The 142907-nt window shown below is 40.2% G+C and overlaps 10 protein-coding genes across 26 annotated transcripts; 5 read left to right on the top strand and 5 right to left on the bottom strand.

Moving 5' to 3' along the window:
* The first annotated feature begins 3808 nt into the window (after positions 1-3808).
* myzap (myocardial zonula adherens protein) lies at positions 3809-15991 on the top strand. 2 transcript variants are annotated; one of them, XM_018667953.2, is made up of 14 exons: positions 3809-4304; positions 5078-5158; positions 8761-8853; positions 9992-10156; positions 10282-10374; positions 10464-10577; positions 10684-10836; positions 11584-11709; positions 11887-12015; positions 12413-12507; positions 12912-13017; positions 13593-13676; positions 13938-13999; positions 14105-15991. In XM_018667953.2, the coding sequence occupies exons 1-14, from the start codon at positions 4227-4229 to the stop codon at positions 14751-14753; spliced, it is 2028 nt and encodes a 675-aa protein (XP_018523469.1). In that variant the 5' UTR covers positions 3809-4226; the 3' UTR covers positions 14754-15991. The 2 variants fall into 2 exon arrangements, with proteins under 2 accessions (XP_018523469.1, XP_018523468.1); XM_018667952.2 differs by having other exon boundaries at positions 3810-4304; positions 13893-13999.
* Positions 15992-17276: 1285 nt separating this feature from the next.
* polr2m (RNA polymerase II subunit M) lies at positions 17277-28587 on the top strand. 2 transcript variants are annotated; one of them, XR_007815166.1, is made up of 5 exons: positions 17277-17622; positions 18357-18935; positions 19105-19327; positions 20332-20923; positions 28448-28587. XR_007815166.1 is itself a non-coding variant. In XM_018667955.2 (4 exons), exons 1-4 carry the CDS (start codon positions 17513-17515, stop codon positions 20473-20475), a joined length of 1056 nt encoding a protein of 351 aa, XP_018523471.1. In that variant the 5' UTR covers positions 17277-17512; the 3' UTR covers positions 20476-21063. The 2 variants fall into 2 exon arrangements, 1 of the variants encoding a protein (XP_018523471.1); XM_018667955.2 differs by lacking the exon at positions 28448-28587 and having other exon boundaries at positions 20332-21063.
* LOC108877783 (ladderlectin) lies at positions 22531-40443 on the bottom strand. 11 transcript variants are annotated; one of them, XM_051078167.1, is made up of 9 exons: positions 40313-40443; positions 40112-40221; positions 39367-39414; positions 39196-39231; positions 39048-39098; positions 38858-38949; positions 38552-38677; positions 38322-38418; positions 22531-22925 (listed from the first exon to the last, which is right to left on the bottom strand). In XM_051078167.1, the coding sequence occupies exons 2-9, from the start codon at positions 40173-40175 to the stop codon at positions 22855-22857; spliced, it is 585 nt and encodes a 194-aa protein (XP_050934124.1). In that variant the 5' UTR covers positions 40176-40221; positions 40313-40443; the 3' UTR covers positions 22531-22854. The 11 variants fall into 11 exon arrangements, with proteins under 11 accessions (XP_050934124.1, XP_050934117.1, XP_050934122.1 ...); XM_051078160.1 differs by lacking the exons at positions 38322-38418; positions 38552-38677; positions 38858-38949; ... (1 more) ...; positions 39196-39231; positions 39367-39414 and adding exons at positions 30628-30724; positions 30858-30983; positions 31181-31272; ... (1 more) ...; positions 31519-31554; positions 31691-31738 and having other exon boundaries at positions 22535-22925; XM_051078165.1 differs by lacking the exons at positions 38322-38418; positions 38552-38677; positions 38858-38949 and adding exons at positions 30628-30724; positions 30858-30983; positions 31181-31272 and having other exon boundaries at positions 22535-22925.
* Positions 40444-44069: 3626 nt separating this feature from the next.
* On the bottom strand, positions 44070-64867 carry LOC108877848 (anoctamin-9). 2 transcript variants are annotated; one of them, XM_051078180.1, is made up of 24 exons: positions 64622-64867; positions 61352-61411; positions 59858-59980; positions 59625-59761; positions 57812-57861; positions 57618-57676; positions 57424-57503; positions 56811-56945; positions 56470-56563; positions 55215-55275; positions 55004-55086; positions 54747-54851; positions 54055-54219; positions 52043-52079; positions 51757-51868; positions 51216-51270; positions 51037-51134; positions 50688-50884; positions 48958-49110; positions 48387-48531; positions 48166-48288; positions 47299-47392; positions 47101-47213; positions 44070-46915 (listed from the first exon to the last, which is right to left on the bottom strand). In XM_051078180.1, the coding sequence occupies exons 1-24, from the start codon at positions 64640-64642 to the stop codon at positions 46882-46884; spliced, it is 2334 nt and encodes a 777-aa protein (XP_050934137.1). In that variant the 5' UTR covers positions 64643-64867; the 3' UTR covers positions 44070-46881. The 2 variants fall into 2 exon arrangements, with proteins under 2 accessions (XP_050934137.1, XP_018523581.1); XM_018668065.2 differs by having other exon boundaries at positions 59625-59764.
* A 4453-nt stretch (positions 64868-69320) lies between these two features.
* On the bottom strand, positions 69321-80372 carry spg21 (SPG21 abhydrolase domain containing, maspardin). The gene is made up of 9 exons (XM_018667932.2): positions 80124-80372; positions 79757-79819; positions 74587-74748; positions 73770-73850; positions 72781-72926; positions 72589-72697; positions 71171-71278; positions 70941-71081; positions 69321-69911 (listed from the first exon to the last, which is right to left on the bottom strand). Exons 2-9 carry the CDS (start codon positions 79817-79819, stop codon positions 69786-69788), a joined length of 936 nt encoding a protein of 311 aa, XP_018523448.1. The 5' UTR covers positions 80124-80372; the 3' UTR covers positions 69321-69785.
* An 855-nt stretch (positions 80373-81227) lies between these two features.
* pdcd7 (programmed cell death 7) lies at positions 81228-87565 on the top strand. Of its 2 annotated transcripts, none has more exons than XM_018667927.2 (6): positions 81228-81347; positions 83224-84300; positions 84805-84943; positions 85289-85519; positions 85617-85704; positions 86769-87565. In XM_018667927.2, exons 2-6 carry the CDS (start codon positions 83236-83238, stop codon positions 86899-86901), a joined length of 1656 nt encoding a protein of 551 aa, XP_018523443.1. In that variant the 5' UTR covers positions 81228-81347; positions 83224-83235; the 3' UTR covers positions 86902-87565. The 2 variants fall into 2 exon arrangements, with proteins under 2 accessions (XP_018523443.1, XP_050934140.1); XM_051078183.1 differs by lacking the exon at positions 81228-81347 and adding an exon at positions 81844-82942 and having other exon boundaries at positions 82973-84300.
* Positions 87566-87679: 114 nt separating this feature from the next.
* ubap1lb (ubiquitin associated protein 1-like b) lies at positions 87680-96681 on the top strand. The gene is made up of 6 exons (XM_018667930.2): positions 87680-88185; positions 90321-90426; positions 91540-92160; positions 95092-95235; positions 96059-96160; positions 96251-96681. The coding sequence occupies exons 2-6, from the start codon at positions 90322-90324 to the stop codon at positions 96383-96385; spliced, it is 1107 nt and encodes a 368-aa protein (XP_018523446.1). The 5' UTR covers positions 87680-88185; position 90321; the 3' UTR covers positions 96386-96681.
* A 453-nt stretch (positions 96682-97134) lies between these two features.
* On the bottom strand, positions 97135-98930 carry kbtbd13a (kelch repeat and BTB domain containing 13a). Its single transcript, XM_018667928.2, has one exon. It carries the CDS (start codon positions 98832-98834, stop codon positions 97350-97352), a length of 1485 nt encoding a protein of 494 aa, XP_018523444.1. The 5' UTR covers positions 98835-98930; the 3' UTR covers positions 97135-97349.
* Positions 98931-99828: 898 nt separating this feature from the next.
* Positions 99829-104818, top strand: rasl12 (RAS-like, family 12). 3 transcript variants are annotated; one of them, XM_051078229.1, is made up of 5 exons: positions 99829-100243; positions 100780-100836; positions 102051-102124; positions 102817-103038; positions 103707-104818. In XM_051078229.1, exons 1-5 carry the CDS (start codon positions 100141-100143, stop codon positions 104034-104036), a joined length of 786 nt encoding a protein of 261 aa, XP_050934186.1. In that variant the 5' UTR covers positions 99829-100140; the 3' UTR covers positions 104037-104818. The 3 variants fall into 3 exon arrangements, with proteins under 3 accessions (XP_050934186.1, XP_050934188.1, XP_050934187.1); XM_051078231.1 differs by having other exon boundaries at positions 103797-104818; XM_051078230.1 differs by having other exon boundaries at positions 102844-103038.
* Positions 104819-105250: 432 nt separating this feature from the next.
* On the bottom strand, positions 105251-110358 carry si:cabz01068815.1 (Solute carrier family 51 subunit beta). Its single transcript, XM_018668049.2, has 6 exons — positions 110146-110358; positions 108047-108088; positions 107576-107959; positions 107086-107199; positions 106524-106614; positions 105251-106409 (listed from the first exon to the last, which is right to left on the bottom strand). The coding sequence occupies exons 2-6, from the start codon at positions 108084-108086 to the stop codon at positions 106031-106033; spliced, it is 1008 nt and encodes a 335-aa protein (XP_018523565.1). The 5' UTR covers positions 108087-108088; positions 110146-110358; the 3' UTR covers positions 105251-106030.
* Between the last annotated feature and the right edge of the window lie 32549 nt (positions 110359-142907).

The following is a 142907-nucleotide window of genomic DNA, read 5'->3' on the forward strand; positions in this document are numbered from 1 at the left end:
ATGTAAACATATTGATTTTGCTGAAAATCTAACATCTGGGTGTAAAATCTTCATCTGAAAAGTAGCTGTAAGTGTCATGTATAGGTGGTGCTTCTGAGATATAGTGGAGTTTAAGTTTAAAACATAAAATGGAAATATTCTTGTATACAGTGTATTTGGAAAGTATCTAGATCTTTTTAAATGTTTTGTTAAGTTTCAGCCTTATGCTAAAGTAAAATAAATAAATAAATATTGTATGGACATAAGTATTCAGACCCTTTTCTATGACACTTCTCTCATTTCTCTGGATCACCTTTGAGATGTTTCTAAGAACACCTGTGGTAAATTGAATTGATTGAACATGACAATGCATATCAGAGCAAAAACCCAGCTTTGAGGAAGATGAAACTGCCTGCAGAACGTTTGTGTGGATTGTGTTGAGGCACAGATCTGGGGAAGGCTACAATATATATATATATATATATATATATATATAAACTGAGGCCTATGCAAACAAAATTTCGTTCTGTATACACTTGCTGCATACTGAATGACAATAAAAGTCTGTCTAAGTCTAAGTCTAGTTTCCCAATGCACTGTAAGTACATCGGACTGTACCTGAGTAAATGCACTTAGTTACTTTACACAACTAGTTGCTGTCATGATGTAACTCTTTTATGATTGACATATAGTTTTGAACTAATATGTATTTTACCACATCTGAGTCTTTTGCATTTTTCTCTTTCTCTTTCTGTTTTCATTACTTATACCACAGTCAGAAATGACAGTAAATCCTTCCACCTGAGCAAACTGATCCCAGGATTTAGATCAAGTAAGAGATTAGTGTCAGATTAGTTTGCTGTAATTTTATGACAATTTTTTTTATTGCATCATAACAATCACAGAATCTTTATAACATCAATCATCATAGGCCTGAGCTATTAAAGAGATAACATAGAGGATGAATAAGATAATTAGATTCCTTGCACAGCAGAGATCTTGAAAGTGACACTGTCCCTCAAATACTATTGTGTACAACCAAATCCCCTTCTATTATGTATCACACAGAATCATCAGGAATCCCCCTGAACCCCGTGTGCCCCTCCCCTTTTGGATTAAGTCACTCAACATGAGATTTATCAGTCTGTTATCAATCAATCTGTGAAACTGTTGTCATGTCTTTTTGTTTGGGTCTTGACTCTAAAAATGTCTCTGAACTACCGTGTCACAGCAAGAGGTTTTTCATCAATCCAAGTAAAGAGTTCACATTACAAGAGAATAACTTTGTCCAGCAGCTTAGATCTATGTGAGTCCAAGCTTCCTTCGTTCCCTGGTAAAAGTACTTTATTTCAAAACTGAACCAATCTCTTTTCTGATGCAGTCAGATCTCTAACTTGAGTAAAAGTAGAAACACACTAGAATAGAACTGAAAAAAGTGCAGCATTGTGAGGCTGTGTCATTTTATTACAGATAGTACATTTGTCTTTCAACAGTTGTAATGGCTCCCTTCTGTCAAGCAAATACTAAAACACAGGTCAACCGAAATTCCACAGCTGCAAGGATGATGAGCAGACGACACCTATTGTTGTTGGTTTCAACAGCAAAATCCCTCTTAAGCAACTGCACAGGAGAGAAGACCAAATACCTGTACTGTGGCCCGCAAGCAGCAACAAACAATATTATTACTGGGACAACATGACCTCCTAATTACTACTGTCCTCCTGTGGTGGAGAAAGTACTCAGATACTGTAGTAAAGGAGGCAGTACCACGCAGTAAAACATTTACTAAATCTATTAAATCTGTAATTATCATCAATGAAATGTACTCAATGTATCAAAAGTAAAAGCATCTCAGTTACCTGTGAATGTTAAACTATAATATCTGACATCATTAGATTGTTAGTGGCATTTCACTGTTGTAGATGAAATAGAGCTAATTTAGTCTGTATAAGATTACTGTCATTATTATCTGATTATTTTCTTGATTAATCAATGAGTTGTTTGGTCTATAAAAAGTCAGAAAATGAGAAACACCCTTCATCAGTTTCACAGAACCTGGAGGGTTGATTCTCATTTTTCCATGGCAAATTACTTAAATGACTAAAATTCAGTTATCAAGTAGTACTGTTCAGTTAATCAACAAATCAACTGATTGTTTCAACTCAAGTGAGATCTAATGCGAAGTTAAATCTACAACAAAGCATCATGTTTTATTAAATCTTCATATATTTGGAATGTAAAATCTGAGCATGTTAAAAGTAGCTCTTAACTATAGCAGTTAAATAGTGGTTGAGTAAAACCATAGGTGCAATGAAATAGAAATACTCAAGCAGAATACAAGCTCCTAGTACAGTCCAGTACTTGAATAAATGTACACAGTTACTTTCAGCCTCTGTCCACATGTTAATATCTGCTTGTTGGCAGTGCATTAAATTCACATACATGAGCTTTACTGTGATATTCAGTTCTGTTTCAGTCAGTGCTCCATATAAATCTGGTTGTTCTTGTAAGACCAACTACATGGAATTAATCTAATGCTGAATGAAGATCTGATCACACAAACAGTGAGAGTACAGTAACAATATGTTTCTGAGAGTGGATTTCCACATGGATTACTACATGACACTGGGTTTGGCGAGAGGCCTGGCTGAATGACCTGCTCACTGATTGCAGAAGCAAAGAAACACCATTTGTTTGATGTCTGGTTACTGATTAACCTGTAGAAACAGCTCTTATATTGTTCTGAGAGAATTTTTTATTTTCTTTGTTGAAACATAATGTAAACTTGAACAAGCTCTTGCTGGGTGACTTGAGCCTTCTAAACTTGATTCTCTTATTCCTCTCTGACTCTGTGTCTCTAGTTTCTATTAAAAGGGAGTGACCGCAGGCCATTCATGTATGGAATGTGATCTTGGCTGTCACAATGATTGTACTGATGAGCAAGTACAAAATGATGAGGATAAATCCATCCCATAAAACCAAGTAGTTGTCAGGCAGCAGGTAGCAGTAGCATTAAAAAATAATGTTTGCCGTGCTGTCTCTCTTTTCATCGCTATCCGCTATCAACAGTATCAATAATTGATTGGCTATAGCAACTCCTGTAGCTTTAGTATAAACCTGTTTCAGACTTCATGTAACTGCTCTCACAGCAGCAGCAATGGAAGGGTGAAAGATTCAAATCATTCACTTAAGTAAAAGTAACAATTTCACACAACAAATACAGCATTAAAAGTTAGTAAAGTCCATTCAGAATTCTGCTTGAAGTATTAGCAACAAAATACATCAAAAGTAAAAGTACATATTATGCAGAGCGATCCCTATAGTATCAGCTTATTATTATTATCACGTATATATCAATATGTAAGAGGTAAACATTGTAGCTACTCAAGATGGAGTTCATTTGAAGTGTTTCATACAGTATTTGGTGTTTTAATCTGTAACAATACATTATGTTATATGCTGATCATACAGTTTGTGCAGTAAATAAAGCTGTTAAATAAGTATGGGTGTATTTGTATTTAGTTACTTTCCACCACTGCAAAGTGGATTTTCAAACTTTTGATAAAAGAACACAAAAACAGGTTTATTTCTTGTGAAACAGTGACAGAAAAAATAGCAGAACTACAATTTGCAGTTATTAGAAAAAAATAGACAAAGTAAAAACGTGCATAACTATACAGGAAGGTACTGTCAAACACACAAACAAGTACCAGCTCCTCCTCTTAACCACTCCTGTTGATAAGAAGGGCTCCACCTGTCCCAGCCCGAGTAGGAGGACCCGCCCTGTGAAAATCCTGCTCTCAGGGTTAGGAGGGGCAGGACAGGGACGCAGGTGAAATGTGGCCTGACAGGTCTGATGGGAATACAGGGACACAGAGAGAGAGACAGGCAGGGAGGTCTCTGAGTGACTGACAAGTCTGTCAGCCCAGCAGATTTAGCAGCAGTCTGACTGGAATTAAGACAATGAAATATTTGTGCTTGTGTTGCTGGGTGTGGAGCTGGATTGCACCTGGTCATTTCACAGACTGAGAGGGCACCTCAGGGCCCTGTGGACTCCCACCGCCACCGACCAGGACTGACAGCAGAGAGTGGAATTTCCCTCCTCTTCCCTGGGCTGGGGCCGGGGGCAGATGGTCGCTCTGAGACTTTGAGTAGAACTCAGGAAGGAGAGTGAGAGGAAGAGTGGGAGGAGGGTCGGGGAGGGAGAGGGAGAGGAAGAGAAGCGAGGAGTGGAAAGAAGAGGAGACATGCTTCGCTACGGTTCAGGACGAACTGTTTCCACCACCACCACCACAACAGAGGACCCTTCAGAGTCTTCAAGTGAGGTAAGAAGTCCCAGAGAAGTCAGGACACTGAAACTCTCCCCCTGTCTCTCCCCTTCTCTTTCTCTCCCTTCTCCTCTGTGTTTTGCAGACAGCCCAGTGTTGTTGTTTCCTCCCTCCTCTGTTTGTCCCATGTTGCTTTAACTCTGTAGCCACTTGTACCATTTTTGTCTGCATACAGACAGATACATTTTACCAGTCCCAGCTAATTTCTTCTGTTCCCCGATCTTCTGAAAGTTGATGTTTGTAATGGGATGTGTTCACTTACAAGAGCATGTAATGGGAGCTGAGTGTGCAGGAGGCAGGGCTGACATGTTTATTTGAACAGCTCTCTGATAAAACAGGCCTTTGTGCTAAAGCAGCTTTTAAAGTTACTCCCATTGTTTGTAAATGAAGAAAGACCCTATTAAGAATTTTTGAAGTGGGTATGATATGAGAACATTACTGCAGTGCTATGAAAAAACATAAAGCTTTGCAAATTATTTAACTGTTAAAGAACGGTTGCTTGGTACAGAACCAAACAAACCCACCCCCTCTCATAGTGTAAATATTACAGCGGATGTCTCAGTAGCACAGTTTCAGAACATTTACATAAACTTTGTTTGCTGTTCTGTTGCTATTATCTATATATAAACCCAGGGTGGTGGACTGTTGAGGTCTGTGAGATTTGTGACCACTCTATATCTCAGTTTCAGTGATGTTTTAATGTGCACTCCTCTATGAATTTGCCTGCAGAAGATAATTTATTTGCCTTTTGTTTTGTTTGTTTTTCTTAGAGGAGGATCAGACGCCTCAGGTTAACCCTACACGCAGGAGATAATGGAAGCAACGAACCAAAAACGGCAAAGTCGGACACGGTAAGTCGTATATCTCCCTCTCATTGAAATTCTACAATTAACCAAGATGCATCCTGCCAATAAATCTTGCTTGACAGCCCAATTTAGATAGGTAAAGTTTTAATGAATAGAGTTCAACATTATATTCTCTCTTGTTGAACTGAATTTGACTCAACAAACCGTCTGAATTTGTGTGTTTCTAACTAGAAATGTGCAACCACACGCATGTATTCTTAAAAATAGTGATGTGGGAGAATGGAAATATGAAAATACAACATGAATTCATCATAGAAAGAAAGATGGTGGAGCCACACTGAGATTTATGCGTTTTTTTTATCATCTGGTCCAGTTACACAATCATGACAGGAGGGTGTGTGTGAGTGAGATAATGCACACACAGCTGTTTCAAATTGACTTCAAAGCTCAGCTCTGACTCTGTAGCCTATTATAAATCTATTCCATACACTAGAAAATATTTATCTGTTTCTCAGAGACACCTGATACACCTGACAGCTTAGCTGAAACAGTATTAACTCAAACACTGGTAACTACACAAACATAGCTCATGAAATTGGCTTTTGATAACTGGGGTGCAGAATTACAGTCAAACAGTCTCCACGTCTGTATTGCACATCGTAACCGTGTGAATTATGATTGTGAGCCTACGCTGCAGGCTGTGTGGGTGTTTGCTGTAGGTGGCTCTGCCCTGGCCTGTGTTTGTGTTAAGGATCTGTGGTCCAGGGCCTGATGCCAGAGTTTGACAGTGAGAGTGTGAGAACCGAGCGCCATGCTTTGCTTATTGTTGGCCCTCTGAGGAGGCTTTTGGTCCTTGTAACTGTGCAGGATCCAGATGGAAGCGTGGTGGCATGTTTTGTATGAACCTTGGCCAAGAGGTATGGTATTCGTCAAGTTACCACACCTCCACACACTCCGCTGATAGCACGCCGCTGTAATCTCTGAATGTGCTTCCCCTTTGGGAGGGTGTGACCGGGACTATTGGCACTGATGACAGAGGACAGTCTGGTCAAGAGTGAACACGTAGTGGAGAGTAAAACACATGTGCTCGGGGATTACGTGTACTTCAGTGTGTGTTTAGTGAGGACCCGACTGTGCAGCCAAAGTGTCTGTGGACAGATAACAGCAGAGTGGCAGTTTCTACAGATAATCAGCTGCCTGAGGTGTAATGAAAATAAAAGAATGAAAAGAGTGAACAATAACAAAAAGAACAGTAAGAAATGGCCTCAGGGGAATAATAACATCCTGGGAAATTTGCGTCATCTCTTTCTTGCCTAGAGTTACAAAAGAATATCAGTGCCTTTCTCTCAGGTCTGTACAGTAAAACTGATGCTACAGCTAGTACCTAGTTAGAGTAGTTTAGCACAGAGAAACAGGGGAAATGGGGAAATAGCTAGTTGTGCTCACTTAATAACACATCTTGTTTGTTTTGTTTGTTTCAAAAAAGGGTAAACAAGAACACATTGGACAGTGCCAGGATAACTGCTTCCCCCTGTTTCCCGTCTTTGTGTTAAGCTAGGCTAACATATGGCTAGATATTTACCTCACAGTTATATTTGCTGGAAAAACTGTGTGACTGTGCCTGTATTTCCTAAAATGTTAGAAAATATTTCACAGGAAGATCTGCAGCCGATTCACTGAAGTACTAAAATGAGCTGACATATAATGTGCATGTTAAACTGTAGCACGGAGTGGTAAAGCCACTTCAGGAGACTTTGAAGAGGAATGTCAGGGTTCAAGAGGTTAAAAACCCACCTCATCGTGTCCTCTTCATCTGCTCATTATGTATTCAGCACTGAGCTCAGAGTGCAGGTGCCGCTGTAATTGCAAAAACATTCACTTCAAATACTCACATGGTGTTTAAATTCAACACAGTGTTAAACAGGCTTGACTGAACAGTCCAGTTTTTTTTTCTTATCACACTTATCTATCTACTGAGTAACCATGTCCTTTTTTAGACAACTGCTCAATTTTGATCTTGGATCTAATCTTTAGAGAAGGTCAAATGCAGGTCACTTGGATTTAGTGTAGTTTTGTGATGAAAAATTATCAAAAAAGGAAAACACACCTCCCTAGCACGAAGTTAATCAAGGAGGAAGGAAATGACAGATACATCCTCTGCCAGAGATATTCAGAGATATCATGCTCCAAATGTTGGTGAATAAGGTTCTTCACCATAAAATTAGAAAGGGTGTGTCCTGCAACCTGACACAACATGGATACAATCCCACCACTGACTATGGCCTACATGAGATGAAATACATCTGCACCATGACACACACAGAGGACTGAAAGACACAGAGTTGCTACATATAGACATTTCAACACCTACAGCATTGGATTTCATCTCCACAATGGCTGAAAGTCTCTTCAAAGTGAGCACGATTCAGCCCAATGAGCTACATGAGAGAGTCTTTGTGTTGTGACTTCAAATACAACTTTCATGTCAGTGTTGGAAATAAGGAGCTAATCCAATCAGTTGAGTGCTTCACAATGCAGTCATATGATAGAGCAGTGATGAGCTACAAACAAAAGACACAGACAAATGCTTGACAGTGCACTGCCATATGATTATGTCAAAGGGGCGTCTTTAAGTTATTTTTTACAGGTTTACATAATCCAGCTAGTTAATTACACCTATGAGCAGGTCATGCTCCTTAAGGCAACAAAACAAAAAGAACCCTGTGTGTGCTCTTTCCACCAAAATTACATGGCTGTAATCTAAGCCACAAAAACCAGGTAAACATTGTCCACCAGAGTGGTCAAACACTGGCATTGTAAAATTCAAAGCTGAATGGACAGCACATAGAGCTTTTGTTATTCTGAGCTCTGAGAGAAGCGGGCTGCAGTGTTATTAACATTAAGATGTCTGTTCCTCCCTCCCATCTGCTGGAATTCACATCCGCCTATTAGCGGGTTGTCACCATTACTCAACAGCATGTCCTCTGTAGATTAAGTGGTGCAGAAATGTGAGGCTGGGCTCTGTCCACGAGACAACACTGGTGTCTTTGTCCTAGTTTCTCCTCACTCTTATCTCTGAGATGTGGAGGCTGATGCCTCTTCCACTGGGTAATAGGTCTGAATATTTAGCTTGAGCAGAAGTCTATGTATGTATCTATCTATCTATCTATCTATCTATCTATCTATCTATCTATCTATCTATCTATCTATCTATCTATCTATCTATCTATCTTTTCAATTCACAGTGAGAAAAGAGAAAGCATTTTTTTCTTTATATAACAGGCAGATAAATATTGTAATATTGTTACCCCCTAATAATAAATGTAAAATGAGATATACAAAGGTTCCAGTCACTAGATACAAAACATTATATTCACATACAGTCAGAAAACTATATGCATTAAGATAGAAGGAGAAACAAATATGCAAGGAAAAAACAAGATGATAAGAGAGCAAACATTTACAAGACTGTGTTTAGATTCTGGGTTTCTGCTACATGAAACCAAAAACAAAGACAGAGAAGAGTACAACAGAAACTTTGCTAAATAGATGGTATCAGTGGTGTGGAATGTTTGCACATTTTTTAACTTTGTGGTGTCCGTCAGTAATCCTGAACATTTGTTGTTGTTGTTTCTCTTTCTCTGCAGGCTGAGAAGGAGAAAGATGTCAATGCGACGTGGAAGAAGAAGAATGGGCTGATCCAAAGAGAGAGGCCAGCTGGCAGGGAGTCACCTCAGCAGGTAGACAGCCACATTCACCACATGAATAATAGGCATGACACTGCGATGCATGTGAGTCACCGACATCCCTCTGTAAAACACATCTCTGTGCATGCACTCTCAGGCTGTCATTAATAATGTATTCATAGATATTCAGCATGAACAGCTGCTAGTGTAACAAATTCCCTGTCTTGGGTGTATCTGTTTAAGTTTGAAGGAGATCTACATATTCATCTTGACCAGTTCGGTAAAATGTGTTGTTTTTCTCTGAGTTATGTACAAATGTAAAACAGCATGTGCAGTATCATGGGAGATTAATTAGAGCTCAAAAGATTAGACAATTAGTTGATTAGTTGAAGATTAAATGGAAAGAATTCTAATAATTGTTTAAGCATTTAAGTTATATTTAAAGTGATTATAGTTATATAAGTATAATTATGCAGTTCCTTAAATGTTAATATTCACTTTAGGTTCCTAAGTGAACTCAGTATATTTTTGAGTTTTGGACTGTTGATCAGGCAGAGTTTTGGTTAGGGCTTTAGGAAACTGTGAAGGCCATGTTTCATTATCTTCTATCATTTTATGGATGCATTGAAAAAAGACCCCAAACATAATAAGTAAAAATGAATGTGTGTTAGTTGCTGCCCTAATTTCCAAACAAAGCCTTTGCCTCTTGCAGTACATCTGAAATATTTATAGAGATTGAATCCCTAAGCTACAGTTCAGTAATCTATCTGTGCCCATGACTATGATTGTCATTTGCTATTTAGCTATTGCATTGTCTAATGTGCAGCACTGCTCCTTTGCTGGTGTGCATCTCTTTTCATTGGTAGCCTGGCTGTTAGAGGTACAATAGGCAGAAACGACAGCAGCTCATGTACTGGGTTGCAGAAACATGACACCTTCAATACACCCTGCACTTTTTCTAACCGTTCGTTCCCAACCTCCTGTTTCCAGTGCTCAGCAGCACTAGTGCTTGAAATACCTGATCGAGTATACATATGCAGGTATGTGCATCCGTGCACAAACATGTCATCCGCCTGCACATGTGCATGTCTGCTCACAAGCATGCACACAAATACACAAATACACAAGTCTTAGTCAGCCTCAGTGGAGGGTGGCTACAGAAACCTGACCGGTGCGATCCTGTCTCCCTCAGCACCTCGGAGACATGACCAATGGGGTGCCAGAGTCCTCGCTGCAGCATCATGGGCCCAAAGTGTACGGCATAGTGCAGAGGACGGGCTCGGACAGACAGCAGGAGGTGATGGCACGAGAGTGGACGGTCAATCACCTTCACGATGAGATGAGGTACATCAGGGAGGTGAGTGGAGACTAACACAACAAGAAGCCTAATGTTAAAAGGCAGCCTTTAGGCTCATCATCTAGTCAAGGCTGTGTGGGTTACTGTGTTGATTATATCTGTATGTTTTGGTTATATGCTCACAGGTGAGAGATTCTCTGGAGAAGGTGAGAGAGCGGATGTACGGGCAGTTTGGTGGAATGCAGCAATCAATGCAGAAGCTTTCACAGGAAATCAGGGTAATGAATTATGTAAGACCATGTGACTGCTCAGAACTCCCTCATCAAACTCCGATCTGTGTAGCTGTGAATAAATCTGTTTTCTGCAGTCTGCCAACTCTCATCGGAGGAGTCTGGAGTCAGAGGTGAGGATCCGGACGGCGGCCATGGAGAGCTTTGATCAGATGAATAGCTCCCTTATATCTGCCAACATCGGCCTGCAGGTAACAAATCAATGTAACTAAACCCCCATGAAGGCTTTCTGTATGGTAGCTGTGTGCCATTACAGCAGGGGGTTGGCTTGATTGATAAAAGAAGTTTCCTTTGCAGAAATCCCTTCTAGAGAACTGTCAGAGCAGAGTGGACACCAGAGAGGAGGTGAAAAGTTTGCGGAGCACCTGTGAGAAAACTCAAGAAAAACTCAGAGACAAAGAGAGGGAGCTGGCTGCTGCACAGGCTGAAAACCAGACTCTGAGGTTACAGGTCAGACTGAGTACACTCATCCGCACATCCGCACAAACCCACATGTATCTGCAAATTTCAAAACATGACTGTGGAAAAACCTGCTCAGCTGAGATTCATTGAGATACTCAGAGACTCTAGTCATCCAGCTAGTGTGATGAGTAGGTGCTCAAATGACCTGTTGCAGCTTACAAAATCAAGCTTTACTGATAATAATAATAATCCTGAATGTTCTGAGAACTCATCTTCTGCTTTAGTCACTTTCCACCAGAGCAAATTACCCACATTTCTAAGAATTAAAACAAGATTTACAGCAGATGTGATAACAGATCATCTTAATGCAGTACAGTAACACATCGGCTGCATCCACATCTTCTATTCAATTCAATTCAGTTTTATTTATATAGCACTGAATCACAACAGAAGTTATCTCAAGGCACTTTTCATATAGAGCAGATCTAGACCATACCCTTATATTATTATAATTACAGAAAGAGACCCAACAGTTCCCACCATGAGCAGCACTAGGCGACAGTGGCAAGAAGAAACTTCCTTTTAAGAGGCAGAAACCTCGAGCAGAACCAGACTCAGGGTGGGCGGCCATCTGCCTCAACCGGTTGGGTTGCGAAAGCGAGAGAGAGGAAGGGGGAAATAGCAACAGAAGAACATAGCATCATGTTAACATGATAACATCTTCTGTTCTAGTGTCAATATGGAGTAATCAGTCAAACATGGTCTTAATTTTTTGCTGTGCTGTGAATTGTCCAGGTGGAGTCTTCGCGGGAGGCCAACACGAAGGCACTGCAGGAGCTCTCAGAGAAGCTACAGAGGGAGTACGATGAAAAGCTGCAAGAGGAACAGCGGAAACACAGGGAGGAGATCGAAAACCTGCAGGTCTGCATTCTTTACTCCTTATGCATTCACTCTCACCTCAGTACTTCACATACAGTGTCTATGCCAACAGAAACAAAAACTTCCTGCATGTGACATAGGAACAGGAGAGATGTGATGTAACGAGCTGTTTCAAAGGTAATTCTACATCTAAACTGAAATGTATTTCTGTTCACACAGGCCCAGCTCGATGAGTACATCAGGCGACTGGAGGAAGCAGAGAGAAACATCAGGATTGCAGAGGCCAAGATTGCTGAGAGGGACCAGAGGATCATTGAAGTGGAGCGTCTACTGGACTGTATGGGAAAGGTAAGGCATTTTAACATGACAAATGTCAAACAAACTTTTCTTCATTCAAATAATAAACTTGTGTTTTGTCCTCTCTCTGTGTTCCTCTGTCTTTGACCAAACACATCATACACTATACAATACACTGTGAACAGTCTGTTGTTCTTCTTTCTTCCATGTTCAGTGGCTGTGATACCTACATAAAACTATTTAAATTTATTTAAAGATTTGTCTGTTATCAGATGTTTTTATATTTGAAAGGTTGTGACAGTTGACAGTTGTACATTTGAATTCCATGTGAAAACAACAAGAAATGCATAATCTGTTGTAAGAAAAGAAGCCGTGGGTTTAAGAATTTCACAATGTTTCTTTCCAATTGTTGTGCCAAGCAGCTGAGAAAAATGTATCATTTCCACAGGAAAAGAGTCAACTCCAAAAGAAACTGCAGGAATGTGAACAGCGGCTCCGCTTAATGGAGCTGACGGACACAACCGATGCAACTGTAGCCAAAAGGTACAAATCAAAGTCCAGAAAAACAAACATCAGTTTGCCAGAACAATTCCAACTGCAGGTTAATTTATCATCTTTTTTATGGGCTTTAAGTCAAATCACCCTGTGTCATCAGTCAGTAAAGTTGTCATGGTGTTGGATCTGAAGATGTTCAAGTTCTTTGTCTTTAAGTTGGGATTGTTTTGTCAAACTACTGTTTCCAATGTCAAGAATAAACTTTCATGCTTCCAAAAAGTATCATGTCTTCACTATTAAAGTCAGCAAATCAATCAGTGTGCTGCAGCGTTTTTTCCTTCTGAGGTTTGCTTTGCTGAGATGCATCTGACTTTACTGCACATTCCTGAAAAATGCAAGAGGAACCTAGTTCAGCCTGTGGGTGGGACTAAATGGTTGTTGGTTGTGTTTAGGTCCCAACAACTGCAAGGTGAAGCGGTGGATCTTCGTGAGAGAATCAAACACTTGAACGACATGGTGTTCTGCCAGCAGAGGAAAGTCAAAGGAATGATCGAGGAGGTGAGGAGGGTTTATTTATCTGTGTGTGAGGTTCTCTGTTCTTACTTTGTGTTTTGTGTGTGTGGAAACAAACATCAGCTGAAGTAGTATCACTTTATTTACCAGAGTGCAGGTGAAGGTGCAAGTGAATTTTTAAGTTCATCAGAATCCAGAGTCATTAAAGGGTGCTGTGTCGTGCTGCCATAGTGCTTGAGATGCACACATGTAGCTGTAGCATTTATTTTTCTGAATAATTTCCAACCAAAGTGTTAAATTAGTACACATTCAATCAATAAACTCTAGTGAACTGCTAAAGTAAATTCATAAGTTTTCAATAATAAGTGAATAACAAATGAACATTAAGTTTGGTTTAAATAAAGCTTTTCTTTCTGTACGTATTTTCCTTATAATTAGCACCAAATTATAAAGTTATGTCCAGGTAACTTCCAAGAAAATGATTTGGAAATTACAAACTGCTAAAATAAAGCATCACTGCCAACAATCTGTATACAGTAAAAGCATAATATTGGGTTGAATAAACCGAAAACACACAATCTCTAACTTCTATTGATTGTTGTCTTCTTGAATCTGTGAAGGTTGAAACACTGCGAGGTCAAGTCGCTCAGAAGGATATGTTCATCTCAGAGCTGCTGGACAGAATTGCAATAGTGGAGTGTGAGGTAAGATGAATATGTCTCTGTTTGTTTATTGTGTGTTTTAATTTTGGTGGTGTGGTAATCTACTGCATGGCATTGCCTGGGTTGCTGAACACTGGATATCCTGAACTTTCAGCAATGTCTGTGTGGTTTCCTCATGTCACTTTTAGGTGTAAAGTGACTGTGGCCCTTTGCATGTATCTGACCTGACTGCGCTGTTTCCTGTTTTCCTTTTCCTAGAATAATGAATTAGAAGACAAGCTGAAGTATTTTGTATCCACACAGAATAGGCCGCGAGAGGTTTTGGAAACCAGGGAGATAGGAGTAGGCTGTGATCTACTCCCCAGGTAAGAGGCAAAGCTGGAGAAACATGTTTAGTAGCATCAGGGTTTATATTTGGTTCTTGCTTTGGAGGTGGTATCTCACTCTGATGTCTGACTGTGCATCTGCAGACGTGAAGCACAGAGGCATGATGTTGAAAGTCCTCAACCAACTCATCTCCATCCCATACAACTCCCATCACCTGTTCAACCTCCATCACCAATGAAACCATCATCATCCACACAACCTCTGTCACCCACTCAAGTGTCATCACCCACACAACCTCTGTCACCCACTCAACCTCTGTCACCCACTCAACTGTCATCACCCACACAACCTCTGTCACACACACAAACTCCACCCCCCTTCCAACTCTCATCCTCTACACAACCTTCATCCCCCTCATCTCCCCCTCAGCATCCATCCCTCTACCTGACAATGCCCACCCAACCAAGGACGTTCAAGTCTAATAACCCTCCACCCAGCAGGCTGGAGTCTAGCTTATTGAGATACACTCCTGTTGAATACAGCCGCTTCCTGCAGTCCAACTCTTCTGTACCGAGCGGGATGTTCCCCTACACCCGCCCGACTGTATCTGAACCTCCTATGAGCCCGGACCAGTCCGGGAGGGACGAGGTGGATGCAGAAACAAACACAAACACACGCCCAAGTCCACAGGAACCCCCTTCATCCCCTTCACGAGCAAGATCAAGAGCACCTCGAGTTTATACACCATTCATGAAACTTATGGAAATAACAGCTAAGATAAATGTAGAGTAACCTTAAAGTAATAATAATAGACTTTATACACATTTTGTAAAATACACTTATTCTCTTACATGAGAAGATCTATACCACTCACATTTTTTATAGCAACCATGATGCTAAAATCAGCAGCTAGTTAGCTTAGCTTAGCACAAATGCTGAAAACAGGGGGAAAGTCACTGCTCCCAGCCACAACATTTTTACACTCAAGTTTTTGTACGGATTACACACAGAAAAGATAGATGAGTTTGTTGAACAGTGAGCTTTAGCGGTGTCGGTGGGTGGATTTTGATACCTTGGGACAGAACAGAACAGAGCAGGGTAGTCTTCTCCCCGTTTCCAGTCTTTGTGCTAAGCTAAGTCATATGTAGCTGCCGTTAGCTTAGCATAAAACTAATCTGTACGTCAAGACTGTACGATAAATATCTTTCTGCAGTTAAAATTAAGCTACCTGTGGTTAAGCTAATAAGCGGGGCTGTTTCTTAAAATGTTGAACTATTCCTTAAAAGCTCAGTCGTCTTTGGTCTTATTTTCATGGCTGATTATCTTTTTAGAATCACCATGTGTGACACAGATCTCATTTCTTAAGCAGTTGACACATTCATATTAGTGATTTGTTTGTCATGTATGGTGTAGAATATAATTCTGGTCAATGATGACAAAAGTCTCATGTAAGTTTTTCTTGCACATAGTGCTGTTAAGTATAATAAAATGTTGTAGGGTGTAAATAATCTGATGCTCTGTAAAGATATTTTAGAAATAACGTGTTGAAGGATTATGTTTGTTTCGTTTACATTGAATGTAGCCACCTTGTGTTGCTCATGGAGCTATGAGTATTCACTCTTATATGAAAGTTGATAAAGTTATTGTGTGTATTTTGCTATGATTTTATATTGTCTCTGTACAAATTAAATGAATATTATTTTGTTATTGACACTATGTACAAAATATTTATTAACATGTTTTGTGCCTTTGTGAACAGCCTACTATCTGATACTGGTGGTGGGAATGAATCTCTGTGAATTGGCAACAGGGTAATCATGTAATGTAAATTTCTGTGCTAATGGTAAAACTGTAGAGATACCTTAAGAGGTGACTGCCATTCCTGAGCCACAGGCACAAGTATTATCCAGCTGTTGTCTGCACTGCCACAACTGTATGATGTGCCTTTTCCTTAACATTACATATCAAACTGCAACTAATGAGAAGAGGCCTGCATATGTTTGGCTAATAAAGACTATACTGTACAAGTATCCTGACTGTGTCAATGGATGCCCCCATGTAGATAAAACCACAGACATTTAGAGAAGCCTGAAACACACACACACACATATATATATATATATATATATATATATATATATATATATATATATATATATGACTGCCTCATTGTTCATTGATGCCCTGTCTCAATTTGTTGCAGCTGTTAAGAAACACAAAAAAGGCTTTTTATAACTGGTTTGAGCTTCCACTCTTACATGGATGTCATGCATAAGCACTGAACTCTATAAACCCTAAATATGCAAAAGATTATGTCACTAACTCTATTTTAAGAATCTGTCCTATGTATAATATACTGATCTTGTAGAGCTGTTGTTTATTGGTTTTTGCAGGAAATTACAGTATGAGCACAGGCTTCACAATGCAAATCTGTAGCTGCCTGGTTATAACTTGGCTGCATCACTAAACAAAACAGTATTTGTTATTGTAATTTTTATAAGCAGTGCACTGATGACAGACTTATTCAGAATCAGGCAGGGCATGGTGTTGATATCAATAGATTCAGGAAAAAAAAGCTCCCTAAAGCCTCACATAATAAATGAAAACCAAAGGTAAATTAGGAACAGGTTTATAAGGACAAAACCTGAAATGTGCCAGTCAGTGACATTGTTTGTAAAAAAAAGTGCATCCATTTCTGTGCCTCAGATGACATTACCATGAAGTTCACATGATACAACTGTTTCTCCTGGCTCCTGGGATTTTGATTAGAAGAGATGGGTAGAGGTGGAGATTGTGGAGAATGTGGACATGTGGAGAAAAGTGCAAAATGTAAGGAGGTCCTCAGTATTTTGCCGTTTCGAATAGGATCTGGCATGATGCACATGATATGGGATCTACTGAGATTTTGTTCCAACTATGCAGCTGCAGACAAAAGTTAAACCGACTTTGAATTCTGAGAGGGGACGGAAAGGACACAGCTGTAACCTCCTGGTTGAAGTTCAGGTCATTGTCTGTTGAGCTGAGAGAGAAATGAGTTGGCACAGTGGCTGGGAAACATCCGGATGGAAAATGCGGCTGTGGAAAATTTGAGCCCGTGAAGCCTGTTCACACTGACTGCATTTATTACACAGAAGAAAGAAATATCTTAAATGGAAAAGTCACAAGATGGAATAACACGCTCCTCTTGGGGATCAATATCTGGTGCCGGTGACTACATTTGACCCATAGAGGGCAGCAAATCCCCTTCACTGGCGCTGACCAGAAGAAGAGGTGCAGTACACCGCTCTGTACGCTGGGGACAGTAGAGCTCTATCTCTCGCGTTTGATTTCCGCTCAAGAAGAAGAGGAACTCCCTACTTTGAAATATCTCATGTTGAAGAAGTGAGCATGTCGCCCTTAGAGGTTTCTAAAAATCTCTAGCCATTAAAGAGTTAGTTAACTGTTTTGAGCCTGTTAACGTGTACACGGAGCTTTTATGTTGTGTTTAAAACTGAGAAGTTAGCCTCTACTGTTTGTGAATGGCTGTAGCTAGCTGTTAGTAGCTAACAGTGATGTCCTCGTCGTGGACAGAGCGTCAGGGACAGGTGGGAGACCTGAGAAACCAGAGCAAAGAAGAGCTCCAAGAACTGCTGCTCCGACAGGAAAAGATACTCTCTAACAGGTAGGTCCACAGTGTTAGCCCCAGTTCGTACCTTTCATTTGTGTTTATAATACATGAGAAGCAGAAACTGGACATGACTCATTGGGGCACTTCATAGCGTAGTACTGTCACTATAACTCTGAAAGTATAGTTGTACTAAGAATATGAGAATAAAGATGCTGACTTAAACACACCAATAAGTGCGTGTCATGGACGCTGCTCCACCGAGCCTGACTCCATACCAGGTGTAATTTTACCTTTAGAACAGCTTCAGTTCTACAGTTTTAGACACTCATCAACACCAACTTTATAAGTTGTTGGAGAACCCGCCACAGTCCCTCCGTGGATATTTATATAATATAACGTGATTGTAATATAATTTGACTGTTGGACGCAACGTGTGAAATTATTTAAGCCAAACTACAGATAAGCGACAAAGAAAAAAAGCTGAATAAACGAGCAGAGAAACGTCAGTGCAGTGCTTGTCTCGTGAATATGAAAATGACGTGAATCAAATGTTATGGGCTTCACAGTCACCAGATCTCAACCCAACTGAACACCCATGGGATAGGTCGGAGCAACTCCACCATCACCATCAAAACGTTAAATTTAGGGAATAACTTTTGGAGACTTGGAAAATCAATCTGTAGCTACAGTGAATGTTCTTTTATTTTCTAATCTCAAATGGTTGTTTTGAATCTACATGAAATGAATCTGAAATCTAGAGTGAAATGATAAGTTTGTGTTGTTTGCAGGAGGTTGTTGCAGACTCTTCCTGACAAAGGGAAAAAGATATCAGAATTTGCAGAGAAAGTGCGGCTTGCCATTGAACACCATGATGAAGAGGAGAGGAGACAGAGCTTGGTGTCTGCTGCCAGGACAGAGTTTCAGTCCAAGTACCGGCAGGCTTTCACTATGCAAAAACGTGCTATTCCCAACACACCGTCAGCCTCACATCAAAACAGACAGAGTGAGGCTGCGGCGGGTGACGTGGTACATGAGAGGGAGACCTCACCTGTCTCAGCTCACGTGCAAGAAAGCGCTACTTTGGACAAGGACGAGGCTGCTGGTGAAACCATGGAGACAGCTGCTGCTGGGCCCTTTCTGAACTCTGATGAGACAAAAGAGGGTGACCTTGTGAAGGCCTTGGAAAGGGTCAAACTGTCTGAAACTAGTACTGGTATCAGTAGCAAGTCCAAAGACCCATTAAACAGCACAGCAAGAGACAATTACTTTCTCAGAAAGCAGACACCAAAAAAGCCTCACTATGTAACTGTCCTGGAAGAATCAGAGAAGACCTCAGCTCCCAGGAAGCAGAAATTTAAACCAAACCAGTGAGTGGTTTTTGTTTGACGATGTGATGATTACTTTTGTAAACATGACAAAATACATATAGATTTGTAAATTCAGTAGATTTAATTCACTAATATGTCATTGTGTTTCTTTTATACTTCTTATCAGTCATATGATTGTAAATAATAATCTTCTTCGCTATGTTTCCAGGCTGCCCCACAGAGGTGACATTTCTCCATCAGGATCCTCGTCACCCAGCCAGTCCTCTGAGGGCCCATTGGCGCTCTCTGCACAGGCCAGGAGGGAGAGGGACAGAAAACACCTGGATGACATCACCTCAGCCAAACTCCCTCCTCTCCACCACAGCCCAGCCCAGCTTCTGTGCCTGGAAGAGTCAGCCATCCTCCTGAGGGAACAAACCAAGAAGCAGCAGGTGAGACCAAACACAGCCCTGAGCTAAAAAATGCAAGAAGCTGCGTGGGTGCAGGTGTACTGCGTCAGGCACCGGTCAGACATAAAATTATTATCTAAGAAATCCCATTTGAGTAACAGACTATTTTGAAAGATTATCATCTGACATCAGACAAAACACTGCACAAAATGTATTGTTACTCAGAGCAGTTTCATCAGCATCATTTTATGTTAATCGCAACAATCACAATATGGAGTAGAAATGTGGTGTTCATGTTACAAAGCAGTAAGGTATCAGAATCAGTGTGTTGCATTCATACAACAGCTGAGGAGATTCAACTTTTTTGCTGGAGCTGCTTATGTCAGCACCCCCGGACTGGCCCTATTCAAATGAATAAGGGTCTGTGTCTGATATTAATAATTATTATAATAATAATAATACACAAATTGATTATATCTGTTAAAAAACAAAACAAAAAACAAAGATTCATTTCTTTGACCAATAATAAGTATTATTTGTCTGTCTTCTTTATTTTGTATTTTCTTTAAAAAAGTAAATTTGTACATGATGTGCAGAGCTGTGGAAGTTATTCTGATCACAGTCAGTGATAAGCAGTGTCATATATGAAAATAAAAACTCTTAACATTCAGATCATTATATTTCTTTTGAAACATTATTACAGCACACTAATCGGCAGTGTTTTGGTTTATACAATAGTGACACATGATCTAATGTCATCTAATTAAATAAATAAAAAAAAAAATCATTTATAATGAATCCTAGAATGAACTATATTTAAGTCCACCTCAGGGCCCTCTATAAGCTCTAGAGGGCAGTGTTCAGGCAGTGTAGGCACTGTATATCACTTCACATCCAGAGCACTGGTTGCGGAGCCAAACAACAGTTTGCTGTTGTCAACTTACCAAGGCCTGTTACCAATAGCTATTCCCATGCTGATTTATAATAATGTGCTTGTTTACTGTTTACCAGCCCATTCATTTTCTCTGTGTTGTATTTAATTTCAGGAGTTGCAGGCCAAGCTGGCAGCCCAGAAATTGTCTGAGGGATTGAAGATCTCTATAGGGAGCTACTCTCCTGATGGTGGCCCCATGGCTGCCTACAGAGAGGTTCATGATGAAGGAGCCCAGCTCTCCTCAGAGGAAGACTGATCCAAGAGGGCCAGAGCAGGGGAAACCAGTGTGACCTTGGATCTGACAGAAACAGCCTTTGGATCTTGCAATCAGGACCCATCAAACAAGATTTTCAGTCCAAGGACAGGAATTCATAAGAATAAGAATTCATGGTGTGAAGGCATAGTTGGTATCCCAGACTCAGGAAATTGAATGGCAGGTTGAGAAAGTGGCTTACGTAATTGTCATTCTGTTCATATTGGCATCAGTATTTCACTGCCCTGCAGGAATAATCATATGTGTGGTTAACCAGAACTCTTGGATGCTAAATTTGAAGCATGCAGTCTTTATGACTGTATTAGGAAAATGTCTCTTCTCAGTACGATGAAACTAATGATGTTGTGGCTTTCTGAGCCTGAGAGTATTTTACATTGAAATTTATATTTTAGTGTGTTAATAATTACATGCACTTCAGACTCATCAACAGGTGGAGCAGACTGTTTTGGCACAATGGTGACTGTTTACAGCTTTGTCTAGAAAATAGACATGAGCCTTCACAGAATTGTGTCAGGTTAAATTATTACAGAATATATAACAGAACTGAATAAATACACCTGATTCCCCAAATGTTTATGTTTGTGTTAAGTCACCAGGACAACCCAGTGTTTCTTAAAAGTTGAGCAACACATTAACTTGAATTTTTTGGTGAAATTGAACAAAACAGCAGCTGAATCTTTTGGTACATTGTATGGGGAACACTACATGTCACGTGCACGTGTTTGAATGGCACAAAAGATTTAGTGAAGGCAGGGAGGATGTCAAAGACGAACGTTCTGGGCGTCCATGCACATCAAAAACTTCTGAAAACATTCAACAAATTGAATGAACAAATGATGAAAATGATCAAGGACTCAGTATTAGAATGAGAGCAGAAATGGTCTCCACTGATAAAGAGACAGTTCAGCCAATTTTGCATGAAAATTTGAACATGACAAAAGTGTGTGCTAAAGTTGTCCCAAAACTTCTGACTCCTGATCAAAAGGAAAAGCAGTTTCTGGCCCAAGAACAAATCCCAGTGCTTGATCACCCTCCCTGTTCACCTGATCTAGCACCATGTGACTTATTCCTTTTTCCTAAGATCAAATCTGTGCTCAAAGGAACATGTTTTGAGTCTGTGTCAGAAGTTAAGAAAAGAACGATAGAGGTTGTGAGACAACTGTCCAAAGAAGACCTACTGCACTGCTTTGATCAGTGGAAGACCTGAATGCAGTGGTGTGTTGATACAGAAGGGGAGGATGTTGAAGGAGAAAGACATTGAAAAATGTTTATGTTCAGTAACATTGTATTTCAGCATTAGTCTCGTTATTTAATAGCCATACTTTGTATATCCAGTGGGGGTCAGGATCAGTTCCCTTACCATATGAGTTTTTACCTCTGTACCTATCGCCCCACCATAATCCCTAACCCATCTCAACAGTTGTTTCATTCATTGTCTATACCGCGGGGGGCTGGAGCCTATCTCAGCTGTCACTGGGTGAGAGGCGGGGTACACTCTGTACAGATCACCACTCCATCACAGGGCCAACACAGAGACAAACAACCATTCACACTCACATTCACACCTAATGTGGATAATGATGATGTAGAGAATGATCTATCACAAAGATAATAATATAAGTCAAAGTACAACAGTGAAGGAGGAAGAGAAATCTTACCCTATGGTCCACCATATATATTTTCTCCACATATTCAAAGGGGAAACCACACAGCTTCTAAAACATTTAATCTGATCCATCAATCAAACAACAGACCATCTCCAGACTAAGACAAGACTTCAGGGCTTTGATTTTGGGGCATATTGTGGACAATGTAACCTTCACCATGTATTCAAGAAATCTACTTTAAACCATATTAAAGAGTGCCATGCACACATGAGATGTGTACCAGCAACAGTGATCCAGATTTAACTGGTGAAAGATATTTTACCAATGTAGAAAACATCCTCTCTGTGAGGGGGGTGGGGAGGGGTGAATAAAGAACACATGCTGATTATACAGAAAGGCACAAGAATAACACTGTATGTTAAATATACATCATTTATTTCATTAGTTATAATTTCTTATACACATTTTATCTTTTTTTCCAGAGTAAAAAAACAAAACAAAACAAAAATAGATCACCACTGACTTTACAAATCTGATTTTGTAGTAGCAAAATGTACACGTACAGCATGAAGCCATAAACAAGTCTGTCCCTGCTGAAGCACACAAAACAAAACCAGCAAATTCCTGTGATAGGACACTCAGATTCTTTTTCCTAAAATCAAAAGCAAGGTTTTGTTAGCTATCAAATGTCTTCCATCACATCCTAAAGTTTTTGACTCAGATGAGCGCACACAGCTGTGACCGGCTGTCACGTTTAGCAGGTATCAGTTCTCCTCATGCAGATGAATGTCCATGCATTATTGCAGTTGTTATTGGACCAACCCGCTGTAATACAAAAAGTTAATTCATTAATATTGTATTTTGCTACACAAGCCTGATATTACCTGTGATGATGACCATTCTTGTATTCATAAAACCTCTTAAATCTAATATTACAGCATGTATGTAGCCAGCTGAATACAAGTAAAGAACTGATGGAACAGGTGGAAATACTCTGTCTCACCCTGGGTATTGAGGTGGAGGCACTGGTAGACGTTGACAGCATTCTGTGAACTCCAATAGGTGTACCCGAAGGAGTTCTGGTCCACCCACCGCCAGCCCTGGACACAAGACACAGAAGTTTAATAAGCTGCAGACATTCATTAGACTGTCGTAGGATTTTTATTTTCACGTAGCCTCACTAAGATGGTGAGTTATCTGTTGAATAATATGTGATGGATAAATGATGCTCACATGGAAGTAGAATCCACCAAGCCAGGCGACAGAGCTTCCTGATGCCCTGGTCAGGTCCTGCAGGAAGCTGTAATCAAACACATCACGAACAGAGGCCAGGGACGCTCCCAGACTAGAACAGTAGGTCTGAAGGTGACACACACACACACACACACACACACACACACACACACACACACACGTTATGTTAATGGCATAAAATGTAGAATGAGTATTTTCATGTTAGACTACGTCAGGTCGGCAGATGAACACCAGCAGAATAAATTTTAAAAACTGCAGTCTGACTGTGACTGTATTTCTGAGTAAAGAATTGAAATTACCGCAGCACTGGCCCAGGACCTGCCAGACCTCACATACAAATAGCAGCTATTCTTGTATCTGGTCCAACCAGAGGGACAAGTGAAAAAACGATCTGCAGAAGAGAGAGATGAGTGGAAACACAACTGGTAAGCTTTCATTAGATTGTATGGATGGAGTTAATGTTGAGTGTTTTATATAAAAACAAAAAACCTTCAGGTGATGAAGCCATCTCTCCACCAGAAAACACCTCAGGCTTTTCCTCTGGATAAAGAAAACAAACAAACAAACAGAAAAAAACTGTCATAATCTTCTACTAGTATTACACAGGATGTAGTCAATCATCCTTTCAGCTTTTTACCTTCAGGAACCAATGCTTCAACTTCAGGTTCTGCCACTGAGATGAAAACACAAAACAGGACCTCTGTTACACTCTGATGTGCTGCAGTCTGTTCAAAAAGTTCTTTTTTTTTGTTGCAGTCAAAGATACAGTGTGAGTGTTAGTGTTGTTTTCTGTGAGAGAGCAGATTACCCTGGGTGTCTCCCTGCAACTCCCTGGGCACAGCTTCAACGGCGACATCTGAGAGAAGAGCAAAAGGAGGTAGCTGTTTCATGTCATATGTCTCTGATTTCATTCATTTAGTTGATAACATATTCACACAGAAAAGCACAGACACTTCCAAGGCTCATACACCAAACAAACAGATTAATGAACTGTGGAGAATTACAGAGGTTGTGTTCACTTCCATGGTTGGGTGGAGTTACAATGTGTCAGTTGATATTTATACCCACGTGGACCAATAATCAGTGTCAGCCAATCAGAGCAGAGTATACATTAGACACTGATTATTAATAATGTGACAAGATATCATTTGTGTTTTCAAAATAAAAGAAGAATTATGCAGTGGCGGTCATGTTGTCACTGACTTCCTGTACACAGCAGTGTATATATAGTATTTTGGATATTTACGGATTTTCACTAATTCTAGAGTATATTGCATTTACTTCAACATTTCCCTTAGACAGTGCATTCAGAGTAACAACATGTTATTTTTTCCCCCAGAGAATCTCTGCCAAGGTTGCATTATCATCTACATTAGTTACTCTAATACAAAAACAGTTTTAATTTGTGTTTAAATACACAGTGATACAGAGTCAAACTGTTTGTTTTGGTCCTGTTTTTGGAGGATATTTAAATCCTGAAGAACCTGCATTTTACACAGGGAGCTGCACAACTGTTACTCGAGACCTGAAATAATATGAGAAGTGAATCTGACCTTCTGCCGCTGTGAGAGCGAGAACACCACAGAGCAAAACGGAGACGAGCAGGAGTCTCTTCATGATGAAGACGATGAGGAGGATGAAGGGTGATGAAGTAGCTTAACGTCTGGTGAGAGTCAGAGACATTCAAAACAGCTGAAGAGCAGGAAGTTACATTTTCTACAGAATGAGAACAAGAGATAAAGCAGGAGTCTTACCTGTCAAGTAGATGCGAGGCGAGAGCTGTTGAGGTATCAGCTGATGCTGCAATGATGAGGAGGAGGCTGCTCTGCTCTTTATATACACACCTGAAGGACAGAGCAGCATGTGAATGAATGCACTTTGATCGAAACATGGGTGTGTTTGTGTTCATTGTCTTTATTACTCACAGGCTAATAAGGAAATAGTGATATCAGTAATAGTGACATTATGATAAATGATAACAGAATGATAAACTGATGTTTATCATACTGTATAATGATGTTTTCCTCCAGAGATCTTACAGCTCTCACTGAATAATATTTGAAATGGGATTATAAATAAACAAGATTGTTTTATGGATTTTTTTTCCCAAGTCATCTCTATAATATTTAATATAATAATTGAATTTTAAAAATGTGGAGGTGCTGCAAGATATTCAAGGTATTTTTCATGGGTTTAGTTTGAAAAGAATATACTGATGCATGACTGAATGTGTAAGTTAAGGAGAAAGTTGTGTACTCTTCAACTTCTGGATTTCATAAAGGCTGTGGATGATTTCTACATGAAAACTGCAGGAATGAAGACACTGTTACTGTGTGTTTAAGGATGTGGACTCTATGTGGACTATTATGACATTTTTAATAAAGTGATAATAAAGTAAGTAATAGATAAGTAATAATCAACTTTATTTTTACAGCACTTAGTTGTTCTAAAGGGATTTTAAAAATTCAGGACTGCAATGAGGCAAAGCAGAAAACTCACATCATACAAATCGGGGCCAGCGGGTATTTTAGACAGCTGTTAGCTTTGTGGCTCTCTCTTGCTCCAACTATGTGCCCTGGTTGTAGGTCTCCTATATTGCAGGGGTACTCTACTTTAAGGAAAGATGTCTAATAATGGGACTGCTGACTATGGACATGCATTTAGCTTCTTGGCCAGGGTATTCCTGCAAGGTTTCCTGGCTGTAACCCTTTTCATAGCACAGGCAGTTTAATTGTCTTGTTAACAATTTGTAGGTAGAGGACAACATGTTTTTTCTTCTTTGAAGTAATTTAAAAATAATTTTAACATTAAAAACTGCTCTGTTTTGTTCATTCTGTTAAGCTTACAGCCTACAGAGGTCCCTTCATGTTTAATGGGAGATCAGTCAGTGGAAGAGGAAAAACTTCAGGACTGAAGTGGTTAAAATGTGAAGAGATCATCTGAATGTAAAAACAAACTATTGATTGTTTGATCATTCCTTATCTTTATTCCCTTCAGTTACTGTTTCAGTTACTGTTTATAGATAACACATTTCCTTATTGAACAACTCCCACATTTAATTTTTACACTGCAGAGTAGACACTGTGATCTTATTCCACAATACAAAATACTCTAGTGGTAATATACATAGTTAATAATCTAACACAGCTAATATTGATAAATCCGTTTCCGTTAACGTGCCACTGCTCCAAAGTAACAACAACCTCATAAAATTAAAAGTATACAAAACAACAGACACGTGAACATGTGCAGTAGGCTGTTTTCATATGAACAGAAACTACAAACAACTAACACACAAACTATCACACTTTCTTTTTCAGTTCAAGAAAATATTAAGGACACCACATTTGTTGGTATCTTGTTATATTCTTAATACTTAATATGAAATGATGCTAAATTATGCACTACATGTAAGAATATTTTTTACACTGTGTCAACAAGATAGTAGACAAAAATGTCTCCATTGAAATCCATTAAAACTGCAGTTTTTGATCCCACTGCCACTACAACATAAAATCATGTATTTTACTTTATTACACTCATTCTGGAGCCCTGGCCTCAAAAATGTGTTTTTTTTTTCTATTTTACACTAGATTGCCCCATTTTCACATCAAATACACACTGTTGTCCAGATTTCACTTTCTCCTGTATCATGGAGCACTGAGCCGGTGGAATAAATGTCTGCAACTAAAATGGTGTGGGTGTGTTGGTATTGATGTCAGAGTGTGGTGTTTATGTGTACAGTTAGAGAGGTAGAAATTATATTATTTGTCCTGCAGATCACAGTTTCCACCCACCCCCCCCACCCCCCATATACACACATACACAAACTCTCACCCACACACACACACACGCACATACAAGCACAGGCTTTCAAACACAATAGAATATGATTTATTAAGATGTATGATTTATTAAAGATGTAGGAGGCTGAGTGTGTGTGTTCTCAAATGTTCTGGCAGTTCATGTTGTAGTGTTAGTACAGCAATAGGTCAGCTGGTGTCACTAAACCCATTCCCAGTCTCTCGTAAAGAAAATGAAGGTGTGATTCAGGCTCTTTTGCTATCAATGTAAACCATAATGGTGAAGTGGGTTGGAGATGACCCTCCTTCTATTTCCATGTGGAAGTCTCTGATCTCAGGGATCTCAGAGGTTGTTACTGTGGAACAATATATATAGGTTAAGTAATCAGACGACCAGAGATATTATTTATTGTTCTATTTCACTATTCAAAATGGACTATTGTGTAGTGCGATATCTCACTGTGTTGTTAATATCACAACTTCCTTTATTATATGTATTTTTGTATATTTTACCTAAATTGTTTATTGTGTATTATATGTTCTTGTTTGTTTCTTAAAAATAGAATAAACAGAATTCACACACACACACACACACACACACACACACACACACACACACACACACACACACACACACACACACACATACAAAACCTATAACTTTGCCTGAGTGCTCCAGCAGCAGCCAAATACCTCCCAGAGAATGCTGCAGAGTGGGTGGGATGAAGCTTCTCAGAAAAACATTAAACATGAGTAGGCTGAGATAAGACAGAGGCCTTACACTCTCTCATTTCCTTATCCACTCGTTCAGATAACTCCATGAAGGAACATTATAGGGAGAAGTTGGGCCACCTGAAAACCCTCATTCCTCCACCCTAGACAAGACAAGCCACCAGAGGGAGCTTGAATGGATCGGCCATTCCCAGAACTCCTCCGTTCCTCACCTCAGCAACTCTTGACAAGCTGATCCAGTTAGGTTGATGGTTTAGATGAAGAAATTACTGAAGTTAGTTGGTGAGGGTCGATAGGAGAAAGACAGTTAAGGTATATATCAGGTTTTACAGCAGTAGGAATCCTGTGTTTGGAGAGAAATCAGTGATGGTTGTGGTTAACCAGAACTCTTGGATGCTAAATTTGAAGCATGCAGTCTTTATGACTGTATTAGGAAAATGCCTCTTCTCAGTACGATGAAACTAATGATGTTGTGGCTTTCTGAGCCTGAGAGTATTTTACTTTGAAATTTATATTTTAGTGTGTTAATAATTACATGCACTTCAGACTCATCAACAGGTGGAGCAGACTGTTTTGGCACAATGGTGACTGTTTACAGCTTTGTCTAGAAAATAGACATGAGCCTTCACATAATTGTGTCAGGTTAAATTATTACAGAATATATAACAGAACTGAATAAATACACCTGATTCCCCAAATGTTTATGTTTGTGTTAAGTCACCAGGACAACCCAGTGTTTCTTAAAAGTTGAGCAACACATTAACTTGAATTTTTTGGTGAAATTGAACAAAACAGCAGCTGAATCTTTTGGTACATTGTATGGGGAACACTGCATGTCACGTGCACGTGTTTGAATGGCACAAAAGATTTAGTGAAGGCAGAGAGGATGTCAAAGACGATGAACGTTCTGGGCGTCCATGCACATCAAAAACTTCTGAAAACATTCAACAAATTGAATGAACAAATGATGAAAATGATCAAGGACTCAGTATTAGAATGAGAGCAGAAATGGTCTCCACTGATAAAGAGACAGTTCAGCAAATTTTGCATGAAAATTTGAGCATGACAAAAGTGTGTGCTAAAGTTGTCCCAAAACTTCTGACTCCTGATCAAAAGGAAAAGCAGTTTCTGGCCCAAGAACAAATCCCAGTGCTTGATCACCCTCCCTGTTCACCTGATCTAGCACCATGTGACTTATTCCTTTTTCCTAAGATCAAATCTGTGCTCAAAGGAACATGTTTTGAGTCTGTGTCAGAAGTTAAGAAAAGAACGATAGAGGTTGTGAGACAACTGTCCAAAGAAGACCTACTGCACTGCTTTGATCAGTGGAAGACCTGAATGCAGTGGTGTGTTGATACAGAAGGGGAGTATGTTGAAGGAGAAAGACATTGAAAAATGTTTATGTTCAATAACATTGTATTTCAGCATTAGTCTCATTATTTAATAGCCATACTTTGTATATCCAGTGGGGGTCAGGATCAGTTCCCTTACCATATGAGTTTTTACCTCTGTACCTATCGCCCCACCATAATCCCTAACCCATCTCAACAGTTGTTTCATTCATTGTCTATACCGCGGGGGGCTGGAGCCTATCTCAGCTGTCACTGGGTGAGAGGCGGGGTACACTCTGTACAGACCACCACTCCATCACAGGGCCAACACAGAGACAAACAACCATTCACACTCACATTCACACCTAATGTGGATAATGATGATGTAGAGAATGATCTATCACAAAGATAATAATATAAGTCAAAGTACAACAGTGAAGGAGGAAGAGAAATCTTACCCTATGGTCCACCATATATATTTTCTCCACATATTCAAAGGGGAAACCACACAGCTTCTAAAACATTTAATCTGATCCATCAATCAAACAACAGACCATCTCCAGACTAAGACAAGACTTCAGGGCTTTGATTTCGGGGCATATTGTGGACAATGTAACCTTCACCATGTATTCAAGAAATCTACTTTAAACCATATTAAAGAGTGCCATGCACACATGAGATGTGTACCAGCAACAGTGATCCAGATTTAACTGGTGAAAGATACTTTACCAATGTAGAAAACATCCTCTCTGTGAGGGGGGTGGGGAGGGGTGAATAAAGAACACATGCTGATTATACAGAAAGGCACAAGAATAACACTGTATGTTAAATATACATTATTTATTTCATTAGTTATAATTTCTTATACACATTTTATCTTTTTTTTTCCAGAGTAAAAAAACAAAACAAAAATAGATCACCACTGACTTTACAAATCTGATTTTGTAGTAGCAAAATGTACATGTACAGCATGAAGCCATAAACAAGTCTGTCCCTGCTGAAGCACACAAAACAAAACCAGCAAATTCCTGTGATAGGACACTCAGATTCTTTTTCCTAAAATCAAAAGCAAGGTTTTGTTTGCTATCAAATGTCTTCCATCACATCCTAAAGTTTTTGACTCAGATGAGCGCACACAGCTGTGACCGGCTGTCACGTTTAGCAGGTATCAGTTCTCCTCATGCAGATGAATGTCCATGCGTTATTGCAGTTGTTATTGGACCAACCCGCTGTAATACACAAAGTTAATTCATTAATATTGTATTTTGCTACACAAGCCTGATATTACCTGTGATGATGACCATTCTTGGATTCATAAAACCTCTTAAATCTAATATTACAGCATGTATGTAGCCAGCTGAATACAAGTAAAGAACTGATGGAACAGGTGGAAATACTCTGTCTCACCCTGGGTATTGAGGTGGAGGCACTGGTAGACGCTGACAGCATTCTGTGAACTCCAATAGGTGTACCCGAAGGAGTTCTGGTCCACCCACCGCCAGCCCTGGACACAAGACACAGAAGTTTAATAAGCTGCAGACATTCATTAGACTGTCGTAGGATTTTTATTTTCACGTAGCCTCACTAAGATGGTGAGTTATCTGTTGAATAATATGTGATGGATAAATGATGCTCACATGGAAGTAGAATCCACCAAGCCAGGCGACAGAGCTTCCTGATGCCCTGGTCAGGTCCTGCAGGAAGCTGTAATCAAACACATCACGAACAGAGGCCAGGGACGCTCCCAGACTAGAACAGTAGGTCTGAAGGTGACACACACACACACACACACACACACACACACACACACACACACACACACGTTATGTTAATGGCATAAAATGTAGAATGAGTATTTTCATGTTAGACTACGTCAGGTCAGCAGATGAAACCAGCAGAATAAATTTTAACAACTGCAGTCTGACTGTGACTGTATTTTTGAGTAAAGAATTGAAATTACCGCAGCACTGGCCCAGGACCTGCCAGACCTCACATACAAATAGCAGCTATTCTTGTATCTGGTCCAACCAGAGGGACAAGTGAAAAAACGATCTGCAGAAGAGAGAGATGAGTGGAAACACAACTGGTAAGCTTTCATTAGATTGTATGGATGGAGTTAATGTTGAGTGTTTTATATAAAAACAAAAAACCTTCAGGTGATGAAGCTATCTCTCCACCAGAAAACACCTCAGGCTTTTCCTCTGGATAAAGAAAACAAACAAACAAACAGAAAAAAACTGTCATAATCTTCTACTAGTATTACACAGGATGTAGTCAATCATCCTTTCAGCTTTTTACCTTCAGGAACCAATGCTTCAACTTCAGGTTCTGCCACTGAGATGAAAACACAAAACAGGACCTCTGTTACACTCTGATGTGCTGCAGTCTGTTCAAAAAGTTCTTTTTTTTTTGTTGCAGTCAAAGATACAGTGTGAGTGTTAGTGTTGTTTTCTGTGAGAGAGCAGATTACCCTGGGTGTCTCCCTGCAACTCCCTGGGCACAGCTTCAACGGCGACATCTGAGAGAAGAGCAAAAGGAGGTAGCTGTTTCATGTCATATGTCTCTGATTTCATTCATTTAGTTGATAACATATTCACACAGAAAAGCACAGACACTTCCAAGGCTCATACACCAAACAAACAGATTAATGAACTGTGGAGAATTACAGAGGTTGTGTTCACTTCCATGTTTGGGTGGAGTTACAATGTGTTAATGTACAGTCAGTTGATATTTATACCCACGTGGACCAATAATCAGTGTCAGCCAATCAGAGCAGAGTATACATTAGACACTGATTATTAATAATGTGACAAGATATCATTTGTGTTTTCAAAATAAAAGAAGAATTATGCAGTGGCGGTCATGTTGTCACTGACTTCCTGTACACAGCAGTGTATATATAGTATTTTGGATATTTACGGATTTTCACTAATTCTAGAGTATATTGCATTTACTTCAACATTTCCCTTAGACAGTGCATTCAGAGTAACAACATGTTATTTTTTTCCCCAGAGAATCTCTGCCAAGGTTGCATTATCATCTACATTAGTTACTCTAATACAAAAACAGTTTTAATCTGTGTTTAAATACACAGTGATACAGAGTCAAACTGTTTGTTTTGGTCCTGTTTTTGGAGGATATTTAAATCCTGAAGAACCTGCATTTTACACAGGGAGCTGCACAACTGTTACTCGAGACCTGAAATAATATGAGAAGTGAATCTGACCTTCTGCCGCTGTGAGAGCAAGAACACCACAGAGCAAAACGGAGACGAGCAGGAGTCTCTTCATGATGAAGACGATGAGGAGGATGAAGGGTGATGAAGTAGCTTAACGTCTGGTGAGAGTCAGAGACATTCAAAACAGCTGAAGAGCAGGAAGTTACATTTTCTACAGAATGAGAACAAGAGATAAAGCAGGAGTCTTACCTGTCAAGTAGATGCGAGGCGAGAGCTGTTGAGGTATCAGCTGATGCTGCAATGATGAGGAGGAGGCTGCTCTGCTCTTTATATACACACCTGAAGGACAGAGCAGCATGTGAATGAATGCACTTTGATCAAAACATGGGTGTGTTTGTGTTCATTGTCTTTATTACTCACATGAGGCTAATAAGGAAATAGTGATATCAGTAATAGTGACATTATGATAAATGATAACAGAATGATAAACTGATGTTTATCATACTGTATAATGATGTTTTCCTCCAGAGATCTTACAGCTCTCACTGAATAATATTTGAAATGGGATTATAAATAAAGAAGATTGTTTTATGGATTTTTTTTCCAAGTCATCTCTATAATATTTAATATAATAATTGAATTTTAAAAATGTGGAGGTGCTGCAAGATATTCAAGGTATTTTTCATGGGTTTAGTTTGAAAAGAATATACTGATGCATGACTGAATGTGTAAGTTAAGGAGAAAGTTGTGTACTCTTCAACTTCTGGATTTCATAAAGGCTGTGGATGATTTCTACATGAAAACTGCAGGAATGAAGACACTGTTACTGTGTGTTTAAGGATGTGGACTCTATGTGGACTATTATGACATTTTTAATAAAGTGATAATAAAGTAAGTAATAGATAAGTAATAATCAACTTTATTTTTACAGCACTTAGTTGTTCTAAAGGGATTTTAAAAATTCAGGACTGCAATGAGGCAAAGCAGAAAACTCACATCATACAAATCGGGGCCAGCGGGTATTTTAGACAGCTGTTAGCTTTGTGGCTCTCTCTTGCTCCAGCTATGTGCCCTGGTTGTAGGTCTCCTATATTGCAGGGGTACTCTACTTTAAGGAAAGATGTCTAATAATGGGACTGCTGACTATGGACATGCATTTAGCTTATTGGCCAGGGTATTCCTGCAAGGTTTCCTGGCTGTAACGCTTTTCATAGCACAGGCAGTTTAATTGTCTTGTTAACAATTTGTAGGTAGAGGACAACATGTTTTCTTCTTCTTTGAAGTAATTTCAAAATAATTTTAACATTAAAAACTGCTCTGTTTTGTTCATTCTGTTAAGCTTACAGCCTACAGAGGTCCCTTCATGTTTAATGGGAGATCAGTCAGTGGAAGAGGAAAAACTTCAGGACTGAAGTGGTTAAAATGTGAAGAGATCATCTGAATGTAAAAACAAACTATTGATTGTTTGATCATTCCTTATCTTTATTCCCTTCAGTTACTGTTTCAGTTACTGTTTATAGATAACACATTTCCTTATTGAACAACTCCCACATTTAATTTTTACACTGCAGAGTAGACACTGTGATCTTATTCCACAATACAAAATACTCTAGTGGTAATATACATAGTTAATAATCTAACACAGCTAATATTGATAAATCCGTTTCCGTTAACGTGCCACTGCTCCAAAGTAACAACAACCTCATAAAATTAAAAGTATACAAAACAACAGACACATGAACATGTGCAGTAGGCTGTTTTCATATGAACAGAAACTACAAACAACTAACACACAAACTATCACACTTTCTTTTTCAGTTCAAGAAAATATTAAGGACACCACATTTGTTGGTATCTTGTTATATTCTTAATACTTAATATGAAATGATGCTAAATTATGCACTACATGTAAGAATATTTTTTACACTGTGTCAACAAGATAGTAGACAAAAATGTCTCCATTGAAATCCATTAAAACTGCAGTTTTTGATCCCACTGCCACTACAACATAAAATCATGTATTTTACTTTATTACACTCATTCTGGAGCCCTGGCCTCAAAAATGTGTTTTTTTTTTCTATTTTTCACTAGATTGCCCCATTTTCACATCAAATACACACTGTTGTCCAGATTTCACTTTCTCCTGTATCATGGAGCACTGAGCCGGTGGAATAAATGTCTGCAACTAAAATGGTGTGGGTGTGTTGGTATTGATGTCAGAGTGTGGTGTTTATGTGTACAGTTAGAGAGGTAGAAATTATATTATTTGTCCTGCAGATCACAGTTTCCACACCCCCCAACCCCACACCCCCCATATACACACATACACAAACTCTCACCCACACACACACACACGCACATACAAGCACAGGCTTTCAAACACAATAGAATATGATTTATTAAGATGTATGATTTATTAAAGATGCAGGAGGCTGAGTGTGTGTTCTCAAATGTTCTGGCAGTTCATGTTGTAGTGTTAGTACAGCAATAGGTCAGCTGGTGTCACTAAACCCATTCCCAGTCTCTCGTAAAGAAAATGAAGGTGTGATTCAGGCTCTTTTGCTATCAATGTAAACCATAATGGTGAAGTGGGTTGGAGATGACCCTCCTTCTATTTCCATGTGGAAGTCTCTGATCTCAGGGATCTCAGAGGTTGTTACTGTGGAACAATATATATAGGTTAAGTAATCAGACGACCAGAGATATTATTTATTGTTCTATTTCACTATTCAAAATGGACTATTGTGTAGTGCGATATCTCACTGTGTTGTTAATATCACAACTTCCTTTATTATATGTATTTTTGTATATTTTACCTAAATTGTTTATTGTGTATTATATGTTCTTGTTTGTTTCTTAAAAATAGAATAAACAGAATTCACACACACACACACACACACACACACACACACACACACACACACACACACACACACACATACAAAACCCATAACTTTGCCTGAGTGTGCTTGTGGGTCCACAAAAAATGAAACTCAGAACCTTAACAGAACACATTATCACATATGGACCCTGCAGATTCTGATAGTGGCTTTTCAGGGGGTATTGGTTGGACAACATGAGAAGATCCTTTGCAAAGTTGGTCTTCTCCACTGTTCACTAGTGCTCCAGCAGCAGCCAAATACCTCCCAGAGAGTGCTGCAGAGTGGGTGGGATGAAGCTTCTCAGAAAAACATTAAACATGAGTAGGCTGAGATAAGACAGAGGCCTTACACTCTCTCATTTCCTTATCCACTCGTTCAGATAACTCCATGAAGGAACATTATAGGGAGAAGTTGGGCCACCTGAAAACCCTCATTCCTCCACCCTAGACAAGACAAGCCACCAGAGGGAGCTTGAATGGATCGGCCATTCCCAGAACTCCTCCGTTCCTCACCTCAGCAACTCTTGACAAGCTGATCCAGTTAGGTTGATGGTTTAGATGAAGAAATTACTGAAGTTAGTTGGTGAGGGTTGATAGGAGAAAGACAGTTAAGGTATATATCAGGTTTTACAGCAGTAGGAATCCTGTGTTTGGAGAGAAATCAGTGGTGGTTGTGGTTAACCAGAACTCTTGGATGCTAAATCTGAAGCATGCAGTCTTTATGACTGTATTAGGAAAATGCCTCTTCTCAGTACGATGAAACTAATGATGTTGTGGCTTTCTGAGCCTGAGAGTATTTTACATTGAAATTTATATTTTAGTGTGTTAATAATTACATGCACTTCAGACTCATCAACAGGTGGAGCAGACTGTTTTGGCACAATGGTGACTGTTTACAGCTTTGTCTAGAAAATAGACATGAGCCTTCACAGAATTGTGTCAGGTTAAATTATTACAGAATATATAACAGAACTGAATAAATACACCTGATTCCCCAAATGTTTATGTTTGTGTTAAGTCACCAGGACAACCCAGTGTTTCTTAAAAGTTGAGCAACACATTAACTTGAATTTTTTGGTGAAACTGAACAAAACAGCAGCTGAATCTTTTGGTACATTGTATGGGGAACACTGCATGTCACGTGCACGTGTTTGAATGGCACAAAAGATTTAGTGAAGGCAGAGAGGATGTCAAAGATGATGAACATTCTGGACGTCCATGCACATCAAAAACTTCTGAAAACATTCAACAAATTGAATGAACAAATGATGAAAATGATCAAGGACTCAGTATTAGAATGAGAGCAGAAATGGTCTCCACTGATAAAGAGACAGTTCAGCAAATTTTGCATGAAAATTTGAACATGACAAAAGTGTGTGCTAAAGTTGTCCCAAAACTTCTGACTCCTGATCAAAAGGAAAAGCAGTTTCTGGCCCAAGAACAAATCCCAGTGCTTGATCACCCTCCCTGTTCACCTGATCTAGCACCATGTGACTTATTCCTTTTTCCTAAGATCAAATCTGTGCTCAAAGGAACATGTTTTGAGTCTGTGTCAGAAGTTAAGAAAAGAACAACATAGGTTCTGTGACAGCTGTCCAAAGAAGCCCTACTGCACTGCTTTGATCAGTGGAAGACCTGAATGCAGTGGTGTGTTGATACAGAAGGGGAGGATGTTGAAGGAGAAAGACATTGAAAAATGTTTATGTTCAATAACATTGTATTTCAGCATTAGTCTCGTTATTTAATAGCCATACTTTGTATATCCAGTGGGGGTCAGGATCAGTTCCCTTACCATATGAGTTTTTACCTCTGTACCTATCGCCCCACCATAATCCCTAACCCATCTCAACAGTTGTTTCATTCATTGTCTATACCGCGGGGGGCTGGAGCCTATCTCAGCTGTCACTGGGTGAGAGGCGGGGTACACTCTGTACAGACCACCACTCCATCACAGGGCCAACACAGAGACAAACAACCATTCACACTCACATTCACACCTAATGTGGATAATGATGATGTAGAGAATGATCTATCACAAAGATAATAATATAAGTCAAAGTACAACAGTGAAGGAGGAAGAGAAATCTTACCCTATGGTCCACCATATATATTTTCTCCACATATTCAAAGGGGAAACCACACAGCTTCTAAAACATTTAATCTGATCCATCAATCAAACAACAGACCATCTCCAGACTAAGACAAGACTTCAGGGCTTTGATTTCGGGGCATATTGTGGACAATGTAACCTTCACCATGTATTCAAGAAATCTACTTTAAACCATATTAAAGAGTGCCATGCACACATGAGATGTGTACCAGCAACAGTGATCCAGATTTAACTGGTGAAAGATACTTTACCAATGTAGAAAACATCCTCTCTGTGAGGGGGGTGGGGAGGGGTGAATAAAGAACACATGCTGATTATACAGAAAGGCACAAGAATAACACTGTATGTTAAATATACATTATTTATTTCATTAGTTATAATTTCTTATACACATTTTATCTTTTTTTCCAGAGTAAAAAAACAAAACAAAACAAAAATAGATCACCACTGACTTTACAAATCTGATTTTGTAGTAGCAAAATGTACATGTACAGCATGAAGCCATAAACAAGTCTGTCCCTGCTGAAGCACACAAAACAAAACCAGCAAATTCCTGTGATAGGACACTCAGATTCTTTTTCCTAAAATCAAAAGCAAGGTTTTGTTTGCTATCAAATGTCTTCCATCACATCCTAAAGTTTTTGACTCAGATGAGCGCACACAGCTGTGACCGGCTGTCACGTTTAGCAGGTATCAGTTCTCCTCATGCAGATGAATGTCCATGCATTATTGCAGTTGTTATTGGACCAACCCGCTGTAATACAAAAAGTTAATTCATTAATATTGTATTTTGCTACACAAGCCTGATATAACCTGTGATGATGACCATTCTTGGATTCATAAAACCTCTTAAATCTAATATTACAGCATGTATGTAGCCAGCTGAATACAAGTAAAGAACTGATGGAACAGGTGGAAATACTCTGTCTCACCCTGGGTATTGAGGTGGAGGCACTGGTAGACGTTGACAGCATTCTGTGAACTCCAATAGGTGTACCCGAAGGAGTTCTGGTCCACCCACCGCCAGCCCTGGACACAAGACACAGAAGTTTAATAAGCTGCAGACATTCATTAGACTGTCGTAGGATTTTTATTTTCACGTAGCCTCACTAAGATGGTGAGTTATCTGTTGAATAATATGTGATGGATAAATGATGCTCACATGGAAGTAGAATCCACCAAGCCAGGCGACAGAGCTTCCTGATGCCCTGGTCAGGTCCTGCAGGAAGCTGTAATCAAACACATCACGAACAGAGGCCAGGGACGCTCCCAGACTAGAACAGTAGGTCTGAAGGTGACACACACACACACACACACACACACACACATGCTATGTTAATGGCATAAAATGTAGAATGAGTATTTTCATGTTAGACTACGTCAGGTCAGCAGATGAACACCAGCAGAATAAATTTTAAAAACTGCAGTCTGACTGTGACTGTATTTTTGAGTAAAGAATTGAAATTACCGCAGCACTGGCCCAGGACCTGCCAGACCTCACATACAAATAGCAGCTATTCTTGTATCTGGTCCAACCAGAGGGACAAGTGAAAAAACGATCTGCAGAAGAGAGAGATGAGTGGAAACACAACTGGTAAGCTTTCATTAGATTGTATGGATGGAGTTAATGTTGAGTGTTTTATATAAAAACAAAAAACCTTCAGGTGATGAAGCCATCTCTCCACCAGAAAACACCTCAGGGTTTTCCTCTGGATAAAGAAAACAAACAAACAAACAGAAAAAAACTGTCATAATCTTCTACTAGTATTACACAGGATGTAGTCAATCATCCTTTCAGCTTTTTACCTTCAGGAACCAATGCTTCAACTTCAGGTTCTGCCACTGAGATGAAAACACAAAACAGGACCTCTGTTACACTCTGATGTGCTGCAGTCTGTTCAAAAAGTTCTTTTTTTTTGTTGCAGTCAAAGATACAGTGTGAGTGTTAGTGTTGTTTTCTGTGAGAGAGCAGATTACCCTGGGTGTCTCCCTGCAACTCCCTGGGCACAGCTTTAACGGCGACATCTGAGAGAAGAGCAAAAGGAGGTAGCTGTTTCATGTCATATGTCTCTGATTTCATTCATTTAGTTGATAACATATTCACACAGAAAAGCACAGACACTTCCAAGGCTCATACACCAAACAAACAGATTAATGAACTGTGGAGAATTACAGAGGTTGTGTTCACTTCCATGGTTGGGTGGAGTTACAATGTGTCAGTTGATATTTATACCCACGTGGACCAATAATCAGTGTCAGCCAATCAGAGCAGAGTATACATTAGACACTGATTATTAATAATGTGACAAGATATCATTTGTGTTTTCAAAATAAAAGAAGAATTATGCAGTGGTGGTCATGTTGTCACTGACTTCCTGTACACAGCAGTGTATATATAGTATTTTGGATATTTACGGATTTTCACTAATTCTAGAGTATATTGCATTTACTTCAACATTTCCCTTAGACAGTGCATTCAGAGTAACAACATGTTATTTTTTTCCCCAGAGAATCTCTGCCAAGGTTGCATTATCATCTACATTAGTTACTCTAATACAAAAACAGTTTTAATTTGTGTTTAAATACACAGTGATACAGAGTCAAACTGTTTGTTTTGGTCCTGTTTTTGGAGGATATTTAAATCCTGAAGAACCTGCATTTTACACAGGGAGCTGCACAACTGTTACTCGAGACCTGAAATAATATGAGAAGTGAATCTGACCTTCTGCCGCTGTGAGAGCGAGAACACCACAGAGCAAAACGGAGACGAGCAGGAGTCTCTTCATGATGAAGACGATGAGGAGGATGAAGGGTGATGAAGTAGCTTAACGTCTGGTGAGAGTCAGAGACATTCAAAACAGCTGAAGAGCAGGAAGTTACATTTTCTACAGAATGAGAACAAGAGATAAAGCAGGAGTCTTACCTGTCAAGTAGATGCGAGGCGAGAGCTGTTGAGGTATCAGCTGATGCTGCAATGATGAGGAGGAGGCTGCTCTGCTCTTTATATACACACCTGAAGGACAGAGCAGCATGTGAATGAATGCACTTTGATCGAAACATGGGTGTGTTTGTGTTCATTGTCTTTATTACTCACATGAGGCTAATAAGGAAATAGTGATATCAGTAATAGTGACATTATGATAAATGATAACAGAATGATAAACTGATGTTTATCATACTGTATAATGATGTTTTCCTCCAGAGATCTTACAGCTCTCACTGAATAATATTTGAAATGGGATTATAAATAAACAAGATTGTTTTATGGATTTTTTTTCCAAGTCATCTCCATAATATTTAATATAATAATTGAATTTTAAAAATGTGGAGGTGCTGCAAGATATTCAAGGTATTTTTCATGGGTTTAGTTTGAAAAGAATATACTGATGCATGACTGAATGTGTAAGTTAAGGAGAAAGTTGTGTACTCTTCAACTTCTGGATTTCATAAAGGCTGTGGATGATTTCTACATGAAAACTGCAGGAATGAAGACACTGTTACTGTGTGTTTAAGGATGTGGACTCTATGTGGACTATTATGACATTTTTAATAAAGTGATAATAAAGTAAGTAATAGATAAGTAATAATCAACTTTATTTTTACAGCACTTAGTTGTTCTAAAGGGATTTTAAAAATTCAGGACTGCAATGAGGCAAAGCAGAAAACTCACATCATACAAATCGGGGCCAGCGGGTATTTTAGACAGCTGTTAGCTTTGTGGCTCTCTCTTGCTCCAGCTATGTGCCCTGGTTGTAGGTCTCCTATATTGCAGGGGTACTCTACTTTAAGGAAAGATGTCTAATAATGGGACTGCTGACTATGGACATCCATTTAGCTTATTGGCCAGGGTATTCCTGCAAGGTTTCCTGGCTGTAACGCTTTTCATAGCACAGGCAGTTTAATTGTCTTGTTAACAATTTGTAGGTAGAGGACAACATGTTTTCTTCTTCTTTGAAGTAATTTCAAAATAATTTTAACATTAAAAACTGCTCTGTTTTGTTCATTCTGTTAAGCTTACAGCCTACAGAGGTCCCTTCATGTTTAATGGGAGATCAGTCAGTGGAAGAGGAAAAACTTCAGGACTGAAGTGGTTAAAATGTGAAGAGATCATCTGAATGTAAAAACAAACTATTGATTGTTTGATCATTCCTTATCTTTATTCCCTTCAGTCTTGTTTCAGTTACTGTTTATAGATAACACATTTTCTTATTGAACAACTCCCACATTTAATTTTTACACTGCAGAGTAGACACTGTGATCTTATTCCACAATACAAAATACTCTAGTGGTAATATACATAGTTAATAATCTAACACAGCTAATATTGATAAATCCGTTTCCGTTAACGTGCCACTGCTCCAAAGTAACAACAACCTCATAAAATTAAAAGTATACAAAACAACAGACACGTGAACATGTGCAGTAGGCTGTTTTCATATGAACAGAAACTACAAACAACTAACACACAAACTATCACACTTTCTTTTTCAGTTCAAGAAAATATTAAGGACACCACATTTGTTGGTATCTTGTTATATTCTTAATACTTAATATGAAATGATGCTAAATTATGCACTACATGTAAGAATATTTTTTACACTGTGTCAACAAGATAGTAGACAAAAATGTCTCCATTGAAATCCATTAAAACTGCAGTTTTTGATCCCACTGCCACTACAACATAAAATCATGTATTTTACTTTATTACACTCATTCTGGAGCCCTGGCCTCAAAAATGTTTTTTTTATTTTTTTTTATTTTACACTAGATTGCCCCATTTTCACATCAAATACACACTGTTGTCCAGATTTCACTTTCTCCTGTATCATGGAGCACTGAGCCGGTGGAATAAATGTCTGCAACTAAAATGGTGTGGGTGTGTTGGTATTGATGTCAGAGTGTGGTGTTTATGTGTACAGTTAGAGAGGTAGAAATTATATTATTTGTCCTGCAGATCACAGTTTCCACCCCCCCCAACCCCACACCCCCCATATACACACATACACAAACTCTCACCCACACACACACGCACGCACATACAAGCACAGGCTTTCAAACACAATAGAATATGATTTATTAAGATGTATGATTTATTAAAGATGTAGGAGGCTGAGTGTGTGTTCTCAAATGTTCTGGCAGTTCATGTTGTAGTGTTAGTACAGCAATAGGTCAGCTGGTGTCACTAAACCCATTCCCAGTCTCTCGTAAAGAAAATGAAGGTGTGATTCAGGCTCTTTTGCTATCAATGTAAACCATAATGGTGAAGTGGGTTGGAGATGACCCTCCTTCTATTTCCATGTGGAAGTCTCTGATCTCAGGGATCTCAGAGGTTGTTACTGTGGAACAATATATATAGGTTAAGTAATCAGACGACCAGAGATATTTTTTATTGTTCTATTTCACTATTCAAAATGGACTATTGTGTAGTGCGATATCTCACTGTTGTTAATATCACAACTTCCTTTATTATATGTATTTTTGTATATTTTACCTAAATTGTTTATTGTGTATTATATGTTCTTGTTTGTTTCTTAAAAATAGAATAAACAGAATTCACACACACACACACACACACACACACACACATACAAAACCCATAACTTTGCCTGAGTGTGCTTGTGGGTCCACAAAAAATGAAACTCAGAACCTTAACAGAACACATTATCACCTATGGACCCTGCAGATTCTGATAGTGGCTTTTCAGGGGGTATTGGTTGGACAACATGAGAAGATCCTTTGCAAAGTTGGTCTTCTCCACTGTTCACTAGTGCTCCAGCAGCAGCCAAATACCTCCCAGAGAGTGCTGCAGAGTGGGTGGGATGAAGCTTCTCAGAAAAACATTAAACATGAGTAGGCTGAGATAAGACAGAGGCCTTACACTCTCTCATTTCCTTATCCACTCGTTCAGATAACTCCATGAAGGAACATTATAGGGAGAAGTTGGGCCACCTGAAAACCCTCATTCCTCCACCCTAGACAAGACAAGCCACCAGAGGGAGCTTGAATGGATCGGCCATTCCCAGAACTCCTCCGTTCCTCACCTCAGCAACTCTTGACAAGCTGATCCAGTTAGGTTGATGGTTTAGATGAAGAAATTACTGAAGTTAGTTGGTGAGGGTTGATAGGAGAAAGACAGTTAAGGTATATATCAGGTTTTACAGCAGTAGGAATCCTGAGTTTGGAGAGAAATCAGTGATGGTTGAGGGCAAAGAAGCTCATAAAGTCATTTCTACTGAGAGCTATATAAATACATGGATCAACAGAGCTGTGACTGAGAGGTACTTCCAGGATCCAGACCAGACATCTGAGCCCTCCTTCTAAAATACACCACATTGCTGTCCAGTGCTCCTGTTGAGTGATATCTTAGTCAGGATGGACATATTTTCATCCCACAGTCTAACCATCTTGCTGCATTTCAACCACCGTTACTAGACTGCAGAGTAGTAGGTTAGAGTATGTTACAAGTTACATTGTTTCATAGTATGCTTTTCTAACATGTAATGTAATGTTACATGCAACAGTGTACATGCATTCATGACAGGACAACATTGCAGCAGCATGAAAATAACACTTGAAAAGTTTATTACTTCATTGCAAGTGCCTCTGAGGGTGTTTATAGGGTGATACTCTTGTTAGAAGAATGCAAATGAAATGAAACGAAATGAATGCAATACAGTAGATAATGTTAACATGTGACTTATGTTTTAATGTTAAAACAAGAAAAAGTGAAAAAAAAACAAGGTCTTCTTTCCCTGGTGCCAATTTTAAAGATAAACTTTTAACATCGGAGCAAATAATAGTTTTCACCAAACAAAACATCAAATGGCCTTTGTGTTTACATACTCTCATAGCCTTTGCACCTCTACAGCAAGTGTCAGTCTCAGTACACAATCAGGGTGACTCAAATGCGTTCAGCCCGTTGATACAGTAGAAGAAAACATATGGTAAAATGTCAGACAAAGTTAAAGTAATCTAAAGTATTTAGAATAGTCATATTGAGAATATGTAACAAGTAGCATTTTAGGACATGTATTCTGTAATCTGTTTGTAACCCTTCTAACACTGGCACACACACACAGATACAATTCATAAACACGATTCAGCATCTTTTAAAAATACATTACTCACAATAAGTTAGGGATATTGTGAGAGACTCAGTGGATGTCATACATACTCTTCAGAGATTTTTGGGATAGGGAGGCAATTGTATTGGGGTGATAGACACACTTCATTTTGTGTTTTCCACATAATGGTCTCACTGTGTACAGTGTGCCTTACATATTGGGGCACTCATGTAAATAACAATATCCCTAACTTAATGTGAGTAGTGTGTATATATATATATATATATATATATATATATATATAACATGCAACCTTTTGGTGTCTTTTATTTGAAAGTTGTACTTGCACAAGTGTTACTTTTTAAAACATTACGCTGCTATTATTGCTGCTTTCCCATTCTGCTTTTTGTTTGTTTTATTTAACCCACCTTTGGCAGATGCCATGTAAAGTTCACTGTACCTGAATATAATGACAATGAAGATAATTATTTTATATGTGAAGTCACAAAGTCACAAAAGGCCACAGTGATGACATCTCTCTGGACAGAACCTCCAACTAAAATACTGTCATCTAGTAAACAATGTGTATATGTATTTACCTTACAATAAACATTCTTTATGTCAAAATATCAAACAAAAATAAAATAAAAAGGATTTTCATATTCAGAATGTCACCTCAGGTTTACATCAGCTGCACTCAACTAGTTAGAAAAGTGACCTAAATCCTGACAAACAGAGCAGACCTTGTGGTCCACCAGGCAGTGTTCACACGCTATGTAAAGGTGCAGACACAGGTCCGAGGCTGGATTACATCCTCTCAGTGTAGTCTTGTCAGCGGCTCAATGTGGCCAAGCATATGATTATTATGAAACCACTGGCTACTCTCTTCACTCTCTGCTGCCATGAGTGGGTGAAACTCCAGGTTTGACTTTGGTCAGGCTTGGACCCATTAAACTCGCTTACAAGTCTACTTTATAATGATTCAGCTTTCTCTGATGCTGTATATGTTTTTATCAGTGATTTCTGTATATGATGGTGATGACTGACTTTGTTGTTTGGAAAAGTATCAGCAGCTCTCTGTCCTGGCTTGTATGAATGTGTGGTATCTTGTAGGCCCATTTGAATTAGCTTAAATTATACTTTATTAATCATAGTGTCATAGTCATAATTCATTAATTCATATAAGAACAAGATTTATAAACACACAAAAGTTCTGCTAATCCCCCTCACCCAGAGTTTAACCTCTCACACCTCTGCGATACACTCAGGCTTCATCATCACCAGCTCCTGTATTTACTGCCTGGGTCGCCATGGTTACCATGCTGCACTATTGGATCCATCAAAACATCAACACTTGCATTATTTGCACTAGTCTTTACTTGTGTGATGCTTTTCAAGTGACTGTGACAGTATCATAGCGTCAGTTGAGGCCATAGAGAGAAGTTTATCAAGTCATCATTATCACCAGTTATTATTATCACATAATAACACCATCCTGTGGCTCCCACAAATACAAGTACATGGCTCAGCACAGCTTAGATGATTGGTTGGGACAAATTAATTAAATCACCCATACAGTGGTATAGTTACACACTTACACACACATAACACATGGGACCTCAGAGTTAATAAATTATCTTGAAGCATGTAAACCTACTGATATAAAAGAGACATAAAATGATTTTATTTTGATGGTCTGATTTAACTTTTTAAGAAAGTATTTATCAAAAACTTTGATGAAATGCTATATTCAATATTTGACAGTGTCAGACGATGAAGAATAAATTGTTAATATTAATAATCATCTGTGGAGTGTCTGTTATAATAGCTTAGTGTATGGTCAATGACAAATGTGAGCGTTAGACTTAATATCATTATTCATCTTTAACTTCTGCATGTATGCTGATTACTGGCAGTCATAAATACAGCTTTATGAGTGTGTGTAATTAGGGAACTGTGTGCTGGTACTTTTCTTACCCATCTACACATGACATGCCATAATGTCACTGCACACTGTACACTCAAGACTGCAAGACAACCAGTGTGTCTGTCTGACTGAACATGCTATATGACATCAGTAATGATATTCTCCTGGTCAAACTTCTTAACCAGATCAGCTGATCATTTTTCAATTCATTTTCAACATTAAATGATGAAAATGAATTGTCTTACATTTTAATATAAAAACATCACATGACTGTCAACTGTTGTGTGTGATAGTGTGATAGTTGGGTGATAAACATGTCAACAGGGGAAAATTAAAAATCTGATAAAATCGTAACACATAAACCTTTACACAACATTACAGTGGAGTCTGTCCTCCTGGTCCAATGACAAATGTAAATTATATAAACAATAATCCATCTGTGTATGTCACACTTTAACCAGTCAGGACTCGTCGGTGGGAGCAGATCTGAGGACAGAGGGTTCAGACGTCTGTTGTCCTGCTGCATTTCATTTCACTGAAATACAACAAAAACACATGCACAGCATAGAGTCAGACGCCACATCCTGTCTCTCTGTCTGTCTGTACCTGTAAAGCTGCTGGTTATGTCTTACAGCTGTAGATGATGTTTTGACAGTGTTTCCACAACCTTGGCTTCATCTCTTATGATCTAACTTTTGTCCTGCAGTGCAGAGAACTCACCACAACTCTTCCTTCAGCCGAGACATTTTGTCATGCAGACGATGGTTCTTCACACGAATGGGATTGTTGGGGACGAACCAGGCAGCTATAAACTTACACACCACGACAACGTGCTGCAGAAACAGACACAGGACAGCAAATTTAACTGGCTTCATCGATTCAAATGAACACTGCTTCACCCACGTCTGGAGTACGCACCTCAAACAGGATGACGAAGGCAAAACGCACAGCCAGGACCAACCAGAACTGAGAGGTCAGACTGTAGTCCTCATTACTCCTGTAGTCTCTATAGCTGCACACAGGAAATAGTTTGTATCGTTACACCCCTACTCTGCTCCGTCTAAACGTGCAGAATAGTGATAAACAGGACAGCTCATGATTCAGTTTCATCCACACAATACAGCCATGGATATATTTAATGGAAAACAAACTAGGATCTTAAGAGTTCTTAATTATTCTCAAATTAATCTCAAATCTCTTGTTGCCACAAAACCCAGTTTCTTACAGTGTTTTCTTTACTGTAAACAGTTAAATGTAAAAAATGAAATCTTTCTTGCAGTTATTCTTTTTCTGCAGCGCAGAAGAAAAGATACCGTATTGGCTGTAATATAAGGCAATATTTTTCCTTGGGTTGTCTTATATTTCTGGACTATACAATTCCATTTCTATTCATTACAACTTATATTCTTTTTAAATGGAGCGAGTACCAGTTTAACTACAGTCTTTTAGAGCAGTGTTTCCCAACCTTTTCGAGCCGCAGCATTGTCTCACTCGCAGCAGGACTATGTTCTTTCGTATTTAGCGCGATACTGCTTCTAGTGGAAGAGCATGTAATTGTTCTGCCTGTCACTACACGCCGCTCGCTTAGAGTACCAATCAGGTGAAATTGGATAATCTTCCACGGCACACCTGATGATTTCTCACAGCACACTTAAGTGCCGTGAGAAAATTTTAGAGTGTTGCATTGTGGGTTGTTTGTAGCCTTATTGTGTTGCAGGGAATTGTGAGTATTGTCACAGTGCATTGTTACACCCCTAGAGGAGAATAAGAAAAAGGTTGTCTCACCTGCACTGTGTAACATTGACACCATTCTCTGTGACCATCTGAGAACTAGTAAAGTCATTTCGAACTGCTTGGTGACTAATAAAAGCCATGGACAGAGTGTCATTAATGTAGCCCTCCATGCAGCTGCAACAAGACCACAAAACACACATGATGAGACACAACACAGACACCACTCTGCTGACGTGCTTTTAGGTGTTTGTAGCAGCTGAAACACGACTGACTGTGTCTGAGTGTTTCCATTAGCGCATGGGCCATAACGGTAACGATAGACGAGGCGTGGAATGAAGTCTGATGACACCCCGATGACCAGACCGTTGGCGATCACCGCCATCACCCCGATGACTTCCAGCACCTTTGTCCACACACCTGCAGAGAGAGGACAGTCCTGTTACAAAAATACAGTCAATCTGATTCTTAACAATGCGTCACGAAGCTGAAGTGGTTGACTGACGGAAGTGTCAATCAAACCAACGTACTTGTGAAAACAATATTGCCATATTGTAGAGAAAAATTACTCATATTTTCAGTTTTGGAGCTGTACTGCTGACTAAGAGACAGGCAGGACCTACTGTAACAAGCAATCTGTATTATCATCAAATTCAAATACAGTGCAATGAGAGGGAATCAAGATAAATGTTAAGCACATCAGACAATATCTGATATAGGTATACCACGTGTTTCAGTATAAGTGTTCTGGTGAATTATTGAAATGATTCTGTGATGTGAAATCAGTATTGGATCAGTCCACTCCACAAAGTAAATCTTATATCACTTATATAAGAAACAGCTCACCGATGTCATTGGTCTTCCTGGGAACCAGCCGACGCTCTAAGCGGACCATCTTGATTGCGTCTAGGCGGATCTCAAAGATGTTGTTGATCAGAGCCAGCAGGGGGGCGAGGGGGAACGCTGCCACAAATATGGTGGTGAAACTGAACTGGATCACTGGAGGACACAGATAGTGAGTCCATAACATGGATGTTTAAGATAGAAGAAGATTAAAATTACATCTGTTGACATCAAATATTGTGACTTTAGACAGTGGATTTGACAAATATAGTACAGTATAGTATAGTATAGTGTATAGAACACTGATTGATCCACTGGCAACATGGATCATACTTTTTTTTTTTTTTTGCTTAGCTCCCCATAGCCTTGTTCAAAATGAATCAGCCATGCATTAAAAATAATACAGGGGGCTGCATTGTTGGGTGCTTGTTTCCCTTGTGCTGGTATTTTTCAGCCAGTGGCCTGTACAATGAAGCGAGCTTACTGGCTTGTCAGAGTAACTTCAGGTGTAACTTCCTGATTAACCTGTACTATGAAAGGTGGATTGGTTTTACTTTGTCTACTTCCATGGTAATTTATGCTGCAGTTCTACGTAAACTATTCTGAGCAGTAAAGTCAGTGTTATTCTGTGTAAGTACCACCCAACAAGTGGAAGAACCAGTCGAAAGTGACTGAGAGAGGCTGAGCGAGGCTGTACAGAGATCATCAGTCTCAATAAAAAAAAAAAACAAAGACTAAATGAATTATTTTTTTATTAATGTATTTATTTCTTTGTATTATCCCTTTCCTAAAAATCTAAAAACCTTAAAATCTGGTAGGTAGTGGATGGTGGTTTTTATTCTCCAGTTTTTCAATTTACATTATTTTAATTAGTAATTTTTTTTTCTCACACATGATCAATATAAATAATCCTTTTTTTTCGGGGGGGGGGGGGTGTTGCTCCTGAAACACATTAAATACACATTCAAGTACAAATGGTGGTCGGGGTGGACTGGGATGTGTCTCCACAGAAACCCTCAGTTATTTCCTCACTAACCTGAGAGTCAGAGGAGGGCGAGCTGGTGGCTGTTCATAAGACTGGCATGTCAACTACATTTATTATTTTAAACTGACCAATCAAAACATTGGGTACAATAGGCTATTACATCACTGAGCTGCCACCAGCAGAGGTCACTGCCCCCTGAACTTACTCCATTATGGGCCTTTATTATGTTAAATGTATCAGGAGGTGGCCCTACTCCTGTTTTTCTAAGTTCAGCCTAGTCAGTCAGTTAGTTGTCCTAATAATTAAGACATATTTTACATGTCCTTACATTATATATTACAATTTAAGAATCCAGAGAACATGTGACAAGTCTCCCTGTCTTTGCTGACAGCCACAGTTTTACATTGTGTCGTTGGAGTTTTTTTTAAATTCCTCATAAACCGTCAGAATTAATGTGCACCCTTCATCTGAGAAAAATACGCTGCACACCCCTTTTATGCACACACACTAACTCAGATTAAGTTAACACCAACTCAGCTTACTGACATCTGAACCACTGTCGTAGTACAGTTTACCACAGATTGAGGCAGTTAGTCAGCCCCGACTTTCCTTGATAACCCCGAGTTAAATCAGAGGAGGTTAAACTCCCTTTGTAGTACAGACCTCAGGTACTGTAAGGACTTTGTGTGAGTAAACAACCCATCTTCACGCCAGTGTATAATGCTCAGGGCAGAGACTGTTGACCTACCCATTTCCAGGAACTCATTGAACAGGCTGAAGGCATCTGTGTCAGCCAAATGGTAGTTACGCAGCCAGTCCCTAAGTTTGCAGATTTCACACGGTTCGACATGCCCCTGTTCGTCACGGCAGGTCTTCCTGTAACAGTGACCGCACTTCCTCTCCAGCTTCTTTGCAGATTTTCTGCTCAGACAGCTCTTCAACCAGCTGGAAAACACACAAACGGAGAGTCCGACACATTTACAACGTGAAATCGCTCTGATGATGTCTAGGCTGACACAACATGGGCCTGGACTCTAACTCATTAACAGCTGCTGTGTCACAAAAATAAAAGTCAAATGAAAACACAGCACACTCACGGCACTGTGAACTCAAAGATGTTGTTGAGCGTCTGTTTGAGCAGCATGATCACAGCCATCTGAATGAAAAGGTCCGTCAAACATCCACTAGGATGGCACTATGAGAAAGACACACAGAGGGTTAGTGCCATGATGCTGATGTGCTGAAGGTCTGAACATTAGATGAATCTCCTCCTCACCTCCTCCAGTCTCCACCGAGCTATACGCACATAATTTCCTGGATGGCCATTTATCCTGTGAGAAAAGAATGTCAAGGCCCCATCAGCAAACTGCATTTTAAACCTCTGAGCTCAAGACTGGGTACTACAGAAATCACCAAATCACCAGAATTGGTTCATGCTTTACACTCTACATTATTACTAATGTCTTTTCCTCAAATATGAAAAACAAACTGTTACCTGGCTCAGAAGTTGTTCTGCTGACTTTACTGACAGTCAGCATCAGAGCTGCCAACAAACATGAGCCACACTGCCTCATTCTCTCTTCCATTTCAATCGCCCATTTCAAATAATTAGATAATAATAAGACTTGGTTTATAGAGTTTACAACCTGAGACACTGACACAACTAAATAAAGCAGCAATTTGACAACTGATGCATCAACTTATTCAGTTTTAAGGGCAACCCAACCTAACTTAAAAATAATATCAGTGCATTTAAATAGTGTTTCATGTCTCAATATATATATTTCTATATATATATATATGTACAGATTGAGTACCTGCCAAGGAAGAAGGCCACATAGAAGAGTGAAGAGAAGAGAGTGAAGAACTGGAAGGTGAACATCTTGACTGTGAAACTCCTCTCTGCGGCAGCAAATGAGTTTGGGTTTTCTGAATACAAACACACACAGAGCACGTGGGAAAAAATTTAGTATTAATTAAAACAGATTAATATCTGATTTGGTCTAAAATTGGTCTGATATGTAGATGTATATTTACAATTGAAAAACAGCATTTTCAATGTACTGTTCTAAATGTATAAAAAACATTCAACTCGATTCTCACCTATTTCACACAGCTTGAGGGAAACCCATCGGTTTACCTACAGATGGTATTGAAGGCAAGAAAGACATTAAAGATTTATGAGTTATGACTCTGTTGGCAGGCAGACCTTTAGAGGAGCAGGGATCTGGTTGTTTCAGCTGGTTTTCGGGAGATTCCCTCTTCCTGTTTCCTCAGTGGACTGATGTTTGATTTTCCTGTCAGTTTAAAAACTGCACAGAGAGTCTTTTTTGTTTGTGACGATCAGCTGCTGTGAATGAACACCACCACCACACTGACTGCTCTTTTCCACTACAGCAACTTAATCACCTGTAACTTGTCTCCACTGATGCTCCCTCCCCTCACTTTGTGGACAAGTTCCTGAGACTATATTTGGTCTCTGCTCAGGAGGGGAAGGGAAACAACAGCTGGTTTGTGACAACAATAAAACATTACATTTTAGTTATGAATCTCTCCTGTAAACTGGCAGTTTTCTGCTTAAAAGTTTAATACGTTTAATTACATTTCCCTGTTACCTTACGGTGAAGCTGGTATTGTTTATGTCATGTAACTTTCCCACTACTGACATATTTGCAGGCCAGCAATGGGGAGGGTAACAATACTAAAGTCAGCACATGAAAATGTAAATGAAAATCTAGATTTTATCCTCCATGGCCTGTCCAATACCTGAACTGTACTCAACACACCAAACACATGAAAATGTCCTTGTGTCTTCTTTTCAATAATGTATATCTTAATCATTAGGCAGAACCTAGAACCTTACAGGTTAGACACGGTTACGTTCCTGTATTGGAAAAGGCTCACAGACACTGTCAGTGTTCTAATAGTGCACTGCTTTTAGAAAATGGTGTTTGATGTCTTGCTTTTATTTTCATTTTATTTCTTATGTTTAGTCTGTTGTGTGCTTATATATGAGGCAGGATGGTAAAATTCAAACAAGCTGAACTCGCACATCATGACCACCTGTGTGTCTCACACTATGAGGTCTGGACAACAGCCTGGACATGATCCAGGATGTGGGCTATTTCAGCATGCTAACATATCTGCTAGGGATCGCATAATACACAAACTACCGGTCCTAATAGTGAATCTAATAGTGAATCTCTAATAGTGAACAGAAAGCTTCCAGGTGACACCACACACTCAATGCTGTCATGTGGACGCCCTCAACAACAACTGAGTCAACAGCTGTATTCCGCACCTTTCATCTCCGTACCACTAAAAACATACTTTTCCATGTTTGTGATGTTTGTTTCTCTGGGTACTCATGGAGTGTAGTTAACCTGAGCTAACAGGGTTCGCGGTGACAATAGAGCAGTAGTAGAAATTTTAGTCAATGAGTGGAAGGATGAATATAAGAGGAATATGATGAGTCCATGGGTCACTCTGTGGATTTAATGTGGGGGTGGGAAAGTCCTACTTAGAGGGTCTAAAAGGAACAGTTTGACATTTTGTGACACACGTTTAGTTGCTTTCTTATTTACTTCATGAGAAGATCGATAGCTCTCATTTCTGACTGAAAATGTTACCGTCATGCACTGAAATTTGACTTTTCAAAGAAATGACTTCAGTTCTATCTGACACACAGGCAGCTGACCGGCTGTTGTTGTCAGCTGCGTTCATCACTTCTAGTGTTTCTACAGTACTGCGAGTTGAATTGAGGTCAAAGAACAACCAGTTGCTGTGAATTAGACTTACTTCCCTGTCACATGACAGAGAGACAGCCTGCACAAGCTGCACCTCCTTCTTTTTGACAATGAACACTGACTGTGCAGTGATGGCTGAGCATCTGTTGGAATGACATGAACAAAAACTGATGTTGAGTGGGAGTCAGTAGTCGTGTTGGCAAGCTAGGCTAACTGGTTTCCCCTTTGTGCTTATGGATGGGTTTCTTAAACGTTGCATGTTGTGAACAGGCATACTGTATGTCCAGGCTGTCAGTCCATGACCAGTGCTGTGTGTACTTGCTGTCATGTATTACTGTGCTTACAGGAATACTGATGGAGAAAACGTACCCGAGTCATGATTTGAATGGTGACATAGTGCAGCACAGCTCCCAGCATCATCGCCACAGTGTTGGCGTGGTCACTGATAAACCCGCAGTTGCACTCAGACAACAAGGGAGCAGCCACCACCCGAAACACCACCAGAGCTTGAGCGAGCCCGATGATCAGCATCAGCTGGAACATAAACACACACACACACACACACATTGACATGCTGCTTCCTTTTTCTGCTGACTCTCCTGTTACTACTGCTGTCTATTTATCTCATCCTCTTTCATTGTCTTTCCTGTGCCGATTTGAAGCCTTTCATCTGTATTTTACAACACATTTTAGTTGTTCCCAAATCAGCAGGAAATAATGGACATTAATATGATATTTCAGCTGTTGTCCTGAGGAAATTAAACTCATCCTTTGGTTGTGATGCAGTTTCATTTTGGCAGAAACCATGCAAGCAGTTAGTGAACATTCTTGTGATTGTCAGTAATCAGTGATCTGTGAACGACTCCTCCCATAAACATACTGTTCCTAAACAACATTTGACCTAAGTCATATCTCACATGGACAACCAGCAAACCCCATTACCAAACATGCTTATGTATCAGACTCAGTGCTGTATGTATGTATGTATGTATGTATGTGTGTGTGTGTGTGTGTGTGTGTGTGTGTGTGTGTATGTGTGTGTGTGTGTGTGTATGTCTTACCATGAGGGTTACCAGGATGAGGACCAGAGTACTGTGCAGGTAAGAGTGTGTGAAGTGTTTAGGTGTACAGTTCGGATCATTGACTATTTCCAGAATCAGTTCCTCCTGTTAACACACACACACACACACACACACACACACACACACACACACACACACACACACACACACACACACACACACACACACACATCTAGACTCAAGACTCGTCTTTAAACATAGCATGATAATGTGTGAGTTGATGCAGACAGCAGTACCTCTTCTTCACACCAGTCGTAGACCTTCCAGCGAGAAACATATGTGGCTCTGTGTCTCTTCCACAGCTCCAGGAACAGAGTAGCTGAATACAAACAGACAGTTAAAGAAGAATTCCACATCACCATTGTGACGTGGAGTTCACATTAAATCAGATATGACAAAAAAATCACATTAGATTAGACATGACATTCAAGCAGATAAGAGACTCACCCCAGATTGCCATGAACATAGCAAAAGCCACAGTACCCTCGTTGTCGAACAGATGGCTAACCTGTGTGGACACAGACACATCATGGAAGACATGAGGAGGGAATATCAAAAATCCTTTACCACACAAACACAGACGAACAGCAGGACTGGGTTTAATGCTTTTGTTCAAATACAGAGCCTTCGTAGCTGGTACAGCCTTTCTTACTTGAGCACTAAGAAATATCTGTTGCAGCCTGCATGTGTGAATGGGTTGTGTTCTTTTAAAAAAAAAAAAAAAAAATCTAAAATCAAACAACAAGCGCACAAGTGTTAAAAGTAGATTACACTGTGAGTTTATCTCTAATGTAAGCTACTAAGATTAGCATGCAACTTTAAAGTAACCAACCTTATTTCTCAGAGTACTAGGGTAGTATTACCTCCAGTACAGTATATTGTTAGTGTTATATTTAAAGGTGCATTCCACCAATTTTACACATAAAAATCATAAAAATTCTTAATCTGGAATCTGGAAACAGCTGTACCATGTCCTCTGAAGTTCTGGAGGAACAAAGTTATATACTATAGTGCATTTAGAATCCAGAACCCTTATGGTAAAAAATATTTAAATTATTTTTTTCCCCACATCAATCTACATTCAATATGTCATAATGACAAGGAGAAAACACAATTTTAGACATTTTGGTAAATGAGAATGACCAGACAGAAGACTCTCCCACATGAAAGTTTCCCACATGAAGGCCCCTCAAACTGTGAGATTGTCTGGTCTGATGAAACTAAGGCCTCAAATCTAAGCATCATGTTAGGTTTCCTGCATGACTAGGAAGAGTCCTGGTTGTCGCTTCTTCTATTTAAGAATTATGGAGGCCTCTGTCCTCTTGGTAACCTTCAGTGCAGCAGAAATTTTTTGTAGCCCTCCCTAGACCTGTGCCACAACACAATCCTGACTCTGAGCTCTGCAGACAGTTCCTTAGACCTCATGGCCAGATCATGTCCAATCAGTTGAAATGACCATAGCTCAGTTTCAATTGTCAGTGTAAAGGGTCTGAATACTTATGTCTATGTGACATTTTAATTTTTCCTTTTTAATAAATTTATGAACATTTTTAAAATTTGGTTTTGGCTTAGTAGTAGATTGATTTTTAAACTTTAGGATAAGGCTGCAACTTGACAAAACATGAAAAAAGTGAAGGGGTCTGAATATTTTCCAAAGACATTGTATGTATAAAGACAACAGATGAATAGTTCATGAATTCACCTTAGCGTAGGCACAAGTGTCTGACAGCTGCCACACGTCACACCTTTTATCACAGCGAGGACACATTATGATGCTGGAGTTACACACTTCCTTACTGAGGACACAAACACAGATACAAAGATTAAAAGGTTAATGGAAATAAGAGGTCAGTCATATTGTGGTAATGATGCAGCTGCTGCTTGTGCAGAAGCACAGAAGAGATTAACAGGAAGGGCTACTACAAGTGGCCAAATAATACTTTTCCACACCAACACACCTTTAAAAGCTACTTTACAAATGCGGTTACGTTAATGCAAAATGACCATTTACCACACATTATTGCTTCCATGTAGCCAACTCACATGAGAGGGTTAGTGTTGAAAAAGGCCAGTCCATACAGGAACACTACAACACCCAGAGCAGCAGCTGGAACCAGCAGCTTGGTATACCAGCCCAGCCACAGGTAGTACAGAGCCACCTTCTCTCCAAAGTAAGATCTGCAGACAGACAAATATGTCAACACACCAGAGACTTTAAAACAGTGAACTTCATATGAATTATCCACATTTGTACATTATTCCCATGAGACTAGAATGACAGACTGATATGAGAGAGGTAGCGAGATTCAGGCTTTTTATCCCCCCTCTGAAAAGGTTTGAAAGGATACTATCTAGTTGCTTTTAAGGATAGAAGGATCATCCAAACAATCAGTCATCAGTTAAAGCCCATTTCTTAAGCTTTACTGACAACAAGAGGACTGAACATTTTTTACAGTGAACAGATAACCACAGCTGCATGTTCAGGCTTTGCCTTCTTGACATATTGTGAAAATGTATTTCTACATGGACCGTCCTATACATCTAAGCAAGAGATTTTCACACTGACACTGTAGGTCCCCTGTCAGACAAAGTCAGGACAACTGCACCCCCCACCCGCCTAAAACAGGAAGTGTAATGTCTCCCTGGATTCACTGACTTGACTTCGTTGACTGGTTGTCCTGTAAACAGAGCCGACCATCGAGCCCACTTCTGCTGCAGCCGTTTCTGCTGCTTTCTCTGAGAACAATGAAACAAAATCAACATTTACTGTCATACTGTCAGATCTGACTCAGTATGAGCAGATAATCAATACCAAAGCACTCAGCAGCACTCAGTCAAAGGCTGACTTACCTCATGGAGGCAGAATATGGTTTCAAAAACATCTTTCATCAGAAGTTCTTCCAGGTTCTCTGACAGAAGAAAACACAACATGTCTGCATGAAAGGCTGCTGTGTTTACTGTCCCATATCTCAACATTGTTCTATCCATAATCATTATTCATGGTTTGCTTATTGTTAAGTTTGCCAGTGATTAAAAACACTCACCTCCTGTGTTTAGGAAGGTCTGATGAAGGATGAAATGGACGATTCGAATCCTGAAGAAACAAACAAACAAACAAAAAAAATTAAATCCAACTTCATGGTCAGAACAGGTTTACATGACATTTGACTATACAGATGAAAGTACACACTATATACGTGCATCCTTATTCATCAGCACAAAGAAAGTTGTTTGTATTTCTGTAGAAAATGGGTCTTCAGACATCTGGGACATTAACATTACACTCTGTACAAAAACCTAACAGATGTAATCTGAGAGCTTTAGAGGAGCTGGTAGGTACATTTTTCCTTATTTTGGGCAGAGTTAGGTGAGCCTGTTAAAATATTGCATTAAGGGAAAATCCCATTAGTCAGGATACTACACAAAGCTGCAGTGTTTCAATAATCCTGAAGACGTCAGTGTTGAAGAACATCATGTTATGGTTAAAACAACCTTTCACATACTAGTGGCTCTACCAATGAAGCTGCTGTGATCAGCATTTTGGCTGTTCTATTAAGGATAATTGCATAACTCTACACTCTTCTGACAGCTCTAAGGGAGTGAACCTTTGGATTTAATAAGTGGTTGAACCTCCCTTTACAGTAATAACCTCAGTCCAGCTCTTCCAGCTGTGGATCAGACCTGTACAATGTTCAGGAGGAAGTCTGGACCATTCTTCCTACAGAACTCCTACAGCTCAGACATATTCCCAGGATGCCTGGTATAAGTGTTTTCTCTGAGCTCATTCCACAGCATCTCTGTTGGGTTATGGTTTGGCTCCACATGGTGGATTTTCTTTGTCTGAAGTCTGTAGTGCTGCTGATCTTCAGCTGGTGGACAGCCACCCTGACATTACTCTGTAAGATACACTGAGAAACTTGGGAATTCATTTTCCCATTGATGATGGTGAGCTGTCCAAACCCAGAGGCAGCAAAGCCCCAAAACATGATGCTCCCTCCACCCTACTTCACCTTTGTGGTGACGCACCATATGCATAGTGCTGTGTGCTCTTCCCCAAAAATTCAACCATAGCTACCCAGTAGTGTTGTGGTGGGTCGAGCTGCTCTTTGACAGGTGCACAGTGAGGTTTTTTGGAGAGCAGCAGCTTCTTCTGTGCCATGCACCATGATCTGCATATTATCCTTTAGCTGTCACTCTGAGCCTCTTCTTTACCTCACTGACCAATCTGTGTCTTTGGAGTCATCTTAGCTGGACGTCCTCTTCTAGAGAGAAGAGCCACAGAACTAAATCACCTCCACTTACAGACCTCGTCTGACTGCAGACTGATGAATATCTGAACTCTCTGAGATGACTCTGTATCTCTTTCCAGCTTTATGCTAATCAGCAGTTCTTGATCCTAAGTCTTCTCAGATCTTTTCTGTGAGGCTTGGTTCACATCAGCAGATTCTTCTTATGAATAACAAACTCAAACCCTGTACAGAGGTTTATAATGATATAGTTACCTTATAATTACCTTATGGTAATACAGTGTGTATCTAAAATAAGCCATTGATAGTTTGTGGGTGTGCCGGCAATAAGAGTTAAACAGTGCCATTTTAGTTATTTTCTATTATCATTATTATTTCTATTAATAACATTATTATCAGATTTCAGTACATTGGAAGTTGGTTCCTTTATTCCTGTTCTCACAATGATTTCTGTGTTACTAGATCAAATAGATTGTGTTTGGTCAAAATTATAACTTAATGATCTGGCCATAGGACAAATTTATACATAAATGCAGATAATGTCAAATGATTCACTTACTTCTTCTTCCCACAGTATATGTGTATATACATATATATAAGTGTGTGTTACCTAGTGGCCTGGGTGACGGCTCCCTTCACATCTCCACACCAGTTGCAGGAGTCGGACACCTTGAGCAGATACTGATAGTCTTGAAATATCTGAGTGGGAGCACGCAGGCCGAAGAACACTTTGTCATCATGAACAATCTTCTGAAACCCACACACAAACAACAAGCACATTAGTGGGTTATCTTAGAGCACATTACATTCTCTGTCAGGTCACGGTATTTTGAGGAGACTCACAGTGACTGTGATGTTCTTCTTCTCCAGCTCCTGGATGAAGGCTTTCTGTCTCTGAGCCTTCAGGTTGTTGTCATTGTCCACCTTGTGTGCCACCAGTACATAATCAAATGTCTTGCGGGTGGCCTGTTCAAACACAAAATATCACCAATGACAACGTAATCTAAAGACCGAAGCACACAGGAAGACAATATGAAAGACTCACTTTTCATGTGAACAACTGAGGTCAACACTATACATTTCTTCTAGGAGATACTGGATATGGAGACTTATCCCATTTGCAGACAAACAGTGCACATTGCACAGTCTGACTTCGCTCTGTCTACAGTCTGTCCTCTTATTCCGAGTTACAGCAGAAGGAAAACTTGGCAGACCCATTTAAGGGCAGGAGTGGATGTTGGACAGGACATACTGAGTTACATTTTCACATTTTAATAAAGCAGATACATCATGTAAATGAGACACCAGACATGGACAGGTTGATTGGTTTATCTTGAATGGTACTAGAAGATAAAACTGTATGTGTTCATGTCTTACATCACACAGCCTCATCTGTTCTACACAGAGTCAAAGAGTTGTTTCTTTAGAGCAGAGAGATTCTGTGTTTGAATTTTACTGATGAGGTCTGTCCTTAGCCTGACCTCAGTCTGTCCTGGATCTGTCCTCAGTCTGTCTCTGGTGTGTCCTAAATCTATCTATAGTCTGTCCTCAGTCCAAGGACAGGCTGTAGGCAGAGTGAAGACAGGCCAAAGACAGACTGAGGGCAGACTGTAGGCAGATCATAAACAGACCAAGGACAGATTATAAACAGACTAAGGACAGATTGTAAAAGATTGAAGACAGACTGAGGACAAACCAAAGATGGGCCGAGGACACTGAGGACAGAGCTCATCAGTTAAATTCATAACCCAGAATCTCTGTGGTCTTGCAGAGCACAAAGACCTGCTGCATGTAGAAACTGCTCCCAGCACCTGCACATCTGCTTTATCTACATGTTGTATCTTGTTATCTAATGGGCTAGTCACCAAAGCATTCAATGAATCAGCTGTGTTCTGTTCAGAATAACATCTTTTCAGGTGTTTGTGTTGTAAGTGATCCATGCTCCAGATTTCAAGTCTTTGATGCTGTCTTTTCATGCAGCAAAGTAAAAGTCAAATTGGGTCCAGCAGAGGGAAAACTTGGCAGGCCCATTTAAGGGCAGGAGTGGATGTTGGTCAGGAAATACTGAGCTCCAGTTACATTTTCACATTTCAATAAAGCAGATACATCATGTAAATGAGACAGAAGACATGGACAGGTTGACTGGTTTATCTTGAACGGTGAAAGAAGATAAAACTGTGTTCATGTCTGACGTCACACAGCCTCATCTGTTCTACACAGAGTCAAAGAGTCAGTCTGTCCTTAATCAGTCTACAGTCTGTCTATAGTTATATTGTTGTTGATGTTGTATGAAAAACACAGATGAGAGTAGGCTAGAGATAATCACTGGATTCTTACCGTTGTTGGAAGTAAAGGCTCAGTGTCATCTTTCTGTCTGTCCCACAGCTCAGTGCCTTCCTTTAACACACAGATAAGGTTAGCATTACAACACACATATTGTACAGTGCAGCCTGTTTTTGTGTCACATGGACTGTGTTGGTCTCATATCACAGATATGTGTAATACATTTTAAATTAATTAAACAATAATAGAACTGCATTTAGATACAGTCTCACCTGGTGTTAGCTTACGCTGGCTGATGATGGTAAACGCCAGGTAAATATTGATGCACAATTACATCACATCACATTACATTATATTACACTATAGTGCTAATGGGTCTCTGGATATGAGAAGATATTACAGCTCACATTCATTTGTTATGTAGAGCTATAACACTGACCTGGAGATTATAAAACACTTTAACACTCTTTCTGTTGCTCTTTAAAGTGAGACTGTCCACATAGTAAAAAAACGGTATTTCTGTCTTTCGTTTACGAATGAAAACTCATTAATAATAAATTGTGCTCAGGTGTTTGTCAGCTACAGCATGTATCATATGTTGGCCAATTTTAGGAAAGACAGATATACTGCTAACTTTATGACTCTTCTTTATTTGAGTTATTGTCACACTATGTTTCAGTATTTGCCATCATACTATCCTGCAGTGGAAGTCTGTGTTCAGTGGAAAAACTTGCACTAATCATTATTTTCATTATGAATATATGTGCAGTAAAGTAAAGCTTTTGTTTGTCTAACATGCAGTCCGACAAGTATTCAATTACAATACTATAATGAAGTTCAAGAAGAGCAGCAAATTCCAATTTCTGAGAAGCTGGAGTCACAAGGTGTTTGGTATTTCCTTCAGGTGAACTGACACCTATGTGAAACAGGTTGAACACAAAGACACTTAGACCTAACTAGGTGATTCTAATAACCTGGATACCAGTGAACTGTCCATATGAAAATATGACTGATCCTAATTACATAGTCCCAGAAAACCTGTTTGTTTGAATGTTGTGTTAAGGGAGACGGACATTATTTTCAGTCAACACCGTTACACATCAAACTGTAATATCTTAAAATATCCCTTTGCTTGCTTACAATATCTGTTGTGATTCATCTGAACACATTTTCTCTCAACTCTGATGTGTTTATGGACAGCTGTTAGAGCAGCTTTCAGTACAAAGTCTCTGTCTTCATCTCTAACTGACATTTAGTAGCCTGCAGGTCCAGACCTGCCTGACGTGCTCCTCAGGTCTTCACTTCAGTTCACTCCTGTTGTTGTCTCCTGCTTTCACCTGCTGCTTTGTTCAGCCTTTAACTCCTTAATACTGTTTACTCCTCTTGTACTTTTAACTGTGTAGATAGGAGATCAGGTCAATAGATAAGCCAAGTTTCTATTCTGGGAGAGCAGTGAGATGTAGGATACTGCAGTACAACTTAAACCCTATAACATGGGTGTGACCTCACCTGCTGCCACTGATCAACAGGTTTCACTTCTGATCTCCTACTGAGCACACCCACCCACCCACACAGTCATGTGTCATCAAAAGAAAATTAATCGTCAATTGTTTAAATGACAGATTCATTTAGGCATAAATGTGCATAAACACTCAATCTTTGGCTGCTGGTTGGACAAAACAAGACACAAAATCATCATTTTCTGACATTTCACAGAACACAACATGCAGACTGACAGTGATTGAGCTCTATGGAAATCTCTGCGTTTCTGTAGAAATGGGTCTTAAAATCTATTCAGATTTTTATCTAAGCTATAATAATGAGCAAACAAAAATCTGTTTGAACTAGTAACACACACATCGTTGTGTTGTCCCCAACCATACTGAAAACATCATTCAAATATTCACAGTGTGGGTTGGAAAAAGTATGTGAACCCCTCGGCTAATGACATCAACAAAAGCTAACTGGAGTGTGGTTTAGAGCCACTTTGATTTTTTTGCCATTTTGAGTTTGTTATTCATAAGAAGAATCTGCTGATGTGAACCAAGCCTCACAGAAAAGATCTGAGAAGACTTAGGATCAAGAACTGCTGATTAGCATAAAGCTGGAAAGAGTTACAGAGTCATCTCAGAGAGTTCAGATATTCATCAGTCTGCAGTCAGACGAGGTCTGTAAGTGGAGATGATTTAGTTCTGTGGCTCTTCTCTCTAGAAGAGGACGTCCAGCTAAGATGACTCCAAAGACACAGATTGGTCAGTGAGGTAAAGAAGAGGCTCAGAGTGACAGCTAAAGGATAATATGCAGATCATGGTGCATGGCACAGAGGAAGCTGCTGCTCTCCAATAAAAACCTCACTGTGCACCTGTCAAAGAGCAGCTCGACCCACCACAACACTACTGGGTAGCTATGGTTGAATTTTTGGGGAAGAGCACACAGCACAATGCATATGGTGCGTCACCACAAAGGTGAAGTAGGGTGGAGGGAGCATCATGTTTTGGGGCTTTGCTGCCTCTGGGTTTGGACAGCTCACCATCATCAATGGGAAAATGAATTCTCAAGTTTCTCAGTGTATCTTACAGAGTAATGTCAGGGTGGCTGTCCACCAGCTGAAGATCAGCAGCACTACAGACTTCAGACAAAGAAAATCCACCATGTGGAGCCAAACCATAACCCAACAGAGATGCTGTGGAATGAGCTCAGAGAAAACACTTATACCAGGAATCCTGGGAATATGTCTGAGCTGTAGGAGTTCTGTAGGAAGAACGGTCCAGACTTCCTCCTGAACATTGTACAGGTCTGATCCACAGCTGGAAGAGCTGGACTGAGGTTATTACTGTAAAGGGAGGTTCAACCACTTATTAAATCCAAAGGTTCACTTACTTTCTCCTCCAGCACTGTGAATGTCTAATGATTGTGTTCAATAATGACATAAAAGGTTTGGCTGTGTTATTTACCTAAAGACATTGTGTTTGTCTGTAGTTGTGTTTAGTTTGAGTTTACAACAGCCCACAAACACTGAAGCTGTATGAAAGGAGAGTTATCTGTCCTTCTGTGTTCACCATCAAAGAGCTCCATTTAAAGGAAAAGTCAGTTTGCCCTTAAGACTTTTTGTCTTTGTCTTTTGTGCCATTAGTTTGAATTAGAGCTGCCGCAATTAACACGATGTCACAGACTTTTTTTTTAAACTAACAATGTTAAACAAAAGGAGAGTAAAAAAACTGTGTGAAATGAGAGAGTAAAGTAAACCGGTCCCTGGGTGAACCTCGACAGTCCTGAACATGTCGGGGGGTCATGGAGAACATAAATCATGAAATGTGCCTTTACCTCGAGGGTCTTGAAAAACATGTCGGAGGTTGTTCCACGGTTGATTTGAAATTGTGTCAGCGGAGAAAACTACATCCAGCGCGGAGATACAGGTTCCTTCATACAGCTGTTAGAGCTCCATCATAACTTTACTGTAATAACTGCCAATTTCCATAAGCAAATCTGAAACATTTATCTCTTCAGCACCGGACTCATCTCCTCACTTCCGCACGTTTACAGGTGAGCGCGGCCCTGTATTTGAGGGTGCGTGTGGGCAGGTAAAGGTATGTTGACTCGCTGACGTCATCTTTCACCAAAGACAGGACAATCTGATGATGCGTTCAGGTTGCGGCAGAAATATGGAAAATATCGGCTATTTTGGAGCAACTAATTTTGTACTAAGTATACGTAAGCTGTAATTAAATTGTAGACACAAACTTAAATGTATTTCGTGTACTTTCATGTGCTAAAGTGGAACAACTAAAAGTATACTTAAGTACACTTAAGTATATGGCTGTGTATACATGCTCAATAGGAGAGCATGGAATATAGAGTCCTGAACAAAATCTTGATGATTGCCACGGTTCTAAACAAAAAAGAAACAAATTACAATATCTTATCCAAACAAATTACATTCCAGGCTTTGAGGTCAAATATTTATCAATTAAAGTACCACAAATATTTCAAATGATACTTAACTAAACGTGTATTTCATCATTTCATTTTTTTTAACCAATTAAATCAGGATTATTGACCATTTACCTCAATATCAAATCATACCATAATTCCAACAAATAGAAAGAAACTACTACTTGACTGAAGATCTCTCAAAAGCAAGATGGCAAACACCAACAAATGGTCTTGCAAAGGTGTATGGAGACAATGAGGAATGAGGAAGTCAGCAAGCCCCCTATTTACAGTGAAGGCTGGGGTAGTAAAGGCATACTTGACCACCACTTGTTGGGTAAACTTACAGTAGCTCAAACTTAAGTAATGTAACCATATCAAAGCACAGATGTGGGATTTCTCTATGTCCTGAAGTCAGATGTATCAGCCGCTTCCAGAAATTATAGAGCAATATGTTTTCATAGAATCTGGATATCACAAATTCTTCATTTACTGTTTTCCAGCATTTTATTTTGAAAACCAGAAGTCCATAATCCTGCCTGTCTGCTTGTTCAGAATCATTTGAACCATAGACTGTATGGTTTCAATGCATTTACCATAAAGGCTAGAATATGGGAGCTCTCTAATTTTTGTGTCGGCTGGTTTGACCGCAAATTATGTATGTATCTTCTATATAAAATATTAAATGTCAATACTGTAAATGATGTAAATACTGTTTGTATTTCATTATTATTATGTGCACTAATTTTGTAAGACTGAAGCTGCACTTGCTTAATTGCAATACATTTGTCTCAGATTTGTCTTACTGACCTACTTACCAGTGAGGCAGAATATCAAAACCGCAAGCAACCGGGACAAGGGGCTGATGACATATCAGTAATGTGGAATTGTGATGGTATTCCAATTTTCAAAAGTAACAATGTTCAGATATGGCCAATTCAGTGCAGTTAAACTGCTTTTGTCTCACAGCTCAAAGAACTGGAACAGATTGGAATTAAATGGAGGAACTCTGAAAACATGGAGCATACAGAAACAAAAAACAAAGCAGTTCAATGGCAAATATGGATGTGACTTCAGCCTCCACACTGGTGGTAATCATCTTTTTTTATTCGTCTGACTGAAGCAGTCAATGTCACCAACACTGACACCAACTACAGATTTTCACCATTCTCACCTTTAGAGTGATGCTATGGGTGGGCATCCCAGATGAGCAAAGTAAGTGCAGAAAGAGCAAAGAAAGTGTTTGATCATAATAATTTAGATAAAACCTGTAAAATTTTTGTTTTTGTTTGGCAGCCATTGCTGCCAGTCATTCAGCAGTTTTTTTTTTTGTTTTTTTTTTAGTTTTTTTGTTTGTTTCTCAGACTCAAATTCCTTTGTGGGAAGAACCCAGAGCACCCGGAGAAACCAGCTGCTGAACCAGTAACTTCTTAGTTCTCTTCATCTGCAGTCCTGATGACTGGAACACTGTGCTGCTCTGAAAGGGGGGTGGAGGGGGCTGACTGAATTGTGGCAAAATAATCTTAACTCAGAGCTTAACAAAAAGACTGGTTTGGGAAAAATTGAATTGACCATGAGTGAGGAACAAAAAACGTAATATCTGATCTGTAATGTATATGAAAATCAAGTTCATTTAATATAGCACACTGCCTCTATTAATTTTCTCTATATTAATCTTAATCTTTCTCTATATTTATTCCTGTCATTGAAATGTGGCAATACCGTATATTTGTTCAAGAAACCAAAAGTAATAAGTCATGTATTTATTATGTATTGAGTTTTATCTTCACAGTCAAACTAGCAGGAACAAATGTTATATTTTGATGGCCCAATTTCATCTTCCAAAGAAATTATTTATTGAAACACTGTTGGGTCAACAATAAATTGACAAATGGCTGATGAGGTAAGAGTGTTCTCCTGGGTCAATCCTCGCATCTCCAGAAACACTAGAGCAAATTCCCAAACAGAAATCATTTTTTTCATTCATCATTTTTTAAAGTTCAGTTGTAAAGAAGATGCTTTGGGAAAAAAAAAAAGAATTTAGAGCATTTCTACGACTTGAACTGGAAATGCCATCTATCTGCTATCAGATAAACATCTGATAACATTCCTGAAATTCTCTCCAAAACCACAGAGTTCCAAAGCCATGAAGCATGTTGAAAGTTTTAGAAAAATAAAAAGATAATTTATATCATGATTTATATAATTGCTGTATGGACTAGATGCACTTTGTTATACATTTATTTACCCCTCCGAAATTCTGATTGGGTGTTACTTTTTATTTGAGAAAGCCCTTTGTTACTCCTATTAAATATTATATGTAGCCTTATCATCTGTGGAAGTGAATTCCTCAAATTAAAGTACTTTGATATGTTCCCAGAAATATTTCTAAAATGTAGCTCTGAGGCAGTGGACTGATCTGCCTCACAGTCATTTCTGAGATCTTCATCTGTTTGATGAAGGACGTCTTTTGTTGTAGTTTTTTCTGCACCTGGAGATGAATTAGAAGAATATAAGGAATAAGCTTCATTGATAATTCATTGGCTTTGGGTCAGACCATTCATTACCAGGCCTTCCGTATTATTTTTTCCTGGCAGATTTTCTTTAATCTTCAAAAAATAGGAAGAATCTCTGTCTCCATCCTCAGTCCATTTTACTTTAGACTTGATGAAGGCTCCTTTTGCTTTCCTTGTAGAAATATCATCCCATTTGGTTTGTTGCTTTTGTCTGCAACAGTAATTGTGGGTTTATTGCAGCATCTCTTCAGTCAATTTGGGCTCTTCTAGCTGGGTGGATTGTTTCAGTTGTTTGCCAAAGAATATGGAGAAGTTTCCTTTTCTAAATTCCAGTACTAATGTCTTTAACCCCCTGATGGTAGAGCTCAGAGCGTCAGTGGAACAGTCTGCGACAAATTCTTACTGTAAGAAATTACCCAAAAATCTGTCCTAGACCTGCCTGAACCATCTGCTTTAAATTAAGATGTACAATGTGCCATGGGTCTCAATCAGATGGAAGTACTGCAAAAACTGACTATAGTAAAACCAGTAATGTTTGGCTGTGTCCCGTAGCACATCAATCTGCATCCACCTCATGCCATGCCCTCCTTCTGTGGAGTCTTTTTCTCCTCTTCCACTTTGCGTCCTCTGTTACCCTCTAGTGGCCATTTTCCACTGAAACAACCTTTCTGTAGATGTATTTCTGTGCAAAAGTTATATGAATATTTTTTGATTCTCAATTCTCAATAATTGACAATCATTGACAATCAACTTAATAAAATATTATTTTCATACCCATTTGGGTCGCATTAAAAAGATCTAGAAATACTGGAGGCTTTCAAATAAGAATCAAATAGAACACACCCAAGACCTGATGTTTTATTTCCACTGTAAACACACGGGGGTGATTCTCCCAGCTGGTCTGAGAGCACCTGGGGATCTCATCAGACCTTGCCCTCTGCATACCCTTTTCCCACCATGAATCTGATCTGGATAAGCAGCTATAAAATGGATTGATCTTATTATTAGTCACATGATATTGTTTTGAAAATGAGTTATATAATTAAAAGTGAAAGTACATTCTCAGTTGCTCAATTTGTTTGTTATACAAAAATATAAGAACTGCAAATGTCATGCTGTCATGAAGGTCTGGAGGGGAACTCTTATTTTCATCAGTACAAACTAGGACAAATTAGTATGCAGTAACAGGAGGCCTCACATTAAAGGCTGGTAATATTAACAGTTAACTGTCCAAGGCTGTTACAGTATACAGGCATTGGAGCAGATGTTTACTGACAACTTCTGTCAAATCTTGATCCTGACAAATACCCCCTATGTTAAAATAATCAACAGCAAAAAACACCCTATTACTCTTCAGCCCACTTTTGCTGTTCAATTAAAAAAAAAAAGCAGAACTTGTGTTTTAGTGGCTGAAACTTTAGCAGTTCAACAGATGAACTGATACAGACATACGGCCGAGTCAAAACCGTTCCACACTTCTCACCACTCTCAGTCACCACATGTAAACTCAGCGCAGAGCTATGTTTCAGTCAGCTCACTGCTGTGACACGGGGAAATAACAACAACTGTACAACATGTGAAATTCAAAAATTTACTGTAAAGATTCCAGAACAAATGGAAAAAATGTCATTTTATCTCATTGAATTACACAAAGACTTTCAGATATACACCTGTCCATCCTCACTTTAACCAGTGTGTTCATCTCTTTGTTAACAGGGAACCAGTTCACTGCTGGCACTGTTAACTACATTATATATTCTACACACAGACATGAACAGTTCAGGCAGTTTATGAGTGCAACAAGCATCACAGTCATTCCACATAAGGCAAGGTGTTGTATGTGTTTTAAAGCAAAGCGGCTGAGTATCATTTATGTACAGGTCATTATCAAAATATTGCTTCATCTGTCAAATAAAAATATTCTCAGTTGATTCACTGATTGACTGCTGATTTCCATATAAAAACTGGAGATCAACCTGTAAAATGAGACAGAGAAACTGTTGGAAATGTTCAGAGGGACCAGCTGTCGGGGAAACATTGTCTCACTGGTCGTCTTCAGAGTCATGGTTACTTCTCAGGTGACTCTCTTGCACCTCCAGCTCCTCAGTGCTCACCATGTCGGGACTGATAGCAGCATATCTCGTCCCGTGAAATTGACGCAGGTGAATCTAAACATAAACAAGTAAACTTATTAAAAACAAGCGAAAAAAATTAAGGACAAAAATAGAAATTTTACCTTTTTGAAACATGTACACGTATGAAAACAATCTGAGGGATAAACATGTAGCTTTCAAGTCTAAGAAAGAAGTTGACAAACCATTACACACTGTAACACAGTGATCAGCACTTTTCAAGACAGAGCAGTCGACAAAGTGCTTTACAGTAGGAACAATTACAGACCACACCATAAAAACATAAAAGGAGACATAAATAGGCAAATATAATAAACATACACACAAGGCACTACTCAAATGCGTGTCTAAACAAATATGTTTTTAGCTGCCTTTTAAAAGATGCCACCGAGTCAACAGCGCAAAGTGTGGGTGGCAGGTTGTTCCACAATTTTATAATATATATAATATTATATAACATTATATTATTTATTATATTTTTAAAAACCTGCACCCAGCCAGTCTCTGTGGATTACTTTTACATGAAGCGGCCGTCATCCACTGATGGAGCAATTGGATGGACTTGACTTCCAACTGAAGAACACAGAAGCTCCAGCTGGTGAAGTAAATGTCAGTCATGAGATTCTAACTGTTACACAGAGGGATGGACTGGTGATCTGTACAGGGTGTACCCCGCCTTGCACACAATGACAGCTGGGATAGGCTCCAGCCTCCCCGCAACCCTTAATGGATAAGTGGTATGAATGAATGAACAGAGGACTAAAACATGGCTGCTCCTGTGTACTCTCACACTCTCCCTCACTGAGAACGGTCAGCTCAACTGCTGCCTTTCATACTGCAACTTAAGTGTCTGTGCTCATCATTACGAACCAACATGTCATTAATGTGTTTTTAATAGCTTTTGGACATCAGTGGAGCTGTACAGTACAGAGGAGTAAGGTATATCAGACTCTGGAAAAACACACAGTACTTCACTGTTGCCTTTGGTCTAAATGTGTGTTTAACACTGGCTGTATTTCAGAGGGGAACTGATTCCAGCTGTATGTGGAGGGAAACTGACCGTACCTGTATATAGAGGTTGACCTCTGCGCTCCTGCACAGGTATGGGAAGTTTCCTCCGGTTTTCAGATGAGCTCTTCTGGCGTTAGGATACAGTTTATACATCTCCTCCTTAGCCTCCAGAGACAGAGCACTCTGATCAAACACCTGGGCAATTTTCACAGAGACAACAGAGAAATCAGGTGATTGTAGCAGAAACAGACATTAACTGATACTGTATACTCTGACTTACTTACATCAATAATAGTGACAGCAATGTCTTTTATTTTGTGTGGCTCCACATAAGAGTTCTGACAGTTGAGTGTTAGCCGTGATGCTAACTCACTTTGGTTCAGACTCTCCAACTACAGCATACACACACATGGAGGAGAAGTTAACATTCAAACATAAAGACAAAGAAACAAAGGGATCCCCTGGTTAAAAGGAATAGTCCAACATTTGTGAAATAACTTTATTTTCTTTATATCTTTCTTTATATCTTTATATATATATATATATATATATATATATATATATATATATATATATATATATATATATATATGTAAGAGTGAGATGAGAAAATTACATCAACCCAATTTCTCCTTTTAAAATCAGGACATGGTTAGCTTAGCTTAACAACAGACTGGAAACCGAGGGAAACAGCTAGTCTGACTCTATCCACAGTTGAGACAGAGTTTTGTACTGGAACTATTTCTCGACAAGCAACAGTGTATCCATCCACCTGGTAGGTCTCTGTTGCAGTGCAGGTTTCCACATACTGTCAGTGAGCACAGCTTTTGTACCAAACCGGATAACCTCACTGTGACAACTGCTCTGGTAGAAGCTGCTACATCACTACATCCACCTCCATATGTTTGTGAACAGGTTGAAAGAATCAGATATAACATGTTAATCAGCACACATGACACATGTGAGTGTGAATTTTATCAAATCTTTGGACCATGGCAGGTTAGCTTTCCCTTTTTCCAGGCTATATGCTAAGCTAAGCTAACCACATTCAGCTCTGTACTGACCACAGAGGACAGACAAGAGTGATATCTATCTAAACATGTACATCTCAGTATCAATCCTCCCAAACTGTTAAAATCAACCTTTAAAATCCTTATAATTAATGTTGGCTAATATGTATACTATTTAATTAACTAATGTTGCCATGCTAGCTAGTAATAGGTGCAGTGCACTACATGCTTCAGAGAGAGAGATTGTCTGTTGTCATGGTTCTCTGTAGCTGTATTTATTTTGTGCGCACAAATTAATTAAAATGTGTAGAATTAAGTAGAATATGTACATATTAGTTAAAATGTGGGAACTAACTGTATAACATTGCTATTTTGTGCACTCAATATAGGAAAACGTGCCCTCACTATATTTTGTTTTTCTCTGTATGGGGCTCCGTAGTTGTAGTTGTATTCCCATACATATTAACATATGCAGTGAATGTTTCTGAGAACTCATGATGGCCTGAAGCAGCCTGAACAATAATCAGAGGCTTCTCTGCTCACACGAAATACTCTGCACTTCTGATAGCATAGCATGAGTGATACTAATATGTAGCTGTACGTTTTCAACAAGACACTCAAATGTAGAAGGATGTTTCTTTAAACTGCACTGACTTACTCTGACATGAAGTACCTCACTAATGTTCACTTACCCTGTCAACCATGAAGTCAATTGCATCAGCCATTTTAGGGTCCACAGGTCCTTTAGCAAAGTTCCCCAGAACAATCTTTTTCAACATGAAAGCTGGCATCAACCAGAAGCTGAGGAGGAACATGGAGATAAAAAAATGAGTGATGAATCTAAACACGCTGGAGGAGGAGGTGACGGAGTCATTAAACACCACCTGTTAGCTGTCCATGTCTGGTTAAAGATGGAGGTGTCGCTGAATGAATTACACAGGATTAGTGAGTGAACTCGGGGAGACTTGTGTGTTGTCTCCGCAAACTTCTGAGCCAAGAATCCTCCAAGAGAAGCCCCGAACAGATGGACCTGAGGGTTCAAGTGACAGGAGGGTTGTCATCACCAGACAAAGACAGAGACTGAGTGTACAGGAAGCTGATCAGCTACATTATAGACTGTGCTGTTCCTTTACTGCCCCTGTGTTACTTTGTATTGGGTAGTCACAAGACACTGCCCCTACCAATGCAGAAATAACCCAGTCAGCAGTAAATGAGATTTCTGTGCCTCTTGGTGAAGCTTCTAAAATTTCAATAAAAATTGGCAGAATACAACTGTTCTAAATCATCAGTCAAAAAAGCTGAGCAGGCCCAACTCATGCATGAAAATGCTCATGCATTTGTGCAAAAATATGTTAGAAAAGAGGTCTAGACTGCTGGGGAAACTCCCATGCTGCAATCTGTCTCAGTGTCTCTCTGTGCATTTATATCACACTATAGCATATCATTAACTGTGTCTTCTCTCTCTCACAGTTCTGTGCAATTCCTGTCTGAGATTTCTTCCTGTTCTTTTTGTCGCCAAGTGCTGCCCAGTGTGGGACCTGTTGGGTTTCTCTCTATAATGTTGTAAGGTCTCGACCTTACTCTATAAAGTGCCCTGAAATAATGCATGTTATGATTTGGTGTTATAAAACTGAATATAAAACAGGAGGGGTGCAGTCCATAACCTCATTACAAAGATGAATGTACAGTTAAGAGTTCAGTGGTGCAAAAACCACAGGCACTGGTTTACGGATATGTAGAGAGAGACAGAGGAGCCTCATTGACATAACGAATTCACAAACCCTTGCGTGAACCTCAACTATCCTGAACCCTAACCCAGTAACACTCCTAACCAAAAATCTAACTAGTTTACAGAGGAATCAGGCTGCCGTACTTTATCCAGCTGCAAGTGATCCAGAAGCTTCCTGAAACCGTCACAGAACTCCATGAGATCCCAGTAGACAGGATACTGCAGCTGGAAACACAAAAATAATCATAGTGGATGTGGATCACACATTTATTACAGCAGGTCAATCACAGGAGTGGATACATTTGTTAAATGTTATGTAAGAATGAAGTCAAACTAAATGATCACTCAGTCTGATTTAAGTCAATATCTTATGGAGGCACAGTTTCCACAGTAACTAATGCAAGTCTTACTGAAACCTTCTTTGTGAAAATAACACTAACTTAGTGAAGTACCCCTGGTTCAACTGGTGAGACAGCCTCTCCTCACAGCTCACCTGCCCACAAACCCCCACCCTCCTAATTAACAGACTTTCATTTACATCATACATGTACAGTGACACGTCACCTTCATCACATCAGCTCTGTGAGGCTGCTGGACTGTAAGGGGTTAAAATGAGTTCTGAGACCAGACTTCAGACCTCAAGTGTTTTCATAGAGAATGAACTGAAATTTCTGTCACTGTAATCTTTCTAGTATTTTTCTGGATGCTTCTTAATGGTGTTGATGCTGTAAATGTACGTGTGATATATCTGCTGCTATACACAGACTGAAATATATAATAATACACACTAATACAGGCCTGAATATACCAGATATTATGTTTGAAAAGGTTCTACCGTATTTGAAAACCAGACATTTACTGCGTGAGAAATATGTTGAGTATTAATAAAAGCCCAGGGCTGCCAATAATTAAACTAAAACAGAGGAAGTTGTGAAATCCTGCCCCTCAGTTCAGAGCTTACCGAGATGACTCTGTAGCCCCAGCCTGTCAGAGCCAACACCTGCTGGAAGAACACCTCAGCTGTCCCACTGACTGGAGGGAGGAAGATGATGGGACATCTGATGCTCTTTGGACCTGCATCATACAGCGACCACACCTTGCTGTCATCATCATCAACAATAATCTGAAGGAGACAGTTAGAAGACGGTGAGGAAAGCACACCCTGCAAACTGATCGTAGGTGTCAGGTCTCTTTAAAACTCTGTGCAAAGATGGAATTCATACATTTCCAAAATGTTTCACAGTGTGGTGAGATGGGAATTTGGGAATACTCACTATCTGTGAGTCCTGTGACCGTTCTGTCACTGACGAGGAACCACATACTAAACCAAAAACCCTGCAGGAAAGCCTCGGCCCACACTGGCCCGTCTGTGCTGCAGACAGCCTCATTTCCTCTATTCTGTAACTGATATGCTTCTGATATGTTTCTCAAGACTATCAAAATGAGTGTAGATGCTGTTCTGAAATCTGATGCAGATGGTCTTGCAGGTAGTACTCTTCAACTGACCTGGCCCTAATGAATTAGCGGGGGAGGCAGCTGGTGAGGCAGAACAGAGAAAGATGAGGAAGCATGTGGACTAATTTTACAGAATGAAATTCACTGGACCTTTAATGACCTGGCACAGCCTATGTGTGAACGTATCCTTTCACAAAAGAAGGCTCCTTAAACATTTTAGACTAGGGCTAGAACTAATGATTACTTTGCTGTCTCAATTAATCTGGATATTATTTTCATGATAATTTGTTTTGCCTATGAAACGTTTAAAACTGAAAAAATGTCTATCTCAGTTTCTCAGTCAGAGTTTTGGGTGACGTCTTCAAATGATAGAAAAGATAAAAACAGAAAATGTGACAGAAAAAAAGTTGATATTTTATTTTTTTGGGGGGGTCGGCATCTATCTATGATTTTACAGAGACTTGTCTGAGCTTTTCTTTCTTTTCTCTTTCTTTTCTAACCTGGCGAGTTGACATATTTTCTTGAGTTTTCTTGGGAAAGGGCCACCCTGCCAAGGGAATAGTAGGGGAAACACTGCAGTATCAATCAGTATAGTCAGTCTGTGTCTGTATGACAGTGATGCTCATGTCACATTTAATGATTATTTTAAAAAGACAATTCACTTACCCCCTTGGGGACTTTTGGTCAAATAAAGATATTTAAATAGAGCTTTTAATCATTAGTTGTAACCCTAATAATAACTGTCTACACAGGCTGATCTGTTACCGTGAGGCAACAAAGGTGGCTATTTCACCTATAAATGTATAAGACGTGACATTGCTCATTACATTTTTACAATTTAGATTTAGAGGCATGTTTGTAAAGTCTAAAACATAAGTGGAAAACACTGGTTTGTGTACGAGCTTGTGGCAGTGGTTCATATACTGTGGGTCTGCAGGAACACCGAGTTTATTCTCCCACATTCTTCTCCAACAGTTGTTCTCTAAAAGGTCTCTGGTTTGTATCAGATAGAGCCTGTGATGATAAAGCACACACTGTAAACCACTAACCCAATGCCACAGTGAGTGTAAGCATGTGATGGATGACTGATCCAAATATGTCTCCTTGACTCACCACACAGAGGGAGAAGAGGAACTAATCTCTGCATGAAGATAGACCCACACAGTGTGCTCTATCACCACACAGATACTGACTGAATGCTGTGACCTCTGACCTCTGACAATCACTGGATCCTCTGTCAACAATGACCGAGAGAAACCTTAACCTCACTGAGAACACTGATTACAATGTTCAGACAGACACACAGACAGCGAATCTACTGAGTGAGGACATATAAAAACCAGCATGTGGAAATGTGGATTTCAATAAACTGGGATATTAGAGAACAGTAAATATAGACAGGGAAGCCCCAAGTGAGAAATATGTATCAAACATAAAGAGATAGTAAGTCATTCTTCCTTCATGTAGGTGCTACAGACAAGTAAGAGACATTAAAAAGGAGAGAAAGTCTTTCAGACAGATAGTGATTGTAGCCTACATTAATCGGTTTCATTTTATTTGTACTATTTATCATGTTTTAAATCATGTTGATTCTTGATACTGTGTCCCTGCTGTTTGTCCTCACCCTGACTAACTGACTTGCACTCGCTTCCTGTCTCACTGCACACTCAGTAGCGAGACAGAATCGTGTGTGTCTGATCCAACCAGAGCAGATGCAGTGTTTCACCCTATCACTGCCAAAACTAGAATCACCACCTCACAGTTGTATGCCTCTGCCAACAAGCCCAGTTACTTACTCAGCATGTGAATTCTTGAGTTATGGCCAAAAAAGTGTTTTGAGCACTCTCAGAGACCTTGGCCTTTGACCTCTAATCAGTTCATCCCTGAGTCCAAGTGAATGTTTGTGCCAAATATGAGGAAATTCCCTCCAGACGTTCCTGAGATATTATGTTCAAATTTCAACTGGCATTAACAGAGATGGAATGGGGGAATATTCAGTTTTTATAACTACACTTATTAAAAAAAAAGAGAGGCCAACAGCACACCCCTCAAAACCCACCCTGGACCACCCAATGCAGTCAACATAGGGGAAACACTGACATGTGAATCTGAGCTCTTACTGGTGTTAATGAGAGTTTGAGAGTGGATAGTGACTCAGTGTGAGCAGTGAAAGTACAGAAACAGGAGCACAGCAGTCAGTTGAAACACTCGTGCTCCTGCAGCTGAGCAGCTTATCCATCAGCCTTAATCTCTCTGATGCTCTGTTGTACGCCAGCATTTTTAGGACGGCAAGAGTTGGTGATAAAATAAAGAAGATAAAGAAAAGAGGGACACCATGTTAAACAGGGGGTAGACTGGTTGGCAGAAAAGATTCATATTATAATTAGATATTATTACAGTACAATGGGTTCAGGGAGCCTGAATAACTGGGACTGAGATCCCTTCTATTTCAGGGAAAATTCCTGCAGGATCCTGGTGTTTTTAATGTGTGTGTGTTGAAGTTGTGACGACTATGATAAGTGCTGAAACAAAGGCACCCTCTACAAACAGGACAGAAAACTCTGTAAAATCAAACTGTACACAGCTCTGAGCTGTCTGCTCTTATATCTGATGACTTCTTATGTTCATCCATTAAATTGGTGGAGATAACCTTAATGACTGTAGCTGTGGTTTTTCATTTACATAATCAAACTGATGAAGCAGAAGATGGGGTGTGTAAAGGACCACGACCACAGACCAAACCTAATAATGTTACTGAAGTAAACTGCTTACACTTGTATTTGTGACCTGGCTGTGTGTGTTCATATCATAGACTGTATATACAGTCATGACGAGCACTCCACTGCAGATCTTAAAAACAAAAATATTTCTAATAATATTTCTACGTGGAAATGTTTTTTTTATGTTTTTAAGTTAGTTTTATGCTGACTGTGTGGATGTGAAGCTCTGCTTGTGACACTGGTGTCAGTCAAATATGACCACACTAAGCTCCACCCCCCTGAGGTAAACACACTGACAGACTGTTACTATCAGACAGATGTGTAAATCTAATCATCTGCATGACTATGATCAACCAGTGATGTGTTGAACAGTAAGCTAACGTGTGTAATTAATCATTATCACAGAGTGAAATTAATACATCAGGAAAGAGGAAGAATACCAACGCTGATGTGGTTTCCATTCAAAGTGCACTCCCTTGCTGATTTATTTGGGAATGGGATTTTTTTTTGTAAAGCCCACAGTCACTGTCACCATTTTTTGCAGAAGTGTAATTTGTGGTTGAGAAATTCAGCATTAAAACTTAGCACACATATGAGCAAACAACACAAAGTATTTATTCTAATATTTCAGTTTGATCCAAAGTGCATTCATTAATTCATTTAGCTGATTTATACCATTCAGTTGTTGGGTTCACTGCTACTGAATAAAATGAATCAGGAGTCAACAATAAGTATTTGGATGGAAATAAAGTGTAAAGTGTAAAAAGTGGTTATGTAAAAATATTATTCAACTCAAATGATTATAGAGTAACAGGATTCATTTTTTGCACACTTTAGTGTGTTAAACACTTAATTGTAAATTGATAAAACTGACATTTTTGCTCATCAGTCTACACTCAATAACCCATAATAATTTATTAAAAATCAAAAACTGAAATCTCTCCTTTGCAAAAGTATTCAGACCCTTAATTCAGTTCTTTGTAGAAGATGTTCTCTGGGGTTTAAGTCTAGTTTTTGACTGGTCCAGTCAGGGACAGTCAGAGACTTGTCCTGAAGACACTCCAGTCTTGTCATAGCTGTTTACTTCAGGTCACTGTTGTGTTAAAAGGTGAACCATTGCCCCAGTCTCAGGTCACATGCACTCTGGAGCTGGTTTTCTTCAAGTTCTACCCAGTCTCCCTGTTCCTGACACTAAGAAGCCCCCACCTAGCATGATGCTGCCACCATCACGTTCCACTGTAGGAATGATATGAACCAGGTGGTGATGAGTAGTGTTTGGACTTCTGTCCAAAGGGTTCAGTTTTTGTCTCATTGGGCCAAGTCTGATCTTTCTCATGCTCTCAGAGTCCTTTAAATGCTGTTTGACAAACTCCAGGAAGATGTCATATGACTTTTACTCAAAGTGTCTTCAGTCTGAACCCGACTGCACCTTGGAGTGCCATAGCAAAGAGTCTAAAAACTTGTAAATTATTATAAAAACTATTTTTGATTTTTAAGAAATTTGAAAAAATAAAAACATGTCTAAAATCATGTCTTTTTCTTCATCATTGATGATGCAAAAATGCCAATTTTATCCTCCTAAAATGAAATCTACAACAGAAGTGTGCAAAAAGTGAAAAGTACTGAACACTATCTAAAGCCACATTACATCTTTGGGCATTGGGCCGATTCTCCCTTTGCTCTTGTACTTGTTTTTCCTCCATAGATATATACTTGTTTCCCTCTCCCCTCCACTCTGCTTTTCACAATACTTTATTTCTGTTTCATTTTTCATCTTTGCTCTGTCTATTGCAGTGTGCTTGCCAGTAAATAAAACATTACCAGTCACTGAGTTTGTACGTAGTTATAAGTACTGTGTTCATGTGTTGTTGTTGGGTGGATGTGTGCTTGCAGTGTGCTCAGTCATTTCACTCCACCACCATCATCATTAGACATTAGAAATCATTAGGTACTTACTCTCTTCAGGGGCACTGTGCTTCTGAACCAGTTATAATCAGGAGACACTTTAATCTCCTCCATCTGAGAACACAGAGAGACAGAGACAGTCAGAGAAAGACAGACACATATAGAGACATACAGTCAGAGACAGACAGATAGAGACAGCCACAGTCATGCGGTTCTGTGGGATAACACTAATCCACCTGTTCACACCAGAATAAAACAAACCTCTGACTCGGCTAATATCAGATCAAAGGTTAACTGTTAGAGAACATCTGCTGCACACAGACTCTTTAACTGTCTGCTGCTTACAGACATGGTCAGGACTCGGTCTTTAAATATATGAACCGTGTAGGCTATGAATAGGATTTATCAGCGCTGTTACCGTTCTGGTTGTGGATGTTAGTCACCGTGTCCGGATGATTTTATCCATATCTCGACACCATTTTCTCCGGCTGCTGCTGCCTGGTCATATGATTCCCGTTTCACACACTTCCGCAAAGCTTCAGACACCGCCCACCGAGTTACCGGAAAGACAACACACAAACACACAGTCTCCAGTCCATCAACAGTGCTATCAGAGCCACACACACTAATGGTTATTAATTGTGTGTCTGTCGGCACTGTGCTCACTGCTTTTTGTCCATATTTTGTGTGTGTGTGTGTGTGTGTGTGTATGTATGTGTTTGTGTGTGTAGGCAGCCAGTAGATCAGGTGCAGTACCGCCCCCTTCTGCTCCGGAGTGGGGAGCATCATCATCGACCCTGTCTGTCAACATGGACGACTAACAGTAATACACACGCTGCGTACAGTAGGCCTGCATCAAAGGTAGGAGATAGGAATGAACTGGGAAACGTTGAGGGGGCAGTGAGTACAACCATCTGACATTTGTAGCAGACAAATCACACAGAAAGCTACATCCATGATCAAACCCAGAGCACCATCTGAATCTGCCCTCTGCTATAGCTTTCAAAAATGATCTGCAACAGCTTCAGTTTTTTCCATTTATCCCATGTGTGGGATCCATTTTTCTTTGTTCTGACCATATAGCCTGTATTTTGTTTTTCTGTGAATTGTATGCACACTGAATGTCTCTTTCAATTGTCTTATCATCTGTTTCATGTTTTTGTGTTGTCACTTTGCAAAAGAATGTCCTCTTGTGGGACAATAAAGACCTGAATTTAGATTCTGTTGATTCTGTTTAGATTCAGCTGAATACCAAACTGACACTGGGCAAGAGGCAGGGTACAATCTGGACAGATAATGACTTTTATTTGGCTATTATATATTTTGTTAAACTAACTAGTAGGCACATTCATGCACAGGATCTTTTTGATTAGTCTTACTATAAATAACCCAATTCATGTTTTATCCTTTGAAAGAAGTTAAATAATTATTCTGTTATCTTTATTACATGTTTCCATCTTGGTTTTAAGCTTATACGGTCTTATTTCTCATTTTGACTATACGGGCTTTTATTTTGAAAAGGTTCCGCTACGATCGCAGTGTTCCGCTGTAAACAAACTTTACTGTGACAGACAGAAACGGTAAATGGAGAATATTAAAAGGAAATGTTTCATGCATTAGCAACCCTCCGAAGCTGCACAAGGTTAGTATTTGTTGCTATTGTGTAATGTTAAGATATTATCTGTGCCTTAAGTCAGATTTGAACTTTGTTAACCTTCTTTGTATAATTGTTGAATTAAGTTAGCTTTAGCTAAATATGAGCTATTGTTAAGCTATGTTTATACAGTGAGACTGCGGAAATTAGCTAACATGTCGTATATTGTTGTTTTGTGTTTGTAACCAGCTCTTACGTTTGTTTAGGGATTTTCATTAAAACCTGAGATCATTAGTTCAAGTGTGAGACCATCTTTCGGTGGGATATGCTACACTTACACTGCCTCATTCCCTGATCATTTTCATAAGCGACCATGTAGTTATATATGACAACTGCCCTGTGGACTGCGCATTGTGCAATAAGACTCATACACGCACACCACACGAATACGCACACTGCACACACAGATACACACTATAAAAAAAACAAACAAAAAAAAAACAACAACACTGTACACTCATGTAAATACTGCAGGCTATTTAATTTTTTTTATTATTCTGCTTCATTTCATTGTCTGAGTACTGTAGTCAGTCAGTGACATTACAATTGAGTCTAATCTAATCTATTCTAATCTAGTCTAATCTAATCTATTCTGATATCAAATCAGCAGCAGTGGAAGAAGTATAAAAAACATTCAGTAAAAGTGGCAAAACAACAGTGTAGAAACACTCCATTAAAAGTCAAAGTCCTGCTATTGAAAGTATTTTCATCACAACATATGAAAAGAAAGAAAACTGCTCATTTATGGCTCCTGGCAGTGTTATATTCAAAATTAGAGCTGAATTATTATCACTGATGTACTACTGTGAGAGAAGCTGTTTACTGATGTTGGAGATAGGGCTAGTTGTCAAGTCACTTCAGTTACTTTAAGATTTATACCAATATAATGAATAATAATAATAATTCCTGCCAATAATTCCTGTCAAACTGAAAACTGTTAAGATGACATATAAGTTAGATTTATTTGTATAGCACTACTTAGGACAAGAGCAGTCTATACAGTAGTGTCAATTAAAAACCAATCCCATAAAAACAGAAAAGGAGACACACACAAGCAAACATAATAAATACAAACAAATGAGTTTTTAGTTTAGTGGACAGTTCTGCCTGAGGTATGGCATAGGTATTAAGTTTATCAGCTGCTCAGAGCCTCCATCTAACTGCAATCATACCATGAGTTTATCACAGCCAAGAAACTCCTTTTAAATCCTCCATGGTGGAAGGTGGACGGCTCATTTATTTTCATTAATACATTTTACAAGGACTCATGGGATGCACAACTAATTGGAGGCCACAGAACAAATTCCTGCTCCTCTCCTTTTTTCAGCCTTGATTTTTAACACATTAGCTGCAGTAACTAAGGAAAGCAACTAAATCTCTTTATTCAAGTACTGTACTCATGTATAGTCTCAAGGTATATGAACTTTACCTGACAATTTCCACTTTGTTTCTACGTTATACTTCTATCCTACTAAACCTGCTAAACATTTGGAAAGGTTTAGTAGATGTCTGTGACTGCCTATGTAGGTTAGACTGATGTACAGTAAAAGAAAATAAAAGAGTAAATGGATTTGAATGGTTTAGTGAAGGTTAGCTGTAATTCTGTACTGTAGTATGTATTTTTATAATGAAACAACAGACAGATATGGTCCCATAGGCTGTATATGCAATCTATATACTGTCTATGTATGGTCACTTACTGATCACGTCGAGTCGGCTGCAGTATCAACGTTAGCCACTGCAGGTGGTCGGCGGTGTAGAGCATACAGGGCTAGGTACTGAAGGCGAAGAAGAAAGCTGACCGTAAGGTAAACATGGCCGCTCTGTTGAAGCTGTAAGCAGGGTATGTATCTGTGTTGTGCAGAAACCTTCAGATATGAACACATCTCAGCACCGTGCCCCGTCAGTACAGCAGCAGCCTCCTGCCTATACTGGAGGCTTTCTTGAGACCCCGTACCCCGCCAACAGGCCACCACCAAGCGGCGCGCCCCCTGAACCGACGCAGTGGGCTTCTCCAACGGGATTAACACAGCCGGACCACGCTGCTTCCCGGTGGGCTCCTTCATCGGCTTACGTCGGTCACCAAGGCTACGGATTCAGTTTCCCCGCGTCAGGTTCCAGAGGAGGGGGTTTCGGAGGGCCTCGCTTGGCCCCTCCATATGGATTTGATCCTTCCGTCCCTCCACCTCCCTTTGGCGGTCCTCCACCTGGGCACTTCCCTACCACAGTGCCCCCCGCTTCGGTAAACACATACGAAAACCTCCCGCAACTACCAGCCGGTCCTCAGCCTCCTCAGTATGAATACCACCCGGTGCCAAACTCCGGCGAGAACCGTCATCAGGAATATGACGGTTACCGCGAGGCTGGGGCTCTGTTCGGCGGCCCGCTGCTCCCTCCTCCTCTGGGTCAGAACCATGACCGGATACCGGGACCAGCAACACAACCTGACGATGACGCCGCCTTTCAGAGGAGGCAGGATACACAGTGGCTCAGACGGTTCTTACAAAGCAGGGCTGAAGTGTCGAAGAGCCCGCGGACCCAGCAGCAGCAGCAGCAGCAGCAGCGGGCCCACCACAACAGTGTCCCCGCTCTGAGAGAGACTTTGTACGGGGCAGCTCAGCTCGTCTCAGCGCTGGAAGAGTCCTGTCAAACCCTGAAACACAACTTGGAGAATGAGTGTGCATGGACAGACTCTTATCTGACTGTTTTAAATATGAAAAAGGAGCTCCAGGCCAAACTAAAAGTACTCAGTGACGGAGAATATTTAAACAAATTAAAAGCTAAACTGGGCCGTGTGGGGAAGAGGAGGGCCCGGAAACTGAGAGCCAGCAAACTACTACAGCTGGAAGAGAAACAAAGACAGGAACACATCTCTGAGAAAGAGGCCGCTATAAACACATGGAGGATGAAGCAGATACATGAAGTAGAGGAGAGGAAGAAGGTGAGATTACTTGTCATCACAGGATTCGAACATGTAGTCACTTTAGGGCAGAGCAACTCCACAACAAAACATATTATCACCATATAAGGTTACTGTTATGGTTAATGAGTTAGCAGACAGCAGACACAGACACACAGCGACATCTATCCACTCTGCTCTTGTCTCAGGTCTGGTCTCTGCTGCAGGAGGTAGAAAGCTCAATACCACAGAGTTATGATAGCTGTTTAGAGGACATTGTCACTGCTGAGCAGTGAGGAAAGTTGTTATAAAGTGGTGCTGCATGTCTCTTTCTACAGTGGAGGTAAAAGGAAGTTAGTTATTGGAATTAGTTCTTGTTACAGCTGTTGTCTGCTGGTCATTCTTATTCAAATATAATAATGGAAGCACTAAACTCAAAGCCCATAGCTCAATGTGTTTTCCTGTTGCACCGGATTAAAATCCTGTAATTTAAAAACAAATGATTGTTCTCAGGTCAGCTGATGCTGTTGTGTGTTTGTCCAACAGGAGCAGGAGCTGAAGCTGGCTGCTGACTCAGTTCTCTGTGAGGTGAGGAAAAAACAGGCAGACGTGAAGAGGATGCAGGACATCCTGAGATCTCTGGAGAAACTACGCAGGCTGAGGAAAGAGGCAGCATCCAGGAAAGGTGAGAGGATCCTTGTCCTGTCTCTAGCCACAGCCAACGATCCCTATCTCTCAGCATCTATCAGTTGATGCAATGCAGAGATGGGAGGTTAAAATGTTACGATATGGAGGGAGGAGAGTGTTTTCTGCTCTCTGCATCACTGGTGGATTTTAAAGCTTATTTTGCTGCTTTAATGAGTGGTCATCATGAGCGTGAGGGACGTTGTCCTCCATTTTACAGAAAATGGCACTGTGTTAATTCAGTCATGAGAGACCAACATGTTAAGCGACTTTATCGTGAGCATATCACAGAGTCATCCCTCCGGTGTAGCAGCCTGTAACATATGAAGCCGTGTCTGTGTGTCAGGGATCATCACAGAGCAGGAATGCGACGGGGCGTTCAGCAGTCGACTGGAGCAGCTGAGGAGCGTGATGAAGAGGAGGACAGCGGTTTACTCGGCAGAGGAGAAAGCTCTGATGGTGATGCTGGAAGGAGAGCAGGAGGAGGAGAGGAGAAGAGAGCAGGAGAGACGAGTGAAGAGGGAGAGAGAGAGACAGCTGCAGAGGAAACAGAGAGTGGACAGCATGCTGTTTGGAGGTTAGCCATAGTTTAGTATGACTGACAGTATGACTGAGTTGAATGTGTGTGTGTTTACTGTATATCGTTATAATGATTTCATCTTGTTTGTTTCCAGATGAGCCTCCTGTTGATTCTGTCCTGCAGCCCTTCAGAGAATATTACACCCAGGCTCAGCACTCACTACATGCTTTAATACAAATCAGGTTAGACACGTTTACTCCGTTTTATTTGTAAGAGCCCAGTATCACAGTAATATGTACAGCACCTCCTGTCTTCTTTTGGATATGTGACTGGAGGTGATGAAATGTTATGAATCTGTTGTACTGCAGTCATCCCTCTGTAGTCAGCCTGCAGCTCGACCTGATGTAGCTTGGGTGTGACCTGATCAGACTGACAAGTCAAACATCATCACAAGTGTTGTAGGTTGTAGAAAAACAAAATAGTACTCCACCAGAGTGCAGTGTTAGACTAACCTCCAACAGACAGAGGGTGAAAACACAGACAAAAAGCAGTGATGTCATTGAAGCCAATTATGTGGTAATCTTGTGTACATTTGGCTCCATCTTGTGGTTGCTCAGACACATTCACTGAGCCGGAACAGCAGGTGAATTACACATGTTTATGAGAACAGTAGCAGTGGCTGTGTTCTGTTCAAGTGTCCCAGTAAATTCTGTCAGAAAGTGAGTTTCCAACCACCTGTGTTTATGAGCATTTTCAACATGTGCATAAAAAGTGGAAATATAGATAAAATATACAAATGGAAACATGGTTTTACATCACCTGAGCTTTGACTGGAGCTCTTTTAATAAGACATAAGATAAGATAGAACTTTATTTACTTGTGCCAGACATAGCTCCAAAACAGTGAAAGAACAAAGCAGTTAAATATACGTGAAAAAAGAAAAAAGTATAGAATAATGACCCCATCTTCTTCTGTGGTGGTTTAATGGCAGTGCCTGGAGAACCAGCTCCACCAGCTGATTATCAGCTCATATTCACACAGCAGGAGAAGAGGGAAACAAGACTTCACTTGGGTTTTTACTTTGGACCAGTTTCTGTGAATTCAGCTTGAAGTTTCCATCCACAAGTATCTTGACTGATGAAAACATCAGAATCCTCAAATGAATTCAGTCAACATTAGTTTGTTTAATGACACCTCTGACTTTCCTGCTGTCACAGGTCCTCAGTAGAAAGGGCTGTCACACACCTGTGCTACCTTTTAGAGGACGAGATAAAGGTAGAATAACTGTAATGTGTTTTTCTTTCAGGAGAGAGTGGGATGTGTTTGTAGTTGCAGCAGATCATCCTGATGGTTCTTTGGTTCCTCAGAGCTGGGTCCTGCCAGACCCCCCATCAGACCAGGACTGGGCCTCTGCTCTGCAGACTGCTGACACTGACTGAGACAGGCTCCGACTTGCTGTATGTACTGTCAACCAGAGCCTAAAGCACAGCTCTCAGCTGATGTGTGGAAGGCCTGTCAGTATGAACCCAGCTGGAGAGGACATGGAAATATTTTTCTACACTTGCCTTTTACTGACTCTCCCTTCTTCTCACAGCAGGACAGGGGAGCAAGTCCACCTCTTAAAGTGGAACAGAGTAACTGAGATCACGATCTGAAACTGTGACTGAATTTCAAATTGTTGTCATTTACACCCAGAGCTCTGCAGCTTGATGAGGAGAAAAAAAAAAATCACAATGTTAATGTGATGACGTGTGACCCACATGTTTAAAAGGGTCAGACTGATAAAATGCAGAAACACCAAAATGAAAAGAAAAAGAGTTGACACCATTTACTGGCAACTCACACAAAAACTAAATCCATTCATATACATTTTATTTCACCCATGAGCAAGGTAGCTTTGGATCTGCTTTGGTCAGTTTTGGAAAAGTGGAATACCTCTCCAGGTCTCATCTCTCCTGTTTCTTAGTGTATTTCATCTGTTTTTTTTCCTCAGTAATGAAAATGTTTTGTTGGGTGGAGGATTTTTTACTCTGCAGTAATTTTTTGAATCAGCACATAATGGAACAGAAAAAAGGAAATAAAGTCACACATTTGTTTACCCACCACCAGTATATTGTTCCTTGGGCCGATGAACCCCTTACATTTAGCTGTGGATAAGGCTTTGGTCTATTGCTAATAGGTTAAGGTTTGTGCTAAAGGTTTGTGTATATTTGAATTCATCCTGTGTGAAGAGTGTCACTAGATGAAAGGTCAGGAGGTCAGGAACATTAACAACAGATGTAACACATCTGTCCACTCATGTTCTGGACGGATGACTTTCTGCCCCCCCCCCCAACAGTGACATAATGTTCTGATTATTATATATCCAGGTGGATGTCGTGTTTTCAGGCACTCATAGGTAGTTTATTACACAATAAGAATAATCAGTAGAGTGTGCTAGAAGTTCTAAAAATGGGAAAGTGTTGACCTGACGTCACAGAGTTTACAACATGATCATACTGTAATCTCTGTTGACTTCTTTGCAGTGTCTGTGTGTGTATGTGTATGTGTGGGTGGACAGTAAATCAGCTGACGGGGTTTACTCGGGGTCAATAGATTAGTGTTCCATGTAGTTCTCCTTAGAGCACCACCTCTAATTTAACCTGCAGTCCAGTGAAGCTTCACACACATAAACACACACCAGAGAGGAAACAAAGTGTCGTTGCAGCTCTAACCAAACACAGGTAGGACCACATTTCTTTATTAATTGACTTTATGATTTACCTGTAATACAAAGGTTTTTTTTTTCTTTTGAAAAGTAGAGTGTACTTTTACTTTTGAACATGTTTCATATCTTCTCTGTTGGAACAGCCAATAATGAGAAAATAAATTTGATTTATACAGCACTTTTTAAAACTATGTTACCAAGAGTAAGTAATTAAATACAAAATTAAATACAATACAAAAATATAGTGATTTGAATAAAAAAACAAACAAAACAACAAAATCTAAAAAAAAAAAAAAGTCAACTAAACTGATAAAACTCACAATGGACCGACACTAATAACAGGCTTTTTAATAAAAGGATTTTAGAGGGCTGTGAGAATGATGTTAGAGACTGATAATAGTTAAGTTAAAGCTGAAAAGGTGAAAGTTTCCTTCATCACAATGTTTTTTTTCACCTCATATCCACACCACAGATGAGTAAAAGCAATATAGTTATAAAATTAACTTTCACAGTAAAAATGAGAATAGAGGGGAAGAATGTCTGGTGTTTGTTCACCAGGAAGCATCTTCTGGCTTTTATTAAGTGAAGTCTTGTAGTGGCTATAAACCTGGCTGTGCTCCTGTACATTTGATGTTAATTGTCTCTTAGCATTAGCACGTAAATGAGTGCACGTCAGAGGTGCAAAATGAGCTTATGGAGCATCTGTCCTGTGTGCTGTAGTAAGTCCTGGACCATCTGTTTGCTCTGTGTTTCGGTGTTTCTGGAGCAAATATGAGATTAACTTCTGCTGGACAGCAGGGATACTGAGCAGATTTACCTCATCACACGTCTGCTTCTGCCTTATGGTTCAGGCACTGTCACTACACACATGTCTTATTTGTGTGTGAGAGAAACCATCTGTTCATTCATCTGAACTTGAGGAAGTGAAATCCTTCATTTTTTATCATGTAAGTGCACAGTGTGTCTGTGTTGCATGGAGGGCGTCACCCTGCCTGGTTATCTTAACAAACACAATGTCGTAATCTGTAATCCTTTCCCTGTACACCATTCACTCTTCATTGTATAACACACTCCACTGATATAGAAAGGCAGAGGTGGGAACAAACAGGATTTCTGGGAAAGTAAATCTGATTTAGCTTTCAGCTTTTCTCAGATCTGTGTGTCTGAACATCTCTCTGTCTTCATGGACCCAGTGTACTGTGATGGACGATTCATGACTGGTTGTTTGGTGGTAATTACTAGATAAATATGCCTTTAAAGATGTTGTGATGTGTATCTGTGATATGATATGAGAAGTTAACAAAGTGAACCATTAATGTTACTTTAATAGCATCTTATGGTTGTTAACAGTAGCTGACATTGGCCACTGTAAGTTAAATATCAGACCGGGTGAGACTGTAGCATGAAGTGAGTGGATTTCATTCAGAACAGAGCTGAATGAAAGAGAGGTTTAAGGAGAAATGAAATGAATTTATTTGGCAGAATAGAGAGAAATCTGTGGTGTTTAAAGCTGGATCACCAAGCAAGCAAAGTGGGCAACTGTTCACAGGCCCCCAAAGTCCCAAAGTTTACTTCATATGATTTCTGTCTACATCATTTGATGATTATAGAGTTGTCAGAAATTTGGTCTAGTTTTAGGATCTGTACTGTTTTAGTTTATATTGTAATAATTTATGTGTGTTTCTATTGAGTTACTTTAGTTTTTCTTTGTCATGTAATTAACAAACCTCAGGTAAGGTTACATTATTCCATTACGGGAGGCTGCAATGAACAGTTATCTTCGTTATCAGTACATCTGGGAGTGATAATTGGTGAGAAATGAAATAATAAAAAATGTCCCAAAAATGTCCCTGAAGTTGACTAAACTGAGACGACTGCAACCCCCTGCAAACAGTGGCTCGTGTGTCTTCCCCCTTCAACTCAGAGTTTGGAAAGCGCAAAAATAAATGAAGGGAAGCAACATCTTAATCAGGTCTAGGTTGAAAAACAACAAAATATAATTAACAATCGTAAAAAATGTAGCATGAACACTATGAACACTAAAATCTGCTTGAATCTGTGCTGTAACAGTTGGCACGTATTTCAGTTTTGGTGAATGGTATAGAAAGTTTAAAATCAAACTGTGTGTGTGTGTGTGTGTGAACTGTGCAGAATGGATGGTGTCCCTCTGAAGATGCCACAGGCTGTCTCACAGGAAGTCAAAGAAGATATGAAAATCATTATCCCTGATTATCTCACCATACTACAGGAGAACGAGGTGAGCATGGAGTCCTCTTTGTCTCACTGTGTACAGTATGTGTGTATGTGTGATACGCATATACCTCACCTCACCTCACAAGCACACACTGCTGGCTTCTTTGCTGCCGAGGTAGTGCTTAGCTTATTTTGCTGTCAACATACAGGAAAAAAGAATGCAGCTTTGACATCCTTGATGAAATAACAAATCTGTTGTTGGCTCATGTGCCTTACAATATATTTCATTGATTTACAATCGTTCAAAACAGCCTCTTATTTTACATACTAATTATTTTGTGTTAACAATAATAAATAATAATAGTAAGTAGTAAGTAAGTAAGTGTAATCACTAGAGACATTTAAGTTTTACTACCTCCAAATGAATAATCACGTCAACTTAAACGGTGATGTCTAGCCAAAGTAACTTTATTGTAGCCTTCAGTGGCTGCAGATGTGGATTTAGACTATTAGTCTCATATTGTGGGGTTTTGGGGTTTTTACTTGCAGGGTAAATGTGCAGGATGTAAAGTTTGGCCTGTAGGTGCTGCCAGAGGAAAGGGTATTAAATCAAACAAGCTGTACTTCATCAGCCTCAGCAGCCATTAGCATGCTTTCATGCTATGTTGATTCTCTGACTTTTTATCCTGTGCCAACCAGCAGGTCAAAATTTTTTTTTTAATAACTCTGGTGACTTTTCACCCAGTGCCGTAATCAGGTCAACACTGGAACTTGTCCACTTCTATTGTTACTAAACTAATGACATTCCCATCAGCCTCAACTCTACTTTGTGTCTGCTGCAAATGTTAGCATTAGCATACAGTAATAGAAGACTGGCTAGACTTAGAAACTGATAGCTGCTAGCATTGCTCTAGACGCCTCGTCATGTTTAGATATGTCATCATGAGCCACTGTTGATAGGATTGATTAAGATTTAGTTGCCTGAGTTGAAAAGTCAAGATATTGTCAAATTGAAGGTTTATATTAACACCTGTTGAGATATTTCACTTCAGAACAGTCCTTTACTAATAGATTGACTGGCACTGACATGCTAATTTCATGCTGATGTAGGTGACAGGTCAGCAACGATTTTAGTGAACTGTTTCTATCACCAATGTGTTTTGTGTCCATGTGACAGTATGAGTTCAGTCTGGAGAACTGGGTCTTAACTGGGCTGCAGAGTGGCTTCACCAGGCAGCACTGGCCTCAGCTCTCCTCCTCTTCATCAGGACTGCTGCCATCTTGTCCTCCATACTGGATGATGTTCAGTAGCCCTCAGCAGAGCCGCCTGGCCAGCCGCCATAACTCTGACTTCTGGGAGCCCAACCCTCGACAGCGCTCTTATAGCCTCAACCCTGCCGTGCTACGCCCCAAGTTCACCATCTCAGACTCTGACGACGAAGGGGAGAATGCAGCACAGAAAACTCAGACACGTGTGTCAGTGACAAGCCAACGAAGTGGAGAGCCTCCTGCTGCTTCACATCAGCGTTGTCAGCAGAAAGCACCGAAAGCCTTCGTCCCAGACCTGCTGAACCCTCCGACCTGTCTGAGTAGCCTTCCGCACCAGCGCAGGAAGAACCTACGACAGTGCTCCTTCTCTGTGCTGGAGAAGTCCACACAACCCCACACAAGCCAAGTTCAGAGCCCTTCCACACAAAGAACCCCCAACACCAGTACCACCAACATCAGAGCACCCAACACCAGAGCCAATACAATCCACAAGCTCCCCAGCATCACCAACCTCAACACAACACATACGGTAAGAGAAAAAAAAAGGTAACATCTCTGACAGTCTGACACTTTAGAGAACATGAGGCCCAGGTTGTGTGAAGCACAGCTTGGAAATGAACAATGAGGGAAGGTCTGATGAAATGTAAAGTCTATGCTCTTTGTAACTGTAAAACATCTCACCCACAGTGTGTGATGTTTTCAAGAACGCATTCTACCAAACAAACAGTAAATTACATCCATCCATTTCTACATTTTTTGCCGTTTATCCGGGGTTGGGTCTCAGCGGCAGCAGGTCACGCAAGGTAGTCCAGACATCCTTCTCCCTTTCAACGTTTTCCAGCTCCTCCTTAGAGGACCCTCCTCCTTAGGCATTCCCAGGCCACATGAGAGTTCTGGGTCCACTTTGGGGTCTCCCAGTTGGATGTGCCTGGAAGGCGCAAAGGTGTCCTAAACAGGCGCCTGAACCACCTTAACTCTCAAGGCGTCCAAAGCTTGTGACCATAAGTAAGGGCCGGAACATAGATCAAATGGTAAATTGAGCGCTTTGCCTTCCACAAATCATATATAAACTGGATGGGCAATCTCCCAAGACCCCTCAAGGGTAAAGACTGTTCCATGGCCAAGTCAGAGCCTCCTTTCCAGTACCCTGGCATGAGCTTTTCCTAGGGGGCTGAGCAGTGTAATACCCTTATAATTTAACCACACCATCTGGTCCCCCTTCTTAAAAATGGGAACCCTAGTCTGCCGACATTAAAGGTGAGCTTCCTTTCAGTGTACCTCAGAGTGAACTATTGGTGTGTTTACAGGCTGGATGATTATGTGACTGCTCATGCCTGTTACTCCACTGGACTTGGTTTTAACCATTCAATTCATTTTTAAAATTTCTGATTTAGTTTTATTTGAATTGCGCCAAATCATATCATACATCATCTCAAGTCACTTTGCAATTACTTTGGTGAGTACAGTGTGTCCTAACCGATACCACTGATGACCAGAACCATCAGGTGGACGAGGTGAGCGATAAATTTCACATTTCACACAATTATTCCATTCTCTGTTGATATGAAAATAACAATGAAACAACCAACTACATCATATGAAACATACACATTTTTACACAACTAAACCTGTCATACTGCAATGTACCAGTTAACGAGGTGAATGTTTTAATGAGAAACGCTTTAACCTTATGCTCTGTTGTTCATGGGGCTGACTGACTGAGAGCTTATAGTGTGGCTGAGAGAGAGCTAATGCTCACCTGTCTGCAGTAAAGATAGCCCTCACTATGAATACAGCCTAAAGCTCTGGGTGGTACTTTTTCCTGGACCATGCTATTAATCTCCTCACATTAGTCAACAGACAGACGTCCCTCACTCCACAACACGACACAGTGACTTTGTTTATTTCTGTGTTAGCTGGAAAAGGAAATCTACATCTCACCATCTTTTTTTCAGCTCACATATCCAAAATGTTTTCAGGGATCTGGACTCTGAAAATAGACTGTGTAAAGTCTGCTCCCTGAATCCAGCCAGGTTTTAAGGAGTTAATCAGGATTAGCAGGTGGAAGTCCTCTGAAAATGTCTTTCTCAGCAATGCTGCGCCTCAGAGTTAAACAAAGAATGTGAGACATTCAGATCACATTAAATGTGTCTGACTGATTCAGCAGTGCAGTCTGTCTGTCCTCTAGGGCCCGGGCTGGATTCTTCTAACCCAGGCCACTTTAATACACACAAACTTAACGGTATGTGCAGATGAGTTATGGCATTTTTATTGGGTCTTTCCATGGCTGCACTCTAATGCTAGTTTTAAGAATTCTAGCCAAGTAAATTTGTATTATGCCCATTAGCAGATTTTTTTGCTCAGTACAAGATAATCCATCCACAATCTACACGGCTTATCCTTAAAGATATAGAAATGTTAAGTAATAATAATAATAATAATGATAATAAAATAATAATAGCAAGAAGAAGTAGCAAGACGACTAAGAGTAAGATTAATAACAGCAGGTGCTGAGCAGGGTTGTAGGAGCAGCAGGAGGTTTGCCATCACAGATGAGGCTCTACAGCTCTGGAAGGCAGAAATACCTGCTACAGAAAAGAAGAAAGACAAAAGTGTAGAAAGAGCACTAAACTACGAGAGAGGCAAGATGTCAAGTTAGAGACATGGGTCAATGGGATATGAATACGAACAGATAGAGAAGGGGAGAGGAGCTCAGTGCATCATGGGAAAATCCCCCGCAGTCTATACATTTTTATCAAAAAGAAAGGTTTTAAGAAACTTAAGAACTTTCTCCCAGTTTCTCCCAGTGTCTGCCCTCTGCACCCACCAGTAAACCAGCATTCTGGGAGTGCAATGTTCTAGTGGGATAATAGGGAGCTTTTTAAGATACAACAGTGCCTGGGTGAGGAGGAGACTGACTGGGAGCCAATGTAGAGAAGCTAACATGGGAGAAATATGCTCTCTTTTTGTAGTTCCTTCCATGCTGCAGCATTTTGGATCAGTTGGTGTCTTTCTCCACAGTCACTGAAGGGTCTTGTTAAATTGTATTTTTCAGTTTTTGTCATGTGTTTGTAAGCCATGCAGTTTTTGTTCATTCCTGTTTTGCTATGTGTGTGTCATGTAGACCAAACTGTGGTTCTCTGTACAGTAATAATGTGAGCTACTAAGCAGCAGGTTCTTAAACACGACTGTAAGGTCTGACAGAAATCACACTCAATAATGAATAAAAATCACAAACTTAATCTGTGCCATTTCATAAGATTCTTATATCTGAAGTCCAGCTCAATATTAGCTGGAATACCTTATTAAGACAAAGTTTTATATATGTTTTGTCACATGAGATGACTTTCCTAATTCAAAACATATTTAACAAGATTTTTTTTTTCTTTCAGACCAAAAATTCATTTCCCAAAAACACAGTTTTTTTTTTAAAACTGTCTTGAAACTCCCTGTTTTGCAGTGTGGTTCAGACTCATCAGCAGAACTCCTGTCAGCTCTGAGCCCAGAGGAGAGAGAGCTGCTGGGAGCCATCACAGCCAGGGGCTACCCCCTCCGTACTGCCATCATCGCCCTGCAGAAAACGGGCCAGCAGACCCCGGATCAGGTCAGTCAGTCACACAAACAGTTAGTTGGTGTATCATGTTTCTATTTTCCTGTATCACAATACAAGATTGTTTGTATTGGTCTTTGTTTCAGAATCATTACATCTCAATACACTGACATGCAGTATATATCAATATATACAGTATATACACATTCAGTATATGTATGTAGCAGTAAGCCAATTGGAGGTGGGAATGAAAGAGAAATACAGTATACTAAGCCACTGTAAGCCAGTGTAAAAATAGATCCTCTGAGTTTCCACTGCCTGCTCTGTAGTATGTGTTTTCCCATGACATCTTCTCATGTCATCTCTGAATAAAGCACAAAGGACAGGACAGGGCTGATGGGAAAGAGGGTGGAGACACACTCTTTAATCTCTGCTTGTTATAACACATTTCAACTTCTTGATTAAGTTTCAGTGAATATTTGCTTGACTAATGACTTAAAGAGTGTATTATTGTGTCAGACACCATGGGTCACTGTGCTCTCACACAGATTGTGTTTCACTGTACAGAAAAGCTCCTGAGCAGCAGAGCACAGACTGGAATAATGTACAGACAGTGAATCAGTGGTTTTAAAGCTGTGGTCATACAATGTGACAGATTGTTAGAGGTGGAAAGTGACTTTGTTACTCAAGCACTGCACTACTACTGCACAAGTATCAATTTGAGTATCAGCCTTGATAATCAGCTCTTTATTTTTTTTCTCAGACCAGGTGACAGAGGGACAACTTTCATTTGAGCACTATTCTCCTTTTTGTTTTTGACCTACAAGACAGTGATGTGTCCTGTAGTGAATGAACCTGTGTATGTATGTGTGTGCAGATCTTGAGTTACCTGGTGGCGTGTGACCACCTGTGTCAGCTGGGCTATGACATGGCTCAGGTAGAAGAGGCTCTGGAGATGTTTCAATACTGTGAGACCAAGGTAAGACATGCATCAAGACTCCATGCCCCTCCTTTTAAGTCAGTGTGATTTAAAAATTGGATAAAAAGTGAATCGTTTCTTCCTCTGAAGGCAGAGAAGTTCCTTCACCTGCTGGGTCAGTTTAATGAGATGGGCTTCCAGCAGAACACCATCAAAGAGGTGCTGCTGGTCCATGAGAACCACCAGGAGCGGGCCCTTGAGGAGCTGATGATGCGTGTGGCATGACAGACAGCAGATCAAGACACACACACACACACACACACACACACACACACACACACACACACACACACACGCATGTTGTGCTCCAAGAACATATTTTGAAGAATGAATAAACACAGGTTATTATGTCTGAAGATGGACAGTGGCCTTCACATTATCATGCTTTAATCTTGTAACTGTATGGTTGATGATGACGACGATGATGATGTTCACACTTTGTTTTGGTAAATATCTTATCTAAAGAGATGTCAATAGTTCTAATTGTGAGAGGTTCATTAAAGCTGTGCTATGAAATGATACCAGGTTAATGTTTTTATTCAGTGGTGTCCATTTTTTCTGTTTCCTCTCTGTATTCTGGCCTGATTTAACATCATTTCCTAGAATGAATCCCTCTGGGAAACAGTGTCTTAAAGTGATCTGAGGTTTGTTTTCTGTTAAAACAGGAGCAGGATTCTTCAGGGACTGATTCCCACAAACAGAAAACTTGGGGAAACATCAGAACAGAACAGAACATGTTCTCACTGATTCGGTTTAACATTACCTGAATGGATCACTCTGGATATTATTTCTGTAGTTTTTGTCAATCCTTTCTATCAGTTATCAAATAAGCACTGTGATCTCCAAACACTGGGACAGGCTGTACAGGCCAACAGTTTACATAGTGATCCCTCAGTGAGAAGGAAAATTTCATGTGAACACATCCACAGTAAGTACAGAAGGTCAGAGTTGAAGCAGGAGGTCAGTCTGTGATGGATGTTTGCTTACTAATTTTATTCTTCAGCTTAGTTTCCCCACCCCCAAATAAGTTTGTCTGACCCGAAGGTTTGTTTAAAACCTGTCTGATCTGTCTTGATTCACTGGATTTGTTTTGAGCCACATCCAAAACACTAAGCATCACACACCAACAGTAATATACCAGACTGGTTTTTAAAGGAACAGCTCTTTGATGTGATTTTGTCAGCAGCTCTCACAGGTTATCAGTGCACTGTGGGGATAATCTAGGACAGTCACTGGGTTCCCTGAGGTCTTGGTCCTGGGTCAGATCCAGACAGTTACTGACAGACACAGCAGCTTTAGGCAGCCTCATCAAAAATGTATATATGGATCCAATCCTGCCAAAGCCTTTCATCTCACGCTTCAGTCTCCATCTGTGATGGTCCACAGTGTACTCTGTGGTCACATGTCTGCTTAGAGTGAACACAGAGTCTCCTCTGACCACAGCAGTCAGCAGAGAGCCTTTACTGTTCCCATACTGACCCGGCATGGCTGTCCACTGTCCTGAGGTCAGGTTGTAGCAGTCCATCACACACAGTAAGAAATCATCACAGGGCCCGTTTCGCATTACATACAGATTGTCCTTATGGGCCACCATATAAAGACCATAACTGTGTTGGCGGATGAGTGTGGTGATCACAATCCACCGGTCCAGTACAGGCACGTACTCAAGGATATCTGTGGCCCCCCTGCCTTTCCAGAGACAGATAAACATCCTGTTCATGGCTACAGCAGATGCCACCAAGGCTGCAGGGGAAGGGAGTGGGGAGACAAAACTCCAGCTTCCATCAGACACCCTGTACCTCTCCACAGAGGACAGGGCCTTCATGTTGTACTCCCCTCCAACAGCATACAGGCAGTCCTCATGTCCTATCAGGGTCAAGTTATAGCGGAGCTGCTGAGGCCCACAGATAGTGGACCATGTGTTAGATGCAGGGTTGTAACAGAAACCTGTCTCTACTACACTCTTACTTATATCATGCACCCCTCCGATGATGTAAAGTCTGTTGTGAAGGATGGCCACACCTGCCATGGTGGTGCTGGTGCTCCGAGGTAGGTGTGTCAGGACCCTCCATTCTCTGTGTTCTTCATCCAGGTAGCAGACGGTCCTCTGGACATCCTGCAGCAGCTCAGAGGATGGAGAGTGGCTGCACACTGCCATGTAGCTGCTCGGGAGAAGAGATTCAATGTACTTGAGCAGCTTGTTGGGTAAGGTGTGAAGGTCCTCCCTCAGGTCAGAGTACATGTCTCTGATGAATAAGGCTGACCTGTGGGACAGCTCCCACACACCATAGGTGGCAGCTGTGTGGAACATGAGTAAACAGTTCTCAGAATTGATGATATTGATCAAATGTTTGGTGAGGACGGGCACCTGGAGAAAAGCCGTACACTCGATGGCTTCCACTATCTGGTCGCTGTTGAGCACTGGTTGCTCCCCATCCAAGACCTGCAGCAGAACCAGGAACCCCAGAGCCCCTACACACTGCAGCTGGATCTCCTCCTGACGGCTCTCTCTCATTCCTGACTGGAACAGTGCTCTGAAGTACTCACAGTTCTCAGCCAGAGTGTTTTTCTCCACAAAGAAAGAGCTGCCGTTAATGTTGACCCTCAGGCTGTGCGGTGGTTTACAGCATGGACAGCTGCTGGACTCCATCACCTCCCTGCTGCAGAGCTTCATCACATCTCCAGCTCAGCTGCACGCTCACTACGAGAGAGGGTGGATCAAAATTTGATTGAGATTAAAACAGTGCACATCAACTGTATTTTACCACCCACTGCAAGAGAGAGTGAACGCCTCCTGTCCGGACCACAGTGCTGAGAGCACACTCTATACATAGCAGTGGACACAGTTCAAGTACATTATGATGACATGCTGCCAGAGCAGAAAGAGGAGCTGGATAATGGCAGGGTAGCTGTGAGTGTGCTGAAGATTCATATTGCTCTTTGTCTGTGGCTGACAGTTGTGGGACAGCTGAGGATTTGTCCTTGAGCAGCAACAATGGGTTGTTCCTCCGGGTCACATGTTATACATGCCAGGATCTCAGCAGTCATTCAACATCTGAGTGCAGGACAGGCAAGACTATACTATAGCAAGACTATACTACTAATAACTGAGTGCCTCTCCACTGTGGTACTACTACTACTACTACTACTACTACTACTACTGGGGTAAAACAAAGGTAAATCTCCAGTCCTCTACAGGCAGAGATATTGAAGCAAAAGTGCATAACCTGCCACTTCCATCCACTCTCCTCTCATTTGTTCATTCAATTCATAACCTGAGGTAAAATAAACATGAATGTATGACCCCATCTGTGTCCACCAGGAGGCCTTCAATAATCACACTCAAGAAGAAAACAACAAGATTAAAGTAACATCTGTCATTCATGTCAATATTACTTAGCTTTACATCTGTTTTCTGTTGCTGTTATAATAATGATTGTACTATTAATACAATGTTTAACATGACGTAGAAATGAAACTAACTACAGTTGTATATACTACAGTAATAGATATTTATGTATAAATATATATAACACACAGTAAAAAGAGTTCCTGAGGCCTTCCTCGAGTGAAAGACAAAAATCCAGCTGTGTGTGTGTGTGTGTGTGTGTATGTGTGTGTGTGTGTATGTGTGTGCAGATTTGTAGCTCAGTGAATCAGCAGCTGTGTCTCAGTTCAGGTTTTACAGGCTGGGTTTGAAGTCTTTTTCCTAAAATGGAGAGGTCAGAGCATCAGTTGAGCGGCACTGTTTTTCTCCTCTCTCCTGGGAACAGCAGAGTCACACAGTGACCACAGCACAGCATCGGGAATATAATGTTATCCGTCCTGTTGGATCTTTGGAAGAGACTTTTATTTTCCATTTTCCAAGGCTCAGACAAACAAGCCAACATGTAGTTGTTTTTATTTTTATCCTCTTTACCATTATCTAATGAGTGGATGATTGTCAGAGATGAGAATCTGAAGCAGAGAAAATAATAATCATGTCGCTGATGTTTGGGAAAGCGAGGACGTGTAGTACTGCTGACAGAGGTCCTGCTGAGTGTAACCTGGTGCTGCTCGGTGTCCTGGGCTGTGGGAAATCAGGTCTGACTTTCAATCTTTCATTGTTTCAAGTGTTAAGAAACAGAGGATAAACTTTCAAACTTTAAGTTCAGTCTGTGCAGCTGGCTCCTGCTGGTAAATGAATTTTAACTGCTCCACTGTGTTCATGTATCAGTCATCATTCCTTCAGCAACGAGCAAACTGAATGCACTGATCTGGAAAATTCTAGCACAGTGAACACAGTTTTATTCACATGGTGATTTTCATTGTTTGAATTTCTGTTGTTCTTGGATTCAGCTGACTGACTTGATCTCACCTCCATATGTTCAGTGTCAGACTCTGACTGTCTCACTCTCTGTCTGTCTCACTCTCGGACTGTCTCACTCTCTATCAGTGGACATCAACATCCAGACTGATGATTCTGTGAGTTTTACACTGATGTTACATGTGACTTTTTTTTTAAAGCTGCTGCTTTGCTCAGGGGCCTCGCCAGTCCCCTGAGGACCCACAGACAGACAGACAGACAGACAGACAGACAGACAGACGGACTGTGTTATTTGTTTGTTCTTATTTTACAGCTCTAACAGTGAAGTTCCTCACCAAGCGCTTCATCAGTGAATATGACCCTCATCTAGGTCTGATTTCTCTTCTTTCTGTAGTATATAGAACATTTGTTTTGGAAAGTAGCTCATTACACTCTGACGTACTCTGCTTATTCACTTGACTATTGACATTTGTCTCTACTCCACCAGAGAGTAACAGCTGCCTATTTTACATAAACCAGTGGTTTCCAAACTTTTAGTCTTGCAAGTTTTTAAAATGATGAGATTATTGTCTGGCTGTGCATCCCTGTGTTTCAGATCTGAGTTATTATCAGCTCCACAACAGAGACACTCCTCTCTAAACGTCTCATGTGGTATACATGTTGTCTCATAGCAAGGTCTTTGCAGGTCTTAGAAGGCTTTAAAAAGCACATAATCCAGTTCCCTTTTGTCTTTTACTATGTTCTGCCTCTTTATTGACCACAGGTCACTGTATTTTATCTTGAAGGAAGGGCACAGTCACATGTTGTGTGCATGTCTGTTCTGTGTCATGTACCTATATTGTATGTACCTTATATGTAGCTGTGTGGATACTGTCCCTCAGGGACAATACAGTATATGTTATTTTATTTCATCTGAGACATTACACACCTCTCAAGTAACAGTGGGATGTTATGACAATGGAGGAGGTGGGAACATTTAATTAACTTAATTTATGAATGAACTGTTTTTCATTCATTAATCAATGATTGGTTAATAACCTTCATTGGGTCCAGATCATTGAATGAATTATATTAAAATGATTGTTATATACATCTGAGACAAAAAACTGACAAAAAGAGATATTAAGTTATTCTGATATGGTCATTGCTGGTTTTTCCATCATACCGTAATTCCATTGGTTGGCTGATCTGATGGTTAAACAGGTATATAATCAGAGTCCTGTGGTAGTAAAAAGGCCATAAAAAGTCTTCAGTTATACTTGGGGAACCTGCAGAACCCCTGTTTCTAAATATTTCACCAAAAATTAGAAATTAGACAAAAGTCCAAAATGTGAATCTGACGACTGTATGTGACCCTTAAAAGAGCCTGACCCATATGCTGGGAACCACTGGACAAACACACACACACACACACACACACACACACACACACACACACACTGCTGAAACATTAACTACAATGAGCAGAGAATACTTCTGTAATGTAATATAGTATTGTTATGTAGTTAAGGATCTGATCACTAGCTCCTAAAATATTGGTGAGAAGGTAATCATCTCTTCTCTGTGTCCATGGCTGCTGTGTAGAGGATATCTACTCATCAGAAGAGATTGTGGACCAGCAGCCAGTCACGGTGAGAGTGATGGACACCTGTGACCAGGTATGAATCATAGGCAGTCTGATGTGTATGGTGCTATAGGAAGGCTTGAAGGTTTTACTCACAGATACTGCTGTCTATATTCACGTTACGTCTGTCACTGCCAGTTGTCTTATATGATTTTTTATTGTTTCCATGACAAACAAAAAAATGTGCTACTCACCACATTGAAAAATAAATAGTCAGTAGTTGCCTGACTCAGTGTTTTCTATTATCACCCAATGCAAATACAATCATAATCATTAATCAAAACATTGGTGTGTTATTGATACGCCACCCATGTTCCTAAACTAAACCTCTCCAAACATCGGGGGAAGAAAAGTGCATTTCTTCAGTGCTGTGGTTTAAACAGTTAAAACAAAGGAGGGAGGTGTGTTAGACCTTTGAATGAGTCTACAGTGCTCGGCGGCGGGGGTGGGTGGGGGGTGGTGGGGGTTGGGGAGGGTCAGTGGTCTGACAGGCTGTTGATGGAGTGAACAGTCCAACCAAGGATTCAGAGGAAGCAGGAAGCAGCCAGTGATTATGATACCAATCTAAACAAAACTAAAACCAAACCTTAGAGCCATTTCTGAGTGAGGCCTGACCTCTGCTGGTGAAGCCCAGGAACTGTTTAGTAAAGACCACGAAGGCAGAGGGAAGATTTTGTGTAACAAATGACTTTCAAACAGCAGCTGAGTCAGAACTGTGTCTGTCAGAGGTGTGTTTTGTCTGTGTGTGTAAAGGAGGGTCCAATGAACAGTGAGCGTTATTTGTCATGGGCCAACGCCTTCCTGGTGGTCTACAGCATCGACAACATGGAGAGTTTTAAAGGCTGCCAACTGTACCTGCAGACACTGGCCCTGCACAACAAAACCTTCAGGCCTCAAACTCCCATCATCCTGCTGGGCAACAAGCTGGACATGGACAGATACAGGCTAGTATCAGCTCTGTTGTCTGACCCCATCTGCTGATCTGGGTTCTGTTTATGTTTTCTGAAACTAAATTGATTGTAGTGGGTGACTTCAATCTGAACTGGCTGCATGATTCCTCTGTTAATCTTAAAGAGGTTAGTGGTGCTCTCAATTAATCCCAGCTGATAACAGAACCCACAAGGCCAGATCTGAAGGATAGCTTATGGTTGACCCTAAGTGATGTTATTTTCCCCAACAGGATTGACAGAATTATTGCATGTTATATTAGTGATCCTTGCTGTATTGTTGATATCCAACATTAAAGATATAAGCATATAGTTATGCTGACAAACCTAAGACCAAACCAATATATGTCTGACATTTATTTTTTACAAAAACTTTCTATTAGTCATTAACAAACATGCACCACATACAAGCTAAGAGGAAAAGACAGGACAACTCACTGGTATTCACCTGAATGATCAGTTTTATCTAAGGAAAGGAACAGAACCTGGTCTCTTCCCAAACATGCTGGAGATGGGGTCAACACGCTGCACTGTGCACTTTGTGTCTTACAATCTTCAAACAAAATGAGAATTAAAAATGAACAAATGCTGTTGTTGCTGGTGCAGCTGCATACCTGTTCTTTCCTAGTTATCAGCGAAGTGTGTGTTGTTGTATTGTGTCTCAGACAGGTGAGTCAGTGTGACGGCGAGGCCCTGGCATCTCGTTTTGGCTGCTTATTCTTTGAGGTGTCAGCCTGTCTGGACTTCCCATCTGTGCAGCATGTCTTCTATGAGGCTGTGAGGAGGGCGAGGCGGGGAGGGGAGCGTGGTCGTCTGGTACCAGCTGTCTACGTCAGTGAGGACAAAGCGCTCCTTGGTGTCCCATCCTTCACCACTCCCTGCTACAAGGAGCTGCCAGCCCCCGCCACGGCCAAACTGGTGACCGTGAAGACATCCAGAGCTCAGAGCAAACGGAGGGCCGCCACACTCACCCTGCTCAAAGGATTCAAGATCTTCTGACACCCCACCCCCAAACACTCTCCACTGACACTGTGAAAGGCTTACACTGATCACCCCCAACATTAAAACCTGACAGGTGATCATCTGGTTACAACACAACATTCTACTAGGGAAACCTTGGGTCCTTCATTTGGATGTTGCAGACCAAGCACACACACCCCATGGCCACAACACTCCCCAGTGACAGGGGCCTCCCCCAGCCGGACAGTTCCCCCACCAGAACACAAAAACTGCTCAGAGCCCAAGAGCCCAAGGTGTTGACCTGGCCTTCAAACTCTCCAGATTCCAATCTGATCCAACATCTGTGGGATGATCCAGAAAACAAGCCATATACATGGAGGCCTCATCCTGCAACCCACAGAACCCAAAGGATCTGCTGCCCATATCCTGGTGCCACACCACAGGACACCCTCACACCCTCTACACTATATTAGACTGGTGATTTTGATTTTGTGGCTGATGAGTGTATACGACAACATTATGGACACAGTGACATGAAGAGCAGCACCATGAAAATCCTGAGGAAATGATGATGAATGATAGAGAGAGAGAGAGAGAAGGTGGGTTCTGAACTTCTTTCTAAGCTCTGTGGTGGGAAGAACATATGAAGACCCTGCCTTTCAGACAACACTTTAGATGTGGTCAGATAACATGTCTTACCATTTAGTATGTGATATTACCTGAAGTAAATGGAACTTGTCAAGTGTCAAAGACATATGGTCCAGATAAATATATAATTTCAATGAATGTATGTGTGATAGATTAAAACTCTTAAATACAAATCTTAGTCACATTTTTTGACCAGATAAAGCAGAAACTCCTCCAACACTTATTAGAAAAAATAAGTTTTAAAAGGGCAGAGAGGTCCCTGAGGTTTCAACTATGAAACAAAAGTCAAAGATATTTTTCCTTTCCTTCCTTTCTGCCTTCACGGTTGTAGTGAACCATCTGATCAGCTGGCCATGGAGCCAATCAACATATATGGAAAACCATTAGCTGATAGATATATCATCTGACGAATGAGCTCCAAGGAAGGAGACAAGTCACAAAAACCATAAGACACATTGTTGGCAAATGGAGACAAAAGATGGAGACATCCTTCACACTACATTCATCAACATGCTATCGTCAATATCCCAGATATTCTGAGTGAGAATGTGAGGTGTCCACCCAAGCACAGTCCACCACGTCTTAAAGAAAGCCATCACAGGAGCTTTTTCCATTAGTGATTTTATTAGTTCATGATTGGCAACCACACATTCAGACTGCATCATAATTCATTATCTTCATATCCTATTAAAGGAAGAGTTCAACACAATGAAACACTGTATGTCTAATGATCACAGAGATGATCACGCAGTGTCTCATTTGTTTAAACTGTGCACAAATAGAAACAAAACATGACACCAGTTTGTGGTTACAGGGGCAGTTTGGTGTTAGGTGGTGCAGTTTATCCATCCATCCACAGCACAGGCTGTTACGTACTGTCAGTGAGCGCAGGGTTCCATATCAGGCAGACAGGATAGTACTACACCACAACCTCACAGTGACAACAAAGCCTCCGTGAAGAAGAAATAATTAATGCACACAGCGCCTCCTAAAACCACAGAGAGATGATTTAACATTTCTGTTTTGTTCAGATCAAACAGATGAGGTACAGTGTGTTAGTTATGCTAACTGTCTCTGTAGCTCTATAGTTACCACAAAAACACGAGAATGGCCTCAGTCTGAGCATCTAACTGTTACAAAGAAAGATAATTAATATATTACTCAAAAATTTGAACAATTCAAAAAACACAAATACTGGTCTGAGTACGGAATAGATTTTTTCACCTTTAGAACTTTGCAGTTAATGTGGACCTAAGGTTTGGAAGGATTTATTGAACTGTTAGAGACTGTCATGCTGGAGTAGCTGAGCTGTGTCACAGGCTGAGATTATTCACTGTACATTAAATCTATAATCTGAATTTTTCACTCCATTTCCACTTTGCCATTTACTGCTCAGCAGCAGCTACCACCTCCTGTTTCTCCTCCTGTTTCTCTTCCTGTTTCTCCTCCTCTTTCTCCTCCTGTTCCTCTTCTTGTTTCTCTTCCTCTTTCTCATTCTCCTCCTCCACCTGTGTTGCAGGATCTGAGTACAGGCAGGAAGTGTTGCCATCTTTCCATGTGACCACAATGTTTCCTGCTCTGAGCGCATTCACCTCTCCGTTGGATGAGGAGAGTTTGTTTTCCTGCATCAGCCTGTCAGGGGATGATGATGGTGGTTTGCTTCTGCTCTCATCTCTGAGTGATGAGATGATCTGCAGCTGCTCGTCTCCTCTCTTCTGAATCAGAGATGCTGCTGCCTTGTACTTTGCTATCTTTTTTCTGCTCCTGTGGGGAAAAAGAAGAAACCATAAAAGTCAGCAGCCTTCAAAATGACATATACTATTTCCACTGTCTTAAACTGTTGCCATGAACATGTAAGTGAGCAACTTCAGGTCATACTTGTTTGCCATAGCTCCCATTCCCAGCAACAGAAAACCAACAAGGAGGCAGACAAAGGCCAGTCCCAGAAGAACAAACTTCCATGTAGTCGCTGCAACAGGAAGAATACAACACTCTGCTAAACACAGAACTCATGTAATACAACTGGAATAAATATATATAAAGTTACATTTAATATCCAAAACAAATCAAACAAAAACACTTTCTCTGAATCTGTTTCTTTAATTAGAGCATCCCTGTATTGATATTGTTCTTGTTATAGTGAAAATTAAATTGTGTTGATCCAGTTGGACAGCTAAAGAGAAAAATGATGAAGGTGAAAAGAAGTGAAACATCCAGACTCAGCTATTCAGGTATGAAGAGGAGTAAACTTCTCTCCTGAGACACAGGTCAGACCTAAGTTTGAACCCACTCAGTCAACAGTGTCTGACACATGGCTAACAGGCATTAGGTGGTATTTTTTCAGGCAGTAGCTGTAGCTTTTAGAAGTCTGGGTTGATGAGAGTGATTTCTGACATGCTATATTTTCATACGGATAAAGTATTTAAGGAGCAGCACTTACAATCCTCTGTGCGATAGTACCAGCGGAGATACTCTTTCTGTTCCTCCGTCATCTCACCAACCTGCTTCTCTGCGACCTCAAACTCATCTGGATCATCAGATGCCCTCCTGAGTCCTGACGATGAGTAGACAGATGAAGAGTAGACAGTTACTTATTGTTCAGGTAACTCGGTTCACTTATCATTTGTTCTAAAAATGTTCCATGTTTTTCAAATTCAAAAAGTTAGAAAAAAAATTCTAAAAGTTTCAAATAATTCTTATCATACTTTATGTTTCAGATTCATAAAATTGTGACTTAGTCGCTGGTGACAAATTTGGTATTTCAGTAAGTCCGTTACAGCTGCATTAAGTCATTTTTCTTTCATGCTGGTGAGCAGAACAAGCTGTAAATGCACCACGACATATAAATTCTAAAAATGTTGATAACATGTTTGCAAACACGCTGTTCCTGTGATCCTTACTGGATTCCAGGAACAGAGGGCTAGACTTACTGAGTTTTTCCTGGCAGATGTCCCCCTCATCCAGAGATCTCCACTTTGAGTATTTACTGTTGTAAGTTAGAATCAGATGTTGACCGTCTACTGACAGCAACATAGATGTGTTTCTGCTGATCAGTCTGTCCCTGTCACAGTCCCACATCAACCCTGCAGCATCCACCTCTGTCTCCTGGCAGGACTGGGTTCGGACTGGCTTTGTCTGCTGGGCTGACAAACACATGGATGATGCGACACCCATCAGCATGCCCTGAGCGATCCAGACCCACTGTTGACGTTCTGAGTCCAGGTTGCATTTCTTCAACAGGACTTCACCTGTAGCTGCTGAGTCCTCCAGACACAAGCTGCAGTGGGTGTTGTGGATCATGAATGCCCTCCCCCCTCCAGGTGTGGTGAGAGCGGTAGATTTAGATTAAGTATATAAATATATACATCAGTCTTAAATGTGTGAATGAAGCATCAGTTTACCTGACAGGAGGAGAAACAGCACAATCCCGACATCAAACATATCTATAGAGGATGGGGAATTGTTGTTAGAAAACAGAGCAATTTCAACCTTTTTATTAAAAATAGAAGACTTTTACTGCAGTGTTCAGAAAGAGTAAATATTAATTGTGGTGCTACATAAGGTTTAGTCCTGAGCTTCTTGTTTTCATTTTGTACAAGCTGCCATTAGGCTCTATCAACCCCTACGCAGATGACACAGAACTCTATATCTCTGCCTCACCAGTTAATCTGAGCTCTGTCCACAATCTGGTAAATTGTATTTCATCAGTCAGTCAGTCAGTCAAAACAAAATTTCAGTTAGAACACAGAGACACAAAAAGGCCAAAAGAGAGAACCTCCTTTCACATCTGAGGCTAAGAATCTGCAAGTAATTACTAAAATGACATTTTGCCAGGGTCACACCATTTCTCTTTCAGGACAATTATGTAAAACTATTTAGGCTTTTGCCTACAGTCAAGTGCTGAGGATGCAGTATTTTGGAAGCCCTGGGTAGTGTCTGCTGGTCTTGCTCTCAGGCTATAGGTGCAATGCATTTATAAAGTATTCAGAAAAATAATAATAATAATAATAATCTACACTCAATAACCTCTTAATAACAAATCCAAAACAGAAAAACAGACTGTCTAATGTGACTGACATCACATTGACATAAGTGTTCTGACCCTTTTCTATGACAAACAGGATCTGTGGAGTTCAGCCAGCGTGACTCTATTTAAGAACTGGAAGTTGTTGTCTAGCCTTCCTCGGATCTGTGCCTTGACATACTCCATACTCCAGGCTCAGACCTCTCCACTGGCTGTGTGGAAGCTGTAGAACTGATTCTGAATCTGAGCTTGTCAAAGTATCTGTTCCTAACAAATCATTGTGCTCTGCTGAGTCTCTCACATTAACTGTTGCTCAGTCCAGGGCTAAAGTCTACAGTGATGCGGCATGTAGACTCTGGATCAGTCTCTCTGTTGATCTGAGAATTAAAATCTCTTTGACAAGTTTTAAAACAAAACTTAAAGTTCAGAATTTTCAACTTGTCTTACTTAGGAACATCCACTATATTTTACCCCATGCTCAGTATTGTTATTTATTTGTTGTCTGGTCTTTAGTTTTCCTACTTTTCTCTTATTATGTGTACTTTGATTGATGCATTTTATATATTATGTTTATGCTATTATTATTATTATTATTATTATTATTATCAAGCAAATTTCAACTCTATTTGACCTCTTTTTACATAAATGTAAATAACTGTGTTTGCTGTTTTTGGTGAATGTAGTTTATTAAACAGAGCATAGGGTTAGTGTTACTATGACACATTAGTAGATATTTAATGCACACAAATGTGTTAAAACTTAACATTAAAAAGGAAATGAATGGAATAAATTTTATGGGTCCAAAATCGTCATTGTATTATCTTTAGATGTGTGTGGAGGGTTGTGAAGCTGTTTCTCTCTGTCTACTTGTGTGTTTAGATTTGTGAATGTTTAGAAGAATCTCTGAAGAGGCAGAAAGGTTGTATATGTGCAAAAGAATCTGCAAATATGTACACATACAAAAAGTGTTCCATAAAACATTATTTTTCAGTTCCACCTCCAGTGCAGTATACCTCCATAGAGATTAAAAACAAAATGAAGAATCAATCGTATTGACATAAATTTTCTATTTCAGCAGCAACCAGTGAAGGAGGAAAAGATAAGCAGAATAATACATGTGTTTCCTTTTGGTTAGCTGCGCTGTATAAAACACATCACTCCATACTGTAGCACATTGTAATGTACCGTAATGTACCATTGTACTGTGTCATATCACACTATCCTCTACCACACAAACACAGCACAGCACATCATACTACACCATAACATACCATCAGCACACACTTCACACTGCTGAGACTGTAAAATAGGAAATAAAGCTTAAACAATCTGCAAATACCCCCCCCCCCCTTAAAATAAATATTGTTTTCCAACCATACACTAACCAATGCTCATCACTGAAATCATTATATCAGTGCATATTTGGTTCTACCTTGAAATTAGAGCTACATATCTTTGTAAAGTTGTTTTACTCACTTCTGTGATGTTCTGTCTGTGGCTGAGACAAGAAGGAGGGAACATCTGACTGTTCAGCACTCAGAAACAAAAATCTTTCCAAAGGTCATGGGGAGGAACCTGCAGATAAATTCATTACTCTGCTCTCCGTGATGAACTGATCACACTGTGTAACATTATGAGCACATTTTGGGAGGAAAGTACTGTCTGAACTGTTTAGTGATCTCAGGTGGAGCCTCTGTGATCAGACTTTTTATGTATTTAGTTGAAACTAACTTTCACAGTTACTGCAGCAGAGCAAATTTCAGACTGTTAAATTTCAGGCCTTTGACCCTGTAGCTTGGTTATTATTTAGACAGCCTCGCAGTGACCTTGTCTTTGCTGTTTCTGAGCGTGTGTGACTCATCGGTCAAACACCTGCACACACATGCACACACACAGAGCTGTGACATTTGCTTGTTAAATGATTTTATTTTTATTGCAAGGGTGTGGAGTGGTGAAGAACCTCTGTGTCACTGAAAGAATGAAGGGCAATATCTGCCCAATTATTCTAAACAGTGAGTGTTACGATAAATAGTGTAAAGCTGATGTGTAACACAGAGAGTGCAGCCAATGCACACAGATTTTCTGTTTGCCTACAGTGGTGATTTGTCTTAACCAGCTCTGTTAACCAGGACTATCAGTGGCCATTTTTGTAGCTCCCTCTGCTGGACATTTGGAAGCTGTGTCCCTGGTTGTTATGTACATGGGAAAAAAGTGAGAAGGTTAATGATTCAATTCAGTTCAATTCAATTTTATTTATATAGCGGCAACAGAGGTTATCTCAAGGCACTTTTCATAAAGAGCAGGTCTAGACCGTACTCTCTAGCGTATAATTACAGAGAGAGACCCAACAGTTCCCACCATGAGCAAGCACTAGGCGACAGTGGAAATAGTGGTAGTAATACTAGAAGCAGTACTAATAATTTCTAAATAAAACAGCAGGTGTTGAGTGGGGTTGTAGGAGCAGCAGGAAGCTTGTAATCACAGATCACATTCTACTACCAGAAGCAGAAATATCTGCAGAAAGAGGAGAGAGAGAGTTTAAGCCTACTCTTAAAAGTGCAGAGGGTGTCTGTCTCCCAGACCAAAACTGGGAGAAGGTTCCACAGTAGAGGAGCCTGATAGCTGAAAGTCCCCCATTCTGCTCCTGGAAACTTTAAGAACCACCAGCAAACCAGCATTCGGGGAACGCAATGTTCTAGTGGGATTGTAGGGAATTATAAGCTAAATTATAAGCTTATCTTGAATAAGTTATTCAAGATAGGATGGAGCCTGTCCATTAAGGGCTTTGTAGGTGAGGAGGAGGATTTTAAATTCTATTCTGATTTTGACTGGGAGCCAATGTAGAGAGGCTAACACAGAAGAAATATGGTCTCTTTTCCTAGTTCCTGTCAGTGTTCATGCTGCAGCATTTTGGATCAGCTGCAGAGTCTTTAGAGACTTGTTGGGGCAGCCTGATAATAATGAATTACAGTAGTCCAGCCTAGAAGTAACGAATGCATGAACTAGTGTTTCTGCATCCTTTTGAGACAGAAAATGTCTGATTTTGGCAATATTACGCAGGTGAAAGAAGGCAGTCCTAGAAGTTTGTTTTATGGGGGGCTAAAGGACATATCCTAATCAAAGATAACTCCAAGATTCTTTACAGTGGAGCTGGAGGTGAGGGCAATGCCATCTAGTATAACTATATCATTAGAAAATGTATTTCGGAGGTGTTCAGGGCCAAGTACAATAACTTCGGCTTTGAGCTCAATAGTAGAAAATTGCTGGTCATCCAAGTCTTAATATCCCTAAGGCATGCCTGAAGTTTGACTAACTGGTTGGTTTCATTAGGCTTCATTGACAAATGTAGTTGTGTATCATCTGCAAAATAATGAAAGTTTATGGAATGATTCCTGATAATGTTGCCCAAGGGGAGCATATACAAGGTGAATAGAATTGGTGCAAGCACTGACCCTTGTGGAACCCATTGTTGTTAACATGTACAAACTAAAGCCAGATAGACAGGACTTCAACCAGTTTAGGGCAGTTCCTTTATTGCCAATAAAGTGCTCCAATCTCTGTAAAAGGATGTGATGATCAAAGGCAGCAGTGAGATCTAACAAGACAAGTACAGAGACAAGTACGTCGTCTGATGCGATTAGGAAATCATTTGTAACTTTCACAAGTGCTGTCTCTGTGCTGTGATGCAATCTAAATCCTGAAAAGCCATGAAAATCTCCCCAAATAAACAAGTGTCCTGTAGAAAATACCATAACTGTTTTGAAACTGACCTTAGGAAGAAAGGGAAGGTAAGATATAGGTCTATAGCTGGCTAGAATGTCTGGATCGAGAGTATGCTTTTTCAGAAGTTTGATTACAGCTACTTCCCTGTTAGCAAGGACAGATTAATCATATCCAGTATAGAGTTGCTAATTTAGGGTAAAGCTTCCTGCTAAGATGGCAGCATGCACAGATGCAGCGGCTCGAGGCTCCTTACTTAGTCTGTTTCTGGCACAATCATGTGTGCTGTGTATATGTAAATAGTGTAAAATTTGTATTTCTTATTGTATATACCTTTCTTCTATACTGTACTTTTTTGTGTTCGAGGAGTACGCACAATTTCATTGTACTTAACTGTACAGTGACAATAAAAGCCTATTCTATTGTATTCTTAAGAAGCCTATTTGAGATGGGGTCTAAAAGACAGGTTGAAGGTTTGGAAGAAGAAATAGTTGAAGTTAGTTGGTGAAGGTTGATGGAAGGAAAAAAGTCTAGTTTAGGTTTTACGGCTGTTTTCCTGGGATCTTGTGTTTTGAAATAGGTCAGTGCTGGTTCAGGGCAGGAGGTGGTGAATTTTGTCTTCAGTAGTTAAAATTTTATTATTAAAGAAGCTCATAAAGTCATTACTACTGAGAGTTATAGGATAATTCTGATCTCTCTGCTCAGCACAGTTGTAGAGAGTGGTTATCCCTTCTGTCAACTCAAACCAGTCTAGCCTTTCTCCTCTGACTTTCCTCATCAGCAGTGTTTCTGTCCACACAGTCACTCACTCAATGTGAGAGACTTTTTGTCACCACCAGTAACTTCTAGGGACTGTTAGGTGTTAAAAAGAGATCAGCATTTTCAGAAATACTCAAACCAACCTGTCTGACACTAACAATCATGCCACGACCAAAGTCACTGAGATCACCCTGGCTGGGGACCAATAATGTGTTATCTTACCTTATCTTATCACAGTTTTTTTTTTCAAATTCTGATGAACATTAACTGAAAGTTATGACCTGTATCTGCATTATTTTATGCAGTCCACTGCAGGTGTATAGTCCGGGCCTATTCTAGGCAAGCATGTATGTGGGGACAGTCAGAAATGTGAAGGAAGCATTATGAGTACACATCATGCTACAGCAACAATTTTTTTTTTTTTTTTTGGTGGGGGGGGGGCACGATAAGGTAGGAATCCCTCAGAGGGAACACTGAAAATTAAAGATAAAAAATGAAATAAATTAACATAAAATATCCCTCATTCCAATTTTAACAATTAACTCCATATCATACAGTATCTCAACTGGATGAGCCTAATTCTCAAAATTTGAACTTAACAGTAATCAATGTTTACAAAACTTTAGTTTAAGTTAGTTAGTTAGTTTGTTAGCAACTTTACAACTCATGTAAAAATCTCCTCTTCCTTTCTCCCCACTCCACTCTACGACTCTCTTGTTTAGGTATTAAGGTACTAACATATTTGTTATAGACTTCTCATGGCCAAAATCACCAAATTCCACTTTCTCTCATGCAACAGGGTGTGATGATAGGGGGTTAGGACTCGTGACACATGATGCTGTAGACACATCAATTACCAGGGCTGTTACATACAATTTATTCAACTCAGGGAAAACTTTCTTATACTTCTGTAGGTGTTTAATAGGTCTGTTTCATTTGGACATTTCTTGACCAACACTGTTTTTTTTTTTTTAAAGACTTTCATCATTTTTTACAGTGCCAGCAAGCACAGCCAGAGGGTACAACAGAGTGGAATCTAGAAATGCACTAGATTTGGTTGCAAATCTAGATATGGCTTTCATTAGGTCAGCATTCTTCAGTAAAAATCTATTTTCCATGTCTGAAATGGCCCTGTCAAGAATTGAGCAGGGATCTTTGCAGAGTCTGATGGGGGGCAATGAGTCTGTATGGCCCACAATTGAGAGCACAACACTTTAACCACAGTGTTTGCTCATTGTGTCCTTCTCTTTGGAGAATGTGAATCATCCCCAGCAGGTCCCGAGATGACTCTCCCCAACACTCATTTTCACAGATGTCTTTTAAGGAATCAGTGATTTACAAAGAAAAGCACTAGAAATTTTTCAGCCTCAAAGAAGTGGTGCCTCTTAATTTGACAGAGCAGGCCTGATGCCTCAGTGCAGCATCCTCTGGCAAGTGCACCCTGTGAAGCTACACAGATATACACACACACAGAGTTTGGAGGGATACAGAGATGAGATGTATAACTTGTATCTTTCTCGTCTGCCTTTTAAACTATTGCAATTAATTACACATTCATTTTGATTTGAAGGGGCAAGACATTTGTTTGGGGGTGGGGCTGCCCATTCTTGCCCCATAGTGGTTAAACTTTCTACAATACTGGATGTGTATCAATTTATCAAGAATCCAGCCATCAGCCAACCAGCCACACAGCCCCTGCCTGTAGTCTGTTCCATACACTGCTATGTGTAAGGATAAAATATTCATGTGTTGAGCCCGGGCCACCAAGCCACCACATTTGTCAGGACCAAGTTAGAGTCACAAATGACATTTAATGAATGTGCATGGTTTCAATTTACATGAACAAATTTGATTTCAGATGGAATCCTTACAACAATATGAGTATGGCCAATTGCGCAGATTACATTTCTACAAATTGCCTTTTGATGTTGGCCTGTTCTCCAACAGTGTAAGGGAGCTTGATGTATTGACTACTCATTTTAATGACCCCATCCAAAACAATAGGCATTATTGAACTCAGGGAAGTAAGAAAAAGAAGAAGAAAAAGAAGCTGATCACAATGTCTTTCAATGAAAAATACATTTATTAGAATTTATAAAATTTTAGAAAAAAGAAAAAAAAAAATCTGCTTTTTGTTTTGAACATTAGGCTTTTACTGCTTACAAAATCTTGTGTTTTGAACAGTTCTTCTTTCAACAGGGTCCTTGGTAAGCTTAAACTGCACACGCTCCAAGTTTGTTGCAAGGTGACCCTTTGCGATGTGCTTTGAAGTGTTTGACTGCATTAATCTAGCCTTTTCACCAGTCTTCTTGCGTTGACCTCTGCAAATCAGAAGAGCGTATTTCCCTTGTGAAGTCAACAATTACGTGTTTAGTTTACATTCAGTTTAGATTTAAAACCTTCTTGATTAAAAAGACACAAAGAATAGGATCGAAACTGTAGAACCACCACCAGCACAACCCAACCAGCAAGCCTTGGGGAAAGCAGGCAGAGTGGCTTTCCTGTATAACATATTCACTGTAGTCTAACTGCCTGGACTGCACTTTTGCCACTACAACCCTGAAGAATAAACAGCTTTAAAATAGCGAGATAAATGGATGAGTCCTTCCTTTGGAGCTGGTGACCTCATCTAGGCTCAATTCCCTTTTGTTTTTTTTCCTATGGAAAAAAAAGCAAAACTTCAAATTAACAATCCAAATAGGTGATTGTCTTCTCCCTTTTAATTGGCTGAAATGTGGTTCAGCCTGTGGCTTCCAGGTGCACCTGCTTTCAATCAGCTGATCATCTGCAGTATTTGCTACTCTTAGCCAGATAGTTAATTTTGTTTGGTGTGGTAACAACTGCAGCCAAACTCTCTAGTGAGCTCTCTTGAGTACTCAAGCTTTGTCTTTACTTGTGAATGCCCTAACACCGGTGTTTCTTTGTGTGTCTCCGTCACTCTGCCTGGACCATGTGTTCCTGCCAATCCTCTGCCATCTGCTCACCTGCTACGTGGATGAGTCGCTATATTCCCCACATCAAGCTCCTACCTTTAAATCTGTTTCCTCCTTGCCACAGCCTGGGCAAAACTTTGTGAGAGTATGACAGCCACATAATATTTTGTGGACCTGGCAAGTGTTGCATTCAATACATGCTGATGACGTTAAACTAGAATGGGTTCAGTGAAAATCGACTTGTTACTTTCATCCAGCTTTAATTTAGACAGTATTACTAGGGAACATCTCATGGTACACAGGTAAATGACAACACAAGATGGACACTAAACAGAGGAGAGACAGGACTGTAAGTACACACATGGGATAATTACTAATAAAGATAGGGCTGAAATAAGGAGGGTAACAGAACAAAGACAGTAAGTAAAAAGACCAGAGACAGACCAGGTTGAGTAACTACAAAATGAAAAAGCAGGACGAAACCCCACAAGAAACTTCAATATAAATTTCGAAATAAAACAGGAACTAAAGTCACCGGGGGAGTGGGTCATAGCATGGTGGCTATTGAGTGTCAATGGAAGCTGTAAATCGTGAAATGTTGTGTGGCCAGACCCCTACAATGTCATCTAAGTAGTGGAAACTGAATGTAGGTTGTAGTGTGCATTTTGCCAGGGCTTCTTGCTCCCATTCGCTCATGTGGGATGGCGCATATCTTTTGACTCATGGCTGTTCTGTTGACCTGGAGGTAGTGTTTGTTGTTAAAGCAGAAGCTGTTGTTGAAGATGTTCTTGTTACGGTCTGACGTTTGTCTAGGTATTTTTTGAAAACATTCTTAATGATTTCTAAACCCTTCTCTGTATGTATGTTGGTATAAAGACTGTCTACATCTATGGTGAAGAGGTGGCTATGGATGGGAACAGCCATGGGTCCAAGTTTGTCGAAAAAAGTGATTTGCATCCTTTAGGTAGCTGGGGTATTTGATAGAGAGGGGGCAGAGGTAATGATCTGTAAATTGTGAATTGTTGTAGTTTGTGCTGTTGCAGTCTGATGCTATTGGATGACTGGGAAGAACCTGAAAGGGTATAATCCAGGTGTGGAGTTCTTTGTGGATCTTGCGTAAAAGGTAGAATTGGTCGAGGTGTGGGTTATTTGGAGCAAACAAACTTTTTTTTGGCTGTTATATATTTCTTCTCATGGAGAGTTTGGATCATGGTGCGAAGTTTGTCCTGTGTAATGGGCTCTATGTTCCTGTTAGCCAATTCTCAGTTTGCATCCAGTGCGTATTGTTGCCTGTCCATGATTATTATTTCAGATCCCTTGTCTGTAGATTTTGTAATTGTTTGGATGTTTTGTCAGTTGGTTCACGGCCCAGTTCTCCTCCCTGGACAGGTTGTCTGGGATATCCATTGAAGGGTCTGCAGGAGCACAGGACCTGATTGTTCAGTTTAATGAGCATCTCTATTTTCCTGTCCAGTTAGGAAGTTTTGGGTTGGATGGGTGTATCAATGTGAATGGGAACAGATTAATTAGGGCAGCAGAAATGGTCTGAGTTTTTTATTCTTCTGGTCCATGTCCCATTTGAAGTTCCTCCAGGTCATATGAATGTGGTCTACAGATTCATGTGAGTCCTTTTTCCAATAATGGTTGAATAATTTTGATAAATTGAGGATTGTAGATTCAGAGTTGTTTTTGAGGCACACGCTAAAGTGCTTTTGATGTGAGAGGTCTGGAGAGTATGTGTTTGCGTGTAGAGGGGTGCTTGGCTCAGTTGTTGCATAATTATAAGTCCAGTTAATTATACCAGCTGCCAAAAATGCATTTGGCTGAGTTGCTGTCCAGTGTAGTGGTTTTCTTTTTCCATGGTGAATTGTTCCTGTGGAATGTCTAATAGGTATCAGAAGCGAGTGTTGATGGTGGTATTTTGTAATATGAAGATTGTTCTGCTATGTTCGTGTGAGGTGTATTGAGTAGTTCATTTTGGGAATTAAATGTCTGCATTGGGGAAGATAAGTGTATTCTGTTTGTACAGAGCTTGGAGCTGTTCAATGGAGGTCTGCTTGGGGTCCTGGTCCCTGTTGTTGAGTCAAAGCCCAACCCAACCCCATGAAATTCAGGCTTTACTGGAAACCAAGACTGATTGTAATGCAATATTTGATTCCCAAACCTGACCCTACACCTGAAATTAAAGGTTTATGGGTTAGAGTTGTGGGTAGGGTCCAACACGTGGTGCCCTCTATTGAAAATGTTACATGGGAGCCACTGAGCAAGTGTGATCCCTGTGGCATACTGAGCATTTGAGTGAAGTTCGTACCTTGTACAGTGATGTGTGTTGAATTTCCAGAGTGCTAGACTTTGTACCCCTGAGTTATAGCTGTTCATTCATTCACTCACTTCCTGTTGTGCAGCTGCAGAGTTCAGTCACAGAATTGTATGTCCCAACATAGAATTTCTGTGAATGAGTAAACGATGCGACTCTTAATGGATAAGCTTTATAGATACTGAATGAATGAAAGAACTCACACTGACACTTTTATGTAAAACAGGAACATTTTGTCCACATTCTCCATCTCACCTGTCTTATTAGGATATGGTACAACAGAACACATTTTAGTTGCTGGACAGTTACACTCTTATCATTATTCATTATATTTGGTTGAGTAATTGATACTTATTGACTGTTAACAAAAGAGAACCCATTCCGTCCCCTTGAATAACCTTCAGATAAACTTGGTATTTGGGATGTGGAACAATTTGTAGATAAGTTTAGGAGGGTGTCTTCACTTGCCTATTCTTGCAGGCCTTCATAGACCGGGAGTCTAAGTTGTTGGATGCTTACCAGTGATATAATTGGAGAATCACTGTGCTTTTTTCTTTGTCTCTGCCCTAAATTTAATGGTCTGTGGTATCCTGTTCTCCTTCTTCTCTCTGTCATCTTTGCTGCAATAATTTCCAGAGAACGTGCTGAGTATTAAGTATTAGACCAATCTTTATTCATTGTAATGAATGAATGAAACAATTATGTTTAATTTCAAAGTAAATAACAGAAACATCTCCTTAGGTCAAATGGTGTCACTGTAGAATATAGGGATACATTAATGAAGGGAACAGCAGAATGCTTAATCACATAAATGAAAAATGCATGTTGTTGTCCTCTGGACAATTGTTAGGTCAGCTACATTTCATGGCGAATTACATCTGTTAATCTTGTATTGACCATCTGAAATTACCATACACCACACAATTAACTTCATCAGCTATTTAGATAGGTTGCATGAATATTGCTTCATCTAGGTAAATGTCTTTCCCTGGGCTTTTCCCTGTCATATAGGCATCTCTGGAAACCTTAAAATCTGTTTTCACTAAAATTATGCATTGAATCCAACAAACATGTTAAATATATCAAGCTGGTCCAGGATTCAACCAAAACTTAGTAGCTTAGTGGGGCTGATCTGAATGCTTCAGAGCTTCTACCATTGCTGTGGTAATAGACATCCAAATCAGTATTCAGTATGCATTACCCACAAAATATATTCTTTATGTATCAACAGTAACAGGGCTCAGTAACAGTAACAGTAACAGGTACACAGTAACTGTGTGCCATAAAAAAATATAGTATCACTGGTTAAAAGGGCTGTGATTTCCATCCTTTTTAAGTCAGAGTGAAGCCACGAACCAGCTGTAAGGATGGGTGTAGTTAGGATTTTATCTTTATCTTATTCAGACCTTTCAGCAATGGAAACCAACGCTAACAACTCACCGAGGAGGAAAATGACTGATTCGAGTTGCATCTGTTTTTTCATAGATGAAGCAAAACAAGCATAATATAAAATGTCATTAAAGAAATAACATGCACACAAACACAGCATCTGCAATATAATGTGTAAAACTGGCAAGAGTTAGTAGTTAATAGTTTTTACAAAACTACAGTGACTAAAGACAGGTCTGTAGATATATAACTTAGATACCCAGAAGGGTAACTTCACCTGGGATAGCATTTCAAATTATATATCAATCCCATCTGATTTACTCTTGGTTACCCTGCTTCCAATAGAGTCTGTTTAGGTTAGAGCTTCTATCCAATCAGCTCTGTGTTGCCAAGTTAACAGAAATCTGCCTTGATGCCTTCAGAATCAACAGTGCAGGCCCTGGTAATTTAAAATGAATGGCAATTAAACTGTTGCTTTGTGGATCCTTTAACCAATCAGATTTAAAGTTGGTGAGACCAGGGGCCATCTAGCAGGCCTACACTAACATCAGTATTTCCACATCATTTGATTGGTTGGTCAAAGAGCATACTGGTCAGAGCTAGCAAACCATGTCTATAGCTACCAGCGCAAGCTAAGACATGTAGGAATAGATTTTAACAGCTGTTTTTTCAACCTACAATGGCTGAGGGAAGAGGAGGAGTATAATGACACTGTTGTAGAGGTAATCTGTGAGTCTCAGTTTCAATGTTACATCCCCCTAGGGGAATGGGATAGCAACACACAAAGAAAACTTAATTTACCTGAGGCAGTCATCCCAAAGGGATCAATGAAGTCTGTCTAAGTCTATGAGTCAAGGTAGAGGATAACTCGAGTATTATTTTGAATAGTTCTCAGTACACAGAGGGTTGACAACAATGTGGAGGAGGGTGAGGCTACTGGGGTTGTGCGAAATAAATGAAAACCAGGCCTAACTACCTCCTATCTCTGAAAACAAAATTCAAACAAATAAGTGTTGTACTAAAACAATACAGGGGGTGGCACCAACCGCTAACCTGGTGTGTCTAGCAAAAAGCACAGCAGTGTACAGGGTACCCTCACTTAACTGTGGTCCTCAACCTCCTTCCACATACCTTGTTTGAAACAAACAATAACTGATAGTGTTCTGCCTAGGCAGGCAGGCAGCACGGGCAATGAGAGAAATCAAGATCCAGCAGGCGTGTCCTTTTATTCCTGCCTCCTGCATGCAGGCAGCCGGTCACAGGTCGAGACCATGATTGTAGGTGGCACCTAGAGAGCAGAGAGGTGAGGAGAGAGGGAAAACCAGGAGAAGAGAAAAGGAAAACCAGGAGGGAAGAAAAACACACACAACACTGGCCTGGCGGGTAACATTCAACAATAAGTCTAAGCGTCTTTGCCATTTTGTTAGTTAATATTGATGCTTCTGCTGGAGATGTGTGTGGAGCAGCTGTGGCTGCAGTGTTTGGAGACCTAATGAATCGTGTTCATTGGGTTTTTGTAGCATTGCTTTGGCATTTAATGGCATTTATTCTGGTTACATGACATGCCTGTCTGTGATGCAGAGTTCTGTTATATTGCGTTTCTGTATATTGTTGATGGTTTCTATGGCCGTGACATCACAATGACAGTAGTATTATGAGCCTGCCACTGGTGTTACATTACCTCCTATGAACATGCCGAGCAATATAACAGGATTAACAAATGAATCCTCAAACTGCGTTCAAAGAAACAAACTAGCTGGCTGAGAATAAACAGAAGCATTTTGGCCTCAACACGTGTATGTTGTACTCTTCACACATACATATGCATATAAAGTATCTTCCTGCTTTAGCTTCTTGTTTTATATTTCATCCAGAATTCCTCAATTAAAACAAAACCTTTCTGTCTGATATTCTTACTCAGTACACATTTCCATATTTTCAATTTTCACCCTTTTTTCCCTGTTAAGAACAACATGTGCATGTGTTTTGAACAGTGGGACTGTGACAGCAGTCATTTTAATCTCTCACCTCTGGGATGCTGAGAGGTGACAGATTTCAGGGTGGGTCATGAGTGAATGCACGTCTGGATCTCTACAGAGTGTGATGAGATTGTTGTCTTTGTGGCCTACTGTCCCACAAGGAAACACAATCCATGCAGACTCAAAGTCTGCCATGTTGAATACTTGGAGTCAAAAGTCATTCATCCAGCCAGTGTTACTATATGCTACAGTTACAGCAGTCAACTTAGAACATATTTTCTTTGACTTGTGCGTAACATGTGTGCCACAATATACACTCACCGCCCACTTCATTAGGTTCACCCATTCTACTGCTCTTTAAAGAAATATCTAATCAACCGATCACATGGCAACAGCTAAATGCGTCTAGGCATGCAGACATGGTTGAGTTGTTCAAACCGAGCATCAGAATGAGAAAGAAAGGTGATTAAAGTGACTTTGAACATGGCCAGAGAGGCTGGTCTGAGTATTTCAGAAACTGTTGATCTGGGATTTTCCTGCACAACCGTGTCTAGGGTTTGCAGGAAATGGTCTGAAAAAAAGAAAATATCCAGTGAGCAGCAGTTCTCTGGGCAAGAATAACCTGTTGATGCCAGGTCAGAGGAGAATAGCCAGACTGCTTCAAGTTGATAGGACGGCACCAGTAACTGAAATAAGTCTCCATTTAGATGGTAGGGTCAGAATTTGGTGTAATGCATGAAAGCATGGCTGGTGGTGGTGTAATAGTGTGGGGGATATTTTTTGGCACACTTCAGGCCCCTTAGTACCAAATGAGCATCATTATTAAAATAATGCTCAGTTTGGTCAGGACTGTGCCAAAAAAAGTGTTGGCTTTATTCTGTGTGTCTGTAGACCTTAATGGTAGTGTTGGTCTTGTCTGTGTTAGACTCACACAGTAAGTGTGTAGAGTAGGTTTTACACCACCATTTCAGTAAGTGTGTAAAGAAAACATGTGGAAGCTCTTTGCATACAATACAAGCTCAGTATTAAATGGTTGCTGCAGAACAGACTTTATTCAAGGCCAAAACCTCTTCTACATGATCTGCTGTGCATTTTAATAACCAGTAGATGACTCAAACACATTCCATTCAGCTGACTTGGACTACGTGTCTGATAATTGAATTGTGTGCAGCTTAGCATGGATTGCATGTTTAACAGTCCAAACTAAACACAGTTGTTGTTGTTTTCTGTAGTGGTAACCTGTTGTTGTGAGATGCCAAAACTGCCTTAAGTAGTTGGCATGATATAGTTTTTAATAGTAATCCATCCATCCATTATCTATATCACTAATCTGTTAGGGTTGCAGAGGGGCTGGAGCCTATCCCAGAGGTCCAAATGTAAGCCTGTTTTCTCCAACCTATCCCTGCTGATAAGCTCATGCTCTATTCCTGTCATCATATGTTGTCAAATGACATCTGGATCATATCATTGTTTGCTTATTTGTTTTTCAGTTGCCAAAAATTTTGAGGACAATATTTTTGAAGTCACAGTTAGTGTGTAATAGCAACAGTTTGGTGTCATCTGTGTCTCACCTTCACCATGGGGAAAAAAGGAGGAATGAGGAATATATTTCATCACAATTTTCATTGATGACATTAACACTGGTGTACATACAGTATGTCAGAGCCTCATCATTGTTTTAAGATTCAAGCTGTTTTAGACTCAGTCCAGGCACAGATGTGGTGTGTGGATGAAGTACCAAATGGATTCATATACATTTGTATGTATTTGACTGTATTGTAAATATTTGCAGTGGATGTAGCAGATGGAGCTTGTTCATGTCTGTTATGTAATCAGAAGTCTTTTGGGGGAACTGGGGGACTCTGGTATTCATTTTCCTTTTCAGTACAATTTTTATTTCACATATGTATTCTGTACACACACACACTCACTCTCCCTCAGCTAGAATGCATGAGTAGGTTTCTCAGTGCCAACCACCAGCTATATTTGTTATGCTAATTTCAAAACAAGTGGGAGTAATTAATTGATTGGGTACATGGAGGCCTTTCAGGCAGAACTTTTCTCTGCTCTTCAGCCTTCTCTGAGCCTCTCCTGGGATCTAAGTGTTAGTCCTAAGGCTGCAAATTGGGCTGTTGTGCTGATTAAAATGTGACACACACACACACACACACACACACACACACACACACACACACACACACACACACACTTTAAATGAAGCACAAGTGACTCATGTTTCTGTTGGTATCCTGACCCTGTAGCAGTAAATACAGCTCTAACTGCTGGCTGAAACATACCTGAGTTTGGTGTTTGGCTCCAAGGTCAAATATCTGCATCTGCTGTCATTTCCAAGCACAACGAGTCAACAGTATAATTTGAGTTTAAGAGCAGCTGGTGGCAGATGAAAAATATCTTCCCTGAAAATATGGCTTTGGGGCCAAAAGGAAACAGGCTAAAGGTGTAAACAACCTTTTATCATGTGCAATTAACAAGCAGCTATAATAAATCACAGCTGCTCTGTGTGTCACATATATTAATGACTTTCTCCCTTATTGAGAGAAATTAATTATTTACAATGCACAGGCGGAGAATGAAATCCCACAGGAAGAATTGTGTTTCAGTGTAACAGAGCTGCAGAGGGGAGTCTGATGGAAAGCTTATGACATATTATTATCTCTGTGTGTAGGAAGGGTGTGTTTAAACAGAGTGTGAAGATAATTAGGAACACTTCCTATTTCATGTATTCATAGAACACCATTAACAATATTGCATACACACTGCACAGTGACTGGGTTTGAACTGGTTTCACTGGGAACAAAGAATCACCTCTCTGGGTTATAAATGTGCTGAGCAAATGTTTTTACAATAATGGTCAGATTCAGAGAAGAATATTTCATCTGTTGAGGCGCAGGTTATAAAATGGAATGCCATCATGAATATGGTCATGTAAGATCATATATGTTTCATGGGAAGCTGTAGTAATATAAAAGCAATGCTGCTGTTGTACTTTTATTTATATTTACAATGGGTCACTTATCTGAATCTGCAGCACTTCTTCAGCTTCACTGTTCGACCGCAGCAGCAGCTGTTCAAAGAAGGAGCTGTAAAAATCCACTGTCCACTACCTCCTCAACACCAAACAGCAGACAGACACAGTTAGAGACCAGCAGAACTTTAGCAGCTAAAGACCCAGATATTTCCCTCAGGAGTTGGCGGAAACCAAAAACGGAGCTAACATGTTGGCTCACATCTGGCCTGACACTGCTTACTGCTACGAAATCTGTGCTGTGTGTGATTAGAGTTGAATACGAGGGTAGCTGTTCTTAGTATGCTGAGGGGATTCTCACCTGTGGATAAAATATCATCAGCAGCTGCATATAACTGGCCTTCTACATGCACAGTGTTCCTCAGCAGCAGGTAAAAACCAAGATAAAGTGCCTTAGTAAGGTGTTGTCACCAGAAGATCTCCAATGCTTCTTGACATTGATTCGTCAAGTCTCTGAACTCTCTAGATGTTCCTTCATTTGGTGTTTTGATGATGTCTAACACGTTGGTCCAAAATCTCCTGTAGGTGTTGAACTGGTTGAGATCTGGTGACTGTGACAGCAACAGCATATGACTCATATAATTTTATTCTCAAACCATTCAGTGACCTCTCATGCCCTGTGGATGGAGGCATTGTCATTCTGTTTCTTCACAAATATTTCAGGTTTTGTCGTCTATCTGTACGTGTCTGTGTGCCATTACATTCATTACATTCTTACAACAGTGTGTGTTAAAACAGGAAATATTTCTACCCCATTTTTAAATATTTCATAAAGAGTAAAACTGAATTTTGATATTATACAGAAACCAATGCCTAGTACAACATATATGTTACAGAAAATATGAAATGGTTACCAAAATACACTGACAGTGCACAGTTAAGAAGACATCTTCACCATCAGTATATTATTGACCTGTCACATATATGCTCAACACTCAATGTGCCAGAGCCTGATCCATTTTAGAAATGCTTTGCAAGGGATCTTCTTCAAAGGTCTGGAAGTGGATCACGCCTTTGCTCCAAATGTTGTGGTGTGCCCCCCATGACATCTGCATGCTGCTGGGGACATCCAGAAGCTGAGGAAGAGGATCCAGTGCCACCATCACCTCCTGTGCAAAAGGATGAACATGGAGGTCAGCAGTACAAGTGTCTGCCCCAAACCCAGTTTCCATCACCTCTGCAAGGTCATGACTATTTCATTGTGTAAAGTTACATTTTGGTTTCAGTCAATAATTCAAGAATGTTTCCTCTACATTTTTATTTTCACATTAATAAATCAAGAACTTGCCTCCTCTTTCACACAATGTTTATTTCACACAATGTCATTTTTTTTTTTCTTACAGTGGATCTTTCCACCAGAGACCATGTGCTGCCCAAGGAACAATAAAATCATTAACTCTCTGTTTAAACCAGTGGTAAAGGGGCTTCACACTGGTCAAATTATTCTAAATAATAAATGTAGAGTATCTGAATGTAAATTGAGGTATTTAGTAAATAGGACAATATGTTGGCTATGTCTTGCATTTAAACCCTACATGTGTTCAATTACTCCTAGAATCCTTTTCCATCTGTGTGGTCATTATATTTAGCTCATAGGGGTAGGTTGGTCACTATGCATTTGGGGACTTCTACCTTTACTCAGTGGGTAGAAGTGCTGTAGAAGCCTTGTGTACTTGAGGTGGCAGTTCTGAAAAAGGGCTCCTGACAGCTATTGCTATTGACCATCATGTAAAAGGTGGGAGGAAGGGGCCTGTGCAGTACAATGACTCAGGCAGTGGTGAGAGCAGGGGTCAGGAACATCTCTGACAGGTGGGAAGTGTCACTAAAAACTATTCCATGTACAGGGCAACTTACTTCTTTTGATTAACACAGGAGGATAAGGACAGGACAAGTTTATAAGCTCTCTAGCATGTACTGGGTGACTGTCTGAACTCCCTACCCTGTCTTTATTGGTGAACCCAGCCTTGTATTTGCCATCTCGTTCTTTTGATCACTACTCAAAGGTCATGATCCATCCATAGGTGAGGACTGGAATGGAACTGGTAAATCAAAAGCTTTGCCCTCCAACTCAGCTGCGTTTTTGTGAACAAGACCTAGAGATACTTTATACGCACTTCCAGTTTGGAGGGAGCAATGCTTGTATTTCTAGCAGAGAGCCATGGCCCCAGACTTTGAGGTGCTGACACTCATCCTGCTGCTTCACTCTCCAGCAGAATGTGGACACTCTTCTACTCCAAATCACAGACAGGTTTAGCATCAAGCATCAACCCTAACAGAGGCAGACACCAACTGGAAACATGTTTGGCTTGTAGCATTGAGGGTATCTGAGCTAACCAACTTACACACAGTTTGTACCATCCACTCCTAACTATGTGTAAACCACGTCTCTGTTGAGGAGCAGTTTATGCTTTTGGACTCCTTGGTCAGTGGAGTGACTCTGTACAACACAGTTCAAGCTGAACTGAAGGAAGAAGGTGAACTCCCTGAGGATTCCAGTGATGTTACTTGTTTTAGTTCAAGTTTTATTTTGAAATGTAAAATGCTGGTGTGACTGGGCTTTGCAGAAATGGTTACTTTGTTTGAACAGAGTGCAATGGCCTAATCAGATCCTTTGCTCTGGGTATACCCAGAGGGATGTGAAAAGGATCAAGCATCATATAGTCAGAACAGCCCTGCTCCTGATCTATGGATCTACCACACACATAATGAAAGTTTATGGTTTCTAGACTCTGTAATGAGAAGACTTTCTACAACATGAAGGTCAGTCTCAGTATTTGTATAAAGCACTGGAGTCAGTAATCTGGGCAGGGCACATGCATCCTTTTGGTTCCTGTATCCATCACTTAACGGAGCAGTCCTGTGTGGCTTCAGCTCTCAGCCCAAAGGAAGTTTAATGATTAAGGTTAATTTAGGGTGAGGGATTCTGATGAAGGATTTAAAGTATAATTAGGATTAGGTTGAGGTTATCATAAGGTTTAAGATGAAGCACATAATGGTTTGGGTTGAGTGTGTGTTGATTAATCCCAGTTTATTCAGTTTGGTTTACTGCAGACACTCACAGGAGACAGATTGTGTCTCTACTGCTCACTGCAGACACACAGATGAAGATGGTGGCAGTTTTTAAAGAAATATAGATCTCGTATTCACAGGACTTCCTCTCTCTGTGATCACTTTAATCTTCTCCACATTTCCACGCTTTTTCTCCCTCCTCCTCCCCCCTCCATATCTGTCACCCTCTCTTTGCTGTGACACTATGTGTCATAGGATGTGGCCTGCCCACTCACAACCACAGCATCCCCTCAATGATATGCAGGACTCAGATCCTAAATCCTCACAGCGCACTGCTCCACGGAGATTCTCTCCTCTTAATGTGATTCTGCCAGCTCTCACCATCTCTGCTTTATGCCACATTTCTATTTAATGTGTTTTTCTTTCCACTGCACACAGCTCGATAAAGCGCAGCTCATGAATAAATTGTGAGGTGTCAAGGTCTCAGCTCAGTTTGCCACAAGTTTAGATTTTGTGACATTTCTGGCAGCACTGGGCATCAGGAGTGTCAGTGCAATACACTTGCTGTTTAAACAGAGAGTGAGCACCCAAGGGGAACAAAGCTGATGGCTGGAGGGTGGTGTTAAAGGCCAGAGACATATGGACCAGAAAATTAGAGATATCTGATAAAGAAAACCTATTCAAGAGGGACCTGACCACAGACTCTCTGCTGTCTGTTTTTAAGATGCTTAGTAAATAGAAAGTGTCCCCTGTACCACCACCCCCTCCCCCAAGAAAGAAAATACATATTTGTGTTTTCAGGAGGCATCGTAACAAAATAAGGAATCTTCATTTAAAAATGATTAATGAGCCAAGCTGAAATGGTCTGAATCAGAAATGTGGGGACCACATGTTGCCTTTAAGGAGAATACTTGCTGAACACACAAGCACAGTAGTGTCATGAAAGTGTCCTTCAGTACATAATTGTCCTCATACAGAAATGCTTTAAAGAACCAAAAAATATTCTCCACTTTCTCCTGGTGAGTCTCTGTCAAGGTGATATAATGTATACCCTTCTGCAAAATTATTAACATAGCGCACAGAGGTGACATTGCTCCTCAGTCCATTTGTGTCCTCATCACTCCCATCTCTCTGTCTCCTGGACCCTTTATTAGTGAGGGTCAGACAATTAGCCTCTCCTTGAGAAGCTCCTGTTGAGAAGCTACTCATCAGCCACTCCCTCATCTCATCCTCAGCACCTGTTTAATGATGAGACCAGAGAACAATAAAAAGGCTGGGGTCAATTAAAAATCTACTGCTAAAATTGTGACATGTACAGAGTGCTCCAACTCATCTGACACATGTGAGACAGCCGCCACTGTTTGAAAGGTCCTGATGAGATGTGCTGTCTTGTTATTTTATCTCTTAATTTGCTCTGCTGTCACCTCACCACTTAATTATCACAGAAAGGCTCTTCAAGAATGTGCTCTTTCCTGCAAAGAAACTTTCTCAAGGACGCTGAAGAACATTTCATTAGAATGATTTCAGACTGTTGTCTGTTTCAGTTCTTGTGGTCTGTAGCTTGAACATAGCGTCATCTAGAATGGGGACATGATGCTATAAAAGACACATCTAGACCACTATAGACACTCATCCACCCGTTATTCCATCCCAGCATGCCTTGGGCAGGAGGTAGAGTACACAGTGCACAGGATGACTCAGTAGCATATAATGTTAGTGAAAGTCCTCCTGCTGTTAATTAGGGTTATTACAAAATTAGTGGGCCATCTTAGCATTGTCTGTGTTAGAGTTAACAACAGACCTATTTGTCCTGTGTAATGATCCATTTTAGGGATCTGGAGATTGACTTCATAATAATTAATCAGCTGCTGTGGTTCACATGTTCACAGTCTTTTATTATTTTTGTTGTGCTGAACACTCTCCTTAGTCACAGAGTTGGTAAACACTGTGGTCCAGTGCAAGTTATCTTGGATCTTGATCATGTAGAATCACCACTGGGAAAAAACCCCACTATTTTGGAGGTTTAACTGTTACCATCTGCTTCTCAGTTCCCCACAATCCTCCTCTTCAGACCAGCCATTCTTCATCTGTCCACCAGATGTCCCCAGACTTTTTTCCTGTCTGATCCACCCCCCTCACCAGTTTCACATTTGCAATCACCTGTGTGTTTCTGCCTACTCACACAGCTGTTCCCAGTTAACTTCTCTTCTTAGTATGGAGAACGCCATGTTAACTTGTGGTGGCTAGCTAACCTGCTCCTGAACAGGTTAAAAGTAAACATCTACTGACCAATCAGTTCTCCTGGAAAGTGGAGTCACCATCCGTAGAGGTGTGTGGATTATGAAAGAGTCTCTTAGGAGGGCAAGGGTATTCAGAGACCAACAAAAACCTTTTGGCTTTCCCAGATGATTTTCTGTATGAGAGATATAGCTTCTCATCTGAGGGAATAACGTATCTTTGTCAGCCTCTTGTGTGGCCAGTGTGACATGTAAGAGTAATGTGCTTACATTCCCACAGACTGTATACATTACCTTATGGTATTTTGCTACTGACACTTTTATGTGCTGTGGGTGATGCAGGGAGCCTGAGCATGAACACTGTCATTTCATAAGGTGGCACATGCTCCAAGGGAGCTACCTTCATCATGTTCCCTGACCATTTGCACATGTAGTCGATAAAAGAGGGCTTTTATGACTCAGCAGGTAGACATTAACTCATGTGACTACATGGTCTCTAAGCAATGTGGACCCTATCATGTATCATGTACACTGTTGTATACCAAATGCAACTCTAGATCTCTGCACATCTGGATGAGAATGAAGCCAATAATGCAACTCAGAAGTCTCAACATTCAGGAAAATGTCGCAAAGGTAATTTACAATGCACAATGCACATTTTCTATTCAGTTTGCACATCAATAGCAATATTTTGCCATAAGTTAGAATGTTTTGTTAAAACAACCTGGTAGCGGTGATCAGATGATGGGGAAGGCTGCTGGACAGACCTGGCAAATCCAAACGTGTACTGAGATGTGCTGAGATCCCTGTCTGGGAGGTCTGAGGTCCCACCTTTGGAAGGATTTCTTGTGTATCCCGAGGGAACCTGGGGACATGAAGTCAGAGTGGGCCAGTGTTCAAAGCTGAGTGGAGCTGTGGTCTGAGGACATGCTTGTTGAGGTGGCTAAGGTAAGGAGAGTGTCTAATTTGGGGACCTCAGGATTTAGTCTCTGCTCATTGTAGATGATGAGGTTCTGTTCGCTTTATCAGACTGTGACCTTCAGTGCACACTAGGGCAGTTTGCAGCTACGTGTGAAGTGACTGGGATGAGGGTCAGCACCTCAGAGTTAGCACCTCAGAGTCTGAGGCCATGGTTCTCTTCCGGAAAACAGTGGAGTATCTCCGGGTCTTATTCATGAGTGAGGGCAGGATGAAGTGGGAGATTGACAGTCAGATGTGTGCGGCAATAGCAGTAATGCAAATGTGGTGTTGGAATGCTGTGGTCATGACCTTAGCGTAGAAACTGGAGAGATGAGGGCGGATTTATTTTTATTTCTTTTTTTTTTTTCAGAGTGCCCATGCCGCCTTGCATGACTGACCATGTTGCCCATACCTAAAGCCAGCAGTGCAAGACTGAAAAAGGATGGAAACAGAACAAAGGGCAGAAGTAAAAACAACAGGGACACACCAGAATGCAACTACAAATAAAACAGGAAGACAAAGACCCCACAAGAAATACAAGGGAAGGGAAATAAACAGGAGCCTATAAACATTAGAAACATAAGAGGAAAAAAAATAATTCTCAAAGCCAAAGTCATTGCAAAGAGAAAGCTGGGTCAGCACAATTTATCACATGAACATCACAGGTTCCTTCAACACAGAGCAACTGTTTACTCTGTCACATCTTAGCCTCAGACTGTCTCTGTCTAATACTTAAATGATTTGTAATGTACTAAATGGCAGTAAATTAGTGTTCGCCCCTCCCACCTTAGATATTTCCTTCTGAAAGAACATTGAACCAAAGCTGAATTGGAGTTTTTTTTTCTTGAAAGTAATCATTTGAATGAAATATATTGAGTCAATATTTAGACATGAGATGATTTATGCATACAGTGGGGCAGAGATGGAAGAGAGGTTAATGGGATTTGAAACTATTGCAGTGCTCAGTTTGCTCAGGCTGCTCAGTGCCTGGAGGGATGATTTTAATTTGGTGTGGGGACATCATTCAGTCAGGAACTAATTTTCTTTCTAAAGCAAACATGTTTCCATCAGAAGAGTTCGTGGTGGCAGCACATAACCTCCTTATCTGAATTTTTTAATGATCCACATAGGAAGGCAACTGTACGTCTAAAAACTTTACACACAAACTCAAATTCAGTATTTTACCAAAGAGGAGTGCACGTTGATTATGTTCAGTTATAAGGATTTAGTGGTTTAAGAGAGGAGTAAAAAAGGCCATCTATGTCCATCCGGAGCGTCCATCTTTAAACAGAGGTGGTGGCTTACAACACCAACTTTCAGCCACCTACAATGTAGTCCTGAGATCCTTACCCAGGAGATTCAACCCCCATTCACACCTTGAGACATGTGACCCTCTGTGATGACTCACATGATGTTATGTGACCCACTAACAAGTCACACCTGGGCTCACGTGACCCTAACAACTTGCATAATGACAGAGTGGGTTAACAATTCTCAGGACCACCTTTCAGAGCTTAAATACCTGGGACTCCCCAACCAGTGTTCAGAACTGAGGAAGCCTTTTGAAAGGTGAAATGTCTTCAAGAACCTAAAAGAAGTCCAGGTTCCTGCAACTTCAGCACTTAAGACTACCATGACCTGGATGACCTACACAGACAATTAGTTCACATCATTAATACAGTATAGGTGTAGTATGTAGACTTAAAATGATATTAGCCCAATGATGTGTTCACAGCAAACAGAAGAAAGGTCACCAAAAAAAAAAAAAAAAAACAACAAAAAAAAAAACAACAAGGGAGGGCCATAAATGGAGCATCTTGAGGGGGCAATTACTGTGGATCCTGGTGTCAACTCAGTGTCCATCCTTTATGTCCAAGGTAATATCATAGTTAATAAGAAATATGAAGTTTATGTAAATCACATGCCTGTCTTATGTTCAGTTCAAGGGGATACTGTTTCTTTACTGCAGCCACCAGCATGCCCAGCCTCCCCCTCCTCTGTCTCTCAGGTGGTGGTAAGAGAGGAAATAACTGAGGATCAATCATGCTGATGTTGACAACATTATGTATATATTATATACAGATTTTCTTTCAGGAGGTCCTGGGTGAGGGAAAAATGTCAGCCATATCTGACACACATCCAGGTTGTGTATTCAGTGGTGATGAGCACAGGCTAGGCTAGGCTAGACTATGTCAACTGTCAGAAGGGGGAGCTAAATAAGCCAGTTTCCCTGCCTACAGCTTCCTCCTCACAGGCCTCACAGAGGGGTCAAAGGGTAGCTTTAACTTTGCTTTTGAAAGGATTAGTTGTACTGACAATATGTGACATTAATGATGCAAATCCTACTACATACTTATTTTGCTGTATAAGTGCATGCTTGGATTGTGAGATTGAAAAAGAGAAGGAGAAAAAGTTACACAAAAAAAAAAAAAAAATCAAATTGTAAAACTGGAACATGAAAAAAGGTATAGCTATACATTTTCATCCTTTAATCAATGTGTCTCTACTATCTCCATGTTGTTTTCCTTTTTAGGAAAGTCAAAGAAATAAAAATATGCCAAAAATACTTTCTCTTGTCTTTTTGGGGGGTAAAATCGATGAGTTATAGCCTCTGATTGCTCTTCCAGTTGGATGAAGTGATGAAGGAAGTGCACAGCAGTCTTTCTTTGCATATTGCTGCAGTGTAGTGGAGCACCACACATGCTGCTACCACCACATGCTTTCTCTTGCCTTGCAGGCAAGCAAATCATGCCTTGATAACCCTAATTGTCATTTCTATCCTGAATCTTGTGCTACTGTGGCTCAGGAGCTGGAGCAGTTGCCTACCAATCAGAAGGTTGGTGGTTCAAGCCCCAGCTCCTCCAGTCTGCATACCAAAGTATTTTTGGGCAAGATACTGAACCCTGATTTGCCCTGATGTGTTGTCAGTGTGTAAATGTGTTAGAAGTGCTGTATGAATGTGTGTGTGAATGTAACCTGTAGTGTGCAGCGCTCTCAGTGGTCGATAGGACTAGAAAAGTGCAGTCCATTTATGTTGTATTTCATTTGCTCTGTAGTTTGAGGGTCAGGATAGGGCAGGCCATAAAAACACAATTTGAATAATAGAAATAAACTGTCACAATACAGTATGATGTGGGTAATATAGGCTGGTGGATGTCATACCTTGCTCAAATCTTTGACCAAGAGAGGATCCTGAAAAATCCACGAGTCATGTACTGACCCAGGCCACTGAGCCTCCAGGCTAATCACAATTAAATGACACAATTAAAACATGTCATCTGATCAAGTCAAGTCAAGTCAAATTTTATTTATATAGCGCCAATTCACAACAGAAGTTATCTCGAGATGCTGTCTGATCACTGGTCATTTCAACACAGGCCTTCTAACATTCTGATTAAATTATCATCTAAAATATATAAATATAATTATTATTTTAAGGACAACACTAAATAATCACGTCTGATCAAACATATGAATACCTGAACATGGATGCTGTGAAATTATTTCTGATTAACATCTCATGTCCTGTCAGGGGTGCCTTAATGGGGATATGGCTGCAGTCAATTGCACCTATCACCCTTTGGAAAATGAGTTCTGTATGTATGCTTGCCAATATGCTTATTAAAAGTGGGCTGGAACAAATATTATTGTACTGTAATTTACCTGTGATCGCAGTTACCTTGATAACCCAGTAACCTCACTTCGTAGTACAGGCCTCTCAGGCCTTAAGCTGCCAAAAAGCCTATCCCAGCTGACATTGGGCGAGAGGCAGGGTACATCCCAGACAGACTGCCAGTCCACCGCAGGGCCAACACATATAGACAAACAACCATTCACACTCACATTCACACCTACAGGCAATTTAGAGTCACCAGTTAACCTGCATGTGTTGCTGGAGTACCTGGAGAGAACCCACACAGGCACAAGGAGAACATGCAAACTCGAACCATGGGCTCGAACCCAGAACCTTCTTGTGCTAACCACCATACACCACTGTGCCACCCTCAGGCCTTAATATGTATTAGTTAAACTAGAACATTTCAGTAGCTTTCATGAATGTGGTTTAAATTTGGCTGAGCTGAGAATATGGAGTCTTAGAGTAACATAAGTAGACCTAAATTAGAACATCTGGGTTAATCCTCATTAAGTCAAGTATGAGCAGATGCTGTTGGTGTAATGGTACTAATAAAAAATACAGAATGTCACAAACACCATTACTGGTGGGAATATTGGGACAAAACAAATGGCAGTGGCAAAAAGAATTTGTTCAAAAAAACACCACTAAAACAAACTGTGTCACATCTAGGCATAGGATGTAAAACAGAACCCCAGAAGACACCCGGACACAGTATCAGGGAGTGGTGAGTAAACATGAGATCTTTATTGAATGTTATTAAGTTTAAAGGGAATGATGGAGATGAAACCAGGGGCTGAGGATATGGTGAGTGAAGTTCAGGCAGGGGAAATGCAGGGGTATGGGACTGGGGACTGTAGTTGTGGAGGGGGGAATGGAGCAGTGGACACTGGCTGAAAGATAGGGAAGCTTTCTCTGCAGAGGAAGGCAGTAGCACCAGCTCAGGTGAGACTACGTGACGGGGATAACACAGGGAAGTAAAATGTACAAGCACTAGAAAATACTGCACAAGCTGGCAGAGCAATGAGGAGAGTTACTTCATGTTAAACAGAACAATCTGGCCTCAAGTGACAGGAAGACCAGAGCTGATAGACTGGGTACTGATGAGTAGATAAGGAGCAGGTGAGTCAGGCAGCTGTCACGCCCCTGCTGAGAAACACACACACATACACAAACACAGACATACACATACACAGGCACAAATGGACATGGAGGACTGTTATATATTTCTCTGATTGTGTCAATCTTTATTTTCCTTTTCTATCTATCTATCTATCTATCTATCTATCTATCTATCTATCTATCTATCTATCTATCTATCTATCTGTCTATCTATCTATCTATCTATCTATCTCTCTCTCTCTCTCTCTCTCTCTCTCTCTGGAAAAATGAGAAGAATTAAAATCTGTTGTAATAAAGACAATAAAATAGGACCAGCAAGTCAAAATCTTATCTTACTATGTTACCAAACACAAACAAAAGATTATTTGTGTATTTTCTCTTTTGTATTATTAAATCATTTCCCCTGATTCTGATAAAACCAGCATCATTTGAAGTTGGTTTCCTCACTGTCTTCATTGGCTGGTGGAAAAAGATGACTGTCTGAAGACCTGTTGACCAAGATGAACTCCTCACTTTTCACTCAGATCAGCCCCAGCAGTGACAAACTCACTCCCACAGCAGAAAACCAATTTCTTTTTAGAGCTCAGCAAATCCAGATGCAATTTGATGAGGGGAAGATTTCTCAGAGTGAGGGGATGAGCATTCATTACCTCTTTCTCAAACTACACTGAAATTTACAATCATGGCAGCCTTTTTCTCTGTGTCCACATCTCTGTTTTTATCAGCTGTCAGCTTGTGACATGACCAATGGGATGCTGCTGAGGAGAGAACAGTGGAAATAAACAGACACCTCTTCCTCTCTATGTCCACATTCACACTACACCTCATTAACTGTATAAATTTATCTTCTACTATACCTTGATCACTCATAGATAGATACATAGATACATGTTTCTTAGCAATGACTTCTATCCATCCATTATCTATACCACTTATCCATTAAAGCCTATCCCAGCTGTCACTGGGCGAGAGGTAGGCTACACCCTGTACGGATCGCCAGTCCATCACAGGGCCAACATATATAGACAAACAACCAATCACACTCACATTCACACCTACAGGTAATTTAGAGTCACCAGTTAACCTAACCTAAGCTGGAGTACCTGGAGAGAACCCACACAGGCACAGGGAGAACATGCAAACTCCACACATAAATGTGAACACATGAATGTCTGAACCAAAGTTCATCACAGTCCATTCAACCATTGGTGAGACATTTCAGTCTGAATGAAAATGGTGAACTGACCCACTGGATGCTGTGTTGCTGCTAGTTTGCTAATGTTAGCATGCTAAAATGCCAAACAATGATGGAACTAGCTCCTGTCCTTTAAATTTTATATTGTGCAAGTGCAGAATAGGCAGCTGCATTTTAAGACAGCTATAAGCAATTTAGAGCAGTTTGACTGGGCACAGTAGAGATAAAAGTTCAAGATCCATACAAAATAAGATCCATCTGATTTTAACGCTATTTATTAAATTTATTAAATGAAAAAAACAGGATTGGATGAGTCTAGTAACCTGGTGGTTAAGTGTCATACGCTGATCAAAGATGATATCAAGATTCTTGGTGGTAAATTTAATGTTAGATGATGATGATGCATTGATGAATTTCAGTTTTATTAGGGTTTAGATAGTGGAAATTTCAAGACATCATTCTTTGGTGGTGGTTGAGTGAGTGTGAATGGATGACAGTTGATTAATGATGATGAGAGTACATACAGATAGAAGAGGGTTGGTCTGAGGACTGAACACTGAGGGACTCCCCACAGCTGGGGAACTGAGGAGGACATGTGACTCTTGATACAAACATTAAAACAGCATTATGGAATTACCTTACCTTAAAGTATCAGTTTCAGAATCATTGTGGTTCACTGACTTCTAACAGGGAGAATGGAGAATGGATCTACTGTTCTCCAATCTGCTCCCTGAACACCTGTTCTTGCACTATGAAACTTTGGTGAGCAGGTAGAAACTCCCTCTAATTGAGTGATAGTCAGTGGCCAGGAAATGGCAGAGAGCCGGTGAGGGGAATGGAGTCCAGCAGGCAGTGGTGGGGGAATGGAGTTGTGACGTAAACCGAAACAGGTGAGTGAAGTGAAGGAGTATGGCGGCAAAGCAAGAGAGCAAAGCAGCAGAGGCGAAAAGCAGCAATGGACCAGAGGAGAACTACGTACAGGAGACCGCAAGTGAGCACATAAGCACAAAAAATGTTACAAATATTTGTTAAATGGTGCTGCAATGACTGGAGCTGCCAGTTAAAAAAAGAATGGAGCCAACCTACCTCTAGGTGCAAACAATGTGCAGGTACTGAACATGTATCTGTATGAGGAGTATGAGTTGAATTAGGGTGCTACTTAAAGGAAAGAGAGAGATGACTTTTAGTGATTGAAAAGATCAGTTATACTGTTTCTATTAGTAAGCAGAATATTTTATGCTTTGACTGACTATGGCAAGCCTGAGGATTTATTTTCAAGTGTCTCTCTGTTTTCCAACATAACTGCAGAGTGGAGCCATTACACATGAATGAAGTGGTTGGATTTTGTCACGCTGTTTTTGTAACGTCCTGAGTTTGATGAAATACAAGCCTGTCAGCCGGGGATCCAGTTAACTGTGATTTGCTCCAACAGCAATTTTTTCTGCAATAGCACTGACAAATCACAAGAATCACAAACTGTTACCTTTGTTTTGTTTTTTTGTTTTTGTTTTGTAATTTCTCCATGAATCATTCACAGTAGGAATCAGGCTAATGCTGTCTCATTTGACCTCAGCCAGGTCATGTAAAAATAATATTAACATTTTTGAAAACTCTCACATCTGTAATTTGATAGAATGACCTGTGTGAAAACAGGCAATACTATTATCCAGCTACTGTCAACCAGAAACTGTTTGACAACCTAATGTTAAAAACCAATAACACAGTTGGCAACAGAGCAGGGAAGATTACTTTTTTTGGTCAGCCTGTCTTGCCAAAAAAGAATATAACCAGATAAGATTAAGTCAGTATAGGAAACAGATTAGTGTAACCATATTTCTGAAATTACTACAATCTCAGGTTTTGTGTTTTTAACTCATACTCTGAGCTGAGTTTATTTATTCATCTCAAGCAAGCAAACAAGCAACAATATGCTAATTAAAATAAACCAAACAAAGAAAGACAAAGAAAGAAGACAAACTTATAAGTGAAAATAATTCAGTCAAAACATGCACCTAAAGCAATCAAACTCTCAAACAAATCCCAATCATCTGTCAAACACAAAGCTGGGCAGATTGATACATTTGCAGTGGACATTATTAGACTTGATTAATGTTAATGTGACTATAAAAAAGGGCAGGACAAAGGAAGGTACTCTGGAAAAAGGAATAACTAAATAAGCAAAACGATGGTAGTAATTGCAGCAGAAATCAGTTACACAGAGTCCTGTACGTATGATTGTATCTCCATCAACCACTGCAGGGAACCAAGACCTCACTCACATTCTATTTAATAGGTTTTCTGAAACTGTGATTAAGATTTAAGCTGCATTTAGATGGAAATCTGACTTTTGACTCCCTTTCCTGGTTAATTGAAGTTATACTGTAAATACAGTAAGAACTACAGGATTACAAAGAGGAGGTGCTATTGTGGGCACAATTAAAGGCACTATAGGTAACTCAAACATAGAATTTAGCAGCCATGTGTCAGTGTCATTACATGAATATTCTGTAGTGGCTCTAATGCCAAACAAGTTGCATTCTTGCCAAACTGCTACACTGGTACAATTACAACCTGAGTTAGATCCAGATCAGTCCCGGCCCTAACCAATTTAGGTGCCCTAGGCAAGATTTTAGATGGCGCCCCTTGCATCACAAAAACTGAATAGCTTTGTCTTTGACATTTTCTTTTATTTTAAGACAACAAGTTAACAAGAAGTAGAATAAATTAGAAATAAATACAAAAAATTTAAATACAATATAAATAGCCTGCACAAAATATAAGATTTAACTACTCACAAAATAAAATCTGTAAACAAGTAATATGAATTATAAATGAATTATGAATGAATGAATTATAAATACAAAATAAATTAAAGCTGCGAGCAGTGTTGAATGGGCCCTCGCAACCCGTGCCTGTCGGGGGACCTGCGGCCACGGGGTCCCCGCAGATTGTATGATGCAGTTTTGCAACTGTGTGACCACCAGACACAGAATGAATGAGTCAGAAGTCCATTACTGCCCCCATCGGTGGTGCTATGACTATACTTGAATATTGGCATGTAGATGTGTTCAGGCCATGACACTTAGCAAACATGTGAAGTTTGGGGCAGATTGGACAGTGCATGCGGGAGTTACAGCAACTTCCTGTTTAATGGTGAAGCATCGAAATTCGCCATGGCAACACAGCAAGGGCATCCCATCAAGACTCACAGTCTTCACAATTCAGCACCATTATGATCTTAATGCTTGTCTGACCACATTTGAGGTCAATCAGATCAACCTACTTAGATAAAACACATCATTTCTACTTGCCAATAGATGGCGCTATGATTATATCTGTATATTGTAATGTAGATGTGTTCAGGACAGGTCTGTTGTCAAACTGTGAAATTTGGGGCAGATCAGACAAAGTATGCATGAGTTACATCAACTTCCAGTTTTCAAATTAAAATTAAAATGGCAGACTTCCTGTAGGTTTGAGGCCATTATGTCAAGGGACTTTTTGGTGCATCTCAGCATGTTACATCATGCAATTTCATTCACCTTGGACAAACTAAGTCTAATGGCAAGGGAGTGTCTAAGGGGGCGCTATGGAGCCATTTTATGGTGCCAATGAACGAGCCCCCTATTAGATGTCAGTTTTTGCCAGGTCTGATGCGTGATGTGTGATGCAAAGTTTTATACGTTTTTGAGCATGTTTAGGCCCTCGAAAATACAATTTTAGCGTCATGAGAATAATAATAATTCCTATGATCACAACAGGGCCCTAATAAGGCACAGAATAAGATATTAAAGAAACCAGTACTAACACAACAAATTAAAAAGTATGATTTAAGTAACTGCAGAGTTTGCATCAAGTATAATTGCACACAATACCTATATTACAAAAGAGGGGATTTAACAGAGACCTCAAGATATTTGTAAATGGCCAAGGGGTGGGATTTAAATATCTCAACAGCCCATCTGAAGAGAGGAGTATGTGACACCACTGGGTATTACAGTCACTATACTGTACATGTACAATATACAATGCATTTTTTCTGAAATGCAAATTAGATTAGATGCAACTTTATTGTCATTACAGTGAAATGCTGATTAGTATAATGCAAAGAAGCAGTAAACTGCAGTATATTATAGAATATGGGAATGCTAAGTTATGGAGTAACATTAATGGTGTGCACTTTAACACTGATGTAAAGTTTAACACTATAAACACACTTTAGACAATATGAACTGTAACAACAAACAATGATATATAAAGGGTGGAAAAGGAATAGCATTTTGATTGACTATTACAAGCAGGTCAAACATTAGCTAACCAGATGTCAATAAAAATGTAGACAAATGTACAACACTTGCTGAATAGATCTAATCTTTACAAATTTCCCTGACAAATGTAAGGTGGGAGAAGTAACCTACATTACTATTTTCCACAACGCTCGGCTGCAGTAACATTAACTGACGTTAAAACCAGCTATATATTGATTAGCAAACCATGTCAGGCTAAAGGCTGCTATTGTTCAAAAGCTAGCAAGTTAACACTACTCTCTGCTAGATAACTAATGAAATGCAACAGACAAATAATTTCATCACATTACTGTACCTCTGTCTCTGTCACCTTTTTCCTCCTCTTCTTTTTTTCCTTCCCTGGGCACCAGAGAGTTTGGGTCGTTTTGACATTGATGGATGGACGGCGCCCTTTGCCTGTACTGCCTATGCCACAGGCTGGCTCTGATCCAGATACTTTTTATATTTCTCAATACCCCTTAAAAAAGTCAGACAAGTCGTATACTGCTGCTTTAACATTGTATTAAAATGAAATCCTTTTTCTTTGCAGATGACACATTTAAATTACAGGATATTGATAAGCAGTGCCAAAAGCATCTAGAACAAGTAAACACAGAGAACATCCTGGCTGTCTGAAGCAGGTAACACAGACAGATAACAGGCAGCTGGCCTCCGGGACACCACAAACAGCCAGGTCAACAGAAGACTGGTCATACCTACACAGGTGACTGCTGTGTGGGCAGAGAACATGAACATCTCTCAGCCAGAGCGTTCACACAGTCACATCACAGCGACAAAGCTCAACATTGGCTGGTTCCACCTCCTCAGGATGACAATGTCTTTGGGTTTTCCAAAACAAGACACTTTCAGATGACATCTTAGACTCTGATAAAGCATATGCCGGCTACATAGCTGCAGCTGTACACATAAAGGCTTTAAGTAATATAACACTGTACAAGTAGATGAGTAAAGGTTAAAATCAACAGCAGGCGGAAGTGTTTCTCTGTCCTCTCTGGCTGAAGGTTTCTAATTGTTTCACATCACGTGCTGGCTGTGGTTGAGTGTGATGTCACAGTGTGCAGACACGCTGGAAACTACATCACTGCAGCAAGGTGAGAGGTTAGCCATTCAGGGCTGTTTGAGAAAGTGTCAACAGTTTGCTCTAGGACCCAGGGTGAGCCAAGAGGCCATGTTCCAGTTGTATAATAAGAGCTACATCATCATTCCTAATCAGCTTTAAAGGAAAAGTACACTTTATTACACCATAGCAGTCATATCAAAAGAAAAGATTGTTTTTTGGATTTCTTATAAAGTCTGTCTTTTTGTAGTTCCTGTTTTCTAAATTGTCTTTGCAGTTTGCTAAAGGTTAGACACCTTGGTTAGGGGCAGATGAGGATGGAGGTAAAACTTCTTTCTAGACAGTCACATGTCACATCTACTACTGCTAACTCCAGGCCCTGACTTTTCACTACATACAGGGCAAAGTGCTTTCTACACTGACACTGAAAGTTGATATGTTATCTAAATAGTGAGGTGAAGAGCTGTAGCTCTGGCCATCAGTGCTATCAGTTATCATAACATTGTACTTGCCAAGTTAATTGGTGATATCTTGGCCATCTCTAACAGTGAGCCTATCAAATATGTTTTAGCCA

The sequence above is a fragment of the Lates calcarifer genome, linkage group LG2 (assembly GCF_001640805.2).
Source record: "Lates calcarifer isolate ASB-BC8 linkage group LG2, TLL_Latcal_v3, whole genome shotgun sequence".
Classification (NCBI taxonomy): Eukaryota; Metazoa; Chordata; class Actinopteri; family Centropomidae; genus Lates; species Lates calcarifer.

Bases quoted from the DNA above. Each gene is read 5' to 3' on its own strand.
- pdcd7 (XM_018667927.2), top strand. From the start codon at position 83,236: ATGAACACATCTCAGCACCGTGCCCCGTCAGTACAGCAGCAGCCTCCT. The intron at 84,944-85,288 runs GTGAGAGGATCC...TCTGTGTGTCAG, and splicing joins AGAGGCAGCATCCAGGAAAG to GGATCATCACAGAGCAGGAA. The intron at 85,520-85,616 runs GTTAGCCATAGT...GTTTGTTTCCAG, and splicing joins GGACAGCATGCTGTTTGGAG to ATGAGCCTCCTGTTGATTCT.
- ubap1lb (XM_018667930.2), top strand. From the start codon at position 90,322: ATGGATGGTGTCCCTCTGAAGATGCCACAGGCTGTCTCACAGGAAGTC. The intron at 92,161-95,091 runs GTAAGAGAAAAA...CCTGTTTTGCAG, and splicing joins ACCTCAACACAACACATACG to TGTGGTTCAGACTCATCAGC. The intron at 95,236-96,058 runs GTCAGTCAGTCA...ATGTGTGTGCAG, and splicing joins GCCAGCAGACCCCGGATCAG to ATCTTGAGTTACCTGGTGGC.
- myzap (XM_018667952.2), top strand. From the start codon at position 4,227: ATGCTTCGCTACGGTTCAGGACGAACTGTTTCCACCACCACCACCACA. The intron at 10,578-10,683 runs GTAACAAATCAA...TTTCCTTTGCAG, and splicing joins CTGCCAACATCGGCCTGCAG to AAATCCCTTCTAGAGAACTG. The intron at 13,018-13,592 runs GTGAGGAGGGTT...GAATCTGTGAAG, and splicing joins TCAAAGGAATGATCGAGGAG to GTTGAAACACTGCGAGGTCA.
- rasl12 (XM_051078229.1), top strand. From the start codon at position 100,141: ATGTCGCTGATGTTTGGGAAAGCGAGGACGTGTAGTACTGCTGACAGA. The intron at 100,837-102,050 runs GTCTGATTTCTC...GCTGCTGTGTAG, and splicing joins TGAATATGACCCTCATCTAG to AGGATATCTACTCATCAGAA. The intron at 102,125-102,816 runs GTATGAATCATA...TGTGTCTGTCAG, and splicing joins TGATGGACACCTGTGACCAG to AGGTGTGTTTTGTCTGTGTG.
- si:cabz01068815.1 (XM_018668049.2), bottom strand. From the start codon at position 108,086: ATGTTTGATGTCGGGATTGTGCTGTTTCTCCTCCTGTCAG. The intron at 107,960-108,046 runs GTAAACTGATGC...CCACACCTGGAG, and splicing joins GCTGTTTCTCCTCCTGTCAG to GGGGGAGGGCATTCATGATC. The intron at 106,410-106,523 runs GTATGACCTGAA...TTTTCCCCACAG, and splicing joins ATGGGAGCTATGGCAAACAA to GAGCAGAAAAAAGATAGCAA.
- polr2m (XM_018667955.2), top strand. From the start codon at position 17,513: ATGTCCTCGTCGTGGACAGAGCGTCAGGGACAGGTGGGAGACCTGAGA. The intron at 18,936-19,104 runs GTGAGTGGTTTT...CTATGTTTCCAG, and splicing joins CAGAAATTTAAACCAAACCA to GCTGCCCCACAGAGGTGACA. The intron at 19,328-20,331 runs GTGAGACCAAAC...ATTTAATTTCAG, and splicing joins AACAAACCAAGAAGCAGCAG to GAGTTGCAGGCCAAGCTGGC.
- spg21 (XM_018667932.2), bottom strand. From the start codon at position 79,819: ATGGAGGAGATTAAAGTGTCTCCTGATTATAACTGGTTCAGAAGCACA. The intron at 73,851-74,586 runs GTAAGCTCTGAA...TTGTGTTTCCAG, and splicing joins GGGGCTACAGAGTCATCTCG to CTGCAGTATCCTGTCTACTG. The intron at 72,698-72,780 runs GTGGTGTTTAAT...GTTCCTCCTCAG, and splicing joins CAGACATGGACAGCTAACAG to CTTCTGGTTGATGCCAGCTT.
- LOC108877783 (XM_051078167.1), bottom strand. From the start codon at position 40,175: ATGAAGAGACTCCTGCTCGTCTCCGTTTTGCTCTGTGGTGTTCTCGCT. The intron at 38,419-38,551 runs GTGAGCATCATT...TCTTGTGTCCAG, and splicing joins TTGGTGGATTCTACTTCCAT to GGCTGGCGGTGGGTGGACCA. The intron at 22,926-38,321 runs GTGAGACAGAGT...TTTGTATTACAG, and splicing joins CCTCCACCTCAATACCCAGG to CGGGTTGGTCCAATAACAAC.
- kbtbd13a (XM_018667928.2), bottom strand. From the start codon at position 98,834: ATGAAGCTCTGCAGCAGGGAGGTGATGGAGTCCAGCAGCTGTCCATGC.
- LOC108877848 (XM_018668065.2), bottom strand. From the start codon at position 64,642: ATGTTTTTCAAGACCCTCGAG. The intron at 47,393-48,165 runs GTGAGACAACCT...TCCTGTGTGCAG, and splicing joins GTCAATGTTACACAGTGCAG to CTATAGAGACTACAGGAGTA. The intron at 46,916-47,100 runs GTGAGTTCTCTG...GTTGTATTTCAG, and splicing joins CGGCTGAAGGAAGAGTTGTG to TGAAATGAAATGCAGCAGGA.